General features: G+C 34.3%; 3 protein-coding genes, 2 long non-coding RNA genes and 2 pseudogenes across 5 annotated transcripts; 5 read left to right on the top strand and 2 right to left on the bottom strand.

The window, feature by feature from the left end:
• Positions 1 to 61,334: 61,334 nt before the first annotated feature.
• LOC114401803 lies at positions 61,335 to 63,546 on the bottom strand (annotated as a pseudogene).
• A 3,065-nt stretch (positions 63,547 to 66,611) lies between these two features.
• LOC114401802 (B3 domain-containing transcription factor LEC2-like) lies at positions 66,612 to 69,249 on the top strand. The gene is made up of 3 exons (XM_028364389.1): positions 66,612 to 67,085; positions 67,441 to 67,515; positions 68,872 to 69,249. The coding sequence occupies exons 1-3, from the start codon at positions 66,627 to 66,629 to the stop codon at positions 69,247 to 69,249; spliced, it is 912 nt and encodes a 303-aa protein (XP_028220190.1). The 5' UTR covers positions 66,612 to 66,626.
• A 4,393-nt stretch (positions 69,250 to 73,642) lies between these two features.
• Positions 73,643 to 91,832, bottom strand: LOC114401801 (annotated as a pseudogene).
• Positions 91,833 to 94,808: 2,976 nt separating this feature from the next.
• Positions 94,809 to 96,415, top strand: LOC114401800 (B3 domain-containing transcription factor LEC2-like). The gene is made up of 3 exons (XM_028364388.1): positions 94,809 to 95,355; positions 95,711 to 95,785; positions 96,311 to 96,415. Exons 1-3 carry the CDS (start codon positions 94,897 to 94,899, stop codon positions 96,413 to 96,415), a joined length of 639 nt encoding a protein of 212 aa, XP_028220189.1. The 5' UTR covers positions 94,809 to 94,896.
• A 228-nt stretch (positions 96,416 to 96,643) lies between these two features.
• Positions 96,644 to 97,557, top strand: LOC114402677. Its single transcript, XR_003664495.1, has 2 exons — positions 96,644 to 96,716; positions 96,985 to 97,557. It is a non-coding gene; the product is annotated as an uncharacterized LOC114402677 (long non-coding RNA).
• Positions 97,558 to 110,123: 12,566 nt separating this feature from the next.
• LOC114401799 lies at positions 110,124 to 111,153 on the top strand. The gene is made up of 2 exons (XM_028364387.1): positions 110,124 to 110,642; positions 110,998 to 111,153. Exons 1-2 carry the CDS (start codon positions 110,184 to 110,186, stop codon positions 111,151 to 111,153), a joined length of 615 nt encoding a protein of 204 aa, XP_028220188.1. The 5' UTR covers positions 110,124 to 110,183.
• A 779-nt stretch (positions 111,154 to 111,932) lies between these two features.
• Positions 111,933 to 112,979, top strand: LOC114402603. Its single transcript, XR_003664478.1, has 2 exons — positions 111,933 to 112,007; positions 112,435 to 112,979. It is a non-coding gene; the product is annotated as an uncharacterized LOC114402603 (long non-coding RNA).
• Positions 112,980 to 134,961: the final 21,982 nt, after the last annotated feature.

The following is a 134,961-nucleotide window of genomic DNA, read 5'->3' as shown; positions in this document are numbered from 1 at the left end:
CTAAGTCTGGATGTGTCATGCTGAGCAGTGAGGGAAATCTGGTGGGAGATGAGGTACCCCACATTCTTATCCATCATAATAATGCCATAGATGAGTTTGGCCCTATCAAGAGTGACATCAGAAGTATGGGAGGTAGGAATCAGGTTAGAGAAGGAAAGAACACTCCATGTCTGAGCTAGGGTGGTCATGTTCTTCCTCAAAGTCTTCAAGGGCTACCCATCAGCATTAAGCTCGAATCCCCTCCTTGGGATACAGAGCTTAGCAGCCAACTCCTGAGGATCAGGCCTCAGGAGTGCAAATCTAGAATAAGCACAGAGTGATTCCCCCTTTTCCATAATAACAGGGGTCTTCAAGAAAGTATTAAGTGTATCCTCATCAAATTTAATCAGATGACCTCTCACCCTCACCTGCTTAGATGATTTGTCCTCAGGGTCATATAGGTTGGCGTAGAATTCCTTCACAATGGCAACATCATTGTTGCTGTCCCCAAAGTCAGTTAACTCCTCGTCCCAATGGCGTCTTTCGAGTTCTTCCTTGAGCTCATCGAACTCTGTATAATAAACCACCACGTTCCTCTCAGGAAAAAGCTTCCTAGGCACAATAACATCAGTGTATCTTTCCTAAGCCTCTTGGGAAGTGAATCTTGATCTGTCGAATCTGGCTTGGGTAGGTGTAGATGGTGCCTTTCTTTTCTTAGAAGCCATCTGCAAAATGTAAGACAAAACACGCAAGATTAGCATAGGGTTATTCTCAAGAAAACAGAAAAATTAAACTGAAAATAGAGCCAGGCGCTTAGCGCAGCACGCTGATGCTTAGCGCACCTTATGAAATTAACACAAGCGCTAAGCGCAACAAGCTTGCGCTTAGCTCGAAGACACAGAAAACATTTTTTTTCTGCAGAATAGGCTTAGCGCATAGGCGCACTTAGCCTAAGTCTACAATTTTTAGAAATAGTGGAGGACTGGGGCTTAGCGCCGCATGTTGGCGCTTAGCTCAGCCTCAACAGAAAGACATTTAAGCTTAGCGCATAGGCGCGCTTAGCCTTATTACAAAGGTTAAAGAAATAGAACCTAATTGGCGCTTAGCGCAGTAAGCTGGGCTTAGCGCCTGAACTACACTGGGTATCTCAGTATACCATTGATGCTTAGCGCACAGGCGTGCTTAGTGTCTGCATCCTTTTGGTTCAACAACAAAGATGAACGTGCTTAGCGCGACATAGTCCACTTAGCGCAATCATCAGAAATCTGAAAAAAAATTTAACAGTTGCGATGAACAGGCTAAGCGCAGCAGGCACACTTAGCGCGTTCATCGCGAATCCCAGAAAGATACACAGGGGTTTTCACCGCTTTTTAACCACATTGCCCCTAATGGGCTTCTAAACTACCTAAATTCCTAAAATACCTAACCCTAAAACTAAGTAAACTAACCTAACAACAATGCTAACTAAGAAAACATAAATCCTCTATCCTAAGGTGTGAAGAATGAAATACAAAGTAAAAATGAAATCAAGAGACTTAATTGGATTGTGTAATGCAGAGTGTGAAGAAGCAAGGGATGCAGAGGGGCAGATAAGCACACAGCAAAAATAGAAATGCTCAGGGATGAGAGAGTGCAGAGGTTTGGGTGCCAAGGTAGCAACCTCAGTGCCTCTGCCTCTACTTTTTAAAAATTGAAATTCGTATGGTGCACTTTGCGTGCCAACCTGACCTTTGAGTTTAAAACACTAGCGCTTATCCTAGCCTCGCGCTAAGCCCAACTTGAAGTTGTAACTTCCAGTAAGCATTTGGGGCTTAGCACAGTAGTGGCGCTTAGCGCTTTCTGCAACACCAAAAATCTTTCTGCAACATGCGTTTAGCTTGAGATGTGAGGCTTAGCGTACATCAAGCTTCAACTTACAGTGAGTGATTTAGGCTTAGCGCCACTACCTGTGCTAAGTGCACTTCCAATGACTTCAAAATAGAATGATGTTGGCGCTTAGCACATCCTTCCCTGCTAAGCTCAGCTTGAAAGCTCAACTTACAGAATGAATCTGGGGCTTAGCGTAGGATGGCGCGCTTAGCATAGCTATAATAAATTTTCATAGAGAGGAAGTGGCGCTTAGCACATCATCCACGCTAAGCTCACTGCTTAAGGTGCAGCTTACAGTGAAGATGTTGGGCTTAGAGCAGCGATGTGCGCTTAGCTGAACCATTTAGCCAATCAATCAGGGGTCTTTGCGCTTAGCGCGAGCAAGCTCAGCTTAGCGTGTGAAGAGATGGCGCTTAGTGCAAGGTTTGCACTTAGCGGATAAGCAATTTGAAAATTTTCTTAAGTCATTTTCGGCTTATCTCTTCACACAAAATTTTAACAACCCTTTTTGTTCATTACTAAACAAGCTGAAATCAATCACAATCACAAGCAAGATGTCCTAACTACATGCATGAATTAAAAATAAAGATAGAGAAGGGAAAGAAAAGTTGGGTTGCCTCCCAGTAAGCGCTTCTTTAACATCATTAGTTTGACGCATCATCTTGTTATCCAGGATCCAATAATGTTCCTACTTCAAGGACCTTTTTCTCAGGTCTTCTTTCCTCCATCACATGAACTTTAAAACATAAATTCCGATCAGGTGGTTCTTTATCTTCATGAAATAGATCAAAGCTGATTTTGTGATCTTCTATGCCTATCTGCAACATCTTCTTTCCCATATCTACCATACAGCTTGCAGTAGACATGAATGGACGACCAAAAATAATAGGAATATCAGCATCCTCTTCTATGTCTATCACAAAAAAATCAGTTGGGAATATAAGGTGTTTCACCTTCACCAAAACATCTTCAATCACTCCATATGGTCTTGTGATGGAGCGATCAGCTAACTGGAGAGTCATGCGTGTAGGTATTATCTCTATCTCTCCAAGTCGTCGGCACATGGAGAGAAGCATTAAGTTGATACTAGCTCCCAAGTCTATGAGAGCTTTTCCTACAGCAACCTCACCAATGGAACACGGTATCGTGACAACTCCAGGATCTTTGTGCTTAGGTGGAAGATTGCGTTGAATCACAACACTACAATTGCCTTCCACCATAATTTTGTCACTGTGGATGTACCGATTCTTCTTTGTCAGCATATCTTTTAAAAATTTAGTATAGAGTGACATCTGTTGAAGTGTTTCTCCAAAAGGTAAAGTAATTTCCAGTTTCTTGAAGATATCAAGGAATCTGGTCAAATGTCTTTCTTTCTCTTTTCGGGAAGGTACCAAAGGATAAGGTACTTCCTTGCCTTCATTTGGAGTAGTATCCTTCTTCTTGTCAGTGTTTGCCTCACTCTTGCCTTTCCTCATCTCCTCATCAACAACTTTCTCTTTTTGTTTTTCATTTTTCAACTTTTTTTCCTTTTCTTTTTCTTCTTCTTTTATTCTTTCTTTTTCTTTCTCTTTTATTGGTGTCTCTTCTTCCTTGTCATCTTCAGTCTTCTCATTAATCTCTTCAAGTTCTATAAAATCAAAAATAGGTTCAAGTGCTGGCTTAGGTGCCAACTATTGTTTATGTTCCTCCATCTTCTTTCCAGCTTCACTATCATCTCCTTGGATTGTCATTCTACTTTTGGTCATCACAGCTTTACATTCCTCCTTGTGATTTTTCTCTGTATTAGCTGTAAAACTGCTTGATGATCTATCCGCCAATTACTTTGCAAGTTGTCCCACTTGGACCTTAAGATTCTTTATGGTGGACTCTGTGCTCTTCTGATTGGACATAGAAACCTGCATAAACTGAGCTAGAGTCTCTTTCAGCTTTGTTGTGTGATCATAGAGAGTAGGCCCTTGTTGTTGTGGCCTTGTGGATGGTCCACCTTGATCTCTATTGAATTGATTTCTAGGGTGGTTCCTCCATTGTCCCTGCAGTTGATTATATTGTTGACCATGTTGGAATCTAGAAAATCCTCCTACATTGAAATTGTTTCTGGGCTAATTTCCCATGTAATTGACTTCATGAGTGGGGTGCTCTTCAATAGGAATACAACATCCAGATTCATGAGCTCCCCCACAGATGGTACATCCTGCAACCTACAAAACAAAAACATGTGAAGTATGTGTAGAATGAATTTGAGTTGGCAACTTACTTAGTGTTTTAGTCAAGGTTTGCAGTTGCTTAGACAACAATTTGTTTTGTGCCAACAATGCATCTTGGGAGGTTAACTCCAATAAACTCTTTTTGGTAGGAATATGAGCTCTATCTCTCAAAATAGCAATGTCACTTGCAGCCATATTTTTAATGAGATCCATGGCTTCTTCAGGGGTCTTCAATTTGATTTTCCCACCTGCAGAAACGTCTAATAGTTGTTTGGACTGCGGTCTTAACCCATCTATAAAGATATTGAGCTGTATCGATTTTGAGAATCCATGAGTGAGAGTCTTTCTCGATAAACCACAAAATCTTTCCAAGGCCTCACTCAAAGATTCATCGGGAAATTGGTGAAAAGAAGAGATGGCAGCTTTGCCTTCTACAGTCTTAGACTCAGGGAAATATTTCTTCAGAAATTTCTCCACAACTTCATCCCATGTCTTAAGACTATTACCTTTGAATGAATGAAGCCACTTCTTGGCTTCTCCCAATAAAGAAAATGAAAACAAGCTTAGTTAAATTACATCTTCAAGCACTCCAACCAACCTAATAGTATTGCATATTTCTATGTAAGTGGCTAAGTGTGTTGTCGCAACCTACCCTTTTGCGGGCAAGCGAGGCGAGGCTCACGGGTGCGTCTTCCAAAGGAGGAAAATGCGCGGAGTTGCTACCAATGTTTATTTGTGGAAAACGTCGGAAAAACTGAAGGAAACCGGTCATGAAGAATATTCCAGATTCGGGAGTTGTATTTACGTTCGAGGAAGGTATTCACACCTCTCACGTTTGTTGCAAAGGACAACAGCCTTAGATTAGAATTGTGTGAAATTATGTATCTAAACTTTTATTTCTTTTTTATTTTTGAGGTCGACAAAAGCGGGGCTCTTGCTCCTACGTACCCTCCATCGAAGAGGAAATCAGACCTACGTAGTTCTTTCTAAAGGGGAAATCAAGCAATTCTTTTTACTTGGAAGGAGATCCTTTTAAGGCGTTGGACCTTAAAATGACCCATTTTTACTTGGTGAGAAAAACTGAGGTATCGAACCTTAAAATCCTTTCTAGTGGTTTTTTTGTGGATGAGCTTGACTTTGTGAGTTGATTTTAGCCTTAGTTTCACTTTAGTTATTAGTCAATTCAATTAAGAAAGAGAAATCCCAAAGAGAAACGTCCGATTGATTTTTTTGTTTTATTTTACTAAAAGATATTTTTTTATTATTATATTATTATTTTACCTCTTTTTGGTTTCCAACGTGGTTATGGCATGACCGAACGGTCGGATTTCATTTTAACAGAAATTAACGGATATTAGAAATCAAATGATCGGTGGAAATTTATTTTATTTTTAGATCAGGCGAGAAAATGACTTAAGTAAATGACTAAAGCACGTCAAAAGGGGGTACGGAAAGTAAATGAAACGAAAATAAAAGTACGCGAAACAAATGGGGACCACCAAGGGTACATAGAATGAATTAAAAAGTTCGATTTCGGGAACTTACCGGTTGAAGACCGAAGAACGACGAAGAACGATTGAAAATCTTCGCGAAATCACCCACGGAAACGTTACGGAAGTGCCTCGGCTTGGATTTTCTTCGCGGAAACAATTTTCCTCACTAATTTTATGTGATTATGAAGTACCAGAAGGGCTGAACCCCTTTCTCCTTCACTCCTTCCTCTATTTATAGGAAAATAGGGGAGGAGCTTGCCACCCAGCTTGCCCAGGCGAGCCAGGTTGCTTCCTCCAGAAGCAACTGCCTTCTGGAGGAAAATCCTGGAAGGCCCAAGTGAGCCTAGTTGCTATTTCCACCCCCTTTTTTACTAAATACACCCCCTTTCCTTTTTTGGTGATTCTTTTTCCGTAATGTTACGAAACTTTACGAATTTCGTAACGATACTTGTTTTCTTTCCATAAGGTTACGGGACCTTACGGGTCACGTAATTACTCCTTTTTTGGCTTTCAAAATATTATGGAACCTCACGGATTGCGTAACAATGCTTCCTTTTGATATCCGACATGTTACGGAAACTCACGGATTGTGTAACAATGCTTCATTTTGATCTCCGGCATGTCACGGAACTTCACATATTGTGCAACAAAGGGTGCCAAGTACCTCGAAGCGGTCAAACAAAGGTTGCATGCCATCAAACAATGGTCCCCGGACGAAATTAGGGTATGATAGTTGCCCCTCTTTACTTACCTTTTATCGGAGATAAGAGGAAAGCAAAGATAAAACACTGATTTCGTCCGTCTTCGCTCTCTCCGTGATTAGTCTATGACGATTCTCGTCTCTCTTTCTTCTTTCTCTGCACAACACAAAACAAACACAAACAAAAGACACCAATAACATAATATATACGTATACACATGTTTGGCGAAGGAACCGATCAGGAAAATAACAAAAAATCATATTTTCCAGTCATCGAAGGCTCCATGCTTGATAACGGAGGACGCATGAACAGCACTAGGCAATCAATTCATGGGGCTCCGAATAGGATGGTGGAGGATACACGAACAGCGCTAGGCAATCAATTCGTGGGGCTCCGAACTCGATGGTGGAGGATGCATGAATGACAAACAATTCATGGGGCTCCGGATAAGATTTGAAGGTGGAGGATAGATGAACAGCGCTAGGCAATCAATTCGTGGGGCTCCAGACTCGATGGTGGAGGATGCATGAATGACAAGCAATTCATGGGGCTCTGGATAAGATTTGAGGGTGGAGGATAGACAAACAGCGCTAGGCAATCAATTTGTGGGGCTCCAGACTCGATGGTGGAGGATGCATGAATGACAAGCAATTCATGGGGCTCCAGATAAGATTTGAGGGTGGAGGATAGACGAACAACGCTAGGCAATCAATTCGTGGGGCTCCAGACTCGATGGTGGAGGATGCATGAATGACAAGCAATTCATGGGGCTCCAGATAAGATTTGAGGGTGGAGGATAAACGAACAACGCTAGGCAATCAATTCGTGGGGCTCCAGACTCGATGGTGGAGGATGCATGAATGATAAGCAATTCATGGGGCTCCGGATAAGATTTGAGGGTGGAGGATAGACGAACAGTGCTAGGCAATCAATTCGTGGGGCTCCAGACTCAATGGTGGAGGATGCATGAATGACAAGCAATTCGTGGGGCTCCGGATAAGATTTGAGGGTGGAGGATAGACGAACAACGCTAGGCAATCAATTCGTAGGGCTCCAGACTCGATGGTGGAGGATGCATGAATGACAAGCAATTCATGGGGCTCCGGATAAGATTTGAGGGTGGAGGATAGACGAACAGCGCTAGGCAATCAATTCTTGGGGCTCCAGACTCGATGGTGGAGGATGCATGAACAGCGCTAGGCAATCAATTCATGGGACTCCGAATAAGATTTGAGGGTGGAGGATAGACGAACAGCGCTAGGCAATCAATCCGTGGGGCTCCAGACTCAATGGTGGAGGATGCATGAACAGCGCTAGGCAATCAATTCATGGGACTTCGAATAATATTTAAGAGTGGAGGATAGATGAACAGCGCTAGGCAATCAATTCCTGGGGCTCCGGACTCGATGGTGGAGGATGCATGAATGAAAATCAATTCATGGGGCTCCGGATAAGATTTGTTGGCAGGACCGAATGGTCCACCGGGTTTTTTCACCAAAAAAAAGCGAACATGCTTTAGCAAGGAAAAATAAATCATTCGCGAGAGCACCATATCTTAGAGAAACAATATATTCATGCCACAAGTAATTTTCCTTGTAACCGAAAATGAAGGGCAGGATGTCAACATTTAGCTTTTAAATGAACATTCAGGGGAAACGTCGGGTCAAACTGAAACTGGGAATAAAATCACTCATAGTGTATAAAAACTCACACAGGTAAGTGTTTTACCCTAATCCCAAACCATAGCTGCACCATGACTTTATTTTGCACATGATTTACTATCGAACCAAAAGATCACACGCACGATCACGAATCAATAGGATTTTCTCGAGGGTAGTGTTTTTGGAGAGGAAGCTGGGTGTTTCGGTCTTTTCCTCTTTGTTTATGTGGGGTGGGATATCGTCAGTCGAGAGCGACTTTGAATGGCAATCCCAAAGGAAGAACCACTTTAAAAATGGGCTTTCCCTTTGCTGGCGGTTTATTTACCTCGCCGAAAATTTATCTGGTCTGAAGATCTCCTGTTTTCTTTCTTGCTTCCCTTTATTGATCGGGAATTATTTTGTTTTCCTCCGATCTTTTCCCTTTTACTTTCTTCCAATCTTTGATCGTGAATCCTTCTTTTCCTTTTCTTTTCTTTCTTTTCATTTCTTTCTTTTCTTTCTTTTCATTTTTTTTTCGATCTTTGATTGGGAATTCAGATTTTAGCATTCGTTATTCGCTCTCCCTTGATGAGATCCTGCTGTCCTTTTTCTTCGGGGAAAGGATGAGGATTCTCTTCTCAGGCCAAGGTTCAAAGTAGCTTAAGGTTGTATCTCAACATGGTCTTTTTATCGTGCGAGCCCGATTTTGATATCTGGGGCAAAACAAATTTGTGTGTCAAGGTGTCGGTCTCGGGTTGAATTTCCATATTATTTCCACAAGGCACACGTAACAATGATGATTTGGAAATAACATGCAAAATTAGTCATGGCTAAGCTAGGTGGGTACTCAAGCATCCAGTTTTTGGCATTGTGATACTAAGGCTTGGGATTTACACAAGTAGACCCAATATTTCCAAATTATTTTCTTTCATCAGTTCAACGAATCCATCCATTCTCATCTCGGTTATTCTGGAAAATAAACTCTTAGCGTCAGCCTCTTGTTTCCAAAAGATATGTTTGCTCTCTACGAATGATTTATGCTTCCTATGACCATAACATGCCAACCTTCGAGGTCTTTCCTTCTTTTTCTTTTTGTTTCATTTTTTTATGTTTGCAAAAACTATACATCCATCGCCATCTACGAGAAAAGCTTTTCTTTGTACACCTACATTCCTATACACGACAAACTTTTTTCTGTATACACACGCATTAAAAACTCTTTCTCTTTATATCAACACGGTCTATATAAAAACTCTATTCCTGTTCAAAGATTTTTTTTTCATTTTTCAACATACACTCGTGGTTTATACAAAAATTTCTTTATATACACATTACTCACACACAAGAATTTATTTTCATACATTTTTTACATATAAAAAACTCTTTTCTTTTCTTTATATATAGACACGACATTTGTTCACAACACCTCTTTCTTTTTTCTATTCTTGGCGTTATCATGATTTTTGTTCGTTTTATTTTTAGGATGACGTTCCTAAAGAACAACTCTACAAGGTTCCGAAATTTCAACAAACATTATCGACAATAAAGTAAGCACTAACGCAACAGTCCAAACAAAATGTATGCACAAAACAAATGACAATCAAAACAACAAAAACAAACGTTAGTCCCTCAAGTCATAGAAACAAGATAACATACAAATGATAAATGATGGAACATACGAATTTGGGGATCCCACGGTCATGTGGCTCTGCATGCCACCAGACTCTTGGGTCACGATAACAAAAGGTGGGGTGGTCGACAAAAGCAGGGTTTGCTCCTACGTATCCTCAATTTGTGATGAGGAACTCAAACCTACATAGTTCTTGATGACTGTGAGACTAAAAAATAGTCTCGGTGTTTTCTTCACTAAAATGCGGACATGCTTTAGTAAAGAAACAAAACCTCCAACTGATCAGAGCAACATATAATGTTTTGATGAAAAACAACGTGTCTATTGGGGAAGGAGAGTATGCTGATGAAATTTTCTCATAACCATAAATGAGATTTTGGATGTTAGCATTTTGTTTCTAAATGACCATTTAGAGGAAACACTGGGTTCAACCAAAACAGAAGAAAATCACTCAAAGTGTATCAATCTCACACGGGTAAGTGCTTTATCCTAATTCCGAACCATAGATATGTCATGACTTGATTTTGCAAATCATTTCCTATCAAATCAAAGATTACATGCGTGATCATGAATCAATAGGACTTTTTTTTGGGAATGGTTTTTAGGTTGGGAATTTGGCTTTGAGTGTTTTTGCCTTTTCCTTTTCTGTTTTTGTTTAGTGCGGGGCGAGAAAGTCGCTAGCGCACAGGATTTTGGTTGGCAATCAAAGGGAGATGACCACTTTAGGTCGTGGTTTCCTTTTTTCTTGTTTACTTGGTGACAATTCTGTATTGTTCAGATAATGTCTGGTCCAAAGACCTTTCTGCATATTTCTTTTGTTTTCTTCCGATCTTTGATCGAGAACTTTCTTTCTTTTTTTGCTTTCTCCCACTCTTTGATTGGAATTTTCCTTTTCTTTTTTTTTTGTTTTCTTCCGAGGGCACGGATTGACATTCTCACCCTGGGTCAAGGTTTATGATAAGTTGGAATTTTGGCTTAAGGCTTGTAGAATGGCTGGTCATGATATATGTCAGGGTTTGGCCAGCGGTTCAGGGATAAAGGGGATGTCCTACATTATTTCCATGACACACATGCAACAATGATGATTAGGAAATTTTATGCAAAACTGGTCATGCATGCACCCATGTGGACACTCAAGCATCAAGTTTTTATGGTCATGTAACTCTAAGGCTCAGGATTCATTTTCCCTATTTAAGTCAACCCAGTGTTTACAAAATATGTTCTTTTATGCATTCATCCGAGTCCATTTTGGGCATTCGGGAAAATTTTCACAGCATTCACCCTTCAGGTGTATCACACACATTTTCTTTCAAAAATTGGTTATGATCAGTGAATTTTTCAAAGAAAAGCTGGAAGTTATGTTGGTTTTTTTCAGCTAGACAACTTATTTTTTTGTTTTCTGTTTTTTTTTCATGAGGTATTTTGCTGCCTAAACATATGTATTTTTTTGTGTGATATTTTTGCTATATAGATGCATATCCCAGGTATCTTGCTACCTAAACATACATATATATATTTTGTGAGGTATTTTTGCTATATACATGCATATCTAAGGTATCTTGCTACCTAAACATACATATATATTTTGTGAGGTATTTTTGCTATATACATGCATATCTAAGGTATCTTGCTACCTAAACATACACATATATATTTTGTGAGGTATGACTACCTTCCGAGCTTGTGCTTGTTTTATTTAAATTCCTAGGATCATGAGCAACTAGGTGTGTCCTACTATGACTGGAGAAACAAAGGTGATCAAATAACAAGAAGAGATTTAAAAGGTACTAGGTTGCCTCCTAGTAGCGCTTCTTTATCGTCTTGAGCTGGACGCCTTATGACTTGTCGATCACGGACCTAGTACTTTGCTTACCTTTGGCTTTGGACTTGGTCGCCTATTGGTCGGCCATGTGTTGTAAGCAACGCTCTAACCTTTTTGTGGATGAGTTGAGGTGAACTCTAGAGGTGGTGGCGGTGTGTCTGTTGCCCACTGCCGACCATCCCCAGGCTACTATGGTGTCTCGCCCTGCGCCTGCCTGGGGGCGCAGTACTTCTTGATGAAAGTTCGATTAGCAGGGGGCCTGATGACCTTCCTGTGGGCGACAAGCACTCCGTAGAACTGACAGAGGCCCGTAATTAGAGCTGCCAACTCCAAGACCCTGTTGGCCTTCTTCGGGTCCACTGGGTGTCTTGCGGGTACGATCCCTGCAAACAATAAATGACATCAGAAATCAGTTGGGGGAGGTGCATACTTACCTATGTCATGATGGCATGAACTTGCTGGGGGGACGGGCGCCCTGTAGGACTGACAGAGGCTCTTAACCAGAGTTGGAAACCCCAGGGCCCTGTTGGGCTCCTCCGGGTCCACTGGGTGTCTTGTGGGTGCGATTCCTACAAATAATAGATGACATCAGAAATCAGTTGAACCATATGCATACTTACCTATGTCGAGACGGCACAGACCAACTGATACTTCCGCAGGGGGAGATCGGCATTGTGGTCGCTGGGCAGAATGTTGCTAAGTAGCAACGTCATCTATATCTGTGTAAGAGTGGTCATGTTGGTGCGCATGATCCGTACTCGTCTCTTTGCAGTGGCACGGGTGAAATCTTGCCCTGGTATGCATAGTAGTTGCGTGATAGCCTCCCTTTCTGGTTGTGCTTGCACAGTTGGTCGCCCTTCAATATCAGGGGGTGGCCCAGGAACTAAATAAAAGGGAACAACTGGCCCCTTAACCGGGAGCGCAAGTCTCGGTTAAGCATTTAAGGGCAGAGGACCTTAAATTATCTTAAGGTGTGGATATGGAGCACACTGAAAATGAGGACGCGTAGCCTTCTAAAGTCAGTGGCGTGTCACCCTTTGAAGGTGAGGGCGTCCAGCCCACTAAAGGAGAGGGTGTGCAGCCCTCTGAAGGCGAGGACGTGTAGTCCTCTAAAGGTGAGGATGTGTAGCCCTCTGAAGGTGAGGGCGTGTAGTCCTCTGAAGGCGAGGGAGTGTAGTCCTCTGATGGCGAGGGCGTGTAGTCCTCTAAAGGTGAGGACGTGTAGTCCTCTGAATGTGAGGGCGTGTAGCCCTCTGAAGGTGAGGACGTGTAGTCCTCTGAAGGTGATGACGTGTAGTCCTTTGAAAGTGAGGGTACTAGTACCCAAGGGTCCACCCAAAAGATTGACTCATTGAGAGGGCCGGTCATTCCAAATTCAAAAGATTGGACATTAGACGTAGGAAATCTATGCAGTTAACATGAATTTTAGGGATGCAAATGCATGCAACCTTTGTCGTGAAATTTGGTAAATGCGGACTTCATATGAAACAATGCAATGCAATGGAAAGTTGTACAATGTTCATGACATTCTTTCCCTATTTTGTGATTTTGATTTTGATTTAAATTTTTCTGGAAAACACAGATTGACTGTCCTTTTGAAAGAGGTGATAATTCATGCAACCTTATCCTATCTTTTGAAAATCTCTCCGGGAACTCCCTCAGAGTGTATGTTCTGTTTGATTTAGTCACTTGACCATTTTGGAGTGACGACAATGGAGCTTTTTGATGTTTAATCAATCCATTGAAATGCCAGGGTTTGTCCCCCCCTCTTTTTTTGTTTAAAAACATCGACGGGTGAGAACTTTTGATTTGCCCCTAGGTTCGCTTGAGGCTCATGCACAATGCTCCTCATTGCCCCAGTGTAGGGTTTTGAGGTACCAATCGTTGTCTTTCATCATGAACTTGTAGCAGGGAACCTATTGGGTGAAAACTTCTAATCTGCCCCTAGGTTTGCTTGAGGTTCATGCACGGTGCCCCTCATTGCCCCAGTGTAAGGCTTTGAGGTACCAATCGTTGTCTTGTTTTCACAACCTCGTAGTGAGGAAGAATGAAAGAAGCAGGTTATACTTGCAAAAAGAATTTCCAAGGACGAGAAATAGTTGAAGGATTTTTTCAGTTGATGGATTAAGTCAAATGACTCCTATGTAGAAGCAAGATGTTTTGATGTTTTGATGATGCCAAAGGATCAAGTGCTTCTAAGTTTTATTCAAGACAAGAATCCAAGAAAATCAAGCAGTTTCCAAATTGAAAAAGCAAAAGGTTTGGCCAAAGAATTCTATCTAAATCATTTTAAGTTGAGATTTACTCTCTGGTAATCGATTACCAGCAGCTGGAAATGTTTATAACAGTCACTAGAAATTTGAATTCAAAATTTATAATGGGTAATTGATTACACATGGATGGTAATTGATTACCAGTAGTTTATTGAACGTTTTAATTCAAATTTTAAAGCCTGTAATCGTTTACACAAGTCTTGTAATCGATTACTAGAGGAGATTTTCAGAAAATAATTTCCAAGAGTCACATCTATTCAAATGGATTATGAATGGCCATCAAGGGTCTATTTATATGTGACTCGGAAACACGAATTTAAAGGGAGTTTTCATTGCCCAAAAAGTTTTATCCTCTCAGAAGATTAAGAGAGTTTTTCTGAACTGAAATGTCTTATCCTCTCAAAAAGATTCCTTGGTCAACCACTTGTATATTCAATAAGGAATTTTGATTGATCTTCATTTTACAATCTATCTCTTTTAAGAGAGATTTCTTCTTCTCTTCTTCTTATTTCTAAAAAGGGATTAAGAGACCGTGTGTCTCTTGTTGTAGAGGATTCTTGAACACAAGGGAAGGGTTGTCCCTGTGTGGTTCAGACTTTGTAGAGGGAGTTTTACAAAGAGAGTGGAAAATCTCAAGTGGGTTGCTTTGAGGACTGGACGTAGGCACGGGAAGTGGCCGAACCAATATAAATCAAGTTTGCATTCCTCTCTTCCCTTAAACTTCTTTTATTTATTGCTATTTATCTTTTGCTTTAAAGAAGTTTATTTTGAATTGTCTTTTGAGTAATTCATGTTAAGGGTGCATTGTTAATCCAAAAAGAGAGAGTGAAAGTTTAATTGGGGAATAGTCTTTGTATCTTAATTCAACCCCCCCTTCTTAAGATAACTGAGGCCATTTGTCCCACATCCTATTCCTGATGACTCACTTCTCTCTAAAATGACAAACTTTCCGGAATGATAAAATGAGGTCACATGAACATTTTGGAAACACAGTCAATCAAATTCTTTTTTTTTCTTTTTGAACCTTTTTTTTATTTATTTTATTTATTTTGAAACTTATTTGTTTTGAACTTTACTCGTTGTTTTACGGCACCCCCACCAACGTGCAAGACGAGTAATCTCTGATTGAACGGTCTTGGAAGTCAACACTCAGGAACGCAGGTCGTTTTGAGCAAACAAATCATTGGCTCGCACCCATATTCCAGTGGAAGCAGAGATGTAATTATGAGAGGATGAGGGACAAAGATGTCAAATTTATCCATTTATTTAGCGTTGTAGCTGTGGCATAAACTTGAAAATCCTGATGAGTCATTAGAGACATCTAACAACAGCTTTCAAAATTGCCCCATGTGTGGTGTCGCTTGTCAATGTTAGGATTTACACGCGATTCTCCTCAAATTTCAGCCAGCTTGCATCAATTGGACCTTACACCTTACGCTTTGAGGTCATACAGTGCTCAATGGAATGCCCCGGGGCTCCTCCATGATATGCACATGTTGTGTTCAAGTCGTATCCTCAGAAAAATGGAGGTTGATGAACCTTGACTGGGGTTATGGCTACCATTGAATTATCAAGTAGATATGGGAGCAAGTCAGCATAGGACCCCAGAATGGGGGTGAATTCTATAGGCTTTTTTGCTGCAAAACTCATTTCTTGGTTGGTGTTTTGGTTCGTGCTAAAGGTGGTGTTTAGCATTGGTTGGGTGGTAGGTGGATTTTGTGGTTGATTCAGGGATTGCCTTTGTGGATAACTGGGTGGTGGGTAAGGAGATGGGTTGTTATTGGCTGAGTAATGACATTGTTGGGTTGGTGGGAAACTTGGCCATATAGGAATGGCAGCCACAACATGGGTTTCTCCTTCATTCTCATCCTCTTCACTTTCCCCAGTTTTTTTCATGAAAGCATGATGATCAGATTTTCCCTTTTTTAGACCCACTTTGATCCTTTTACCGGTGAAGACCAAATCCGCAAAGCTTGAAGGTGTGCAACCTACCATTTTCCATAATAGAACACTAGTAATATGTCTACTATCATTGTTATTATTTCTTTCTTCGTCGTTAAGGGAAACACTTGGGCTGCCAGATCCCTCCACCTTTGGGCGTATTCTTTAAAAGATCCGTGCCCCCTTTTTGCACATGTTTTGTAGTTGCATCCTATCCGAAGCCATTATACTGACACTGCCTAACGAAGGCAACCATTAGGTCCTTCCAAGAATGGACTCGGGAAGGTTCCAAGCTAGTGTACCAGGTAACAGCTACCCCAGTAAGACTTTCTTGGAAGGAATGTATAAGCAATTTCTCATCTTTTGCGTATGCCCCCATCTTTCGACAATACGTCTTTAGATGGTTCTTGGGGCAAGTAGTCCCCTTGTACTTGTCAAAGTCCAACACCTTGAACTTGGGAGGGGTGATGATATTGGGCACTAGGAACAACTCTTCTAGGTTAGCAAAGGCATAATCTTCACCTACTTTAATGGCCTTGAGCCTTTCCTCTAGATGATCCAACTTTCCCATTTCCGCCATAGCATGAGGGTTTTTACTTGTTGTGGAATGCAAGAGGTGTAGTTGTGGGTGATACTGAGGGCCCTCCAAAGTGTTTTGTAGGGGTATACCACCAACTGCTTGCCCTTCAGTGGCATATCCGAGGAAAGGCTCGAAGTCGGCTAGATTGTGGTGGGGAATTTCATGTGTCTCCCCCACGGTTTAAGAGACATGTGCATGATAGTTCGGGGTTGTTGGCTCTCAATGGGTATAGGAGTGGAGTTATTGACATTCTCATTGGGAGTGTATGCCACATTGGGTGGTGTATAGTTGGGAGGCAAGCCATATGGTGGGAAGGCATGCTTGTTTTGAATTTGCGCATAATGGGGGCCGTCCGTACTTCCCAAATCTTTGCCTACCATATCTGAGGTTGGATGATTCATTTGGTTGATGCCGGATGGGGACGTCGGGTTCACCTTAGCAACAGCGCTGGTAGCGGCAACTGCAACCGCATTGGCTTCCATTATCTTCTTCGTGCTCATTATGGCCTCCATCATTGCGGCCATTTGCTCTTTCATGGCCTCCATGTCGGCCTCCATCTGCTCTTGCACTTCCTCTACTTCACCCATTACTCTAGCTCTGGCACAGGTTCGATAAGGGCGCCGTAAAGCGTGTTCTTTTCTTTTTTATAACAATGATTAAGTTCTTCTCTTTTTTTTTTCAAGGAAAGAATGCAATGAGCAATGCAACCAATGAACAACATGGATGTATGCGAATGATGCACGGTTGAAGTATTGCGAATTTTTACGCAGGATATGGGGTTGAATCAATTTAGATTTTCAACATGGTCCATGACATCTTCATCAAGGTGAAACTGGAAGTAACAGGGACATCGACAGTCCTAAATATGTTTGGCAGTAGACGAAGCAGCGATGTAACTCGATCCATCTTTTGCCCCAATTTTTGCAAGATGGTTACTTCCATATTTCAACTTGACTTGATGAACCTTTTCGTAAAAGCATGAGCTTGGTTCAACCCTATAATCCAAGGAATGGCAATTCTGATTGCCAATACTTCAACAACATTTCATAGGGATGAATGACTCGGGCATACTTTAAGCTATGCATGGAAAATGTAATTATGAAATTGAGATGCCCGAAGAAACATCATTTCCTAGTTAACCATGCATTAGGTACCATGTTCAATCATTTTGTTTTTAAGTGAAACGGGTTTATGATCCCAACATGGTTGGCTCATGGTACCGAATATATGCAACTAAGAATGCATCATGGACTTTCATGCTTCCCTTTTTGTTTTTGTTTTGTAGAGGAAAATGCAAGGATCATGCATGAGAGAACATGAAAACAAAAGGTATGCAGTTTGTAGAACAAAAAGTATGTTGAACGCATATGCATGATGATGCAATGACTCATGCAAAATGTGATGCTGGAATATGATAACGGACAAATGTAGGAACGATATGTTCATTATGATGCCATGAAGAGATGCTTATGCGATGCATGATATGAATGCCTTTACTGACAGAGGGCCCGAAAAATTATCTCTTCTTACTTGCGCATTTGGGGGTGCAGTGCCCCATGTGTGCAGTTTAAGAAGGTGATATGGATCTTCCGGCTTCCCATGACAAAAGACGAGACCAACATACAGCGCGTGCATGACGACATGACGTAGACGCGCAAAAGCATAATACAGGGATGCACATAGTACGACAATATCCACAAATAATTACAAGCAAAGGCGTACATGACATTTAGGACTACATGCATGGCAGTGTTTAAAATGGCACGCAGCGTGTTTGCCCCGTGCCCCTATTTGGGGACCTATAGGATAATATCTAGGGGTCTCTAATAACAACTCCCAATGATCCATATTTCACATGGCTGTTTTCTAGAGGTGTCATCACTCAAGATAATAATATTGCGGCAGTATGGAGTACCAGCGACAACACATTATAAAGAGAGAAAGCTCTAGACAAGGTTTCACTATTATCAAGAAAGTCAGAGACCTAGCATCACCATAGATTCTCCTCCACTCCTTAGATTTCCATGAACCCGGGTATAGGGCCCTTTTTTTATTTTTACTCAAACCCGTGGGTGCTTAGAATGCAGTGTAAAAATGTGGAAAAGACAACATCTATTATTTTTACACAGTTCAAGAAAAAACGCACACACAAAGTTTCATAATTCCACACTTTCCTAAAATAGGCCTAACTCACAAAACAGTCCCAAGTGGAATCGCCAACTGTTGCAACCTACCCTTTTGCGGGCGAGCGAGGCGAGGCTCACGGGTGCGTCTTCCAAAGGAGGAAAATGCACGGCGTCGCTACCAAAGTTTATTTGTGGAAAACGTCGGAAAAACCGAAGGAAACCGGTCATAAAGAATATTCTAGATTCGGGAGTTGTATTTACGTTCGAGGAAGGTATTAACACCTCTCACGTTTGTCGCAAAGGACAACAGCCTTAGATTAGAATTGTGTGAAATTATGTATCTAAACTTTTATTTTTGAGGTAGACAAAAGCGGGGCTCTTGCTCCTACGTACCCTCCATCGAAGAGAAAATCAGACCTACGTAGTTCTTTCTAAAGGGGAAATCAAGCGATTCTTTTTACTTGGAAGGAAGTCCTTTTAAGGCGTTGGACCTTAAAATGACCCATTTTTACTTAGTGAGAAAAACTGAGGTATTGAACCTTAAAATCTTTTTTAGTGGTTTTTTTGCGGGTTGATTTTAGCCTTAGTTTCACTTTAGTTATTAGTCAATTCAATTAAGAAAGAGAAATCCCAAAGAGAAACGTCCGATTGATTTTTTGGTTTATTTTACTAAAAGATATTTTTTGATTATTATATTATTATTTTACCTCTTTTTGGTTTCCAACGTGGTTACGACATGACCGAACGGTCGGATTTCATTTTAACAGAAATTAACGGATATTACAAATCAAATGATCGGTGGAAATTTATTTTATTTTTTGATTAGGCGAGAAAATGACTAAAGCACGTCAAAAGGGGGTACGGAAAGTAAATGAAACGAAAATAAAAGTACGCGAAACAAATGGGGACCACCAAGGGTACATAGAATGAATTAAAAAGTTTGATTTTGGGAACTTACTGGTTGAAGACTGAAGAACGACGAAGAACGAACGACGAACGACGAAGAATGGTTGAAACTCTTCGCGAAATCACCCACAGAAACGCTACGAAAACGTTACGGAAGCGCCTCAGCTTGGATTTTCTTCACGGAAACAATTTTTCTCACAAATTTTAAGTGATTACGAAGTACCAGAAGGGCTGAACCCCTTTCTCCTTCACTCCTCCCTCTATTTGTAGGAAAATAGGGGAGGAGCTTGCCACCCAGCTCGCCCAGGCGAGCCAGGTTGCTTCCTCCAGAAGCAACCGCCTTTTGGAGGAACATCCTGGAAGGCCCAAGTGGGCTTGGTTGCTATTTGCACCCCTTTTTTACTAAATACATCCCCCTTTTCTTTTTTGGTGATTCTTTTTCCGTAATATTATGAAACTTTACGAATTTCATAACGATACTTATTTTCTTTCCGTAAGGTTACGAGACCTTACGGGTCACGTAATTACTCCTTTTTTGGCTTTCGGAATGTTACGGAATCTCACAGATTGCGTAACAATGCTTCCTTTTGATTTTCGGCATGTTACGGAAACTCACGGATTGTGTAACAATGCTTCCTTTTGATCTCCGGCATGTCACGGAACTTCACGTATTGTGCAACAAAGGGTGCCAAGTACCTCGAAGCGGTCAAACAAAGGTTGCATACCATCAAACAATGGTCCCCAGACGAAATTAGGGTATGACATGTGCATATGGGTCTTCATTTGGTAATCCATGAAACAAATTATTTTGAATCAACTGAATCAATGATGGTGGATAAGTAATAGTTTGTGCTTGAACTTCTGCTTGTGCAATGCTGGTGAAAAATTGTGGCACATTAGAGCTTGAATAATCTTCTAGAGTAAATCTTCTTGGCTCTTTAGCCATGATGTAGTCTTCACTAGGATCTAAATGAGAATGTTCTGTAATAGGGAAACTAGAAGATACCTCAGAAGATTAAGGTTCTTCCTTTGGAATTGCTGCTGCCTCTAAGTCCTGCAAAAGTTTTCTAATTCTCTCTTGATTACGCCTTCTACAAGTGGTGTTAATCTCCAAATCAATGGGCATCAAATCACCTACAGAAGATCTTTTTTGCATACAAGAACAGTACAACAATTATCCAGTTCAAAAGAGCAATGAATGTACTAAACTACTATGTTAGTCAAAAGAATTAAAAAAAATTGAAAAAGTAAAATTAAAGCAATGCTGCAAATTGAACTAAACTCTACTAACAGTTTAGTTCCCCGGCAACGGCGCCATAAATACTTTGATTGCTCCCCATTGCAATTACTTTTTGTGCATTTATGTCTCAAGGAAATTTCAATGGGGTTTACCGAAAAGCTCACCGGATCGTCAAATATTTAAAATTAAAACGGATGAATCCAAGTATTGAACACAGGAAACTAATGTTAGCCTGAATTAAGTTCAGAGTCAAAGAATTGTTGAGAGAACATGTATAAGTGATAATTTCAAACAGGATTTAAACTAAATTTTTATGCTAAAAACTATAAAATGCAAGGTAAATAAAATGACAGCAGTAGGTAGGTATGTTGGGTCTTTCTAACAAACAAGCTGATCCATAGAAATATATTTCTCTAATCAATCATGCTCTTGTGTTCTATGTTGTAGCCTAAATTACTAAACCTTCAATCCCTCATCAGGATGAGTATCCAAGCCTCGTCCGCAAATCCCTCATGTAAGACTAGGCCCAATTTAGACAACCCTCTTAGGTTTAGACTAACTTAAACTGAGTTTCGTCCGTAGATCCCTCATGTAAGACTCTACTCAGCTCAACTAGCTTACGGAAGTTCAGCCTAATTTAGCCTAAGCTTCATCCGTAGATCCCTCATGTAAGACTAGGCCTAAACTAAACAACATTATTGTAACAGCATAATTAAAACCAAAACTTAACCCGCAAATCCCTCATGTAAGATTAAGTTTCGATCCTACTTTAATCAAGTTCTAAGGCAACAATACATTTCCCAATGCTAAAGTCACCTAACTGTGCACACAAGTGGGTGATCAGACCAAAAGCATACAAACATTAAGTATTGAATGAAGCATTGAATACAGAAAACATAATCAATTAGATATTAGGTACTTACATCAGCTGTTCATTAGAAATCCCCAACTAGGATGTTTAGCCATCCATTACAAAGAAACCCTAACAACAAATGAGATTAAAAGCAGAGAATGATAGTTCCTTATACAAGAAGGGGGATTCCTCGTCTTCTTCTCAGCATGTCACACTCACTCTCTACTCAATAATCTCTCTCAAATGAAAAAACCTAGGCTTCAATGCAAAAGTTGCTCCTCTTTTATGCTTCTAGGGCACTTTTCCCCAAATAGGCCTGTGGCTGCTCTGGAATTATGTCCTAAAAGGTGGCATAAAAGGTGTACCCTAATTTTGCACAAGACAGACTTTAAATAGACTCTGAAATCGCGACGCTACGCTTAGTGCCACCCTCACGCTTAGCGCGAGTAAGTGAAATTAGGCTTAGTGTCAGTCTCGAGCTTAGCCTAGCTGAAGGCACCTGCTACGCTTAGCGCACTGATCTCGCGCTTAGCGCGCAGCTTTGATGCTGATGCTCTGCCAGATTCTCTTTTGCGCTAAGCGCGCTGAAGCTGCGCTTAGCGGTGGATTTACGCTTAGCTCAACTGCTAAGCTTAGCCCAACTGCTACTTTTTGCAATTTAAAACTTAGCCTCTTTTTCACCTGAAAATGCATAGATTTCATCATTAAATCCAATGGAGATGTTCTAGAGGCAACGTTAACCATAAAACAAGATTTATTTACAAAATTTACTCCAAAATAACCATAAATTGGAGAACTATACAAGCTTTGGAAAATGATTTTTATACAAAAGTTAGTCGTATAAAGCGCCTAACATGAAGCAACAAAGCAAGGTTAAAAAATGGAAAAGAAAACCCTTGATCACAAATTTACAACGCAAGGTTCCTTTTGATTGGAAATGATGTCATATCACGAATATGCATTTGGACTACAATTAATTGGTCTAAATCTTCAAATATCTCTACGATTCTTGGGATCATGACAAGTGGCGACTGATAAACTTAATGTAATTTATAATAAACCCTTGGTCAAAATGCTGTTGGACAAATAAAACTAAATTAAACCAAAAGTTTGATACAGTTGGAGTTGATAGATAGATATAGTTAGCTTTCTATAGTATGTTAATTAAGGCTTATTATTTCATAACTATATGTGTGTGAAAATATTTTGTTGTGAATAGTTTTATAAATTTTTCTGTTATTTTCTTAAAGCATGGTGATATCCATAATCTACCTAAAAATGAAGTTAAAGTGGGAACAAGAGAAAGATAAAAAAGATAGAGATATATAGAAAATTATAGATGCAATAAGTAATATAATAATATCATAAAATGCATGTAAATTAACTACTGTAATATTATTTTAGATTAATTATAGATTTTGTGAGTTTAAGTTTTGTGTACACAAGGGCCATGTCCGTGTGTCGCGGGTCCCCATTCTTTATTTTAATTTTAATACTCATATTTACAATATTTAGGGAATAAATAAATAAAATGTATCCTTATTGAATAAGATTAAAAAAAAATGGTTTGGACAGTGAGATTATATATATACACTTGTGATTGTAATTGGGTGTATTTGTTGATGTGATATTACTTTGCAAGGGCTATGACATGAATGGGCAACTAACTGATAACACATGATTTTCTCCAATGATCTGGACCTACGAGATTTTTCTTGGGTTACCAATATATGGTCGAGTCAATGCAAGGTGATGATATAAAAGAGAGTAAATTTACAGGAAATTTTGGCACTCTTACATTAATACCCTTCACAAAACAGGTCTTACTATCAATTAATAATTTTTAACTTGATTTTCCTGTGCAACACACATGTGACATATTAACAATTTAAAAAAAAATCTTTAATTTATTCTTATAAAATAAAATAAAATATTTATTATTGATAATAAATATCAATTAGGTTCAAGCTTAAGCAAAAATGATGGTAATGATTTCAAGTAGAATCATTATACATGTTATAAATTTATTGGAGAAAGAAATGAATACAGATAGATGATGTACGATTAAGAGATAAGATAAACTGCCTTAATAAAGAGACAAAAGAGGTAAAAACAATCAAGCTCATCAATACAAGAGAGTTGTTTATGCTTAGCAGTATAGAAAGTATCACTAATTTTAGTATCAAGTTCTTTGAATTAGATTATACCCCACCAACTAACCTTTCTATTTAGGAGTCATGCTCTGTACTAACAACTATGGCATCACCAGCTACAATGTGAGATGGTACCTGTTTCATACAAAACTCATCTCTCAAATTTTGTTAACCTCATTGTAAAGGGACATCAAAATAAACCCATGTACAATAAGTAACATAAAAGAAATTCCCACAGAAATACAGGTTGACGTTTAGAAGAAAAAAATATAAATCCTATACTGTATCCCATTATGTGAAATTTAGGCCAATAGAAATAGTGTGAACTGAAAAGGTTTTCAAAAAGGCCATTAACTAAAGTTTAGGCCAGTGCCAATATATCCTACAACCCAAATTAGAGGTTAAAATCCCCAACTAATTTGGGGAAATCATTCAACTCCATTCTCATAGACATAATCTTTTCAAACTTAAGGATTGAAATCCTAACAAGTTTGTAAGTACATGCAGAGGTGACACTGAACAAGAAAGAGATTAGAAAGGGTGAACATCACAAAATCAACAGCACGATGATGGAAAACTGTATAACAGAACAAAGATTAAGTAATATTCCAATTGAAAGTTAAGGTTCCTGTCCCCCTTTTTCCCTCCTAATCTAGAGTAACAATAAAATTATGAAGGGAGATTAAGCAAACATACCAGGTGCGGCGTTCGGCGCAAAAATAAAAATAAAAACTACTGATCAACCAATTAAATAATTAAACTAAACCAAAACCATACCAACCCCATACAATTAATTAAAGACATGCACTACACGAAAAAAATAATAGTACTCCTACTATATTACTATCAGCTTCTAAACGATACTAAAAAATAAATAAATAAAATAGGCATGAGAGTCCAACTTACATTAACTTGGTCTAAGCCCATTCATTAGAAAAACCAGAGGCTTATTGCTTTCACCATTTACAAATGTTTCCTCTGAACCATACATATGAGGTTCACATGTTTCCATTTATATTTCTTATAAGACTCTTTTATGCACCTTATTCTCACTGTCCCACTTCCCCTGACCCCTCACTCTTCCATATTATAGTCCTCAGATTTTTAGTTTGCACCATTTTCTAGTGTGCTCGTGTGCCTACAAATTTTATTCACTTCCTCCCACTCAGGTCCTTTCTTTTCAAACATGAAATACAATACCAAAAACACCTAAAATATTGTATTTAGGTTTTATTCTTTTATGCAAAATTAAGCAAAAACCGAAACCTAAACACACAAGATGCAGCTACGAAGTAGATCCACATCAGCAAGAGCAAAGGAGGTCAAAAGAATTTTGATCTAGAAAACATACCAGAAGTTTACGGATCCAGTAACCAAAAACAGCATGTAAGCACAAAAGTTCATCCAAAATATAAGGTGAAACACACAAATCGCAGAATCGGTGATCGAAACACACCTTGCGCAAACGAAACCCTATTTGCAGGGGAAGTGGTTCGGTGGTGGAGCAAAGGCAAAAGCAGCAGCAACAACAGTTGCAAAGGGAAGTGATTCTAACAGAATGCCAGGGAAACCATTTTCTCTCTCCCAAACCTTGCTCCTTTACTTTCTTCTTTTTTCTTATCTTATTTTAACTTGTAAAATCTATTCTCTTGCATGGATAATAAGATTACGTTGAATAAAATATTTCAATTTTTTAAAAAAATTATTAACTAAAAAATTTGCTTAATTTTTTATAAGAAAAACTTTTTTTTTGTAATGAGTGTTTTAAAAATATTACTTGAAATAGTATTTTTTAAAATGTTAACTTATAACTTTTTATATATTTTTACTCTTAATATAATTACCTAATTTATTAGTTATTCTTATTTAATAAATTATGATTTTATAATTTAATAAATTAATTTTTTAATTTTTAATTAACTTTTAAGTTAATTTTATTCCACGTAACTTATGTTTAAAGTTCGAAATTTATAATTTTTATATTATTATAATTTATAAACTATCATTTGGGGTTATACCTACACCAACTAATGATAGGTTTAAAACTTTTTGAGGTTATACCTACACCAATCAATTATAGGCACAAGTTTTATGAAATTTTATCTACATCACGTAATTGTAGTATAAGTTTTTTAGAATTTTGCCTGCACTATTCTTTTATAGGTAGTAATCCTTGAGTTTTACCTACACTAATCAATCATAGGCATAAGTTTTTTGGAGTTTTACTTACATAATGTAGTTGTAGTTGTAGGTAGAAGTTTTTTTTTTAGTTTTAATGAATTTGCCTACACCAAATAATGGTTGGTAAAAGCGATTGAGTTTTATTAGTTATTCTTATTTAATAAATTATGATTTTATAATTTAATAAATTAATTTTTTAATTTTTAATTAACTTTTAAGTTAATTTTATTCCACGTAACTTATGTTTAAAGTTCGAAATGTATAATTTTTATATTATTATAATTTATAAACTATCATTTGGGGTTATACCTACACCAACTAATGATAGGTTTAAGACTTTTTGAGGTTATACCTACACCAATCAATTATAGGCACAAGTTTTATGAAATTTTATCTACATCATGTAATTGTAGGTATAAGTTTTTTAAAATTTTGCCTGCACTATTCTTTTATAGGTAGTAATCCTTGAGTTTTACCTACACTAATCAATCATAGGCATAAGTTTTTTGGAGTTTTACTTACATAATGTAGTTGTAGTTGTAGGTAGAAGTTTTTTTTAAGTTTTAATGAATTTGCCTACATTGAGTTTTACCTACATTAGTCAAGTGTAGGTAGAAATATTTTTAAAATTTACCTACACTAATTCTTGTGTGTGGGAAAAAGGCGTCCGTATGCATAGGTCATTTTTCTTATAGCGTAATTAGATTATTTGCACTTAAGTAAATTATTATCATTTATAATATGTTCTTTAAATGTATACCATTCTATTCTAAAATTACTATAACAACTGTAAAAAAATTACAAACTAAAATGGTATTTTTTTAAATTTTTAATATTGCGTTTCAGCGTCCTAGCTACTTTTTAAAGTTTATACTTTATTGTAACGTGTCTTATAATAGATGACATGTAATGCTGTAATATGTGATTCTTACGTAACTAAAGTCGTCGTCAGTAATAAGTGTGTAACTTGTTTGACCGTTATTAGAGCTTTAGAGGGGTTGCTACTTCTACTTGCCGCTATATATAAAAGATCAGAGTGTTCATCCAACTTACCATTGTTTTTGTGTTCTACTTTGTTCTATTCTTCAATTGAAATGGTATCTAAGGAGATTGTTACAGAGATTCTCGAGTGAGTTCGAGATATCAATTGAGAAACCCCGACCCTCAAATTGATCCTTGAATTTTAGTATATTAACTCTGGGACTGAAGTAATGGATATTCAATACCTAAGGACTAATTAGGGGAAAAAGTAATACTTAGAAGGATCAAAATCATGGTTTATTCAATGACTATATCTTTAATACTCTTGAGTCTGAGTTTTGAAAAGAAATTTGTAAGATTTCCATTATGCAGGTTACACAAAATATGTTATGATTCATAGTTATCAATACCAAACAGTAGTGGCACTATTGTGGTGTCCCATTTCGTGATACTAGTTGCTATCTCACACTGCATGAGAAAACCTAAAATGCACCTATTTGTTGACATTTGCCTCCTGTTATTTTTTAGTCATTTCGGTCTTCTTTGAGATCAGATAGAGTTTCAAGAACTGAGATCAGCCTCTCCCCCACATCCTTCTTGCTTCATTTGTTCATCCTGGTAACACCAATGAATTGGACTTTATGTCCAACGTGCTCAGTAGTACCAATTTATCTTGTCTAGCAATCTGGATAATCGTATAGATTCTTTTGGACTCTGAAAGTTATACCTCTTAAGAGTTAAGACAGGGGACCAATTTTGACTCTCAACTTAAATTAAAGTGCATAGTTAGTGACAAGGACTTCCCTCCTCCATTGATAGGATGATCCAGCAACCTTCAAGTAATAAAAGCAAGCATAAAATTTCAAGTGCCAATGGAATACCAATGAGAAACCACAGTTTATGGAATGATTGTTGTAAGATGATAATATTTGAAGATTGAGTGAATATTGCATTATTTGCATATTTTATGAAATATTTTAGCTTTTCTAATTTCTTTACTCCTTATATTTTTCATTGGCAACACTAATATATTATGCTTGAGTTTTATTAATATGTTTTCAATATTATGTAACCTGTATTTTTGTTCGTAACTATTGTGTTAACTCTTGAGTTAGCTTAAACAAATATTTATAGTTTCGGTCACTCTATGTACTTTCACCTAGGGCAGTAAAATACAAAATCTGGTTTAGTTTTCTAATTTCTTCACTCTATATATATATATTATTTGTTTGAACGTTGATGCATGTTAGTGGCAACCCAGATGCAATGATTTTGACTATTACAACTCAACTTTATTCATGCTGATTCTTTGTTTAAAATGTGACTATATGATCCTTTAACTGCTCCATTACAAGAAATGTCTTAACAATGTAATTTGTCTTTTCCAACCTGTTTAAGCATTTGTTGCTCTTGAACTACTATATTTTGTTTCATGTTGAATAGGTCTTCTTAACACACTAGAACTGAAAAATATACTTGATAAAACAGAAAATAGACTTGACACCTAGAAGGTCACATTCCTACACTGGGGAAGATACTATTTTTTTTTTTTTTGCCTTGTTTCTGTTCCTAATAGTTAAGTTGCCTTGTTTTGTTGATTTAAAATATCATTTTGTATAAGGCTGATTTTTAAATTGGTTTTGCTTATTTGTATATTCTGTTTTGGAAATTCAAGCCTTAACATTCTCAATTTTGAAGATTGATGTTCCTTGTTTCGTCTATCACGTGTTTGGGAATTGGGACCAGAATAATTTTTCAACTTCAAAGGCTATGATTAAAACAAAAACAAATTGGTTTGGGATCTCCAAATTTTATACCAATTGTAATGACTATATCGATATGTTCTCTTATATCTCACTACTTCTAAGTTCAAACAACACTTCTCATGTGTATTCCAATTGACTTTTTAAAGGTGATAGTGTTGAGCCTACACATACTTTTGTCACCAATTCTGAAATATGAAATTGTATCCCTGTTCAGTCCACTAGTACTTTTGCTTTCAAGTACTCACTTTTTCTTATAATTTAGTTTTAGCAATAAACATGCATATGGATTTTTGTAGACATGCATTTACCTTAGTTTCCTATTCAGAAATGACTTGTATATTATGTTTTTTATTTTTGAATTATCCACCATAGTGGATTGTCTGAGAATGAAAATTCATAATAAATACTTTATTATTCTATGCCTCATTTTTTATCTAAGAATGTCATTTGATAGTATTTCCAATTGTTCTCTGAGTACATACCTAACTTGGATGATAATATCAACGAAGTTAGGTTGTGTGCTTCAAGAACTTAAGGGAAGTACTGTCAAAATTTTGTTAGATCAATAAGAAACATACAATAATATGATGCGAATTTGACAATCTTGGATAGGATAGGACCCCAATTAATGCAATCCTCCCAAGGAGACCCATCACCAGAATCATAGCTAGGAGACTCTAGGAGATTGGGTCAGGGATGTAAGAGAAGGTCCTAGGATTCTCATGAGTTTTATGGTAGATTTTGGACCTATGAGCTAAGTATGAGTTCACTTATCTTTGTACATATTAGATTAGAGTTTCATTATTTTAGAGTCTTGTATTTAAGGCTTCATAGTATAGGGAGGGTACCCTATATGTTTAGGGTACCCTAGTAATGTAGGATTTGTTAGCTCTTGTATTTTAAGGCACCTAAACTAGTTTTTGTATTAGGGGTAATTTTATAATTTCACATGCATTAAGTGCATTATTTGATGTGTGTGTTGGGAAAGAAAGTTAATTGAATTGGGAGAAGCCCAATCCAATTAAATTTCGGACCATCTTAAGGGGGAGGTGATATTTGTTTGCTACACCCCATTGTCACGTCATATAGTCACACTTTGTGCATGTCCTTCATGCTTTACATGTCTCATAACACTTAAACATACTTAGTGGAGAATCTTGGATTAGTGGACTAAACCATAGCTGAAATTCACTAATCATAATTAGTGAAATTTTGGCTCCAATTTGGCTCACAAATTCAATTTCAAATTCAAGTGAACCCTCCAATTTTGTTTGACACTTAGATTATAAATAGAAGTCTTGTGTGTGCATTTTGCAAATTTGATCATTTGAGAAATTAGACTTAAAAGTTCAGATCTCATTCTCCCTATTCTTTCTCTCAAAATTTCGTTCCCCTCTCTCCCTCTCCCTCCACTCATTTTCTCCTACCTTCAAGCTCTTATCCATGATTTCCTATGATGGTGAGCTTGTTCTTAACTCATCTTCTCCTTGAAGTGACATCTCCAATCACCTTTCCTCCTTCTTCATTCTATTGTGATTGATCTTTAAGAAGTAAAGGACTCCATTGATGAAGAAGATCCAAGGCCTACAAGCTCTACATGGAGCTACATTACGAATCCTATATAGTATAAAGTGAGGTCAAGCATGTAGTTAGTGCATGTAGATACAAAAAAAAGTAACTATATATTAATATTTAGCAACCATGAGACCTGATCGGAGTTGGACTATACAAAAAAAGTTATTTTATATTAATATTCTACATTGACAACTAACACATATTATGGTACGTGATTCCTGTTATAGGTCATTCCATGTTATTAGTTAGTAAATTAGGATTTTTTTTATATTTGTTCTTGGGCTAATTGTTGGCACTACTAAATTCTTTTTTTATGATGCACATTCTAAGACGGTAATGTGAAACTATCTTAGAATGTCATGTGGTGACAATTTGTAAATATAAGATTGTTCAATGAAGACGGTTTTAGAAATACCGTCTTAGAAACTACCGTTCTACAACAGTTTCGCGAAAACCATCTTAGAAGTTAGTTTTTAATTTTTAACTCTCCCCTTCCTATCTCATTTCTCACTCTCCCTCTTACTCTCCAAAACTCTGGTTTTCACTTTCCCTCTCCCTTTCCTCTCTTTTTTCTCACTTTCCCTCTCCCTCTCCTCTCTCGTTTCTCGCTCTCCCTCTCACTCTTCGACTCTCTTCTTTGGTTCTCTCTTTCTATTCTCTTATAAACCCTAACATTTTTCGCTTCCTTTTTCTAGCCAACTCCGATCGTGAACAAAGAAGCCACCATCATCAATCGCTTCCTCTCCATGTCTGCAACAAAACCCCCCTAATTTTAGTCTCTGCTGCTGTAAAGCGATTTTCGACCACCATGCACCGTCGTCATCTGCCGTGGCAGGGGCCTTGTAGCATGTTGTTGGTGACGTCGAGGATCCAGAAGCCAGCAACAAAGATGGAGATGGCGCAGGGCAAGTTTTTGGCTAAGGAGTCGCCAAACATGTGGCCGAGGTCGGCGACGTAGCCAATAAGAAAGATGGTTATGGCGAGGGAGCCAGTGGCAATGAAGGGGCGGCGGCGGCCGAAGCCGGAGGTGCAGCGGGAGTTATGAATTAGGTGTAGGGAAGCCAACACTCTATATGCTGATATAGAGAACATTCATGGTCTATAATTATAAGCACCCTCAAATAGCAAGACGAAAAAAGCTTCCAAATCCTGTTGAGAAAGAGAAGGGTGTTAGTCTTTGGTCAATGATCAAGGACAATGTGGGAAAAGATCTAACAAGAGTTTGTCTCCCAGTATACTTTAATGAGCCGTATCATCCCTAAAAAAATGTTGTGAGGACTTGGAGTACTCTTATCTTCTAGATCAAGCTTATGGGTACGGAAAATCAGTAAGATATAAATGTTTATGCCTCTCACTAGTGTTCAAGTGCAATCAATACAAATTTAAAACTCGTATTGAAGTTGAATGGCCACATTTTCAAAAGCACTTCTTTAGCCCTAAATTTGTTATTGTATAGTGGAACATGATAATTTTATGACTTCTCTTTGCAACTCTACTTAGAATGTTTTAGGGTTTTTTCCATCTTTAATATACATAGAGATTTAGTAATCTTATGACACTCTTTTAACTTAGCTTTTATGTTTATAGTTTCACTCATTATTACCTCACACAGAGGAGAAGAGCAAGAGGGAAAAATCATGATTTGTTAGTATGAAACCAACCATACCTTATAATTTCTATAAATTTGTTCTGTCACAAATGAGTATTTTCTCAGTCGCCTCATAACCAAGTGGTGCATCTTCCCTTTATATTATGGATTTGTTTTTTCTAATCTCAAGAAATAAGTCAATTTGTGAGGAACTCAGTACTAAACTACTAATAATTTGGAAAGTGGCAACATTTAGTAAATTTTCATCTTTCCCGTAGAAGTGTGCTTGGTTGAGGTTGAAAAAAAGTGAGTAGTTGGATAATATGAAAATAAATTCACTTTATACTTGCATGTGCAACCAAAGCATAAGAAGGTAAAAAATAATATCTACTTCATTTTAATTGTTGGTTGAAATTTTGACATGTACTCTCTTTTCTAAGTTTTGACTTTCCATCTATTCAACCTCACACTTTACTTTACATATTTTTTATAGGAAAAATTGATGATAATATGATTCAAAGTTGAAATCATAAATTTGACAATGAAATAACCATGCCGTAATAAATTCTATGAATTTGTAAGCAACAAATAAGTAATTTGTGGTACAAAGGAATTCACTTCTTTTCTGAGAAGGATAGTTCCTTATGATTTAATGAAGCAGAAATACAAGATTGGAATCTAAAAAGGCTAAGAAGAGATATGGTCGAATTTTACTTTAGATATCTTTCGGGCTTAACAAATAGATAAAATTTCCTAAAATTAATTTACTTTCATTAGACTTTTATTATTTAAAAACCTAGAGAAGTATAATGTAAAGAAACTTATTTACTTTTAAGGTATATTACACTTCCACTGAACATTGATTGCTAAAATTACATAGTGCAGAATGTGACGGTAAAAGATGAGACTGAAATCTCAAATTCCATAATAGAGGTGTTCAACACTTAAATTCACCTCTTATAGATTTATTTACTTTAAAATAAACTAAATATAGCACATTTCTATCTCATAGGGGGAGGGAACTATAATATTACAAACTACAGGGCAAACAATTTCTTGATTGATTATACACTGATAAAGTAGCAGAAGTGTGAAGTCATTTCCAAATTTAGTAAGAGAACTATGGTTTGTGTTGAATTTGCTTGAGATTTTAAGTTTTTGGCATTAATTTAATTTTGTTAACTTAAGGTTTTGTGATTATATGTCTTTCAAAACCTTTTCATTTTGAATTTTATGGTTCTGGTGATTTGCTGTAAAAATTATTTTTTTAATGAACTTGTGTGATCTAAATTACTGTTCAGTGTTTCATTTTGTTAGCACAAAGTTCTGTTAAGTGTGTCCTAATTTGTTTCAATATTTTTTGTTTTGTACTTTACCTGTTTGTTGCTCAGGCTGTCATAATGGAAGAAAATAATGTTGGTTAATTTGAAAATCGAGATGATACTGGATAAATCTGAAGTCATGTATAACACTTTTAGATTGAATCAAATTTCGGGGTTCAACCAAAATTGTTCAATCGGATAAAATCAGAAGATTATAATTCAAGAGTTTTGTTTTGGTCTTGTATGTTTTTTTTCACCCGTTATGCTTTCTGAACCAGAATGATTATTTATGATCAAAGAACAGGTGGTTTTTGGCGGTTGATGGAAGTTTTTTCTTTTTAAAAACTGCCGTTGATGGAAGTTTTAGTAACTTCCATGTAACTTCCAAAATTTGCCTAAACCGAACATCTCGTTATTACATTAAAATAAGCGTGCACTCTTATTTTAACATAATAAAGAGATCAATTACACTAAAATGTCCAACAAATAATGCCACAAAAAATGTGGGTATGGAGTTATATCAAATTTCTTGTTTCTTACATTTCCTAATTCTAAAGTTTAGGTGCCTCTAAAATAAATGGCTTATGAACATATATGATGCATGTATATGTGACACCCTTTACCCTGACATACATATAAATAACAAAAATATATAAAAATGCAGAATTAACTAAAATGATTTTATTCAATTAACATAAAAGAGCTCATGTGAGTAAAATGGTCACATTTGCTTTAATATTACCAAATAAACTTATTAAAAACATATCCGGCTTAGAACAAGGTCGTCAAAGTTTACAAAAGAAATTTTGTTAAATCAGTGAGGTAAAATAAAATAAAATAACATCATGCAGTTAAAATAAAAAAACTCATCCCCAATGTCACATGCTATCAGAGCATTGTGTCCTAGTGTCCTCTAGTACGAGGTTTTTTAAAGTCATTCACCTAGTCATATGCTCCCACAAACACAGAGTTTGAAATCATCACAGGATCCAAACACAAATAGCACACAGGGAGTGAGTTATCACATTTCTAAAAAAAATACAAATAAACAAAGACATAATCAAAATAAATTATAGAAGTATTTATAACATAGCTCAACTTAATACTATCCATGTCACTTCACCACTTTATCATTTAAAATTTATTTTTCAATCACCAATCATATTACACATGAATCACACACTCGAGTCAAGACGTCATAACACTCATCAATTTCATAATAAAAAATTAGTAAGAGTTATGCAACAATTATACTAAGACTCAAGCCTATGTGCAATGTGGTAACACGTCAATGAAAAACCACACTAGGGCGCTTAGGAGTACATAACAAGACACATCACACAATTCACGCTCACTAATTAAAATTATAAGGTGACTAGTAAAAGTCACTTTGTTTTAGGAGAATGCTCCAATCATATGGGATCAACATAGGCTTAAAGGAACACTCAAATCAAGTGTCTTTACCCTCAAGGCCTAGACTCTGAAGAATCCCTTAGGGCCTCACCTTCCTTATTCAGGTTCAACCCCAAAAACAATTTTTGCACGCAAACATTGTTCATAAATTATACAATACCCACGACCTCACACTTATGTTTCAAACACGTTTAACACATTGCGCTACAATTTAACACTTTAGGTTCCTAACTAGGAATCCTATACTTTCCCTTTAACACTGGGCATAAATATTTTTCTCAAGGTAAACAGCAGTCGGGTTATTATATAATTCACAGCTCACAACACAAATATTGTCACATCAAGTGTTAACCATACACTTATTCACAACAAAATCTCATGTCCATAATTTAACATCTCATAATGTCACAATTCATAATCGCATGTTTACTTGTATCTCACAAATTAACACATGTTCAACTTTGCACTTATACTCAATCTCAATAACAATATTATGATCTCAACGCAACATGTTATCTTACAATTCATCACATATTTAATTTATCACTTACACACAATTTCATGATCCCAATTTAACAATCTCGCAATTATAATAATACATGAAAAATTACAATACAATAAAAATCCCTAAATTACAATTCACGAAACCATTCCAAACGCTCTGCTTTTCCATGGCTACCTCACCAAAAGAAACTTCAGCTCCTGGTTCACCCTCTGTACCATCATCTCCGCACCAGGAACAACCAGAATTCAACATCCAACCCATACAAATAATTCCTGGTCAAGCTTCTGTTCCTGAGAAACTGATTCCCAGAAGACAACAGGGAGTGAAGATTGCTGAAAACCCTAGCCCTGCAACAAGTCCTAGGGAAGTAGACACGGAGATGGACAAGAAAATCCGCAGTATTGTGAGTAGCATTCTGAAAGACGCCTCTGTTCCTGATGCTGGTGAAGATGTTCCAACATCTTCCACCCCGAATGTTTCTGTGCCTGATGTTGAGAAAGATGTTCCAACATCTTCCGGCCCAAATGCTGAAGTACTCCCTTCACCCAGTGAAGAGGAATCAACAGAAGAAGAAGATCAAGCCACAGAGAAGACCCCTGCACCAAGGGCACCAGAACCTGCTCCAGGTGATCTCATTGACCTTGAAGAGGTAGAATCTGATGAGGAACCCATTGCCAACAAGTTAGCACCTGGCATTGCAGAAAGACTTCAAAGCAGAAAGGGAAAAACCCCCCTTAAGAGGTCTGAACGAATCAAGATTATGGCCCAGAAGAAAAGCGCTCCAATCACTCCTACCACATCCAGAAGGAGCAAAGTTGCAATCCCTTCCAAGAAGAGGAAAGAAATTTCCTCATCTGATTCTGATGATGATGTCGAACTAGATGTCTCGACATCAAAGAGGGCCAAGACATCAGGGAAGAAGGTGCCTGGAAATGTCCCTGATGCACCATTGGACAACATCTCATTCCACTCCATTGGCAATGCTGAAAGGTGGAAATTCGTGTATCAACGTAGACTTGCCTTGGAAAGAGAACTGGGAAGAGATGCCTTGGATTGCAAGGAGATCATGGACCTCATTAAGGCTGCTGGACTAATGAAGACAGTCACCAAGTTGGGAGATTGCTATGAAAGCTTAGTCAGGGAATTCATTGTCAACATTCCCTCTGACATAACAAACAGAAAGAGTGATGAGTATCAAAAAGTATTTGTCAGAGGAAAGTGTGTTAGATTCTCCCCTGCCGTGATCAACAAATACCTGGGCAGACCAACAGATGGAGTGATGGATATTGCTGTCTCTGAGCATCAGATTGCCAAGGAAATCACTGCCAAACGAGTCCAGCATTGGCCAAAGAAAGGGAAGCTTTCAGCAGGGAAGCTAAGTGTGAAGTATGCAATTCTACACAGGATTGGTGCTGCAAACTGGGTACCCACCAACCATACTTCCACTGTTGCCACAGGTTTGGGTAAATTTCTGTATGCTGTTGGAACCAAGTCCAAATTTAATTTTGGAAACTATATTTTTGATCAAACTGTTAAGCATTCAGAATCTTTTGCTGTCAAATTACCCATTGCCTTCCCTACTGTATTGTGTGGCATTATGTTGAGTCAGCATCCCAATATGTTAAACTACACTGACTCTGTGATGAAAAGAGAATCTCCTCTTTCCCTGCATTACAAACTGTTTGAGGGGACACATGTCCCAGACATTGTCTCGACATCAGGGAAAGTTGCTGCTTCAGGTGCTGTGTCCAAGGATGCTTTGATTGCTGAACTCAAGGACACATGCAAGGTGCTGGAAGCGACCATCAAAGCCACCACAGAGAAGAAGATAGAGCTGGAACGGCTGATCAATAGGCTCTCAGAAAGTGGCATTGATGATGAAGAAGCAGCTGAGGAAGTAGAAGAAGAAGCTGAGGAAGAAGAAGAAGCAGCTGAGGAAGAAGAAGAAGCTGCTGAGGAAGAGGAAGATGCAGCAGAGGATACAGAATCAGATGATGATGATTCTGAAGCTACCCCATGATCATCAGACCTTTATGTTTTTATTTTTACTAGCTATAGGGGCATGTCCCTTTGAACAATTGATTATTATTGGTCTGAAATATTTGCACCTTAAGTTCATGCATTCTACTTTTGACAAATTCTGTCTAAAAAGGGGGAGTAATAGTATTATGCTTGCTATTATGCATGATTGATACGATGTATGGCAGTAGGAAACGATGTATGCATGATTCATGATTTTGAGGGGGAGTTGTATGAATATGATCTTGAGGGGGAGACTGCTGCTGCTGATGATGACTGATGTAAGCTACTAGTGGCTGATAGAAGATGCTGCAGTAAGAGCATGAAGACAGGGGGAGCAGAAAGCGGATGTCACATGAGATGTCTTGACATCCTGGAAAAGACTAGTAGCTGATAGAAGATGCTGCAGTAAGCATGAAGACAGGGGGAGCAGGAGCAGAAAGCTGATGTCACGTGAGATGTCTTGACATCCTGGAGAAGACTTGTAGATTTGCAACTTGAAGAATTTCCGCTGTGCTTGATTACTCTGATAATGAAAGTTGCTGATCCCACTTGCATAACTGCTCGTACCTGCTCAGGAAGTGTCTAAGTATGTTTTAGACAAAATTTGCCAAAGGGGGAGATTGTTAGTGCTTAGCTCTACTGAGTTTTAAAAGATTGGCTAAGATTTTGTTAAAACATAAGCACTTAGACAATGAAGGAAAGCTGGAGTTGCTGCACATGATGTCCAACGTTATGTCAAGGAATAAGATCGGGCTGCACAATGCACAAGGCAAGATAAAATGTCAAATGAAGAATTGAAGTTGCAGGATCCACGATGTCGGATACAATGTCCTGACATCCTGCCCGAGAATACTAGAGTTGCTGTACAATGCAAGATAAAAGTTAAGTAGTGAAGCTGCAGGATCCACGATGTCGGATACGATGTCCTGACATCCGGCCCGATAATACTGGACATATAATTCTGTTATATCTTTAACAGATTATTGTGCAGTTAGCAAGAGATAAGAAGATCTATCTTTAGGAACGAATTAAAAGATAATTAAAGTTCGAATTTCAAACTAGAAGAGTTCGTTCAGGGATTAAAGATTAAAGATTAAAGATTCAAACTAAAAGATCAAACGTTATCTTTTAGTTCTTTAACTGCAGATTTTCAGGAAGAATGATAGATCTCCTCCAGCACAAGCCGTTGCAGCCCAGAAACGCACATTGCTATATAACCATGGAGGCTGCACGAGTTTCGTACCAAGTCCGGGATTGAAGAGTTATTTTGTGAGTTTTGGGACTTGAGTGTTTTGTGAGCCACCTTGATGTTATCCTAACATCAAGTGTTGGACCTGTGTGTGTAGAGTTGATCTCTTGTGTGTAGAGTTGATCTCTTGTGTGTAGAGTTGATCTCTAGTGTGTAGGGTTGATCCCTTTTGTTCAGAGTTGATCTCTGGTGTGTCTTTGATTTGTTTGTAAACACGGGAGTGTGATTGAGAGGGAGTGAGCGGAGGTTCTCATATCTAAGAGTGGCTCTTAGGTAGAGATCGCACGGGTAGTGGTTAGGTGAGAAGGTTGTAAACAGGGGCTGTTAGACCTTGAACTAACACTATTTTAGTGGATTTCCTCCCTGGCTTGGTAGCCCCCAGATGTAGGTGAGGTTGCACCGAACTGGGTTAACAATTCTCTTGTGTTATCTACTTGTTTAAACTGTACACACTGTCAAATATAATCTGCATGTTCTGAAGCGTGATGTCGTGACATCCTGTACGACATCTGTCCCCAGTATCAGAATTTCAATTGGTATCAGAGCAGGCACTCGAAATCACTGAGTGAGATCTAGGGAGATAAATTCTGATGAACATGGAGAAAGAAGGAGGACCAGTGAACAGACCACCAATTCTTGATGGAACCAACTATGAATACTGGAAAGCAAGAATGGTGGCCTTCCTCAAATCACTGGATAGCAGAACCTGGAAAGCTGTCATCAAAGGCTGGGAACATCCCAAGATGCTGGACACAGAAGGAAAGCCCACTGATGAATTGAAGCCAGAAGAAGACTGGTCTAAAGAAGAAGACGAATTGGCACTTGGAAACTCCAAAGCTTTGAATGCTCTATTCAATGGAGTTGACAAGAACATCTTCAGACTGATCAACACCTGCACAGTGGCCAAAGATGCTTGGGAGATCCTGAAAACCACTCATGAAGGAATCTCCAAAGTGAAGATGTCCAGATTGCAACTATTGGCCACAAAATTCGAAAATCTGAAGATGAAGGAGGAAGAATGTATTCATGACTTCCACATGAACATTCTTGAAATTGCCAATGCTTGCACTGCCTTGGGAGAGAAGATGACAGATGAAAAGCTGGTGAGAAAGATCCTCAGATCCTTGCCTAAGAGATTTGACATGAAAGTCACTGCAATAGAGGAGGCCCAAGACATTTGCAACATGAGAGTAGATGAACTCATTGGTTCCCTTCAAACCTTTGAGCTAGGACTCTCGGATAGGGCTGAAAAGAAGAGCAAGAATCTGGCTTTCGTGTCCAATGATGAAGGAGAAGAAGATGAGTATGACCTGGATACTGATGAAGGTCTGACTAAGGCAGTTGTGCTCCTTGGAAAGCAGTTCAACAAAGTGCTGAACAGAATGGACAAGAGGCAGAAACCACATGTCCAGAACATCCCTTTCGACATCAGGAAAGGCAGTAAATACCAGAAAAGATCAGATGTAAAGCCCAGTCACAGCAAAGGAATTCAATGCCATGGGTGTGAAGGCTATGGACACATCATAGCTGAATGTCCCACTCATCTCAAGAAGCAGAGGAAAGGACTTTCTGTATGTCGATCTGATACAGAGAGTGAACAAGAAAGTGATTCTGACAGAGATGTGAATGCACTCACTGGGAGATTTGAAACTGCTGAAGATTCAAGTGATACAGACAGTGAAATCACTTTTGATGAGCTTGCTACATCCTATAGAGAACTATGCATCAGAAGTGAGAAGATTCTTCAGCAAGAAGCACAACTGAAGAAGGTCATTGCAAACCTGGAGGCTGAGAAGGAGGCACATGAAGAGGAAATCTCTGAACTTAAAAGAGAAATTGGCTTTCTGAATTCTAAACTGGAAAATATGACAAAGTCAATAAAGATGCTGAATAAAGGCTCAGATACGCTTGATGAGGTGCTGCAGCTTGGAAAGAATGTTGGAAATCAGAGAGGACTTGGATTTAATCCTAAGTCTGCCTGCAGAACAACCATGACAGAATTTGTTCCTGCCAAAAACAGCACTGGAGCCACGATGTCACAACATCAGTCTCGACATCATGGAACGCAGCAGAAAAGGAGCAAAAGAAAGAAGTGGAGGTGTCACTACTGTGGCAAGTATGGTCACATAAAGCCCTTTTGCTATCATCTACATGGCCGTCCACATCATGGAACTCAAAGTAGCAACAACAGAAAGAAGATGATGTGGGTTCCAAAACACAAGATTGTCAGTCTTGTTGTTCATACTTCACTTAGAGCATCAGCTAAGGAAGATTGGTACCTAGATAGCGGCTGTTCCAGACACATGACAGGAGTTAAAGAATTCCTGGTGAACATTGAGCCCTGCTCCACTAGCTATGTGACATTTGGAGATGGCTCTAAAGGAAAGATCATTGGAATGGGAAAGCTAGTTCATGATGGACTTCCTAGTCTGAACAAAGTACTGCTGGTGAAGGGACTAACTGCAAACTTGATCAGCATCAGTCAGCTGTGTGATGAAGGATTCAATGTAAACTTCACAAAGTCAGAATGCTTGGTGACAAATGAGAAGAGTGAAGTTCTAATGAAGGGCAGCAGATCCAAGGACAACTGCTACCTATGGACACCTCAAGAAACCAGTTACTCCTCCACATGTCTATCCTCCAAAGAAGATGAAGTCAGAATATGGCATCAAAGATTTGGACATCTGCACTTAAGAGGCATGAAGAAAATCATTGACAAAGGTGCTGTTAGAGGCATTCCCAATCTGAAAATAGAAGAAGGGAGAATCTGTGGTAAATGTCAGATTGGAAAGCAAGTCAAGATGTCCCACCAGAAGCTTCAACATCAGACCACTTCCAGGGTACTGGAACTACTTCACATGGACTTGATGGGGCCGATGCAAGTTGAAAGCCTTGGAGGAAAGAGGTATGCCTATGTTGTTGTGGATGATTTCTCCAGATTTACCTGGGTCAACTTTATCAGAGAAAAGTCAGATACCTTTGAAGTATTCAAGGAGTTGAGTCTAAGACTTCAAAGAGAAAAGGACTGTGTCATCAAGAGAATCAGGAGTGACCATGGCAGAGAGTTTGAAAACAGCAGGTTTACTGAATTCTGCACACCTGAAGGCATCACTCATGAGTTCTCTGCAGCCATTACACCACAACAGAATGGCATAGTTGAGAGGAAAAACAGGACTTTGCAAGAGGCTGCTAGGGTCATGCTCCATGCCAAAGAACTTCCCTATAATCTCTGGGCTGAAGCCATGAACACAGCATGCTACATCCACAACAGAGTCACACTTAGAAGAGGGACTCTAACCACACTGTATGAAATCTGGAAAGGGAGGAAGCCAACTGTCAAGCACTTCCACATCTTTGGAAGTCCATGTTATATTTTGGCAGATAGAGAGCAAAGGAGAAAGATGGATCCCAAGAGTGATGCAGGAATATTCCTGGGATACTCTACAAACAGCAGAGCATATAGAGTATTCAACTCCAGAACCAGAACTGTGATGGAATCCATCAATGTGGTTGTTGATGATCTAACTCCAGCAAGAAAGAAGGATGTCGAAAAAGATGTCAGAACATCGGGAGACAATGTAGCAGATGCAGCTAAAAGTGCAGAAAATGCAGAAAACTCTGATCCTGCTACAGATGAACCAGACATCAACCAACCTGACAAGAAACCCTCCATTAGAATCCAGAAGATGCACCCCAAGGAGCTGATTATAGGAGATCCCAACAGAGGGGTCACTACAAGATCAAGGGAGATTGAGATTGTCTCCAACTCATGTTTTGTCTCCAAAATTGAGCCCAAGAATGTGAAAGAGGCACTGACTGATGAGTTCTGGATCAATGCTATGCAAGAAGAATTGGAGCAATTCAAAAGGAATGAAGTCTGGGAGCTAGTTCCGAGACCCGAGGGAACTAATGTGATTGGCACCAAGTGGATCTTCAAGAACAAAACCAATGAAGAAGGTGTTATAACCAGGAACAAGGCCAGACTTGTTGCTCAAGGCTACACTCAGATTGAAGGTGTAGACTTTGATGAAACGTTCGCTCCTGTTGCTAGACTTGAATCCATCAGATTGTTACTTGGTGTAGCTTGCATCCTCAAATTCAAGCTGTACCAAATGGATGTGAAGAGCGCGTTTCTGAATGGATACCTGAATGAAGAAGCCTACGTGGAGCAGCCAAAGGGATTTGTAGATCCAACCCATCCAGATCATGTATACAGGCTCAAGAAGGCTCTCTATGGATTGAAGCAAGCTCCAAGAGCTTGGTATGAAAGGCTAACAGAGTTCCTTACTCAGCAAGGGTATAGGAAGGGAGGAATTGACAAGACTCTTTTTGTCAAACAAGATGCTGAAAACTTGATGATAGCACAGATATATGTTGATGACATTGTGTTTGGAGGGATGTCGAATGGGATGCTTCGACATTTTGTCCAACAGATGCAATCTGAATTTGAGATGAGTCTTGTTGGAGAGCTGACTTATTTTCTGGGACTTCAAGTGAAGCAGATGGAAGACTCCATATTCCTCTCACAAAGCAAGTATGCAAAGAACATTGTCAAGAAGTTTGGGATGGAGAATGCCAGCCATAAAAGAACACATGCACCTACTCACTTGAAGCTGTCAAAAGATGAAGCTGGCACCAGTGTTGATCAAAGTCTGTACAGAAGCATGATTGGGAGCTTACTATATTTAACAGCTAGCAGACCCGACATCACCTATGCAGTAGGTGTTTGTGCAAGATATCAAGCCAATCCTAAGATAAGTCACTTGACTCAAGTAAAGAGAATCCTGAAATATGTAAATGGCACCAGTGACTATGGGATTATGTACTGTCATTGTTCAGATTCAATGCTGGTTGGGTATTGTGATGCTGATTGGGCTGGAAGTGCAGATGACAGAAAAAGCACTTCTGGTGGATGCTTCTATCTGGGCAACAATCTTATTTCTTGGTTCAGCAAGAAGCAGAACTGTGTGTCCCTATCTACTGCAGAAGCAGAGTATATTGCAGCAGGAAGCAGCTGTTCACAACTAGTTTGGATGAAGCAGATGCTCAAGGAGTACAATGTCGAACAAGATGTCATGACATTATACTGTGACAACTTGAGTGCTATTAATATTTCTAAAAATCCTGTGCAACACAGCAGAACCAAGCACATTGACATTAGACATCACTATATCAGAGAGCTTGTTGATGATAAAGTGATCACACTGAAGCATGTTGACACTGAGGAGCAAATAGCAGATATTTTCACAAAGGCATTGGACGCAAAACAGTTTGAAAAACTGAGGGGCAAGCTGGGCATTTGTCTGCTAGAGGAATTATAGCAGCTACTGCAATCTGAACGTGCTCAAACGTATCACTTAACATTAATAGCACGTTCACTACAAAGCAAATTCGACCGTTGCTTCACACGTCCCTCTACATTCCGCATTCAAATTTATATTTTCGTGGCATTCGTGTTTTCATCAGCATTTCCCAATAGCTCTCAGAAATTCACGAAACCATTCCAAACGCTCTGCTTTTCCATGGCTACCTCACCAAAAGAAACTTCAGCTCCTGGTTCACCCTCTGTACCATCATCTCCGCACCAGGAACAACCAGAATTCAACATCCAACCCATACAAATAATTCCTGGTCAAGCTTCTGTTCCTGAGAAACTGATTCCCAGAAGACAACAGGGAGTGAAGATTGCTGAAAACCCTAGCCCTGCAACAAGTCCTAGGGAAGTAGACACGGAGATGGACAAGAAAATCCGCAGTATTGTGAGTAGCATTCTGAAAGACGCCTCTGTTCCTGATGCTGGTGAAGATGTTCCAACATCTTCCACCCCGAATGTTTCTGTGCCTGATGTTGAGAAAGATGTTCCAACATCTTCCGGCCCAAATGCTGAAGTACTCCCTTCACCCAGTGAAGAGGAATCAACAGAAGAAGAAGATCAAGCCACAGAGAAGACCCCTGCACCAAGGGCACCAGAACCTGCTCCAGGTGATCTCATTGACCTTGAAGAGGTAGAATCTGATGAGGAACCCATTGCCAACAAGTTAGCACCTGGCATTGCAGAAAGACTTCAAAGCAGAAAGGGAAAAACCCCCCTTAAGAGGTCTGAACGAATCAAGATTATGGCCCAGAAGAAAAGCGCTCCAATCACTCCTACCACATCCAGAAGGAGCAAAGTTGCAATCCCTTCCAAGAAGAGGAAAGAAATTTCCTCATCTGATTCTGATGATGATGTCGAACTAGATGTCTCGACATCAAAGAGGGCCAAGACATCAGGGAAGAAGGTGCCTGGAAATGTCCCTGATGCACCATTGGACAACATCTCATTCCACTCCATTGGCAATGCTGAAAGGTGGAAATTCGTGTATCAACGTAGACTTGCCTTGGAAAGAGAACTGGGAAGAGATGCCTTGGATTGCAAGGAGATCATGGACCTCATTAAGGCTGCTGGACTAATGAAGACAGTCACCAAGTTGGGAGATTGCTATGAAAGCTTAGTCAGGGAATTCATTGTCAACATTCCCTCTGACATAACAAACAGAAAGAGTGATGAGTATCAAAAAGTATTTGTCAGAGGAAAGTGTGTTAGATTCTCCCCTGCCGTGATCAACAAATACCTGGGCAGACCAACAGATGGAGTGATGGATATTGCTGTCTCTGAGCATCAGATTGCCAAGGAAATCACTGCCAAACGAGTCCAGCATTGGCCAAAGAAAGGGAAGCTTTCAGCAGGGAAGCTAAGTGTGAAGTATGCAATTCTACACAGGATTGGTGCTGCAAACTGGGTACCCACCAACCATACTTCCACTGTTGCCACAGGTTTGGGTAAATTTCTGTATGCTGTTGGAACCAAGTCCAAATTTAATTTTGGAAACTATATTTTTGATCAAACTGTTAAGCATTCAGAATCTTTTGCTGTCAAATTACCCATTGCCTTCCCTACTGTATTGTGTGGCATTATGTTGAGTCAGCATCCCAATATGTTAAACTACACTGACTCTGTGATGAAAAGAGAATCTCCTCTTTCCCTGCATTACAAACTGTTTGAGGGGACACATGTCCCAGACATTGTCTCGACATCAGGGAAAGCTGCTGCTTCAGGTGCTGTGTCCAAGGATGCTTTGATTGCTGAACTCAAGGACACATGCAAGGTGCTGGAAGCGACCATCAAAGCCACCACAGAGAAGAAGATGGAGCTGGAACGGCTGATCAATAGGCTCTCAGAAAGTGGCATTGATGATGAAGAAGCAGCTGAGGAAGTAGAAGAAGAAGCTGAGGAAGAAGAAGAAGCAGCTGAGGAAGAAGAAGAAGCTGCTGAGGAAGAGGAAGATGCAGCAGAGGATACAGAATCAGATGATGATGATTCTGAAGCTACCCCATGATCATCAGACCTTTATGTTTTTATTTTTACTAGCTATAGGGGCATGTCCCTTTGAACAATTGATTATTATTGGTCTGAAATATTTGCACCTTAAGTTCATGCATTCTACTTTTGACAAATTCTGTCTAAAAAGGGGGAGTAATAGTATTATGCTTGCTATTATGCATGATTGATACGATGTATGGCAGTAGGAAACGATGTATGCATGATTCATGATTTTGAGGGGGAGTTGTATGAATATGATCTTGAGGGGGAGACTGCTGCTGCTGATGATGACTGATGTAAGCTACTAGTGGCTGATAGAAGATGCTGCAGTAAGAGCATGAAGACAGGGGGAGCAGAAAGCGGATGTCACATGAGATGTCTTGACATCCTGGAAAAGACTAGTAGCTGATAGAAGATGCTGCAGTAAGCATGAAGACAGGGGGAGCAGGAGCAGAAAGCTGATGTCACGTGAGATGTCTTGACATCCTGGAGAAGACTTGTAGATTTGCAACTTGAAGAATTTCCGCTGTGCTTGATTACTCTGATAATGAAAGTTGCTGATCCCACTTGCATAACTGCTCGTACCTGCTCAGGAAGTGTCTAAGTATGTTTTAGACAAAATTTGCCAAAGGGGGAGATTGTTAGTGCTTAGCTCTACTGAGTTTTAAAAGATTGGCTAAGATTTTGTTAAAACATAAGCACTTAGACAATGAAGGAAAGCTGGAGTTGCTGCACATGATGTCCAACGTTATGTCAAGGAATAAGATCGGGCTGCACAATGCACAAGGCAAGATAAAATGTCAAATGAAGAATTGAAGTTGCAGGATCCACGATGTCGGATACAATGTCCTGACATCCTGCCCGAGAATACTAGAGTTGCTGTACAATGCAAGATAAAAGTTAAGTAGTGAAGCTGCAGGATCCACGATGTCGGATACGATGTCCTGACATCTGGCCCGATAATACTGGACATATAATTCTGTTATATCTTTAACAGATTATTGTGCAGTTAGCAAGAGATAAGAAGATCTATCTTTAGGAACGAATTAAAAGATAATTAAAGTTCGAATTTCAAACTAGAAGAGTTCGTTCAGGGATTAAAGATTAAAGATTCAAACTAAAAGATCAAACGTTATCTTTTAGTTCTTTAACTGCAGATTTTCAGGAAGAATGATAGATCTCCTCCAGCACAAGCCGTTGCAGCCCAGAAACGCACATTGCTATATAACCATGGAGGCTGCACGAGTTTCGTACCAAGTCCGGGATTGAAGAGTTATTTTGTGAGTTTTGGGACTTGAGTGTTTTGTGAGCCACCTTGATGTTATCCTAACATCAAGTGTTGGACCTGTGTGTGTAGAGTTGATCTCTTGTGTGTAGAGTTGATCTCTTGTGTGTAGAGTTGATCTCTAGTGTGTAGGGTTGATCCCTTTTGTTCAGAGTTGATCTCTGGTGTGTCTTTGATTTGTTTGTAAACACGGGAGTGTGATTGAGAGGGAGTGAGCGGAGGTTCTCATATCTAAGAGTGGCTCTTAGGTAGAGATCGCACGGGTAGTGGTTAGGTGAGAAGGTTGTAAACAGGGGCTGTTAGACCTTGAACTAACACTATTTTAGTGGATTTCCTCCCTGGCTTGGTAGCCCCCAGATGTAGGTGAGGTTGCACCGAACTGGGTTAACAATTCTCTTGTGTTATCTACTTGTTTAAACTGTACACACTGTCAAATATAATCTGCATGTTCTGAAGCGTGATGTCGTGACATCCTGTACGACATCTGTCCCCAGTATCAGAATTTCAGTCCTTTTATTTATTCTATTTTTCTTTACTTATTTATTTTATAAAAATGAACTCTATTTTATTTGTTGTCAAATGAATAAATAAAATATCCTCTTTATTTTCCTTCAAATCATTATTTTAATTAATTAAGTTATTTCTCCTTATTTATTTAATTATAAAAACCTCATCATTTTTCTAAAACTCTATTTTTTTAAATAAAAATAATTTTTAATTTATTTACGAAAAATGAGATGTTACAGTAGCCACCGATGCAAATATGAAAATATTCCCTTCCAACAATGGAAGAGACAGAGGATTGGGATGTTGGATCGAGTGACCTCGGAATAATTAAGAAGGGGGGGTTGAATTAATTATTCATAAACCTTTACCGATTAAAAATTACTCTTTTAAGGCTTTTACTAAATTGTTAAGAGAATGAGAAGTAGAAGAGAAACTTAATAGAAAGTAAAAGCGGAAATTAAATGCACAGCGGAAAGTAAAAGAGTAGGGAAGAAGGAAACAAACACACAAGAGTTTTCAAACTGGTTCAGCAACAACCCGTGCCTACATCTAGTCCCCAAGCGACCTGCGGTCCTTGAGATTTCTTTCAACCTTGTAAAAATCCTTTTACAAGCAAAGATCCACAAGGGATGTACCCTCCCTTGTTCTCTTTGAACCTAGTGGATGTACCCTCCACTAGAACTGATCCACAAGAGATGTACCCTCTCTTGTTCTTAGTCAAACCCAAGTAGATGTACCCTCTACTTGTACCACAAAAGATGTACCCTCCAATGTGTTGAGACAAAGATCTCAGGCTGTTAAACCTTTGATACTTTGTGAATGGGGATACAAAAGAATTCTCAGGCGGTTAGTCCTTTGAACACTTTTGTATTAGGGAAATGGAAGAATCAAAAGAATTCTCAAACTGTGTCGTTTTGAATTCTTTGACAAGGGAGAAGGGAGACACAAAAGAATTCAGGCGGTTAGTCCTTTGTTCTTTTGGAAAAGGGAGAAGAGAGACACAAAAAGAATTCAGGCGATTAGTCCTTGGCAAATTCTTTTTGGCAAAGGAAGAAGAGAATGAAAAGATGAATAGCACAAGTTTTCAAGGTTTGGAAAACCAGAAAACTTCAAAAAGCTTTTGGTACAAAGAAGAAGAAGAAGTTCAAAGAGATTCAAGGCTTGTAAAGGATTGATTGGAAAAGTAAAAGTATTGAATGAATTTAATTTGCAAAACAAAGCCTTGCTTTTATAGACTCTTCATGTCTGGTCAAGAAGACCATTTAGAAGAGTTATAACTTTTAGAAAAACTTAAAACCAATTTGAAAAAGTCAAAACCTTTTTGAAGAGTTACATCTTTTGATTTATTAGAAACAGTCACTGGTAATCGATTATGAAATTAATGTAATCGATTACACAAGGCTTTTAAGTGAAAGGATGTGACTCTTCACATTTGAATTTGAATTTCAACGTTCAAGGGCACTGGTAATCGATTACCAAAACATTGTAATCGATTACAGCTTTTGAAAATAATTGGAACGTTGTAAATTCAGTTTGAAAACTTTTTCAAACTCATTTTGCTACTGGTAATCGATTACAACAATATGGTAATCGATTACCAGAGAGTAAAAACTCTTTGGTAAAAGGTTTTGTCAAAAACTCATGTGCTATTCAAAGTTTTGAAAAACTTTTTATTACTTATCTTGATTGAGTCTTTTCTTTATTCTTGAGTCTTGAATCTTGATCTTGATTCTTGAGATCTTGAACCTTGAATCATGATTCTTGATTCTGGGCTTTCTTCTTGAGTCTTGAATTCTTCTTGATTCTTTTCTTAAACTCTTGACTTGTTCTTGATTCACTTGAGATGTTCTTTGATTCACTTGAGTTGTTCTTTGATCTTTGAGCTTTTTGTTCATCACCTTTGTCATCATCTTTTGTTGTTATCATTGTTATTATCAAAACACCTTTGAATCACATTCACCATGAAGCCTTGCTTCTACATGGGATATCATACTCTTGGTCGTCCCACAGTATATTATCCAATTTTTTTGACTTTGAGAATTGAGATAGTTGTTTCTTTTTCTAATTTTCTCTCTTTCTCTCTTTGAATGATTTAACAATATATTGGCTTTTTTCTAGTGACGTGAGTACATGACAATGAGACACTAATCAATATACTATATAGTGAATTCATGACTTGCTAGAGGAGATTTGTTTTTTTTCTTTTAGTTGTACTTATCTTAGAACTGACAAATTTAACTAGAGCTTTCAAGTAGTTTTTTTCTCCCTTTTTTTTCCTATTCTCGTGATATTGTCTACTAATTTATGTGTTATATCTTCTAAGTTCTAAATTAGTTGTTAATTACATCCATTCATAACTATTATGAAATTGTAGAATCAGAAAACACCAATTATAATACTAGACCTTTACTCAACTATGTTGGAGGAGAGTTAGTGTATTCTATGATTTCTTTAATGAGTTACTGTTGTAATTTTACTTATGCTTAAAGTTGTTTTCATACTCCCAAGTATGATTGCTGAAACTTTGTTCTTTTTTTTCCTTTGTTCTTTCTTGGCTTTGAAGCCAATTTTTATTGTGAATTTTTATGTTAAATTTATTGTGCCTGTGTTGTAGTGCCTTGAGGCTCTAAAGACTCATTTTGCTTACAATCGGAATAATATATAGTTTTCTATTTTAACTTATGCTAAAAACTAATTTTAGACATGTGGTTTATCTGTAGTTTAAACTTCATCTTTTTTCTTTTTTTCTAGGTAAGGAAAAATAGCTGCCTCTATGTTGTCCAAATATATCTAACATAGGAACAATTTGCTTTAACTAAAGATAGAGGTAGAGAGATCTAGTGATGACTCTCTTTAATGTGTCTCTAGAAGGTTATGTTGTTTGTGTGGAATTTGTTTGTCATTGCTCAAAGAAGCTTAACAAAGTATTTGGACACATTACATTGTTTGTTACATTGCCAATTTTCACTCCTTCAAGAGTCCACTTTTATTTCCTCTCTTACTAATCATAGTGAGACAACAGTTCAATTGTTCATTTACTGAAGTAAAATAACTGTGTATTCATTCTTAGGTTTTAGTTAAATGATGTAATTCGGGAAGGGGGTATTTCATTCAACAGGGTTGACAACATCATTCTTTTGAGTATCCAAGGTTGGACGCAAGGTTCAATCAAGTTTTTAGCACAACAATGATCAATCACACCACTATAGTGATGAAGAAGGTTCTAGAGTGCTACAAAGGTTTTAAGAACATAAAAAAGCTTGTGGATGTTGGTGGTGGTCTTGGGATCAACATCAACTTGATCACTTCCAAATACCCTCATATCCAGATATCAATTTTGACTTGCCTCATGTCTTAGAACATGCTTCTTCCTATCCTAGTATGATCTTTACACATTCTAATCCTGTAGTTGGGGAAAATTGGAAAAGAAATAAATGAGCAACAAAATTGAAAAGCAACATGTTTTTATTTCTTTTTCCTATAACCAAAGTTATTTGGTAAATTTATGAGTTTCATTTAAATAGTAACATAAATAATGCCAATTGCCTACTTTCTTTGTTAGTATTTGACATAAATAGTGCATGTCTACTTTCTTTGTTAATAATTAATACTCCATGCACTATTAGGTGAGTTGTGCATTAATATGTCTACTTTCTTTGTTGTTGAAGCTCATTTCCATAAATTAAAATCAATTTATAGTTAATTCTTAATTTTTTTTTTTGAAAAAAAGACATTCTAAGATGGTTCTTTAAAAAACCATCTTAGAATCCTCAATTTTTTTTTAAAAAAAAAATATTCTAAGACGGTTTTATGGAAATCTGTCTTAGAAAATTTACATTCTAAGACGGTTTTTGAAAAAAAAATGTCTTAGAATCTTTAATTTTTTATTTTTTAAAAAAGAAAGACATTCTAAGACAGTTCTTTTAAAAACCATCTTAGAAAGTCTATATTATAAAACGGTATTTGAGAAAACCATCTTAGAATCTTAAATTTTTCTTAATTTTTTTTAGAAAACCATCTCAAATTTTTCTTGATTTTTTTTTGTTAGAAAAATGGTATTTGCGCAAAACTATATCCACTTTCTAAGACAGTTTTTCCTAGAAAATGTCTTAGAAACTTCTATTTTTTAAAAAGAAAACAATTTCTAAGACAATTTTTTATGACCTTCTAAGATAATTAAAAACCATCACAAAAAGTCTCTCAAAATCATCATAAAAAATATTTTTCTTAGTAGTGTCGTGACTAACTATAGTGGTTTTTATGACAATAATTAACACGACCTGTGAACAGTATGCACTATCGTTTGTGTTGATTTGTGTGTTCTGTGAATAATATTCACTATCCTTTTGTGCTGATTTGTGTTCTATAAACAATATTCACTAAGGTAGATGCTATTTTCACATGGAACTATTTGTTTGGGCCTTTTGGTGAATTGTAGTTGTGTCTTGTGTCCTTCTACATTAGACCAATTTCTTATGATTATGCATAAAAGACATTGTCAGCACATTATTACATTGATGTTTAAATTTTGTAGAACAAATATGATAACATATACTAATTTATGATTTTTTATATATTATTTTAGGAGTCATATGACACCATAATATTGGAAAAGTATGGAAAAGACACTTCAAAGCATCCATTGGTTGATTCAACAGTGTGGGCAAATGTGTTAGGTTCGAAGAAGACACGAGGTTTTGGAACTATGACTACTTCATCTTCAAAGTTCATAAGTCCCTCCCACACTACAATTTCTACATAAGAAGATATTAAGGAAGTTGTAAATGTTGCCATGACTTCTTTTGTTCATAATCGTTTGATGCCTGAGTTGGAGTCCATTATATCTTTCTTTGGTGGCTCCAAAACTAGAGTAGCTGAGGAGGATCATCAGGACTCATAATGAATGTTGGTACTCTTTGACAATATAGTGTTAAGCCCAATTGGACCTTTAGGCACAAGATTGTTGATTTAGAGAAAGATTGTTTGGGATTACATTAACTTTACTTTATTTTGCAAAAAAATTGGACCTTTAGAATTTTATTCATTTGTTTTGTCGTTACTTTCTAATTTCCATATATTGCAAAAAAAATTGCTTTGCAAGATTAGGAATATGGTTATTCTTTATCCTCCATGTTTTGATATATATATATATATAATTGGTATGAATAAACTAGAAATTAACTAGAAACTAATTTTTAAATTATTATTATATATATATAGAATAATTTTAGCTACATATAGATTAACTACAAATTAACTAGAAAATAACTACAATTTTTAAAAATTAGCTGCAAATTAACTAGGATTATTTTTCTTAGTTAATTAACTATCTATCTCATACTACCAAAAATATTGTAGTAATTTTGTAGTTAATTTATAGTTAACTCTTTTTACTGGAGATTAACTACAAAATAACTATTAATTTTTTTTAGCTAATTTTTAAAATTCTTCTAGTGTAACCTTACGAAACTAACTCTAGAATATATTTATTTTATCTGTAACACCATATAATAAAATTTGTAACACTTACATACTTCTGCTTAACTAACAAAGCTAAACCCAATTGGTACTCTAGAATATATTTAACTACTCTATGATTATACATATTTTCATGATACTTAAATTAACTCTTTTAATTTTTCATTTGTTTTAATACAAATATTGAAAATATTAATTACAATTACATAACATATGTGAACTAGACAATCAATAACTGCTATTATATATAAAAATAAGAACACATGACTCATTTACTTTTGTTTTGTATAAAAATAAAAAAATTATTTGAAAAGAAACGTTCATTTCTCTTTTAATATAAAATTCTGATTTCCAAAAAATGCTTAAATTCTCCATTCATTTCTAACAAAATCAATTTATTCTCCTTTATAAAATTTATCATTTATGTTAGCATTTATTGGTATTTTTTGATAAACTTTTTCACAAGCATGTATAGGAAAAGAAAAAAAGAACAAAAATAAATAAATTACTCCAAAAGATCAACTTTGCTTATGCCTAAATTAAATAAGTTAATAGGAGAGAGCTTTTATAAATTTAATTAATTTATGTATATGCTAATTTTTTAATCAGTTACGTGTATGCTTTAGTTTACGAATAGGCTTAATCCATTTTTTTCTTATTCTTTTTAAGTATTTATGGAAAAATTTATCTAAACACTTATTTTTTCTTCAATCACATTCAAGTATATTATTTTATATTCTATAATATTTGTAATGATTCAATTCAATTATTTATTATTTTTTTATATTTATTAACATATATAAATGATAATTAAAAACATATTCAATTCAATAATAATATTATATATTATTATACACTAATTAATAAGTCACATTTATGTGTATATACCAATTGACTGTAATATTATCTTTTAGATATTAATAAGTCACACACACATGCATAAAAACGATTTTAATCAGTATATTATTATATACTAATTAATAAATACCTATGTGATATTTTCATTGATTGCTTATGAAACTCTCAACCCCACACATGAAGCCAAAACCATGGCCAAACCAAAACCCCAGTCATTTTCACACCTCTATCTTCCCATAGTCACTTCCTATATTATTATCCTCTCTTCGTAACTGCAATTCATGTTCCTCTAGGCATCTTACAAACACATGGGGCACACACCTTTCTTTGGCTTTATGCAACACATGAAGACAATGTCCATCTTGCATACCATTTATAAGTCTGCAAGTCTCAACTTTATGATACCATAACGCTCACTTTAACTGCAATGACATTTCATCTTCTCTTGTTTTTTCAGCTTCATCCATCTCAACACTCTCAATTTTTTTTTTATATTTTGAACTTGCAATTTATGTGTTTTTGTTCAGTGCATTTGATTACAACTTAGATGAGTATTCCAATGTCACAACGTTCCCTCCACTTGTTACCCACTTCAACATCTTCCTTCCTTTCTCTTTTTTCCTTTTCCTTCCTTTTCTTTATTCTCCTTCACAATCCTTGCATTTATTTTTGTCATACTTTTTTTATATTTTTGTTTGCTTAATTGGCACTACCACTGCACCTAAACAACTTCTTATAAGAGTCTCATACACACACACTCTCAATTCACTCAACACTCAAAACAAAAACCTAGAAGCCTGTTAATTTCTCACCAAAATGGAAAACTTTTTTGTGCCATTTTTAAAAAAAAAACCCCAACCCATCAATCACCACTACTGGTGGCGCTGGCTCATCTTCATCAAACCAAACAAGCCTTGTACAACCAAGCATATATTCTCAAAATTTCCCTTACAATACTAGTGAAAAACTTAACTTTCCAGAACAACCTTATTTCATTCCTTTGTATCCCTTTCCAACAGGACAAGTTAGCTTTTCTAATCAACCCTATGGAATGCCAAATTCGGAACTTCAAGGTTCGAGGGCATGCATGACCAAAGCTACAAGGTAGAGATGGAGACAACTAAGACAAAGGAGTAAAAATTCTACTCCTGTCGCTCCTAATTCAGTTCTAGAAGGGACAACAAGGGAACAATTTGTTCCTAATGGAGGGTCAAATGTGAGGATCACAGTCAAACAACACAATGCAACCAAGTTTTTTAACACCCCAAACGGGAAGGTGATTGGTTATCTTAAAATATGCTTTCCTTTCTGCATTAAGGCCTTGTATGTTCATTGATTTCAATGTTTTCTAAAATTTTCATTCACAGTTTGTCGCTTAAGGAATTAATAGTGTTTGAAGAAAATAAATGAAGAGGATGAAAAGATATCTTAATTGTTTTATTTTGGAAATAATTTTTTAAACTTGATCAATTTTGTGTGAAAAATAATTATTGAGTAAGGACTAATTATTTCATAAAACAGTTTTTAAAACAAAAATGTTAGAAGGGAATTAAACATGCCTATATGTAGGATTTTTTCTTTTGAGTCTTTTAATTATTATTTTTTTAACTATTCCCATTGTCTAATTGCAGAAGCTAGAAGAAATTTTGACAAAGAAGTTGAATAAGAGTGATGTTGGCGTCCTAGGCCGCATTGTGCTCCCAAAGGTAAGGTTTTCTTATTTTCTTCAATTACATGTTTGGTTTTCTTTCTCTTTATATACCTTCCAAGAAAAGATGAAACATTGAAGTAAAGATGCCCTATTAATGGCTCATCTTGATCAGTGAAACTTGATTTGTGATCCAGGCGGCCCAATAATTATTTTTTTCCTAACATATCGATTTTAGCACAAAAATAGAAGGAAAAGTAAAGCAACAATGGTTATCTTTTCAGTCATAAACATATTTGTGCCTATAATTTGTTGAAAGACAAACCATTGTTGAAATTGTATTTTTCAGTTTTCAACATGAATAATTTTAAATTCTTTCTATAACATCTTTTTATTAATTCTTTTACTATAATTATTAAATATTTTAAAAAAAATTTAAGATATTAAATATAATTATTCTTTGATTGTATGACAAATCAAAATCAGTTTTAATGTTCAATACCTTCAATTATTACCTTTTGCTTGTCAAAAAGTGATATATTTTGCCCATATCCAAGTTAATAATACATATATGTTAAATAGAGAGAGGCTGAGGATAGGCTTCCGACATTGTGGAAGAAGGAAGGAATCAATATTGTACTAAAGGATGTATATTCTGAGATTGAATGGAGCATCAAATACAAGTAAAGGAATTCTATGTAATTTATACATGTTTCTTTATTGGGTTTTTTTTTTCAAGATATAGTAAGTATAAGGTGTTATTGCACAGGTACTGGACTAATAACAAAAGCAAAATGTATATTCTTGATAATACAGGTAAAATTCAATTTCTTGTTTGTTGTCAACTATAGTACTACAATTGCAGTTTTTTGATTTTGGCATCATAAACAATTGTTTTTCGATACAATCTTACAGGGGATTTTGTTAACCATTATAAACTTCAAACATGAGATTTCATAACCCTTTACAAAGACAAGTTGAAAAATCTGGTTAGTTTTGCTTCCTTTATACATAATTTGATGAACATTTATTATTGACCAAATATTGGAGGGGTGGGGGAAGAAAGGTTACACAATGTGCTGATGAAATTTTCTACTAACACTGCATGTACTATCTTTTAAGGTATAATTAGAGAAAAATTGACTCACGGAGAATTTATATAGTTTGATCTTTATACTTTTCCTTATTTTGATGTTTTTGCACATCATTTCAACCCCTTTAGATTGCATGGTTCTTTGTTATTGGATATGACAAAGGAAATATGTGCCTATAGATTCTAACTTAGTGGATCTATGATGCTGTGTCTAATTCGATTTACTTCTATTTAATATATAAAAAGTAATTAATTTACACTATGATTTGTACAATGTTATGATATACTTGTCTGATGTGAACAATTTTATGTGAGGAACTAGTATGTGTCAGCTAGAAAGGATCAAGAAAATCTAGAAGAATCTAAGTCCTCGTCAAACATAGGAATGCCGCATGAAACAAATGCATATTTAGCTTACTTGACGAAGGAACTTGGCCATAAGGGGAAAGCAGAAGCTGCCAACAACCTTTTGAACAATGTTGAGGAAGAGGCACCAAATCAAGCAAATCAATTACATCAATTCATGTCGATGAACAATATTGTTGGGGAGGGGGCATCAAACCAAGCAATTCAAGAAGCCGCACCAGCAGCACCCGTCAATGTTGATCAAGAAAACAAAGTTGTTGACGACGACGATGATGTTATCTATGGTGGCCTTGACAATATTTTCGAAATTGGAAATACTTATCAAATTTGGTAGTCAGACTATATATGAAATGTTTAAGATTTATGTTGGATATGTTCTCTGGCATGTAAACTTGTACCCATGCATGTCTTGTCCTGCTTAATATTAATTATGTTCAATGGTCTTTAGGGATGGTGGAGAGAAAATGAGAGGGGAAACAAATATGACATTTGAATTGAAAGAAAAGTATTAAAAAATTTTAATTTTTCTTTTCAATAGTCCATTTTTTTTCTTTTTTTAAATTTTTTGAATTAAATAAAAGATAATATATTATTATGCATATTTTATGTTTATATATATGTAAAATGATAAAAATCTTCAACTAAAATTTATTTAATTTCATAAAAGTGATGTCAACTTTCACTATCATGAAGATTTTAGACTATTTAAAACTTTATGTAAATATATACTCATTCAACCATTAAATTATAATTTATTTATTATTTGTATTGCTTGTGCAAAATCTTGAAAAAATTAACTAAATAAAAAAAACACGATTAGATGTTTTTATTTTATATATTTAAAAAATTAAATGTATAAAATGTTATATCATATAGCGTTAAATGATTTGAAATTATTACAAAATTTTGTTGCTTCACCTGTAAATGTCACTCATTCTTTTAATATATAATTAATGTAAAATTTTTAAGATACAAAAATGTTCAACTAACTCTAGCTATTTGTTCAGTGGAGAAAGTTGAAAGGAACTAGTGCATGGATTAAAACATAAGCCTCACTTTTCTTTTGCTTTCATAATCTTTCAATCGTAGATATATATATTTGGGTTTTTATGAAGCACATGCATGATACATCTTTTTGTTGTTCCTTTGTTTATTATTCTTCCTTAAGATCTGCTTTAAAAGAGGGAATAAAAATAAGAAATAATTTTTATTTCAACTCCTTCGCATTGGAAGTCATAGGTTGAGGACCTTGGACCATTAATTTCCCTTCTGAAAGTGGGAGCTTCTTCAATTTTGGAGACTCTCAGTAACTAATTGTCATTGCCAAATGCCTAGAAAATGTCACCATGTTTTCATATTAGAAACATGCATGACATCCACGATAAAAGAAAAGACCAAATTAATTTAGTATGACTATTTTCTCACAATTTAAATATCTTTCTCATATACTGTGAATTTAAATTTAGTCTTATAAATTAAAATTAAAATTATATTTAAACTATTTTAAAAATTAATTATATTGTATTTTTTTTACAAGAAAGTATCTATAACCAATTTTTTGCTGGAAATAATTTGTCACTAATACTAGGGTCACTAAGATTTCAATAATGATTTATTAAAAAATATATTTAAATTGCTTTGTAACAATTGACATGTTATTTAATAATGATTGTGTTAGAATTTTCCAAAAATTACCTTATACCACACACATACACCAATTTATTTTTTTAGAAAGAATAGGTTAACAAGATATAATTATATTTTTCAAAAAATACACTCAAAGTATATCGTTGTTGGGATGCTAATATATAATGAAGTGTTAATTTATATATTAGTTGTTTAGTCTTGGAGTATCAACATTGTTGGGATGTTAGGATTTACCTTTGATGTTTATCTGCCATAGTCTTCATTAAAAAAAAATTCATTCTCTAAGCTTTTGATGGTGGTGATAATAATAATCAACTAAATATTTCCTTTTCTGATAAGTTGACAGGAAAACAAAATTCACTCCCTAAATGGGGAAAAAAGTGGATCTTACAAGGAGAAAGTTGTTCACGATTGAGTTGGAGCATGGAGATAGGTTGAAATAGAAATGTGACTTCGATGCAAGCAATTTGTAAGAATTACTTTGAAAGAATGTTGTAATTATTAAGCTTTTGGTGGGAAAATTAATTTGCTCATTATGAGATCGATTGAAGTCCATTTGGAAACACTTAGAAGGGGTGGGTGTTGTCGACATCACCATGGCTTTAAATGGTAAAGTTTGACTTTGCAAAGGATAAATAGATAATGGTTGGAAATGAACCATGAATAATCTTTGATTGTTACCATATAGTTCGACTTTTGGGTGTAGACTTTGTCCCCTATGATGTGATGATCAATAGCATGTTGGTGTGGATAAAATTACGTGTCTAGGGATAGAGTATACTATGATGGAAGTGGCCTCTAAGAGCTTGATTTTGTAGTAATTGGTAGGCACTTGTTAAAGTGGAATTCATAACCACGGTTGGGTCAAGAGGGAAGTTTGCTAATATATGTGAGGAGATCAACTTTTGTCAACTAATGGTGGGGTGAGTTTGGCTTCATGTAATCATTTGCTCGATGTAAAGTACGAAGGCCTCCATTTAACCTTTAAATGTTGCAGTCTCTATGGTCATATTACTAAGAATTCCCTAAGAAGAATAATGATCAAGTGGCATTGTCAAAGACCTCCAAATAGTAGCAGTGAGGGAGATTAAATATTAAAGATACATGACAACATGCAACTTTTAATTTGGTTCATGTTAGCCACGTCAATAAAGGCCATAATGGTCTCCATGGTGATTGGTTGATAGTAACTAAGGGCGAAAAAAGGCAAGTAAATCCAATATACGTAATTTTGGGGGCTATAAATCCAAGATGGATGTAGGGAAAAAATTATTAGACCAATACAAATATGTTCTAAGTGTTCAATAATGTAGATATGAGGAGAGATTTTGGTGGATAAAAGGAAATGTACGTGTTCATGCCTTTAATGATGATTGCACGAAGGATTATTGTATTTCAAGAAAATTGTGAGAAAAAAAAATTAAATCAGACGGGAACAAAAAGTGGCATTGCAACTTGCAATTCCAGTAACTAATTCACTGATCATTCAAGGTCACTACTACAAAATAAGCTTTTCTAAGACGGTCAAATATAGGATACAACGACGGTTTTGAACCGTCATGTCACGAAACTTAAAACTTTCAACTATAGATCCGAAAACACCATCTTTAAAAGTGAGCAACTTTCAAAGACGGTGTTAAGGTAAGCACCATCTTAGAAAGCTGATTTTTAAAGACGGCGCTGACGTAAGCACCGTCTTTGAAAGTTTGTCTTCTAAGATGGTGCTGACGTAAACACCGTCTTTGAAAGTAAGCATTGTAAGACGGTGCTGATGTAAACACAGTCCTTTAATTAAATATTATTTTTAATTATTGATATTTTTTATGCTTGATATCCTAACAGAAAAAATATAAATAATTAAAAATAATATATATTAGCATGATTGTAATTAATATTAATGGTAAAATTTATTTAATAAATAAATATTTAAATGATAGATTAAATAAAAATAAGAGGTTCATGTATTATTTATATTTAATCTATCATTCAAATATTAATTTTGAAAATAAATTTTAATATTAATTACAACAGATTAAGAAAATAAAAATTCCTAAAACAATTTCATACAAAATACAAGTTAGTATAATTTTTTATATAAAGTTATTATAATTCCTAAGACAAATTCCTAAAATACAAAATACAAGTACCTCATCTTTGATAGGATCAATGATATTATCTCTTGCATCATATAAAAAGAGAAGCTGAAAAACAAAGAAACACTACAAGAAAGAAATATTTGAAACTTTCACAAATTCGAATTTATACATTTTTACTGAAATTTAAAAAACAAAAAAAGACTACATGAAACTAACTAATGTAAGTCATGAAATATTTTTAACTTAGATACATACCATAAGTATTGTTGGTGTTGTTGTCCAATCAGATTTGGAGTTTCACCTTCATATTATGCAATGACATTTAATGAAGCCCATGTTCATATGCAATCACATCATCACCTGCAATAACAATTTAAGTATTGATCAAGAATAAAGTTAGGTCCATCCTGCATGATTGAAGATTTTATCATACAACTTTGAAGTCTTAACTACAACACAAGATGAAACCAACGAATATTTGGGCTACTAGTACAAACTAGAACATTTCTCAAAGAATGAACATTTGTCAAGAATGAACTATTTTATTTAGAAGTTCTGATAATTCACATTTGTCAAAAAGTTGAACCAAATGAATATCTTGACATGGTAAATAAAAGAATCAGTGAATTTCAGACTGGTAATTGCAACATGTGGTCAATCAGTGAATCAGGACAAACTCAAGCAAGGTGTTCACTTCCCAGACAATATTAAGTATAGGTCAAGAGTCTTGACCAATAACTCCTACAAGGAATTTCTTTGTTTTTTTCGTACCTGCGAGTTATTATTGACCAGGGCAGAACTATAGATTATTGACCACGGAAAGAATAAAACTACAATCTCCACTTTGATATACATGTATTAAGAAAGATGTTCAATTCTTAATTATTGTCTTATTCATTAGAAAAACAAAAGTTGTCTGCAGGCCACTAAGTGGAAACTCGAAAGGAAAATATTCCCAATATTAACAATTTAATGTATAGCTCTTTACATATTCACTATGACAATAGCACTTAAGTTGATAGGGTAAATGTTTCCATTACCATAGTGCCCCAAAACATGGCATGTAGCTGAGTATAACGTAGTTGCAGCAGCACCCATACTGAAGCCCCCGATACCAAGACTGTATAGTAAATAGTAGTATTTAAGTCAAATCACTAGCAACTTGAGTTTAGTTAAAAGTTAAAACATTCCCATAAATACAATATAAATTGACCACTTCTTTAATGCTAAATTGACCACTTTTTATTTTTCCAATGCATGCAGATTGCTTTTATAACTCATAGCACTCTACTTTTGAATCTACTAGGGGTTTGACATGATGCTTATCATAGACAAAATTGTATTTCCCAATTTGTGGTACATGACTATAACTAAATTCTTTTTGTTGAGTAGAACTAGCCGTAGTAACTACTAATATAACTGCAAAAGAAGGCATAGAACCACCCTAGCACAAAAGCATGTAACAAGTTTGGCATTTGTATCCATTAGCAAATAAAATAGACAAAATTGGAATTGGCATTCCTAAACCAACACATCTTCCTTGTTTGCTACACGTAATAAAATTTCACCTGCATATTTTCCTTGGTTTTTAACACAAAATTCAAGAGCATATATTAAGTTGACTTGGGATTGGCCCAATCCAGTGGAGATAATTGTAGTTTACCTAGTTCCAACTTTGAAAATATTGGGTTACTACTTACTAAGAACAGTTAACTTCACAAGCCACCATGATGAATCACCTCAAGGTAGTCATCATCATTCTTGGAAGAAGAAAGTTGTGTTATCAATAGGCCTTACAATAGCCACAACATGTAAGTTGCTAATTAAGGACTAGTGACTACTAATAACTATTTGCATATGGAATTTAAGATTTTTGGACACATTGATGCTATACGTAGCATGTGGTTTATTATTATCCTTAGTAAAACAAGAAGGACATTTATAAAGCAGACTATATTCAGTTAAGAAGGGATTTAAAATGAAACAACGATTCAATCAATGAACTATCTAAATTGTCAGGCAGAAAAGTTACGCAATTAATCATGAATCATATATGTCATGTGAAATCAATAAAACTATCTGATAGTTAGAGAGACTAATTGTAGGAAATGAAACATATATTCAAATAGTAAGCAATATGTTAATCAAAGTACTACTTTTCCTCAAAATGAATTTATTTTCCATTCTATTATGAACAATTTAATATCAAAAATCAAGCATATGAATGCAGCTAAGACAATAATCTGACAAATGCAAATTCTTGTGGTTTTCTTAACAAAAATGCTCTATCTATTTTTCCCAAAGTTTGAAACAAGTATGCATGTAATTAAAGAGTAATCACAGTATGAATACTTGCCAAAGGATAAACAATAGACTGAATTTTTGTACAGGACAACTATAATACCATATTGAATTTTTAAATGGAATCTACAAAACAAAAATAGTTTAGAACATACATGATTACTTCAATAATCTTCAAATAAAAAAAGGTTTCATGTCATGAGCTATCATGTCATGAGAGGATCCTTTCCTGTAGTTCATCATACCCTGAAGCAAAAAAAGTATGCCAGATCATATCAATGAGTTTCTCAAGTGATCATGGAAAACCTACTATTTGGAGGCTCTGTTGACAAAAGATTGGCAACGTGTGCTGTAGAAGCATCTAACCCCTCCAAATCACTAGAAGCTTCTTCTGAAATATCCCCAGCATCAAACCCTTGTAGACATGCCTCAATCAAACTAAACTGTTATTGAAAGTTAAAAACAAGTTGACATTATAGTCCTATACTGAATATACAGTAAGTTAGCAAAGAACACTACATATATCACTGTAGTGTAGCAGTAAATTTTGTAGTAAAAAAGAAAATAGTCAGAGAAAAATGGTATTTTCAAGTGAACACTGATGAATTTCAAGCATTGAATCTTACAAGCAGTGCAAGAAATACACCAAATAAAGCTACAGGTCGTGTAGGAGCAGTTGGGCAAATCCATTTAATCTGCAACATAAATTTCAAGAAAATAAATAGCAATTGATTATCAAGTACATGTGCTTTCCAAATATTGCATATTAGCATGTGGTGAAACATTAGTTGTGCAGTAGCTACGGAAAAAAATGACAAAGCATGCTTATTCTTACATTTGGAAGAGGAAGGGTTTCCAAGAGCTGGGACCAGTTGCAAAACAAAATAAAATCCATTTTATTAACCATAGGCTAATCTGGAACTTGTGAACTAGCTATACAAACAAGTTAAAGTAAAAAAACAAGTTTCACTTTGGAATGATGCCATTCATACTTGGTGGTATGAACTTGCTGGTATATTTCTCTTTTCGTATAATATATATACCAGAATCTTACATAAAAATAAAATTGAAAGTAAAAAGAAGATTGAAAGGTTAAAAGGAAATGGAAAAGTGACCAAAGTTTTGTTCTTTGCACAAACCTAAACAACTCAAGCTGGTGAGAAACAAACCTTGATTTGTCTTTGTTGGCTTCTTTGTTCCCACGACTTTCCCTCCACTCTTTTTGTTTTGTTACTTCACTCTTCACTCTTGACTCTTCACACTTAAACAACACAAAGCCCTAGCCATACAACTGCTTGTTTTCTTCCAAGCTTTTGTTGACCATAATGCCCCTAATTCGGTACTCATCATCACATTCACACTCTAAAAGCAATATCAATACTAACTTAAAAGGTATAAATATTCAAATTCACCATATTCTCCACCACTAAGCAAATATGTGAAACTTTGAGAATACTGGCTAAAATAAAAAATGAAACAAAAGTGGAGGCAAAAGGTAAGATTCACTAGTTTGAAATGATTTATCAGTTGATTGCCAAATATTAATCATTAGAGCAGCAAAAGTGTATATAAAACTTAAAACAAATACATGAAAAACACAAAGTGGATGTCCGCATCTCATCTAATTACTGCTTTGTACATTGGGAGTGTCTAAGTTTAAAAAAATATTTTGCCCATTTTTTATGTAATGTTGTCATCGTCTTTGTCTCTAGTGGCGTGGCATCATCGAACCACTACACATTGTGACAAACAAACACTTTATCATTTCCAGTTAAAAAGAAATAAAATATGAGCATTTGCTATCAATGTTATGGGAATAGAAAATTTACCAAACTCCAATCAGTCTTCAACTCCGCGCCGATTATGTTCCACATCCAATGCATCACATAATATCCACACTCATAGCCTCCTCTTTGAACGTGACTCTACATGATATGGAAAAAATAATTGAATGTTTGTATTAACAGGTTTAATAACATTTTCATTTGAAAACATGGTATCAACTGGGACTAACCTTAGCTTCAATCTACTCATAGTTGCAAATTAACTAAGATTACTAGACATTTTCATTCCTATGTGGTTAAACATGGTATCAACTAGGACTAACCTTAACATTTTCATTAGCTGCAAATTAACTAGGATTATTTTTCTTAGTTAATTAACTATCTATCTCATGCTACCAAAAATATTGTAGCAATTTTGTAGTTAATTTATAGTTAACTCTTTTTATTGGAGATCAACTACAAAATAACTACTAATTTTTTTTAGCTAATTTTTAAAATTCTTGTAGTGTAACCTTACGAAACTAACTCTAGAATATATTTATTTTATCTGTAACACGATATAATAAAATTTGTAACACTTACACACTTCTGCTTAACTAACTAAGCTAAACCCAATTGGTACACTAGAATATATTTAACTACTCTATGATTATACATATTTTCATGATACTGAAATTAACTCTTTTAATTTTCCATTTGTTTTAATACAAATATTGAAAATATTAATTACAATTAAAAAACATATGTGAACAAGACAATCAATAACTTCTATTATATATAAAAATAAGAACGCATGACTCATTTACTTTTGTTTTGTATAAAAATAAAAGAAACGTTGATGTCTCTTTTAATATAAAATTCTGATTTCCAAAAAATGTTTAAATTCTCCATTCATTTCTAACAAAATCAATTTATTCTCCTTTATAAAATTTATCATTTATGTTACATTTATTGGTATTTTTTGATAAACTTTTTCATAAGCATGTATAGGAAAAGAAAAAAAGAACAAAAATAAATAAATTTGTCCAAAAGATCAACTTTGCTTATGCATAAATTAAATAAGTTAATAGGAGAAAGCTTTTATAAATTTAATTAATTTATGTATAAGCTAATTTTTTAATCAGTTATGTGTATGCTTTAGTTTATGAATAGGCTTAATCCATTTTTTTCTTATTTTTTTAAGTATTTATGGAAAAATTTATCTAAACACTTATTTTTTCTTCAATCACATTCACGTATATTATTATATATTCTATAATATTTGTATTGATTCAATTCAATTATATTTTTTTATATTTATTAACATATATAAATGATAATTAAAAACATATTCAATTCAATAATAATATTATATATTATTATACACTAATTAATAAGTCACATTTATGTGTATATACTAACTGATTGTAATATTATCTTTTAGATTTTAATAAGTCACACACACATGCATAAAAACGTCATATTCATGTATATTATTGTATACTAATTAATAAATACCAATGTGAAATTTTCATTGATTGCTTATGAAACTCTCAACCCCACACATGAAGCCAAAACCATGGCCAAACCAAAACCCCAACCATTTTCACACCTCTATCTTCCCATAGTCACTTCCTATATTATTATCCTCTCTTCGTAACTACAATTCATGTTCCTCTAGGCATCTTACAAACACATGGGGCACACACCTTTCTTTGGCTTATGCAACACATGAAGACAATGTCCATCTTGCATACCATTTATAAGTCTGCAAGTCTCAACTTTATGATACCATAACGCTTACTTTAACTGCAATGATATTTCATCTTCTCTTGTTTTTTCTGCTTCATCCATCTCAACACTCTCAATTTTTTTTATATTTTGAACTTGCAATTTATGTGTTTTAGTTCACTACATTTGATTACAACTCAGATGAGTATTCCAATGTCACAACGTTGCCTCTAGTTGTTACGCACTTCAACATCTTCCTTCATCTCTCTTGTTTCCTTTTCCTTCCTTTTCTTTATTCTCCTTCACAATCCTTGCATTTATTTTTGTCATACTTTTTTTTATATTTTTGTTTCCTTAATTGGCACTACCACTGCACCTAAACAACTTCTTATAAGAGCCTCATACACACACACACACACACACTCTCAATTCACTCAACACTCAAAACAAAAACCTTGAAGCCTGTTAATTTATTACCAAAATGGAAAACTTTTTAGTGCCATTTTTTAAAAAAAACCCCAACCCATTAATCACCACTACTGGTGGCACTGGCTCATCTTCATCAAACCAAACAAGCCTTGTACAACCAAGCATATATCCTCAAAATTTCCCTTACAATACTAGTGAAAAACTTAACTTTCCAGAACAACCTTATTTCATTCCTTTGTATCCCTTTCCAACAGGACAAGTTAGCTTTTCTAATCAACCCTATGGAATGCCAAATTCGGAACTTCAAGGTTCGAGGGCATGCATGACCAAAGCTACAAGGGAGAGATGGAGACAAGTAAGACAAAGGAGTAAAAATTCTACTCCTGTCGCTTCTAATTCAGTTCAAGAAGGGACAACAAGGGAACAATTTGTTCCTAATGGAGGGTCAAATGTGAGGATCACAGTCAAACAACACAATGCAACCAAGTTTTTTAACACCCCAAACGGGAAGGTGATTGGTTCTCTTAAAATATGCTTTCATTTCTCCATTAAGGCCTTGTATGTTCATTGATTTCAATGTTTTCTAAAATTTTCATTCACAGTTTGTCGCTTAAGGAATTAATAGTGTTTGAAGAAAATAAATGAAGAGGATGAAAAGATATCTTAATTGTTTTATTTTGGAAATAATTTTTTAAACTTGATCAATTTTGTGTGAAAAATAATTATTGAGTAAGGACTAATTATTTCAGAAAACAGTTTTTAAAACAAAAATGTTAGAAGGGAATTAAACATGCCTATATGTAGAATTTTTTCTTTTGAGTCATTTAATTATTATTTTTTTAACTATTCTCATTGTCTAATTGCAGAAGCTAGAAGAAATTTTGACAAAGAAGTTGAATAAGAGTGATGTTGGCGTCCTAGGCCGCATTGTGCTCCCAAAGGTAAGGTTTTCTTATTTTCTTCAATTACATGTTTGGTTTTCTTTCTCTTTATATACCTTCCAAGAAAAGATGAAACATTGAAGTAAAGATGCCCTATTAATGGCTCATCTTGATAAGTGAAACTTGATTTGTGATCCAGGCGGCCCAATAATTATTTTTTTCCTAACATATCGATTTTAGAACAAAAATAGAAGGAAAGTAAAGCAACAATGGTTATCTTTTCAGTCATAAACATATTTGTGCCTATAATTTGCTGAAAGACAAACCATTGTTGAAATTGTATTTTTCAGTTTTCAACATGAATAATTTTAAATTCTTTCTATAACATCTTTTTATTAATTCTTTTACTATAATTATTAAATATTTTTAAAAAAAATTTAAGATATTAAATATAATTATTCTTTGATTGTATGACAAATCGAAATCAGTTTTAATGTTCAATACCTTCAATTATTACCTTTTGCTTGTCAAAAAGTGATATATTTTGCCCATATCCAAGTTAATAATACATATATGTTAAATAGAGAGAGGCTCAGGATAAGCTTCCGACACTGTGGAAGCAGGAAGGAATCAATATTGTACTAAAGGATGTATATTCTGAGATTGAATGGAGCATCAAATACAAGTAAAGGAATTCTATGTAATTTATACATGTTTCTTTATTGGGTTTTTTTTCAAGATATAGTAAGTATAAGGTGTTATTGCACAGGTACTGGACTAATAACAAAAGCAGAATGTATATTCTTGATAATATAGGTAAAATTCAATTTCTTGTGTGTTGTCAACTATAGTACTACAATTGCAGTTTTTTGATTTTGGCATCATAAACAATTGTTTTTCGATCCAATCTTACAAGGGATTTTGTTAACCATTATAAACTTCAAACAGGAGATTTCATAACCCTTTACAAGGACGAGTTGAAAAATCTGGTTAGTTTTGCTTCCTTTATACATAATTTGGTGAACATTTATTATTAACCAAATATTGGAGGGGTGGGGGAAGAAAGGTTACACAATGTGCTCATGAAATTTTCTACTAACACTGCATGTACTATCTTTTAAGGTATAATTAGAGAAAAATCGACTCATGGAGCATTTATATAGGTTGATCTTTATGCTTTTCCTTATTTTGATGTTTTTGCACATCATTTCAACCCCTTTAGATTGCATGGTTCTTTTTTATTGGATATGACAAAGGAAATATGTGCCTACAGATTCTAACTTAAGTGGATCTATGATGCTGTGTCTAATTCTATTTACTTCTATTTAATATATAAAAAGTAATTAATTTACACTATGATTTGTACAATGTTATGATATACTTGTCTGATGTGAACAATTTTATGTGAGGAACTAGTATGTGTCGGCTAGAAAGGATCAAGAAAATCTAGAAGAATCTAAGTCCTCGTCAAACACAGGAATGCCACATGAACCAGATGCATATTTAGCTTACTTGACGAAGGAACTTGGCCATAAGGGGAAAGCAGAAGCTGCCAACAACCTTTTGAACAATGTTGAGGAAGAGGCACCAAATCAAGCAAATCAATTACATCAATTCATGCCGATGAACAATATTGTTGGGGAGGGGGCATCAAACCAAGCAATTGAAGAAGCCGCACCAGCAGCACCCATCAATGTTGATCAAGAAAACAAAGTTGTTGACAACGACGATGATGTTATCTATGGTGGCCTTGACAATATTTTTGAAATTGGAAATACTTATCAAATTTGGTAGTCAGACTATATATGAAATGTTTAAGATTTATGTTGGATATGTTCTCTGGCATGTAAACTTGTACCCGTGCATGTCTTGTCCTGCTTAATTATGTTCAATGGTCTTTTGGGATGGTGGAGAGAAAATGAGAGGGGAAACAAATATGACATTTGAATTGAAAGAAAAGTATTAAAAAAATTCAATTTTTCTTTTCAATAGTCAAATTGTTTTTATTTTTTCTAATTTTTTTAATTAAATAAAAGAAAATATATTATTATGCATATTTTATGTTTATATATATGTAAAATGATAAAAAATCTTCAACTAAAATTTATTTAATTTCATAAAAGTTATTTCAACTTTCACTGTCATGAAGATTTTAGACTATTTAAAACTTTATGTAAATATATACTCATTCAACCATTAAATTATAATTTACTTATTATTTGTATTGCTTGTGAAAAATCTTGAAAAAATTAACTAAATAAAAAAACACGATTAGATGTTTTTATTTTATATATTTAAAAAATTAAATGTATAAAATGTTATATCATATAGCATTAAATGATTTGAAATTATTACAAAATTTTGTTGCTTCACGTGTAAATGTCACTCATTCATTTAATATATAATTAATGTAAAATTTCTAAGATACAAAAATGTTCAACTAACTCTAGCTATTTCTTCAATGGAGAAAGTTGAAAGGAACTAGTGCATGGATTAAAACATAAGCCTCACTTTTATTTTGCTTTCATCATCTTTCAATCGCAAATATATATATTTGGGTTTTTATGAAGCACATGCATGATACATCTTTTTGTTGTTCCTTTGTTTATTATTCTTCCTTAAGATTTGCTTTAAAGGAGGGAATAAAAATAAGAAATAGTTTTTATTTCAACTCCATCGCATTGGAAGTCATAGGTTGAGGACCTTGGACCATTAATTTCCCTTCTCAAAGTGGGAGCTTCTTCAATTTTGGAGACTCTCAGTAACTAGTCGTCATTGCCGAATGCCTAGAAAACGTCACCACGTTTTCGTCTCAGAAACATGCATAACATACACGATAAAAGAAAAGACCAAATTAATTTAGTATGACTATTTTCTCACAATTTAAATATCTTCTCATATACTGTGAATTTAAATTTAGTCTTCTAAATTAAAATTAAAATTATATTTAAACTATTTTAAAAAAAAATTATATTGTATTTTTTTTTTACAGGAAAGTATGTGTAACCAATTTTTTGCTGGAAATAATTTGTCACTAATACTGGGGTCATTAAGATTTCAATAATGATTTATTAAAAAATATATTTAAATTGCTTTGTGACAATTAACATGTTATTTAACAATAATTGTGTTAGAATTTTGCAAAAATTACCTTATACCACACACACATACACCAATTTATTTTTTTTAGAAAGAATAGGTTAACAAGTTATAATTATATTTTTTAAAAAATACACTCAAAGTATATCGTTGTTGGGATGCTAATATATAATGAAGTGTTAATTTATATATTACTTGTTTAGTCTTGGAGTATCAACATTGTTGGGATGTTAGGATTTACCTTTGATGTTTATTTGCCATAGTCTTCATTAAAAAAAATTCATTCTCTAAGCTTTTGACGGTGGTGATAATAATAATCAACTAAATATTTCCTTTTGTGATAAGTTGACACGAAAACAAAATTCACTCCCTAGATGGGGAAAAAACTGGATCTTACAGGGAGAAAGTTGTTCACGATTGAGTTGGAGCATGGAGATAGGTTGAAACAGAAATGTGACTTCGATGCAAGCAATTTGTAAGAATTACTTTGAAAGAATGTTGTAATTATTAAGCTTTTGGTGGGAAAATTAATTTGCTCATTATGAGATCGATTGAAGTCCATTTGGAAACATTTAGAAGGGGTGGGTGTTGTCGACATGACCATGGCCTTATATGGTAAAGTTTGACTTTGCAAAGCATAAATAGATAATGGTTGGAAATGAACCATGAATAATCTTTGATTGTTACCATATAGTTCGACTTTTGGGTGTAGACTTTGTCCCCTATGATGTGATGATCAATAGCATGTTGGTGTGGATAAAATTACGTGTCTAGGGATAGAGTATACTATGATGGAAGTGGCCTCTAAGAGCTTGATTTTGTAGTAATTGGTAGGCACTTGTTAAAGTGGAATTCATAACCATGGTTGGGTCAAGAGGGAAGTTTGCTAATATATGTGAGGAGATCAACTTTAGTCAACTAATGGTGGGGTGAGTTTGGCTTCATGTAATCATTTGCTCGATGTAAAGTACGAAGGCCTCCATTTAACCTATAAATGTTGCAGTCTCTATGGTCATATTACTAAGAATTCCCTAAGAAGAATAATGATCAAGTGGCATTGTCAAAGACCTCCAAATAGTAGCAGTGAGGGAGATTAAATATGAAAGATACATGACAACATGCAACTTTTAATTTGGTTCATGTTAGCCACGTCAATAAAGGCCATAATGGTCTCTATGGTGATTGGTTGATAGTAACTAAGGGCGAAAAATGGCAAGTAAATCCAATATATGTAATTTTGGGGGCTATAAATCCAAGATGGATGTAGGGAAAAAAATATTAGACCAATACAAATATGTTCTAAGTGTTCAATAATGTAGATATGAGGAGAGATTTTGGTGGATAAAAGGAAATGTATGTGTTCATGCCTTTAATGATGATTGCACGAAGGATTATTGTATTTCAAGAAAATTGTGTAAAAGAAAAAAATTAAATCATACGGGAACAAAAAGTGGCATTGCAACTTGCAATTCCAGTAACTAATTCACTGATCATTCAAGGTCACTACTACAAAAAAAACTTTTCTAAGACGGTCAAATATAGGATACAACGACGGTTTTGAACCGTCATGTCGTCGAAACTTAAAACTTTCAACTACAGATTCGAAAACACCATCTTTAAAAGTGAGCAACTTTCAAAGACGGTGTTGAGGTAAGCACCATCTTAGAAAGCTGATTTTTAAAGACGGTGTTGACGTAAGCACCGTCTTTGAAAGTTTGTCTTCTAAGACGGTGTTGACGTAAACACCGTCTTTGAAAGTAAGCATTCTAAGACGGTACTGATGTAAACACAGTCCTTTAATTAAATATTATTTTTAATTATTGATATTTTTCTACTTGATATCCTAACAGAAAAATATAAATAATTAAAAATAATATATATTAGCATGATTGTAATTAATATTAATGGTAAAATTTATTTAATAAATAAATATTTAAATGATAGATTAAATAAAAATAAGAGGTTCATGTATTATTTATATTTAATCTATCATTTAAATATTAATTTTTAAAACAAATTTTAATATTAATTACAACAGATTAAGAAAATAAAAATTCCTAAGACAATTTCATACAAAATACAAGTTAGTATAATTTTTTATATAAAGTTATTATAATTCCTAAGACACATTCCTAAAATACAAAATACAAGTACCTCATCTTTGATAGGAACAATGATATTATCTCTTGCATCATACAAAACGAGAAGCTGAAAAAAAAAAAAGAAACACTACAAGAAAGAAATATTTGAAACTTTCACAAATTCGAATTTATACATTTTTACTGAAATTTAAAAAACAAAAAAAGACTACATGAAACTAACTAATGTAAGTCATGAAATATTTTTAACTTAGATACATACCATAAGTATTGTTGGTGTTGTTGTCCAATCAGATTTGGAGTTTCACCTTCATATTATGCGATGACATTTAATGAAGTCCATGTTCATATGCAACCACATCATCACCTGCAATAACAATTTAAGTATTGATCAAGAATAAAGTCAGGTCCATCCTGCATGATTGAAGATTTTATCATACAACTTTGAAGTCTTAACTACAACATAAGATGAAACCAACGAATATTTTGGCTACTAGTACAAACTAGAACATTTCTCAAAGAATGAACATTTGTCAAGAATGAACTATTTTTTTTAGAAGTTCTGATAATTCACATTTGTCAAAAAGTTGAACCAAATGAATATCTTGACATGGTAAATAAAAGAATCAGTGAATTTCAGACTGGTAATTGCAACATGTGGTCAATCAGTGAATCAGGACAAACTCAAGCAAGGTGTTCACTTCGCAGACAATATTAAGTATAGGTCAAGAGTCTTGACCAATAACTCCTACAAGGAATTTCTTTGTTTTTTGTGCTTGCGAGTTATTATTGACCAGGGCAGAACTATAGATTATTGACCACAGAAATAATAAAACTACAATCTCCACTTTGATATACATGCATTAAGAAAGATGTTCAATTCTTAATTATTGTCTTATTCATTAGAAAAACAAAAGTTGTCTGCAGGCCACTAAGTGGAAACTCGAAAGGAAAATATTCCCAATAATAACAATTTAATGTATAGCTCTTTACATATTCACTATGACAATAGCACTTAAGTTGATAGGGTAAATGTTTCCATTACCATAGTGCCCCAAAACATGGCATGTAGTTGAGTATAACGTAGTTGCAGCAACACCCATATTGAAGCCCCCGATACCAAGTTTGACTGTACAGTAAATAGTACTATTTAAGTCAAAACACTAGCAACTTGAGTTTAGTTAAAAGTTAAAACATTCCCATGAATACAATATAAATTGACCACTTCTTTAATGCTAAATTGACCACTTTTTTATTTTTCCAATGCATGCAGATTTCTTTTATAACTCATAGCACTCTACTTTTGAATCTACTAGGGGTTTGACATGATGCTTATCATAGACAAAATTGTATTTCCCAATTTGTGGTACATGACTATAACTAAACTCTTTTTGTTGAGTAGAACTAGCCGTAGTAACTACTAATATAACTGCAAAAGAAGGCATAGAACCACCCTAGCACAAAAACATGTATCAAGTTTGGCATTTGTATCCATTAGCAAATAAAATAGACAAAATTGGAATTGGCATTCCTAAACCAACACATCTTCCTTGTTTGCTACACGTAATAAAATTTCACCTGCATATTTTCCTTGGTTTTTAACACAAAATTCAAGAGCATATATTAAGTTGACTTGGGATTGGCCCAATCCAGTGGAGATAATTGTAGTTTACCTAGTTCCAACTTTGAAAATATTGGGTTACTACTTACTAAGAACAGTTAACTTCAAAGCCACCATGATGAATCACCTCAAGGTAGTCATCATCATTCTTGGATGAAGAAAGTTGTGTTATCAATAGGCCTTACAATAGCCACAACATGTAAGTTGCTAATTAAGGACTAGTGACTACTAATAACTATTTGCATATGGAATTTAAGATTAGTGGACACATTGATGCTATACGTAGCGTGTGGTTTATTATTATCCTTAGTAAAACAAGAAGGACATTTATAAAGCAGACTATATTCAGTTAAGAAGGGATTTAAAATGAAACAACGATTCAATCAATGAACTATCTAAATTGTCAGGCAGAGAAGTTATGCAATCAATCACGAATCATATATCTCATGTGAAATCAATAAAACTATCTGATAGTTAGAGAGACTAATTGTAGGAAATGAAACATATATTCAAATAGTAAGCAATATGTTAATCAAAGTACTACTTTTCCTCAAAATGAATTTATTTTCCATTCTATTATGAACAATTTAATATAAAAAATCAAGCATATGAATGCAGCGGAGACAATAATCTGACAAATGCAAATTCTTGTGGTTTTCTTAACAAAAATGCTCTATCTATTTTACCCAAAGTCTGAATCAAGTATGCATGTAATTAGACAGTACTCACAGTATGAATACTTGCCAAAGGATAATCAATAGACTGAATTTTTGTACAGGACAATTATAATACCATATTGAATTTTTAAATGGAATCTACAAAACAAAAATAGTTTAGAACATACATGATTACTTCAATAATCTTCAAATAAAAAAAGGTTTCATGTCATTGTAAAAATATTCATATACTGATCTAAACATGCAAATCAATTTAAATGACATATTTAGATCAAACAACGGAAATTAAATTTATTACGAGCGTACCTCCAGCCATTGCAAATTGAACGGGAAGCGACGCACATACGAACCTGAGAAATAGTTTTGTTCTTCCAGACCCTTGCTCACTCTGAATAGATGGTGTATTTTTTCTGAATAGAGAAGTGGGTTTGGTGATACAAAACTGAGAGCACCCCATCCTATTTATAGAGTCTGTCCATCACAGAGCTCTCAACTTGTTATCAGAATTTGAGATAGGAAGTTATCAATACGTGAGATAAGAAGTTATCAGTACATGAGATAAATGATGGGTACGTGATTTGTTACTGAAGGTGGTTGCAAATATATTTGCAAAGATATGGTTTAAATGTGGATGGAAAATGAACCAAATTCAAAATAACTAAATGTTCCAAAATAATAAAATAAAATATAACAAAAGATTTGGAACGTGAACGTGGGCGCTTCCAACATTCTCCCACTTGGTCCATTTAACTCAACATCAACCGTAACAAGAAACATAATATATAAGTCATGGCGATAGGTCCTCTGATGATGAGTAGTATCTTCCATGTGCCACAATATATCAAGTCTCTCAACCCTAGCTCTCAACTTAATGAATAAACCATATGTTTATTCTATATCTAAATCGAATGATTTTTCTCGAAATAAATAAATATGTGCACAAAACCATATGAGAAAATATCTATCTGAATAAGAGTTTCATTGAAAATAACAAATGTACGTACAATGAAATTACATCATGGAACCAAGTCCCATTCGTACTACATGATCCTTAAAATTCTTTGGTGGCATACCTTTAGTTAAAGGATCAGCAATCATCAACTCAGTGTTGACGTGTTCAATGACCACTTTCTTTTCTTTAACACGTTCTCTTATGGCTAAGTACTTAATGTCGATGTGCTTACTTCGACTTCCACTTTTGTTATTTTTAGTCATAAACACCGCAGCAAAGTTGTCACAATACAACTTTAATGGCCTAGAAATAGAGTCCACAACTCTAAGGCCAGATATGAAACTCTTCAACCATACACCATGCGAGGTAGCCTCAAAACAAGAAACGAACTCAGCCTCCATAGTGGAAGTAGCAGTCAAGGTTTGTTTGGCACTTCTCCAAGATACAGCTCCACTGGCTAACATAAAAATATAACTAGATGTTGATCTTCGTGAATCAACGCAACCAGCAAAGTCTAAGTCGGAGTAGCCAATCACTTCCAGACAATCAGTTTGTCTGTACATGAGCATGTAATCTTTTGTTCCTTGAAGATATCTCATCACTTTCTTTGCAGCTTTCCACAGTGGTCAATACCTAGATTACTTTGATATCTTCCCAAGACTCCAACAGCGAATGCAATATCAGGTCTAGTGCAAACCTGAGCATACATAAGGCTTCCAACTGCTGAAGCATATGGAATATTTTTCATGTTTTCCCGCTCAAAATCATTTTTGGGGCATTGACTCAAAGCAAGTTTGTCACCCTTCACAATGGGAGCTACACTTGGTAAACAATCTTTCATATTAAATCTCTCTAAAACTTTGTTGATATAGGTTTCTTGAGACAAGCCTAAAATGCCTCGAGATCTTTCTCTATGGATCTTTATGCCTATGACATAAGATGCCTCTCCCATATCCTTCATATCAAAGTTCTTTGAGAGAAATTGTTTCACCTCATATAGTATACTCTTATCATTAGTCGCAAGCAGAATATCATCTACGTATAATACAAGGAAACAAATCTTACTCCCACTGACCTTCTGGTATATACAGTGATCCATGACATTCTCTTCAAAACTGAATGAAGAAATAACCTCATGAAATTTTAAATACCATTGGCGGGAAGCTTGTTTCAATCCATAGATGGACTTATTAAGCTTGCAGACTAAGTGCCAACACTAGATAAGAATCCCTCAGGTTGTTTCATGTAAACCTCTTCTTCTAGATCACCATTCAGGAACGCCGTTTTCATATCCATTTGATGCAACTCAAGATCAAAATGAACTACTAATGCCAAAATTACTCGAAGAGAGTCTTTCTTAGATATAGGGGAAAAGGTCTCTCTATAATCGATTCCTTCTCTTTGAGTGAATCCTTTAGCAACAAGTCTTGCCTTATGTCTCTCAATGTTGCCTTCTGAGTCTTTCTTTGTTTTGAAGACCCATCTACATCCGATGGCTTTTACACCAACAGGCAACTCAACGAGATCCCAAACTTGGTTAGATGCCATAGAATCCATCTCATCCCTCATAGCATTATACCACAAATTTGATTCCTTAGAACTCATGGCTTGTGAAAACGTCTCAGGATCATTTTCGGCTCCAATGTTGTAGTCTGATTCTTGTAGGTACACTACATAATCACTAGGAATTGCTGTCTTTTTTACTCTAGTAGATCTTCTTAATGTTGTTTGGTCATCTTGCTGAGGAACTTGTTCAATTGGTTCTTCACCAGTTTGTTCAATATCATCATGTTGTTCCTCACAAACAACTTGATCTACATGATCACTTTCAACAACTTGTGGAACTTCAATCGCTGGTTGTCTAACACCCATTTTAACTTGAGGGGTGGGAATGACTACCAACCTATTACTTGTCCCAGAAGGTTCAGCTTCATAGTGATCCCTTTCAAAAGAAATGTTCTGAAATTGATCACTCCCACTGATCAAGTCATTTTCAAGAAACTTTGCATTCCTTGATTCCACAATCCTAGTGTTGTGGGATGGACAATAGAACCTATACCCTTTTGAACTTTCAGCATATCCAATGAAATACCCAGTAATAGTCTTAGGATCTAGTTTCTTCTCTTTTGGATTATAAATTCTTACTTCAGACGGGCATCCCCAAACGCGTATATGTCGCAAACTTGGTTTCCAACCCTTGAATAACTCAAAAGGTGTCTTTGAGACAGCCTTGGTTGGAACTCGGTTTAACATATACGCAGCTGTCTTAAGAGCATCAATTCACAAAAATTGAGGAAGCTTTACATTACTCCTCATGCTTCTCACCATGTCTAATAAGGTTTGATTTCTTCGTTCTGCCACACCATTCTGATCCGGAGAACCAGGCATAGTGTATTGGGCAACAATCCCATGTTCTTGAAGAAATTTCGCAAATGAACCTGGTGCTTGTCCATCCTCTGTGTATCTACCATAGTACTCCCCACCTCTATCTGATCTCACGATCTTAATTTGTTTTCCACATTGTTTCTCAACTTCAGCCTTAAAAACTTTAAAGGCATCTAAAGCTTCATTCTTAGAATGAAGTAAGTAGAGATACATATACCGTGAATAATCATCTATAAAGGTTATGAAGTATTTTGGACTATTTGCATCCATGTCTGGACAACATATGTCTGTATGTATGATTTCTAATAAATTATAACTCCTCTTTGCACCCTTTTTAGACTTGTTGATGCAAGCTCCATTGGAGCTTGTAGGCCTAGGATCTTCTTCATCAATGGATTCCTTTGCTCCTTGGAAGATGAATGGCAGCGGAATGGAGAAGAAAGAGAGAGAGGAGACGCCACTTCAAGGAGAAGATGAGTCTAGAAGAAGCTCACCACCATAGGAGGCCATGGATAAGAGCTTGGAGGAAGAAGGAGGTGAATGAAGGGAGAGGGAGAGAAGAGCACGAAATTTTGTGCTCTAAAAGAGCTCTGAAATCTGAAGTTAATATTCAAATGATCAAAGTTCCAAAAAAATGCACACACATGACCTCTATTTATAGCCTAAGTGTCACACAAAATTGGAGGGAAATTCAAATTTCACTTGAATTTGAAATTGAATTTGTGGAGCCAAACTTTGGAGCCAAAATTTCACTAATTATGATTAGTGAATTTTAGTTATGGTTCAGCCCACTAATCCAAGATCAATTCCAAGATTCTCCACTAAGTGTGCTTAGGTGTCATGAGGCATGAAAAGCATGAAGGACATGCACAAAGTATAACTATATGATGTGGCAATGAGGTGTAGTAAGCAAATGCTCACCTCCCCCTCTAAAATTTAATTGGATTGGGCTTCTACCAATTCAATTAAATTTATTTCCAACCACACACATCAAATATCCACTTAGTGCATGTGAAATTACAAAACTACCCCTAATACAGAAACTAGTCTAGGTGCCCTAAAATACAAGGGCTGCAAAATCCTATATTTCTAGGGTACCCTACCTACATTATGGAGCCCTAAATACAAGGCCCAAAATTAATGAAACCTTAATCTGATATGTACCAAGATAAGTGGGCTCATACTTAGCCCATGGGCCCGAAATCTACCCTAAGGCTCATGAGAACCCTAGGGCCTTCTCTTGCATTTTTGGCTCAATCTTCTTGGAGTCTTCTATCCAATGCCCTTGGGGGGTAGGATTGCATCATTTGTTAGTTTGCTTACCCTTAATGCAATCTACACAAGTCTCAAAATCAGCGAAATCCAAAGTACTAAGTACTCCTTCATTTACTAATCGCTTGATTCTCTCAATAGAGATATGTCCTAATCTCCGGTGCCACAACATAGAGGATTCTTCATTCACAATACATCATTTTAACCCAACAGAAACGTGCATAGAAGTAGCGGCATTTTTCAATTCAATCGAATAAAGACCATCAACCAATTGACCACAGCCAATAATTTCATATTTATTTAGTAAATTAAAACCAAAGTCTGTAAAATTAAAATAAAATCCCAAAGGTGCAAGTTTAGAAACAGAAATTAAGTTTTTACAGAAACTAGGAACATAAAAAACTTTCTCCAAATGTAATTTAAAGCCACTACTTAAAACTAAGACGCACGTTCCAATGGCCTCTACATGCGAGCTCATCCTACTCCCTGAGTAGATGCACTGCTCACTTCCCACTGGCTTCCTTAGGCTTTCCATATCCTGCAAGGTATTAGAAACATGGATTGTGTGACACCCTCTACCCCTCACATATATATATTAATAAAGGAATAAAAATTCAAATATTAATTAAAAGTATTTTTAAAACATTTTTAAATAAAAGCTTTTCAAATGGGTAAAAGGCTTACATTCACTTTCTTCTACATCATATTCAAACTTGTCCAAATAAATAATAAAGTCATCTCGACTCAAAGAAGGTCATCTAAGTCTCATACAATTAATATATAACCTATATCCTAATGTCACATCCTATCAGAGCGTGGTGTTCCCGTGTTCTCTAGCATGAGGTTCTTCATAGTCATCCACCTATTCATCTGCTCCCCCGAACACAAAGTTCAAGATTATCACAGGATTCAAACACAAACAACAAACCGGGAGTGAGTTATCACATTTCTAACTACTAGAGAGAAACAACACAACATATAGTAACCAAATACAATTTACTTAGCATATCTCACATTATTTCATCACTATGTCATTCATCAATCACACTTTTCATCCATCAATCACACCTTTCAATCATCAATCACTATACACAGGAATCACACACTCCGATCAAGACATAATAACACATCAATTTCATAATAAACAATTAGCAAGCGTATGCCACAGTTATGCTAAGACTCAAGCCTATATGCAATGTGGTACTATGTAAGTGAAAAACCTCATCGGGTGCCAAGGAGTACATGACAAGACAAACCACATAATAATAAGTCAAGTCACTCTCACTAGGTAATATCATAGGGAGACCAGTCAGGGTCACAGTGTTTTGCGAGAATGCTCCAACCATATGGGATCAACATAGGCTTAAAGGAGCACTCAAACCGTGTGACCCCCAAGGCCTACACTCCGAAAAGTCTGTCAGGGCCTCTCCCTCCTGATTTAGGTCCAACCCAGAAAACATTTTAGCACACAGACTCTATCTATGAACTGTACAAAACACACAACTCCTCAATTGTTCTCAAAATAATTTTAACTCATCGCCTTTTAAGGGTCTTATCAATAACTCGTCGCCCTTAAAGGGACTTAACATCAACTCGTCGCCCTAAAAGGGACTTAGCATCAACTCGTCGCCCTAAAAGGGACTTAGCATTAACTCATTGCTCTTGAAGGGACTTATGATCGTGTGATTGTACAATTCATAGTTCACAACTCAATGCACACAACACTTCAATGTACATATATTTCTCAATCATATACATACTCAATTTATCACATACACTTAATCCCAATCACAATGGTATAATCTCAATTTAACATGTTATCACACCTCATGAATCATATACACTTTATCTATGAACTATGCAATACACACATTTACTCAATTGTTTTCAAAATCATTTTAACTCGTCGGGTTCCCACAGTGGATCCCATCACAATACTCGTCGCCCTTAAAGGGTCTTACAATTGTGTGATTGCATAGTTTATAGTTCACAACTCAATACACACATCTCATCTCAATACACATGTATTTCATCATCTGTCACATGTTCAATTTATCACATACTCATAGTTTGAATCATCATTTCATAACCTCAACATAACAATTTATACAAAAGATTTTATCACAACATGGGATGTAAAGCCTCTAAAATAGTTTCTCACAGTTGTATCAAAATCAATTAATCAAAATCATGGGTTAAACACAAAGACATCAAGAGCACTCAAGTTTATCAATCAATTCTCATCAGGACATCAATTGGCACATAGAACACAATAATATGGCATTCATAATCATAAAGAAAAATTATAATTCAATAAACATCCTAAAATAAACCCAAATTTAGTTCTCTAAGGATCCCTACACATGTTCTCACTAACCCCCAATTGTGAATAACTCATCCCTTACCTCTGAGCGGACTCACGTGTCTTCAACCAGCGATAGTCACATCTCTAGTGGTTCCCTGAGATTCCTTCAGTTATTCCTCCGACTGCTCCGATAGAATTTCCAAACGTCAGAGAGACGGAGAAGAGATTGAAACTTCCACTTGTACTGTCTTCATGCGATTCCTTTTTCTCCCTCCACGAATATTATCTCTAAAATCCCAACGGTGGAAGTGTGCGCAATTGAATAACATATCCAAATTTCTTGAAAATCCAACGGTTAACGAAACTGAGATCGTAGTTTTACCGAGACAGTTTTGGGTTTCTGCGAAAAATTAAAATGCTACAATGCGAAGGGTTTTGCTCTAATCTCAGATATTATTTTGAAATTCCCAAAGGTGAAAATGTTCGGAATTGGGTTGAGAATGTGGTACTCAAATTTCACGACGATCCAACGGTGAACGAGTCCAAGATCTTCATTTTTCTGAGACAGGTTTGGTGGTCTACGGGAAAAAGAAAGGGTTTTGAGAGGAGAAGGGGAAAAACGAAAATGAGGCCCAAAAAGAGGCACCTGACTTAACATAACTATTTATACCTAGGGTATTCAACCTATTATTTGCTCTATATTTATTTATTTATTTATTTTATAAAAACAAACTCTATTTTATTTTCTATCAAACAAATAAATGAAATACTCTTTTTATTTTCTCTCAAATCATTATTTTAATTAATAATTATATCTCCTTATTTATTTATTTATAAAATCTCATCATTTTTCTAAAACTCTATTTATTTATAAATAACAATCCTTTTTAATCTAGATTATAAAAATTGGGATGTTACAATTCCACCCCTCTTAAAAGAAGTTTCGTCCCCGAAACTTTGCCGAAAGATCGAGAAAAAGATATTACACATATAGTTTTCAATATCAAGTTGTGTGCTCTGTTGAAACACTTATCTGTGACTTCGATCATAAGAGTTTTCTACACTTGACGATAAATCTGGTGATCCTCGTTCCCTCAATGATAGTTTTTCATGAGTTAAGTTGTATCGCAAGAGTAGCATCTCAACGATAATAGAGTGTGAATGACATACTATTTGGAGTATAATAATATCATAGGAGATGCTAATGACAATTTGAAATGAAAAAACAAACACAAGAAGACACGACTGATCACATGGTCGACTTTTTTTCGAACATCGGATGTTTCAAAAAAATAATGAGTTTCGACTCTTTTAACTACCCTCAAATCTATCGCTCTTCCCTGAGCACGATCTTCCTTACTTAGGTATACTTGACTCATAACTCTCACTTAGGTCCAAGAATTGTAACGATTCAACTCTAAGGTTGCCTACCTGATACTAACTGGGTGCTAATTAGATAAGCAATACAGATTACTCCCTACTTCTGTAAGTTTGTTCACCTTAAGGTAATCTTCACACATATATACTCATGTCACCCTATAACTTTGCACTTGAACTTGAGGTTTCGATTGGTGTTTACAATATCTAACTCTATAACTAGGACACTAGTCATATCATCGGTTTCCTATTCAAGCTCTAACTACTAAGCTAGTTCTAACGTTTAAAACTAAACTCACAACAAGATTCTTGAGAATTTTACCCATCTCTTTTATCTCGGATTCAACTCCAAAGATCCTCACAATGTATCAAACTAACGGTAATGTCTCCCAAAATATTATGGTGAACCCCATGGTTACCTATTCTAACTCACATATAGGATAAATCTTTTCATAAGTCTTAAGTTGTCAAGAAACATTGATCACTATTTGTCCTCCTACAAGCACTCCTCTAAACTTAAAAATTATTTCAAATATTTTACTACTCCAATAAGGACCTACGCGGCTAAGATAGCACTCAACAGTTTACAGTGGTCGACTTCTCTATGAACTTATGGCTTACTCCTTACAAGGATCTCACTCAAAAACTTAAACTTACTTGAGTCATCTCCAACAAGCATTAAGGTTAATCCAATGAGTCCTAAAATAACCTTTTGGTTCGACTACTAGTTAAGAGCATTTCATCTTAATCTTAGGTTTCCTCTCATCTCAAAACAACTTCTGCCCAAGAAGGATTTGTAGTTATCTTTCACCTAGACATAGCATACTCTAAGGGTCATCTTCATCTAACTAAAATGCATAGCAAAACTCTTAGCTCGGAACATGATGCCCAAGGGTCTATAACAACCTTATAATGCACATCATAATTCAACTTAACTGGAAACATACTAAACACTAATCATCAAAACCACAACAAGAGCTAACTCAGGGTGAGAGATCCTGTCACGCATTCCACGAACACACGTGGACATCAATCATATTATGACATGACCAGGTACACATAGAGGTCACAATAGGTACTAAGGTATTTCTTAAAGCATCCAGAAACTTTTTCCATATTAAGGTAAAAAGAACTAATATTTATCTTGCTAATCATACAACTATCATCAATAATCTTTTAGGTCGCCTACCTTACGCAAGAACACTCACTCTTGAATCCTTCTATGCTTAACAATTAATGTCTTACTAACTACCTTACTCTCTTCTTAAGGTTCCACATTAAACCTCTTAACTATACTTCATAACTTTTCCAACTACACTATGTTCACTAAATATTTCCCACGAACTACAGTTACAAGTTTCTATGGATACTACACTTATAAGATTCTCAATCTTGCACTTAGGTGGTATCTAAGCATATCCTCAAGGAACACAGGTACACGTCTTACTAAGTTTGACTTTCGTCTATAGGTAACAATGATCATGTCTACTCAAGTATTTCCTCTCAAAACATCTTAACGTGATTGTCAAAGGCGAAGTCTCTCTTTATTCGAATTAGAAGTAACAACAAGAAATATTATCAAGCAGTTTAACTAGACATGATTGGAAGATGAACAACCAATAATAAGATGAACACTCAATTGATTAGGAGGCAATAATTTTAAATCAAGAAGGATCACTCATCTAGAATCAACAGTAGATACTCTAAATGAATTCTAGAAACGAAAACATAATCACAGTGTACGCACATATGGAGACATCAACTATCACTTGATTGTGACAGAAACATCAATAATCCAATTGTTTGATGTAGGCTTATAACACAAACATTGAATTATACTCAAGCTTGCAAGTGAAATCGAATTACTTGACTTAAGTACGCAACACAAAGAATAGTTTACACTAGAATCAGAAGGTATGGTCAAAAGAGTATTCTATATGAAATATATCTCAATACGAGTTCTCGAACTATAGAGTATCAACATTGCTAAGAACAAAAAATCACGAACAACCATACTATCTATGCAATTAAGACAAAACACCATACTACTAACATACCCAGAATTATAAGGTTCTTATAATAAGTGTACAACGTACATATAAGAAGTAAGAATTTAATAGTTAATAAGGATGTATTAAAGAATCACAAACTTCAACTACTACATTCACGACTACACACAAAATAAAGTGAGTTAAGTAGTCATGCATTTACACATCAAGAAAGACATACTCATCCAAGACATATATATGGTTCAAAAGGTTTTCACAACACTAATCCACACATCAAGATAGAAATAAGTTTATTAACAACATAAACGCAAGAAGATAAGGGCTCATTAAAGCACTATCCATCAGTATCAAGGTTTCTTGCATCACCTAACGGCTTGCCATAATGTCGAACCGCACTTCACAAATTATAGAGATGGCCAGTCTCATAACTCATGACTCAACAGTGGATTTATGGTATAGCAAACATTAAGGATGCAAGGCACATACAACTATTTTTTTTAAGTCTCATTCGATCATGCAAAGGAAAATAAATTAATAATTCAAGCATGTTCATCAAAACTAGTCATAAGTAACCATACAGAGTGCACACCAGAATATGGTAAGCACATAACACACTGGCCGAAAGGTTCGACCTGCTCTGATACCACTAAATGTGACACCCTCTACCCCTCACATATATATTAATAAAGGAATAAAAATTCAAATATTAATTAAAATTATTTTTAAAACATTTTTAAATACAAGCTTTTCAAATGGGTAAAAGGCTCACATTCACTTTCTTCTACATCATATTCAAACTTGTCCAAATAAATAATAAAGTCATCTCGACTCAAAGAAGGTCATCTAAGTCTCATACAATTAATATATAACCTATATCCTAATGTCACATCCTATCAGAGCGTGGTGTTCCCGTGTTCTCTAGCATGAGGTTCTTCATAGTCATCCACCTATTCATCTGCTCCCCCGAACACAAAGTTCAAGATCATCACAGGATTCAAACACAAACAACAAACCGGGAGTGAGTTATCACATTTCTAACTACTAGAGAGAAACAACACAACATATAGTAACCAAATACAATTTACTTAGCATATCTCACATTATTTCATCACTATGTCATTCATCAATCACACTTTTCATCCATCAATCACACCTTTCAATCATCAATCACTATACACAGGAATCACACACTCCGATCAAGACATAATAACACATCAATTTCATAATAAACAATAGGCAAGCGTATGCGACAGTTATGCTAAGACTCAAGCCTATATGCAATGTGGTACCATGTCAGTGAAAAACCTCGTCGGGCGCCTAGGAGTACATGACAAGACAAACCACATAATAATAAGTCAAGTCACTCTCACTAGGTAATATCATAGGGAGACCAGTCAGGGTCACAGTGTTTTGCGAGAATGCTCCAACCATATGGGATCAAAATAGGCTTAAAGGAGCACTCTAACCGTGTGACCCCCAAGGCCTACACTCCAAAGAGTCCGTTAGGGCCTCTCCCTCTTGATTCAGGTCCAACCCAGAAAACATTTTAGCACACAGACTCTATCTATGAACTGTACAAAACACACAACTCCTCAATTGTTCTCAAAATAATTTTAACTTGTCACCCTTTAAGGGTCTTATCATTAACTCGTCGCCCTTAAAGGGACTTAACATCAACTCGTCGCCCTAAAAGGGACTTAGCATCAACTCGTCACCCTAAAAGGGACTTAGCATTAACTCGTCGCCCTTGAAGGGACTTATGATCGTTCGATTGTACAATTCATAGTTCACAACTCAATGCACACAACACTTCAATGTACATATATATCTCAATCATATACATACTCAATTTATCACATACACTTAATCTCAATCACAATGGTATAATCACAATTTAACATGTTATCACACCTCATGAATCATATACACTTTATCTATGAACTATGAAATACACACATTGACTCAATTGTTTTCAAAATCATTTTAACTCGTCGGGTTCCCACAGTGGATCCCATCACAATACTCGTCGCCCTTAAAGGGTCTTACAATTGTGTGATTGCATAGTTTATAGTTCACAACTCAATACACACATCTCATCTCAATACACATGTATTTCATCATCCGTCACATGTTCAATTTATCACATACTCACAGTTTGAATCATCATTTCATAACCTCAACATAACAATTTATATAAAAGATTTTATCACAACATGGGATGTAAAGCCTCTAAAATAGTTTCTCACAGTTGTATCAAAATCAATTAATCAAAATCATGGGTTAAACACAAAGACATCGAGAGCACTCAAGTTTATCAATCAATTCTCATCAAGACATCAATTGGTACATAGAACACAATAATATGGCATTCATAATCATAAAGAAAAATTATAATTCAATAAACATCCTAAAATAAATCCAAATTTAGTTCTCTAAGGATCCCTACACATGTTCTCACTAACCCCCAATTGTGAATAACTCATCCCTTACCTCTGAGCGGACTCACGTGTCTTCAGTCAGTGATAGTAACATCTCTAGCGGTTCCTTGATATTCTTTCAGTTATTCCTCCGACTGCTCCAATAGAATTTCCAAACGTTAGAGAGACAGAGAAGAGATTGAAACATCCACTTGTACTATCTTCATGCGATTCCTTTTTCTCCCTCCACGAATATTATCTCTAAAATCCCAACGGTGAAAGTGTGTGAAATTACATTTCGAACAACATATCCAAATTGCATGAAAATCCAACGGTTAACATAACCGAGATTGTAGTTTTACCGAGACAGTTTTGGGTTTCTGCGGGAAATTAAAATGCTACAATGCAAAGGGTTTTTCTCTAATCTCAGATATTATTTTGAAATTCCCGACGGTGAGAATGTTCGAAATTGGGTTGCGAACGTGGTACTCAAATTTCACAATGATCCAACGGTGAACAAGTCCGAGATCTTCATTTTTCTGAGACAGGTTTGGTGGTCTACGGGAAAAAGAAAGGGTTTTGAGAGGAGAAGGGGAAAAACGAAAATGAGGCCCAAAAAGGGGCACCTGACTTAACATAACTATTTATACCTAGGGTATTCAGCCTATTATTTGCTCTATATTTATTTATTTATTTATTTTATAAAAACAAACTCTATTTTATTTTCTATCAAACAAATAAATGAAATACCCTTTTTATTTTCTCTCAAATCATTATTTTAATTAATAATTATATCTCCTTATTTATTTATTTATAAAATCTCATCATTTTTATAAAACTCTATTTATTTATAAATAACAATCATTTTTAATATAGATTACAAAAATTAGGATGTTACAGATTGTAGAACCATAGTCAATCCACCATGTATTATGATTCACATTAATCATATTAGATTCATAACAAACGAAGGTAAATGGTGTACCTTTCTTCTCAAACCAACTTTTAAATTTGAGGCAGTCCTTCTTCATGTGTCCTTTCTTTTTACAGAAGAAACACTTTGACTCCTTTTTAATTGTTGGTTGAGTCGGAATCCTTCCTTTATTGGTGCCTACAGACTTCTTCCTATCCTTTCCAGAAGTAAAAGTAGTCAAATTTACCTTCTCACCCTCTTCCATTATCAATCTCTCCTCTTCTTGAACACACATGGTCATCAATTCTTTAATAGACCATTTATCCTTATGTGTGTTGTAGGAGATTTTGAAGGGTGTATACTGTTGAGGTAGGGTGCACAAAATGAAATGTACCAGGAAGGATTCAGACATGGTAACTTCCAGGGTTTTCAACTGAGCCACTATGTCCCTTAAGCGCATGATATGTTCACACACACCTCTCGTTCCAGTAAGCTTAATGGAAGAGAATTTCATAATGAGTGTGCTAGCAAGCGACTTCTCAGAGGTCGTAAACTGTTCATCAATGGCTTTCAACAGATCTCTGACCTTATCATGCTGGTCAACTGAACCCCGGATACTAGCTGATATGTTGGTTTTTATGAACATAACGGAGAGACGATTAGATCTCTCCCATTTTTCATATAGATCAACAGCATCAGGTTCGCTAGTTTCAGTAATAGCCGGTGGCTCATCCTTCCTTATAGCATAATCAATATCCATCCAGCCCAAATGAAGAACTCTTTCCTTCAAAACCTTATAATTATCACCTTTCAAAATGGGAAGTTCACAAGAAATATTCATAGATTGTGAAACTGCAAACAAACACACATGCTCATTAAAAAAAAAATTTGAGAATAAACAAATGCCATGTGTTTGCCAATGCAAATCATGTCTCAATATATGAATCTAGTGACACAAAACTTGCCTGTGGGCTAAAGTCCTACTCAATTAGATTCATCATGCAACTTTATGATAAAACTATTAAATCATGTTCTTTTCCTTAATTCCCGTGGGTAAATTAAGAAATATAATTTAATATTTTATCCTAATTAATCATACAAATATAACAAAATTCCTGTGGGTAGATTTCATCACATTACATATGATTAATCACAATTAATATTTCTAATGTGATTATAAATTTAGCATATAATTTTACTCAATTAAAGATGCTGTGGCTATTCTCTAATTTAATAAAATTATATTAATCACTTAACATTCAAAAATAATATTTGCATAAACATACTTAATAATGCAAATGTGCTCAATATTGAATCATAGAAATTACATGTATACCAATTCAAAATAACATTGTACGTATATCCATTCAACATGTAATAAACTTTAAAGGATCAAATCCAATGCATACCAATATTTAACATAATATTGCATGTTCAGCATAACTTAGAGACACACAATTTTAAACCGTTTGTGTATAAATGATTTATCCTTCAAAAGTTATAAATACACATGAACTGCAACTAATAAATAATTAAATTGCAGTAGCTTAGCGGCAAAGGGAGTCCTTTCATGCTTGTAGGGTGAGGGTTCAAAACTAGCCCAAAATGTTTTCGCGTTCCTTTTAATTAATTAAAAATGAAAACAAGGAAGAAAAACCTTCCACTGAGACCAACTCATGCTTTGTTTAATATTGTTAATTTAAAATGTACATTAACAATTCCAAGACAGTAAACAAAACACGCAAAACTTCATCTTCAACCTCCAGTGGGTAAAAAAAATAATAATAATAAAAAATTATTACCTCAATTTCGAAAAACCCACATCATTATATGCATTTTAGACACCCAAAAATACGTTTTAAATCATAAAAAAATTAGAAAACTCATATCATTCCTAATTTTGATGTTATTTTGAATTAAGGAGGCTTAAAATATAACCTCATATACTCAGAAAATAAACTCCGCATAATAGGAATGACCCAATAAGCAAAACAGAGGTACAAATAGGCTTTGATACCAAATGTAAAAATATACATATACTGATCTAAACATGCAAATCAATTTAAATGACATATTTAGATCAAATAGAGGAAATTAAATTTATTACGAGCGTACCTCCAGCCATTGCAAATTGAACGGGAAGCGACGCACACACGAACCTGAAAAATAGTTTTGTTCTTCCAGACCCTTACTCACTCTGAATAGATGGTGTATTTTTTCTGAATAGAGAAGTGGGTTTGGGGATACAAAACTGAGAGCACCCCATCCTATTTATAGAGTCTGTCCATCACAGAGCTCTCGACTTGTTATCAGAACATGAGATAGGAAGTTATCAGTACGTGAGATAAGAAATTATCAGTACGTGAGATAAATGATGGGTACGTGATTTGTTACTGAAGGTGGTTGCAAATATATTTGCAAAGATATGGTTTGAATGTGGATGGAAAATGGACCAGATTCAAAATAACTAAATGTTCCAAAATAATAAAATAAAATATAACAAAAGATTTGGAACGTGAACGTGGGCGCTTCCAATAGTCATGACCTATCATGTCATGAGAGGATCCTTTCCTGTAGTTAATCATACCCTGAAGCAAAAAAAGTATGCCAGATTATATCAATGAGTTTCTCAAGTGATCATGGAAAACCTACTATTTGGAGGCTCTATTGACAAAAGATTGGCAACGTGTGTTGCAGAAGCATCTAACCCCTCCAAATCACTAGGAGCTTCTTCTGAAATATCCCCAGCATCAAACCCTTGTAGACATGCCTCAATCAAACTAAATTGTTATTGACAGTTAAAAACAAGTTGACATTATAGTCCTATATTGAATATACAGTATGTTAGCAAAGAACACTACATATATCACTGTAGTGTAGCAGCAAATTTTGTATAGTAAAAAAGAAAATAGTCAGAGAAAAATGGTGTTTTCAAGTGAACATTGATGAATTTCAAGCATTGAATCTTACAAGCAGTGCAAGAAATACACCAAATAAGGCTACAGGCCGTGTAGGAGCAGTTGGGCAAATTAATTTAATCTGCAACATAAATTTCAAGAAAATAAATGGCAATTGATTATCAAGTACATGTGCTTTCCAAATATTGCATACTAGCATGTGGTGAAACATCAGCTGTGCAGTAGCTACTGAAAAAAATGACAAAGTATGCTTATTCTTACATTTGGAAGATGAAGAGTTTTCAAGAGTTGGGACCAGTTGCAAAACAAAATAAAATCCAATTTATTAACCATAGGCTAATCTGGAACTTGTGAACTAGCTATACAAACAAGTTAAAGTAAAAAAACAAGTAAAAATAAAAATCCATTTTAATTTGGAATGATGTCATTCATACTTGGTGGTATGAACTTGCTGGTATATTTCTCTTTTCGTATAATATATATACCAGAATCTTACATAAAAATAAAATTGAAAGTAAAAAGAAGATTGAAAGGTTAAAAGGAAATGGAAAAGTGACCAAAGTTTTGTTCTTTGCACAAACCTAAACAACTCAAGCTGGTGAGAAACAAACCTTGATTCCCACGACTCTCCCTCCACTCTTTTTGCTTTGTTACTTCACTCTTCACTCTTGACTCTTCACACTTAAACAACACAAAGTCCTAACCATACAGCTGCTTGTTTTCTTCCAAGCTTTTGTTGACCATAATGCCCCTAATTCGGTACTCATCATCACATTCACACTCTAAAAACAATATCAATACTAACTTAAAAGGTATAAATATTCAAATTCACCATATTCTCCACCACTAAGCAAATATGTGAAACTTTGAGAATACTGGCTAAAATAAAAAATGAAACAGAAGTGGAGGCAAAAGGTAAGATTCACTAGTTTGAAATGATTTATCAGTTAATTGCCAAATATTAATCATTAGAGCAGCAAAAGTGTATATAAAACTTAAAACAAATACATGAACAACACAAAGTGGATGTCCGCATCTCATCTAATTACTACTTTGTACATTGGGAGTTTCTAAGTTTAAAAAAATATTTTGCCCATTTTTTACGTAATGTTGTCATCGTCTTTGTCTCTAGTGGTGTGGCATCATCGAACCACTACACATTGTGACAAACAAACAATTTATCATTTCCAGTTAAAAAGAAATAAAATATGAGCATTTGCTATCAATGTTATGGGAATAGAAAATTTACCAAACTCCAATCAGTCTTCAACTCCGCGCCGATTATGTTCCACATCCAATGCATCACATAATATCCACACTCATAGCCTCCTCTTTGAACATGACTCTACATGATACGGAAAAAATAATTGAATGTTTGTATTAACAGGTTTAATAACATTTTCATTTGCATACATGGTATCAACTGGGACTAACCTTAACTTCAATCCACTCATAGTTGCAAATTAACTAGGATTACTCGACATTTTCATTCCTATGTGGTTAAACATGGTATCAACTAGAACTAACCTTAACATTTTCATTAGCTGCAAATTAACTAGGATTATTTTTCTTAGTTAATTAACTATCTATCTCATGCTACCAAAAATATTGTAGCAATTTTGTAGTTAATTTATAGTTAACTCTTTTTATTGGAGATTAACTACAAAATAACTACTAATTTTTTTTAGCTAATTTTTAAAATTCTTGTAGTGTAACCTTACGAAACTAACTCTAGAATATATTTATTTTATCTGTAACACGATATAATAAAATTTGTAACACTTACACACTTCTGCTCAACTAACTAAGCTAAACCCAATTGGTACTCTACAATATATTTAACTACTCTATGATTATACATATTTTCATGATACTTAAATTAACTCTTTTAATTTTCCATTTGTTTTAATACAAATATTGAAAATATTATTTACAATTTAATAACATATGTGAACAAGACAATCAATAAATGCTATTATATATAAAAATAAGAACGCATGACTCATTTACTTTTGTTTTGTATAAAAATAAAAGAAACGTTGATTTCTCTTTTAATATAAAATTCTGATTTCCAAAAATGTTTAAATTCTCCATTCATTTCTAACAAAATCAATTTATTCTCCTTTATAAAATTTATCATTTATGTTACATTTATTGGTATTTTTTGATAAACTTTTTCATAAGCATGTATAGGAAAAGAAAAAAAGAACAAAAATAAATAAATTTCTCCAAAAGATCAACTTTGCTTATGCATAAATTAAATAAGTTAATAGGAGAGAGCTTTTATAAATTTAATTAATTTATGTATATGCTAATTTTTTAATCAGTTATGTGTATGCTTTAGTTTATGAATAGGCGTAATCAATTTTTTTCTTATTTTTTTTTAAGTATTTATGGAAAAATTTATCTAAACACTTATTTTTTTCTTCAATCACATTCACGTATATTATTATATATTCTATAATATTTGTATTTATTCAATTATTTATTATTTTTTATATTTATTAACATATATAAATGATAATTAAAAACATATTCAATTCAATAATAATATTATATATTATTATACACTAATTAATAAGTCACATTTATGTGTATATACCAATTGACTATCTTTTAGATTTTAATAAGTCACACACACATGCATAAAGACGATTTTAATCAGACATATTCATGTATATTATCATATACTAATTAATAAATACCTATGTGATATTTTCATTGATTGCTTATGAAACTCTCAACCCCACACATGAAGCCAAAACCATGGCCAAACCAAAACCCCAGCCATTTTCACACCTCTATCTTCCCATAGTCACTTCCTATATAATTATCCTCTCTTCGTAACTGCAATTCATGTTCCTCTAGGCATCTTACAAACACGTGGGGCACACACCTTTCTTTGGCTTTATGCAACACATGAAGACAATGTCCATCTTGCATACCATTTATAAGTCAGCTAGTCTCAACTTTATGATACCATAACGCTCACTTTCACTGCAATGACATTTCATCTTCTCCTCTTTTTTCTGCTTCATCCATCTCAACACTCTCAATTTTTTTTTATATTTTGAACTTGCAATTTATGTGTTTTTGTTCAGTGCATTTGATTACAACTCAGATGAGTATTCCAATGTTACAACGTTCCCTCCACTTGTTACCCACTTCAACATCTTCCTTCCTCTCTCTTGTTTCCTTTTCCTTCCTTTTCTTTATTCTCGTTCACAATCCTTGCATTTATTTTTGTCATACTTTTTTTTTTATATTTTTGTTTGCTTAATTGGCACTACCACTGCACCTAAACAACTTCTTATAAGAGCCTCATACACACACACACTCTCTCAATTCACTCAACACTCAAAACAAAAACCTTGAAGCCTGTTAATTTCTCACGAAAATGGAAAACTTTTTTGTGCCATTTTTAAAAAAAAACCCCAACCCATCAATCACCACTACTGGTGGCAGTGGCTCATCTTCATCAAACCAAACAAGCCTTGTACAACCAAGCACATATCCTCAAAATTTCCCTTACAATACTAGTGAAAAACTTAACTTTCCAGAACAACCTTATTTCATTCCTTTGTATCCCTTTCCAACAGGACAAGTTAGCTTTTCTAATCAACCCTATGGAATGCCAAATTCGGAACTTCAAGGTTCGAGGGCATGCATGACCAAAGCTACAAGGGAGAGATGGAGACAAGTAAGACAAAGGAGTAAAAATTCTACTCCTGTCGCTCCTAATTCAGTTCTAGAAAGGACAACAAGGGAACAATTTGTTCCTAATGGAGGGTCAAATGTGAGGATCACAGTCAAACAACACAATGCAACCAAGTTTTTTAACACCCCAAACGGGAAGGTGATTGGTTCTCTTAAAATATGCTTTCCTTTCTGCATTAAGGCCTTGTATGTTCATTGATTTCAATGTTTTCTAAAATTTTCATTCACAGTTTGTCGCTTAAGAAATTAATAATGTTTGAAGAAAATAAATGAAGAGGATGAAAAGATATCTTAATTGTTTTATTTTGGAAATAATTTTTTAAACTTGATCAATTTTGTGTGAAAAATAATTATTGAGTAAGGACTAATTATTTCAGAAAAAAAATTTTAGAACAAAAATGTTTGAAGGGAATTAAACATGCCTATATGTAGGATTTTTTCTTTTGAGTCTTTTAATGATTATTTTTTTAACTATTCCCATTGTCTAATTGCAGAAGCTAGAAGAAATTTTGACAAAGAAGTTGAATAATAGTGATGTTGGCGTCCTAGGCCGCATTGTGCTCCCAAAGGTAAGGTTTTCTTATTTTCTTCAATTACATGTTTGGTTATCTTTCTCTTTATATACCTTCCAAGAAAAGATGAAACATTGAAGTAAAGATGCCCTATTAATGGCTCATCTTGATCAGTGAAACTTGATTTGTGATCCAGGCGGCCCAATAATTATTTTTTTTCCTAACATATCTATTTTAGCACAAAAATAGAAGGAAAAGTAAAGCAACAATGGTTATCTTTTCAGTCATAAACATATTTGTGCCTATAATTTGCAGAAAGACAAACCATTGTTGAAATTGTATTTTTCAGTTTTCAACATGAATAATTTTGAATTCTTTCTATAACATCTTTTTATTAATTCTTTTACTATAATTATTAAATATTTTTTAAAAAATTTAAGATATTAAATATAATTATTCTTTGATTGTATGACAAATCGAAATCAGTTTTAATGTTCAATACCTTCAATTATTACCTTTTGCTTGTCAAAAAGTGATATATTTTGCCCATATCCAAGTTAATAATACATATATGTTAAATAGAGAGAGGCTGAGGATAAGCTTCCGACACTGTGGAAGAAGGAAGGAATCAATATTGTACTAAAGGATGTATATTCTGAGATTGAATGGAGCATCAAATACAAGTAAAGGAATTCTATGTAATTTATACATGTTTCTTTATTGGGTTTTTTTTTCAAGATATAGTAAGTATAAGGTGTTATTGCACAGGTACTGGACTAATAACAAAAGCAGAATGTATATTCTTGATAATACAGGTAAAATTCAATTTCTTGTGTGTTGTCAACTGTAGTACTACAATTGCAGTTTTTTGATTTTGGCATCATAAACAATTGTTTTTCGATCCAATCTTACAGGGGATTTTGTTAACCATTATAAACTTCAAACAGGAGATTTCATAACCCTTTACAAGGACGAGTTGAAAAATCTGGTTAGTTTTGCTTCCTTTATACATAATTTGGTGAACATTTATTATTAACCAAATATTGGAGGGGTGGGGGAAGAAAGGTTACACAATGTGCTCATGAAATTTTCTACTAACACTGCATGTACTATCTTTTAAGGTATAATTAGAGAAAAATCGACTCACAGAGAATTTATATAGTTTGATCTTTATACTTTTCCTTATTTTGATGTTTTTGATCTTTATACTTTTCTTTATACTTGTCTGATGTGAACAATTTTATGTGAGGAACTAGTATGTGTCGGCTCGAAAGGATCAAGAAAATCTAGAAGAATCTAAGTCCTCGTCAAACACAGGAATGTCACATGAACCAGATGCATATTTAGCTTACTTGACGAAGGAACTTAGCCATAAGGGTAAAGCAGAAGCTGCCAACAACCTTTTGAACAATGTTGAGGAAGAGGCACCAAATCAAGCAAATCAATTACATCAATTCATGCCGATGAACAATATTGTTGGGGAGGGGGCATCAAACCAAGCAATTCAAGAAGCCGCACCAGCCGCACCCGTCAATGTTGATCAAGAAAACAAAGTTGTTGACGATGATGATGATGATATCTATGGTGGCCTTGACAATATTTTCGAAATTGGAAATACTTATCAAATTTGGTAGTCAGACTAAATATGAAATGTTTAAGATTTATGTTGGATATGTTCTCTGGCATGTAAACTTGTACCCATGCATGTCTTGTCCTGCTTAATTATGTTCAATGGTCTTTTGGGATGGTGGAGAGAAAATGAGAGGGGAAACAAATATGACATTTGAATTGAAAGAAAAGTATTAAAAAATTTCAATTTTTCTTTTCAATAGTCATTTTTTTTTCTTTTTTCTAATTTTTTTAATTAAATAAAAGAAAATATATTATTATGCATATTTTATGTTTATATATATGTAAAATGATAAAAATCTTCAACTAAAATTTATTTAATTTCATAAAAGTTATTTCAACTTTCACTGTCATGAAGATTTTAGACTATTTAAAACTTTATGTAAATATATACTCATTCAACAATTAAATTATAATTTACTTATTATTTGTATTGCTTGTGCAAAATCTTGAAAAAATTAACTAAATAAAAAACCCCGATTAGATGTTTTTATTTTATATATTTAAAAAATTAAATGTATAAAATGTTATATCATATAGCATTAAATGATTTCAAATTATTACAAAATTTTGTTGCTTCACGTGTAACTGTCACTCATTCATTTAATATATAATTAATGTAAAATTTCTAAGATACAAAAATGTTCAACTAACTCTAGCTATTTCTTCAATGGAGAAAGTTGAAAGGAACTAGTGCATGGATTAAAACATAAGCCTCACTTTTCTTTTGCTTTCATCATCTTTCAATCGCAGATATATATATTTGGGTTTTTATGAAGCACATGCATGATACATCTTTTTGTTGTTCCTTTGTTTATTATTCTTCCTTAAGATATGCTTTAAAGGAGGGAATAAAAATAAGAAATAGTTTTTATTTCAACTCCATCGCATTGAAAGTCATAGGTTGAGGACCTTGGGCCATTAATTTCCCTTCTCAAAGTGGGAGCTTCTTCAATTTTGGAGACTCTCAGTAACTAGGTTTCATTGCCAAATGCCTATAATTCGTCACCATGTTTTCATCTTAGAAACATGCATGACATCCACGATAAAAGAAAAGACCAAATTAATTTAGTATGACTATTTTCTCACAATTTAAATATCTTCTCATATACTGTGAATTTAAATTTAGTCTTATAAATTAAAATTAAAATTATATTTAAACTATTTTAAAAATTATTTATATTGTATTTTTTTTACAGGAAAGTATGTGTAACCAAATTTTTGTTGGAAATAATTTGTCACTAATACTGGGGTCATTAAGATTTCAATAATGATTTATTAAAAAATATATTTAAATTGCTTTGTGACAATTAACATGTTATTTAACAATGATTGTGTTAGAATTTTGCAAAAATTACCTTATACCACACACACATACACCAATTTATTTTTTTAGAAAGAATAGGTTAACAAGTTATAATTATATTTTTTAAAAAATACACTCAAAGTATATCATTGTTGGGATGCTAATATATAATGAAGTGTTAATTTATATATTAGTTGTTTAGTCTTGGAGTATCAACATTGTTGGGATGTTAGGATTTACCTTTGATGTTTATCTGCCATAGTCTTCATTAAAAAAAATTCATTCTCTAAGCTTTTGATGGTGGTGATAATAATAATCAACTAAATATTTCCTTTTGTGATAAGTTGACAGGAAAACAAAATTCACTCCTTAAATGGGGAAACAAGTGGATCTTACAGGGAGAAAGTTGTTCAATATTGAGTTGGAGCATGGAGATAGGTTGAAACAGAAATGTGACTTCGATGGAAGCAATTTGTAAGAATTATTTTGAAAGAATGTTGTAATTATTAAGCTTTTGGTGGGAAAATTAATTTGCTCATTATGAGATCGATTGAAGTCCATTTGGAAACACTTTGAAGGGGTGGGTGTTGTCGACATCACCATGGCTTTATATGGTAAAGTTTGACTTTGCAAAGGATAAATAGATAATGGTTGGAAATGAACCATGAATAATCTTTGATTGTTACCATATAGTTTGACTTTTGGGTGTAGACTTTGTCCCCTATGATGTGATGATCAATAGCATGTTGGTGTGGATAAAATTACGTGTCTAGGGATAGAGTATACTATGATGGAAGTGGCCTCTAAGAGCCTGATTTTGTAGTAATTGGTAGGCACTTGTTAAAGTGGAATTCATAACCATGGTTGGGTCAAGAGTATACTATGTGAGGAGGTCAACTTCAGTCAACTAATGGTGGGGTGAGTTTGGCTTCATGTAATCATTTGCTCGATGTAAAGTACGAAGGTCTCCATTTAACCTATAAATGTTGCAGTCTCTATGGTCATATTACTAAGAATTCCCTAAGAAGAAGAATGATTAAGTGGCATTGTCAAAGACCTCCAAATAGTAGCAGTGAGGGAGATTAAATATGAAAGATACATGACAACATGCAACTTTTAATTTGGTTCATGTTAGCCACGTCAATAAAGGCCATAATGGTCTCTATGGTGATTGGTTGATAGTAACTAAGGGCGAAAAAAGGCAAGTAAATCCAATATACGTAATTTTGGGGGCTATAAATCCAAGATGGATGTAGGGAAAAAAATATTAGACCAATACAAATATGTTCTAATTGTTCAATAATGTAGATATTGTTGATTAATTTGAAAATCGAGATAATACTGGATAAATCTGAAGTCGTGTATAACACTTTCAGATTGAATCAAATTTCGGGGTTCAACCAAAATTGTTCAATCGGATAAAATCAGAAGATTATAATTCAAGAGTTTTGTTTTGGTCTTGTATGTTTTGTTACCCATTTTTCTTTCTGAACCAGAATGATTATTTATGATCAAAGAACAGGTGGTTTTTGTCAGTTGATGGAAGTTTTTTTCCTTTTAAAAACTGTCGTTGATGGAAGTTTTAGTAACTTCCATGTAACTTCCAAAATTTTGCCTAAACCGAACATATCGTTATTACATTAAAACAAGTGTGCACTCTTATTTTAACATAATAAAGAGATCAATTACACTAAAATGTCCAACAAACCTCCCCCATTTTAGTGTAATTACCGATCAAATCACCAAAGTCATAACATACAACAAACTACTGCATAGATGAAATATCGTGACGATTGAATTTCATCTTAGCAAATTACACGTTTCAAATATTCGAATATCAGGGTGTCACTAAGGATTGAATCCTTTCTATTCATAATGAATATATGAAGATAATCTGCACAATAGTTTATAACATTACTCTTGCTCGACACTAGTTTACTAGCCTGTGTCCCTATCCTTCATAAGCATATCAAAGCCAAGTCACAGCTTCTTGAAGCGGCTAAACTTCATGCTTATATAGGTAGTCCTTTTCTTTCTTGCACCTGCAAATGCAATTTTTTAAAAGAACCATTGAGAAGTTACACTTCAACCTCCTTAACTTACAGAACCGAACACATTCCTTTTGGGATACTTTCGATGATGTGTTCCAATCTCTACATGTTAAGCTTTCCACATTGAATTCAGCACCTAATGTCATATTAGATGGGAATTGGGTATCTTAACATAAGAGATTTCAGATGGACTTTAATCCTAATCCCACAGCCGACCTTTTCACGAGATCTCTACTTAACCCTTTGGTTAAATGATTGGCTAAATTATGCTGAGTTCTCACAAACTCCACTGATATCACACCATGCATGATTAACTCCCGAACCATGTTGTGTCTAACACCCAAGTGTCTAGACTTCCCATTATACACTTGACTATATGCCTTAGCCAAAGTTCATATGGGGTAACCTTATTCCTTTTGTTAGGAATTCGGTTCAACAAGTAACAGGCTGTCAACATAGCCTCACCCCAAAATCCTTCACTTAAACCCGAATAGGATAACATGGAATTCACCATTTCTTTCAAGGTTTTATTCTTCCTTTCGGCTAAACCATTCTATTGTGGTGTATAGGGAGTTGTAGTTTGATGTATTATTCCAGTAGATTGAAAATAAACCGGATCATAATACTCACCTCCCCTATCCGTACGAAGCGTTTTGATTAGCCCATTTTGATGAAGTTCTACCTCTTTCTTATAAATTTTAAATTTATCAAGAACTTCATCTTTTGTATTTAATAAATATACATAACAATACCTTGATGCATCATCAATAAAAGTAACAAGGTATTTTTTATGACCTAATGATGGAGTAGCATGCAAATCACACAAATCACTATGAATAAGGTCTAAGACTTTAGTCTCACTTTTAACATCCTTAAAAGGTTTCCTAGTGATCTTGGTCAACATGCAAGTTTTGCATTTTTCAATGTTCATATCAAAAGGAGGAATCATACTTGTTTTTGACATATCTTTTAATCTTTTGTAATGAACATGTCCTAATCTAGCATGCCAAATTTCTGATTTTGTCATATTAGTTATAGAACTACACGAGGCCATACAAACAGATTCATGAACAAAAGGAACATCAATGTTTAATTTAAACATTCCATTACAACGATAACCAAATCCAACAAACGAACCATGTCTTGACAAGATGTACTTGTCACTTTCAAGTACTTGCTTGAAACCACAATTATTTAAAACCATACCAGACAATAAGTTCTTACGAATACCAGGTACAAATAAGACATTATCCAAATACAAACTTTTTCCGAAAGTAAAAACTAAATTCACACAACCTAATCCTAGGATTGGTTCAGTTGCAACATTGCCCATCTTCACAATAGTGCCATCATCGATTGGTCTAAATTTCTTGAACCAACGACGATCTTTGCACACATGGCTTGTTGCTCCCGAATCAAACCACCAAGCAACGTCATCATCTTGCACATACTATGCATCAGATATTAGTGATACATAATTTGAATTCATATTCGAATTAAAATTATTCACTACAATCTGACCTTGTTGCTTTTCAGGATCATTAGACCCACTTGGACCAGCCTTGTTCTTTCCTTTGAACACCCGACAATCCCTCTTTAAATGACCAGGTTTCCCACACTTCCAACATGACAATTTTGTCTGTTTGTTTGGACCTTTGATCTTATTTCCTTGAAATTTTCGTTTGTTACCTTTAGCATTGTAATTTTGCTTAACTGTTCCACTTTCCTCTACCATATTAACGAAAGAGGAACCTGCTACGTTTTTATCATTGACTTTGTCAATTTCTTGAGCCCTCAGCGACTCTCAATAATGAAATGACTACCGAGTTGAACCAGAGTCAACTCTTCCTTCTTATGTTTCAAGGTATGCTTGAAGTCTTTCCAAGAAGAAGGCAGATTATCAATTATAGATGAAACTGCAATGGATTCATCCATTTTCAAATCATGTTGAGTAAACTGACCCAAAATCCGTAGCAGTTCATTATATTGTTCCATAACAGGCCTCGAATCAATCATTTTGTAATTAAAGAAATTACTAACTAAGAATTTGTTACTTGAGGCATCTTCTGCCATATACTTGGATTCAAGAGAGTCCCATAATTCCTTAGCAGACTCAACATTTTGATAAATATCAAAGAGAGAGTCAGATATACCATTCAGAATGTGTCCACGACAAATGTAATCGTCGTTCTCCCATTTCGAACGCTTCCTTGTTTGATCCAGAGTTTCGTCTTCCATATACACCGACATCGGTGTACTCAGCACATACACCACATTCAATGTTGTCAAGAGAAAGTGCATCTTCTTCTGCCATCTTCTGAAATCCGGCCCTTCAAACTTGTCCAACTTTGCAAACTTGCTTGTCATCTTCGAACTATCGTTCGTCATCTCGAAAAATTTGATTCAATCTTTTGTTGGCTAATTTGATAATCGAGATAATACTGGATAAATCTGAAGTCGTGTATAACACTTTCAGATTGAATCAAATTTCGGGGTTCAACCAAAATTGTTCAATCGGATAAAATCATAAGATTATAATTCAAGAGTTTTGTTTTGGTCTTGTATGCTTTGTCACCCGTTATGCTTTCTGAACCAGAATGATTATTTATGATCAAAGAACAGGTGGTTTTTGGCGGTTGATGGAAGTTTTTTTCTTTTTAAAAACTGCCATTGATGGAAGTTTTAGTAACTTCCAACCGTTGATGGAAGTTTTAGTAATTTTCATGTAACTTCCAAAATTTACCTAAACCGAACATCTCGTTATTACATTAAAACAAGCGTGCACTCTTATTTTAACATAATAAAGAGATCAATTACACTAAAATGTCCAACTTTTGGTGGATAAAAGGAAATGTACATTTTCATGCCTTTAATGATGATTGTACGAAGAATTATTGTGTTTCAAGAAAATTGTGAAAAAGAAAAAAATTAAATCAGACGGGAACAAAAAGTGGCATTGCAACTTGCAATTCCAATAACTAATTCACTGATCATTCAAGGTCACTACTACAAAAAAAGCTTTCCTAAGACGGTCAAATATAGGATACAACGACGGTTTTGGACCGTCATGTCTTCGAAACATAAAACTTTCAACTACAGATCCGAAAACACCATCTTTAAAAGTGAGCAACTTTCAAAGACGGTGTTGAGGTAAGCACCATCTTAGAAAGCTGATTTTTAAAGACGGTGCTGACGTAAGCACTGTCTTTGAAAGTTTGTCTTCTAAGACGGTCCTGACGTAAACACCGTCTTTAAAAGTTAGCATTCTAAGACGGTGCTGATGTAAGCACAGTCCTTTAATTAAATATTATTTTTAATTATTGATATTTTTTCTGCTTGATATCCTAACAGAAAAAATATAAATAATTAAAAATAATATATATTAGCATGATTGTAATTAATATTAATGGTAAAATTTATTTAATAAATAAATATTTAAATGATAGATTAAATAAAAATAAGAGGTTCATGTATTATTTATATTTAATCTATCATTTAAATATTAATTTTTAAAATAAATTTTAATATTAATTACAACAGATTAAGAAAATAAAAATTCCTAAAACAATTTCATACAAAATACAAGTTAGTATAATTTTTTATATAAAGCTATTATAATTCCTAAGACAAATTCCTAAAATACAAAATACAAGTACCTCATCTTTGATAGGATCAATGATATTATCTCTTGCATCATACAAAAAGAGAAGCTGAAAAACAAAGAAACACTACAAGAAAGAAATATTTGAAACTTTCACAAATTCGAATTTATACATTTTTACTGAAATTTAAAAACCAAAAAAAGACTACATGAAACTAACTAATGTAAGTCATGAAATATTTTTAACTTAGATACATACCATAAGTATTGTTGGTGTTGTTGTCCAATCAGATTTGGAGTTTCACCTTTATATTATGCGATGACATTTAATGAAGTCCATGTTCATATGCAACCACATCATCACCTGCAATAACAATTTAAGTATTGATCAAGAATAAAGTCAGGTCCATCCTGCATGATTGAAGATTTTATCATACAACTTTGAAGTCTTAACTACAACACAAGATGAAACCAATGAATATTTTGGCTACTAGTACAAACTAGAACATTTCTCAAAGAATGAACATTTGTCAAGAATGAACTATTTTTTTTAGAAGTTCTGATAATTCACATTTGTCAAAAAGTTGAACCAAATGAATATCTTGACATGGTAAATAAAAGAATCAGTGAATTTCAGACTGGTAATTGCAACATGTGGTCAATCAGTGAATCAGGACAAACTCAAGCAAGGTGTTCACTTCCCAGACAATATAAAGTATAGGTCAAGAGTCTTGACCAATAACTCCTACAAGGAATTTCTTTGTTTTTTGTGCTTGCGAGTTATTATTGACCAGGGCACAACTATAGATTATTGACCACAGAAAGAATAAAACTACAATCTCCACTTTGATATACATGTATTAAGAAAGATGTTCAATTCTTAATTATTGTCTTATTCATTAGAAAAACAAAAGTTGTCTATAGGCCACTAAGTGGAAACTCGAAAGGAAAACATTCCCAATAATAACAATTTAATGTATAGCTATTCACATATTCACTATGACAATAGCACTTAAGTTGATAGGGTAAATGTTTCCATTACCATAGTGCATGCCCCAAAACATGGCATGTAGCTGAGTATAACGTAGTTGCAGCAGCACCCATACTGAAGTCCCCGATACCAAGTTTGACTGTACAGTAAATAGTAGTATTTAAGTCAAAACACTAGCAACTTGAGTTTAGTTAAAAGTTAAAACATTCCCATGAATACAATATATATTGACCACTTCTTTAATGCTAAATTTACCACTTTTTTATTTTTCCAATGCATGCAGATTTCTTTTATAACTCATAGCACTCTACTTTTGAATCTACTAGGGGTTTGACATGATGCTTATCATAGACAAAATTGTATTTCCCAATTTGTGGTACATGACTATAACTAAACTCTTTTTGTTGAGTAGAACTAGCTGTAGTAACTACTAATATAACTGCAAAAGAAGGCATAGAACCACCCTAGCACAAAAACATGTAACAAGTTTGGCATTTGTATCCATTAGCAAATAAAATAGACAAAATTGGAATTGGCATTCCTAAACCAACACATCTTCCTTGTTTGCTACACGTAATAAAATTTCACCTGCATATTTTCCTTGGTTTTTAACACAAAATTCAAGAGCATATATTAAGTTGACTTGGGATTGGCCCAATCCAGTGGAGATAATTGTAGTTTACCTAGTTCCAACTTTGAAAATATTGGGTTACTACTTACTAAGAACAGTTAACTTCACAAGCCACCATGATGAATCACCTCAAGGTAGTCATCATCATTCTTGGAAGAAGAAAGTTGTGTTATCAATAGGCCTTACAATAGCCACAACATGTAAGTTGCTAATTAAGGACTAGTGACTACTAATAACTATTTGCATATGGAATTTAAGATTAGTGGACACATTGATGCTATACGTAGCATGTGGTTTATTATTATCCTTAGTAAAACAAGAAGGACATTTATAAAGCAGACTATATTCAGTTAAGAAGGGATTTAAAATGAAAAAACGATTCAATCAATGAACTATCTAAATTGTCAGGCAGAGAAGTTATGCAATCAATCACGAATCATATATCTCATGTGAAATCAATAAAACTATCTGATAGTTAGAGAGACTAATTGTAGGAAATGAAACATATATTCAAATAGTAAGCAATATGTTAATCAAAGTACTACTTTTCCTCAAGATGAATTTATTTTCCATTCTATTATGAACAATTTAATATCAAAAATCAAGCATATGAATGCAGCGGAGACAATAATCTGACAAATGCAAATTCTTGTGGTTTTCTTAACAAGTTCTTGTGGTTTTCTTAACAAAAATGCTCTATCTATTTTACCCAAAGTCTGAAACAAGTATGCATGTAATTAGACGGTACTCACAGTATGAATACTTGCCAAAGGATAATCAATAGACTGAATTTTTGTACAGGACAACTATAATACCATATTGAATTTTTAAATGGAATCTACAAAACAAAAATAGTTTAGAACATACATGATTACTTCAATAATCTTCAAATAAAAAAAGGTTTCATGTCATGAGAGGATCCTTTCCTGTAGTTAATCATACCCTGAAGCAAAAAAAAGTATGCCAGATTATATCAATGAGTTTCTCAAGTGATCATGGAAAGCCTACTATTTGGAGGCTCTATTGACAAAAGATTGGCAACGTGTGCTGCAGAAGCATCTAACCCCTCCAAATCACTAGGAGCTTCTTCTGAAATATCCCCAGCATCAAACCCTTGTAGACATGCCTCAATCAAACTAAATTGTTATTGACAGTTAAAAACAAGTTGACATTATAGTCCTATATTGAATATACAGTAAGTTAGCAAAGAACACTACATATATCACTGTAGTGTAGCAGCAAATTTTGTATAGTAAAAAAGAAAATAGTCAGAGAAAAATGGTGTTTTCAAGTGAACATTGATGAATTTCAAGAATTGAATCTTACAAGCAGTGCAAGAAATACACCAAATAAGGCTACAGGCCGTGTAGGAGCAGTTGGGCAAATCAATTTAACCTGCAACATAAATTTCAAGAAAATAAATGGCAACTGATTATCAAGTACACGTGCTTTCCAAATATTGCATACTAGCATGTGGTGAAACATCAGCTGGTGAGAAACAAACCTTGATTTGTCTTTTTTGGCTTCTTTGTTCCCACGACTTTCCCTCCACTCTTTTTGCTTTGTTACTTCACTCTTCACTCTTGACTCTTCACACTTAAACAACACAAAGCCCTAACCATACAGCTGCTTGTTTTCTTCCAAGCTTTTGTTGACCATAATGCCCCTAATTCGGTACTCATCATCACATTCACACTCTAAAAACAATATCAATACTAACTTAAAAGGTATAAATATTCAAATTCACCATATTCTCCACCACTAAGCAAATATGTGAAACTTTGAGAATACTGGCTAAAATAAAAAATGAAACAGAAGTGGAGGCAAAAGGTAAGCTTCACTAGTTTGAAATGATTTATCAGTTGATTGCCAAATATTAATCATTAGAGCAGCAAAAGTGTATATAAAACTTAAAACAAATACATGAACAACACAAAGTGGATGTCCGCATCTCATCTAATTACTGCTTTGTACATTTGGAGTTTCTAAGTTTAAAAAAATATTTTGCCCATTTTTTACGTAATGTTGTCATCGTCTTTGTCTCTAGTGGTGTGGCATCATCGAACCACTACACATTGTGACAAACAAACAATTTATCATTTCCAGTTAAAAAGAAATAAAATATGAGCATTTGCTATCAATGTTATGGGAATAGAAAATTTACCAAACTCCAATCAGTCTTCAACTCCGCGTCGATTATGTTCCACATACAGGTTTAATAACATTTTCATTTGCATGACTCTACATGATACGGAAAAAATAATTGAATGTTTGTATTAACAGGTTTAATAACATTTTCATTTGCATACATGATATCAACTGGGACTAACCTTAACTTCAATCCACTCATAGTTGCAAATTAACTAGGATTACTCGACATTTTCATTCCTATGTGGTTAAACATGGTATCAACTAGAACTAACCTTAACATTTTCATTAGCTGCAAATTAACTAGGATTATTTTTCTTAGTTAATTAACTATCTATCTCATGCTACCAAAAATATTGTAGCAATTTTGTAGTTAATTTATAGTTAACTCTTTTTATTGGAGATTAACTACAAAATAACTACTAATTTTTTTTAGCTAATTTTTAAAATTATTGTAGTGTAACCTTACGAAACTAACTCTAGAATATATTTATTTTATCTGTAACACGATATAATAAAATTTGTAACACTTACACACTTCTGCTCAACTAACTAAGCTAAACCCAATTGGTACTCTACAATATATTTAACTACTCTATGATTATACATATTTTCATGATACTTAAATTAACTCTTTTAATTTTCCATTTGTTTTAATACAAATATTGAAAATATTAATTACAATTTAATAACATATGTGAACAAGACAATCAATAAATGCTATTATATATAAAAATAAGAACGCATGACTCATTTACTTTTGTTTTGTATAAAAATAAAAGAAACGTTGATTTCTCTTTTAATATAAAATTCTGATTTCCAAAAAATGTTTAAATTCTCCATTCATTTCTAACAAAATCAATTTATTCTCCTTTATAAAATTTATCATTTATGTTACATTTATTGGTATTTTTTTATAAACTTTTTCATAAGCATGTATAGGAAAAGAAAAAAAGAACAAAAATAAATAAATTTCTCCAAAAGATCAACTTTGCTTATGCATAAATTAAATAAGTTAATAGGAGAGAGCTTTTATAAATTTAATTAATTTATGTATATGCTAATTTTTTAAGTATTTATGGAAAAATTTATCTAAACACTTATTTTTTTCTTCAATCACATTCATGTATATTATTATATATTCTATAATATTTGTATTTATTCAATTCAATTATTTATTATTTTTTATATTTATTAACATATATAAATGATAATTAAAAGCATATTCAATTCAATAATAATATTATATATTATTATAAACTAATTAATAAGTCACATTTATGTGTATATACCAATTGACTGTAATATTATCTTTTAGATTTTAATAAGTCACACACACATGCATAAAGACGATTTTAATCAGACATATTCATGTATATTATCATATACTAATTAATAAATACCTATGTGATATTTTCATTGATTGCTTATGAAACTCTCAACCCCACACATGAAGCCAAAACCATGGCCAAACCAAAACCCCAGCCATTTTCACACCTCTATCTTCCCATAGTCACTTCCTATATTATTATCCTCTCTTCGTAACTGCAATTCATGTTCCTCTAGGCATCTTACAAACACATGGGGCACACACCTTTCTTTGGCTTTATGCAACACATGAAGACAATGTCCATCTTGCATACCATTTATAAGTCTGCAAGTCTCAACTTTATGATACCATAACGCTCACTTTAACTGCAATGACATTTCATCTTCTCTTGTTTTTTCTGCTTCATCCATCTCAACACTCTCAATTTTTTTTATATTTTGAACTTGCAATTTATGTGTTTTTGTTCAGTGCATTTGATTACAACTCAGATGAGTATTCCAATGTCACAACGTTCCCTCCACTTGTTACCCACTTCAACATCTTCCTTCCTCTCTCTTGTTTCCTTTTCCTTCCTTTTCTTTATTCTCCTTCACAATCCTTGTATTTATCTTTGTCATACTTTTTTTTATATTTTTGTTTGCTTAATTGGCACTACCACTGCACCTAAACAACTTCTTATAAGAGCCTCATACACACACACACACACACACTCTCAATTCACTCAACACTCAAAACAAAAACCTTGAAGCCTGTTAATTTCTTACCAAAATGGAAAACTTTTTTGTGCCATTTTTTAAAAAAACCCCCAACCCATCAATCACCACTACTGGTGGCAGTGGCTCATCTTCATCAAACCAAACAAGCCTTGTACAACCAAGCACATATCCTCAAAATTTCCCTTACAATACTAGTGAAAAACTTAACTTTCCAGAACAACCTTATTTCATTCCTTTGTATCCCTTTCCAATAGGACAAGTTAGCTTTTCTAATCAACCCTATGGAATGCCAAATTCGGAACTTCAAGGTTCGAGGGCATGCATGACCAAAGCTACAAGGGAGAGATGTAGACAAGTAAGACAAAGGAGTAAAAATTCTACTCCTGTCGCTCCTAATTCAATTCTAGAAGGGACAACAAGGGAACAATTTGTTCCTAATGGAGGGTCAAATGTGAGGATCACAGTCAAACAACACAATGCAACCAAGTTTTTTAACACCCCAAACGGGAAGGTGATTGGTTCTCTTAAAATATGCTTTCCTTTCTTCATTAAGGCCTTGTATGTTCATTGATTTCAATGTTTTCTAAAATTTTCATTCATAGTTTGTCGCTTAAGAAATTAATAGTGTTTGAAGAAAATAAATGAAGAGGATGAAAAGATATCTTAATTGTTTTATTTTGGAAATAATTTTTTAAACTTGATCAATTTTGTGTGAAAAAGAATTATTGAGTAAGGACGAATTATTTCAGAAAACAATTTTTAGAACAAAAATGTTAGAAGGGAATTAAACATGCCTATATGTAGGATTTTTTCTTTTGAGTCTTTTAATTATTATTTTTTTAACTATTCCCATTGTCTAATTGCAGAAGCTAGAAGAAATTTTGACAAAGAAGTTGAATAAGAGTGATGTTGGCGTCCTAGGCCGCATTGTGCTCCCAAAGGTAAGGTTTTCTTATTTTCTTCAATTACATGTTTGGTTATCTTTCTCTTTATATACCTTCCAAGAAAAGATGAAACATTGAAGTAAAGATGCCCTATTAATGGCTCATCTTGATCAGTGAAACTTGATTTGTGATCCAGGCGGCCCAATAATTATTTTTTTCCTAACATATCTATTTTAGCACAAAAATAGAAGGAAAAGTAAAGCAACAATGGTTATCTTTTCAGTCATAAACATATTTGTGCCTATAATTTGTAGAAAGACAAACCATTGTTGAAATTGTATTTTTCAGTTTTCAAAATGAATAATTTTAAATTCTTTCTATAACATCTTTTTATTAATTCTTTTACTATAATTATTAAATATTTTTAAAAGAAATTTAAGATATTAAATATAATTATTCTTTGATTGTATGACAAATCGAAATCAGTTTTAATGTTCAATACCTTCAATTATTACCTTTTTCTTGTCAAAAAGTGATATATTTTGCCCATATCCAAGTTAATAATACATATATGTTAAATAGAGAGAGGCTGAGGATAAGCTTCCGACACTGTGGAAGAAGGAAGGAATCAATATTGTACTAAAGGATGTATATTCTGAGATTGAATGGAGCATCAAATACAAGTAAAGGAATTCTATGTAATTTATACATGTTTCTTTATTGGGTTTTTTTTTTTTTCAAGATATAGTAAGTATAAGGTGTTATTGCACAGGTACTGGACTAATAACAAAAGCAGAATGTATATTCTTGATAATATAGGTAAAATTCAATTTCTTGTGTGTTGTCAACTATAGTACTACAATTGCAGTTTTTTGATTTTGGCATCATAAACAATTGTTTTTCGATCCAATCTTACAGGGGATTTTGTTAACCATTATAAACTTCAAGCAGGAGATTTCATAACCCTTTACAAGGACGAGTTGAAAAATCTGGTTAGTTTTGCTTCCTTTATACATAATTTGGTGAACATTTATTATTAACCAAATATTGGAGGGGTGGGGGAAGAAAGGTTACACAATGTGCTCATGAAATTTTCTACTAACACTGCATGTACTATCTTTTAAGGTATAATTAGAGAAAAATCGACTCACGGAGATTTTATATAGTTTGACCTTTATACTTTTCCTTATTTTGATATTTTTGCACATCATTTCAACCCCTTTAGATTGCATGGTTCTTTGTTATTGGATATGACAAAGGAAATATGTGCCTACAGATTCTAACATAAGTGGATCTATGATGCTGTGTCTAATTCTATTTACTTCTATTTAATATATAAAAAGTAATTAATTTACACTATGATTTGTACAATGTTATGATATACTTGTCTGATGTGAACAATTTTATGTGAGGAACTAGTATGTGTCGGCTAGAAAGGATCACGAAAATCTAGAAGAATCTAAGTCCTCGTCAAACACAGGAATGTCACATGAACCAGATGCATATTTAGCTTACTTGACGAAGGAACTTGGCCATAAGGGGAAAGCAGAAGCTGCCAACAACCTTTTGAACAATGTTGAGGAAGAGGCACCATATCAAGCAAATCAATTACATCAATTCATGCCGATGAAAAATATTGTGGGGGAGGGGGCATCAAACCAAGCACTTCAAGAAGCCGCACCAGCAGCACCCGTCAATGTTGATCAAGAAAACAAAGTTGTTGACGATGATGATGATGATATCTATGGTGGCCTTGACAATATTTTCGAAATTGGAAATACTTATCAAATTTGGTAGTCAGACTATATATGAAATGTTTAAGATTTATGTTGGATATGTTCTCTGGCATGTAAACTTGTACCCATGCATGTCTTGTCCTGCTTAATTATGTTCAATGGTCTTTTGGGATGGTGGAGAGAAAATGAGAGGGGAAACAAATATGACATTTAAATTGAAAGAAAAGTATTAAAAAATTTCAATTTTTCTTTTCAATAGTCAATTTTTTTTTCTTTTTTCTAATTTTTTTAATTAGATAAAAGAAAATATATTATTATGCATATTTTATGTTTATATATATGTAAAAAGATAAAAATGTTCAACTAAAATGTTTCAACTTTCACTGTCATGAAGATTTTAGACTATTTAAAACTATATGTAAATATATACTCATTCAACCATTAAATTATAATTTACTTATTATTTGTATTGCTTGTGCAAAATCTTGTAAAAATTAACTAAAGAAAAAAACATGATTAGATGTTTTTATTTTATATATTTAAAAAATTAAATGTATAAAATGTTATATCATATAGCATTAAATGATTTGAAATTATTACAAAATTTTGTTGCTTCACTATTCATTTAATATATAATTAATGTAAAATTCCTAAGATACAAAAGTGTTCACTAACTCTAGGTATTTGTTCAATGGAGAAAGTTGAAAGGAACTAGTGCATGGATTAAAACTTAAGCCTCACTTTTCTTTTGCTTTCATCATCTTTCAATCGCACATATATATATATTTGGGTTTTTATGAAGCACATGCATGATGCATCTTTTTGTTGTTCCTTTGTTTATTATTCTTCCTTAAGAGCTGCTTTAAAAGAGGGAATAAAAACAAGAAATAGTTTTTATTTCAAATCCTTCGCATTGGAAGTCATAGGTTGAGGGCCTTGTACCATGAATTTCGAGTCTCAAAGTGGGAGCTTCTTCAATTTTGGAGACTCTTAGTAACTAGTTGTCATTGTCAAATGCCTAGAAAATGTCACCACGTTTTCATGTTAGTAACATGCATGACATCCATGATAAAAGAAAAGACCAAATTAATTTAGTATAACTATTTTCTCACAATTTAAATATCTTCTCATATACTGTGAATTTAAATTTAGTCTTATAAATTAAAATTAAAATTATATTTAAACTATTTTAATAATCATTTATATTGTATTTTTTTTACATGAAAGTATCTGTAACCAATTTTTTGCTGGAAATAATTTGTCACTAATACTGGGGTCACTAAGATTTCAATAATTATTTATTAAAAAATATATTTAAATTGCTTTGTGACAATTGACATGTTATTTAATAATGATTTTGTTAGAATTTTGCTAAAATTACCTTATACCACACACATACACATACACTAACTTACACCAATTTATTTTTTATAGAAAGAATAGGTTAACAAGTTATAATTATATTTTTTAAAAATACACTCAAAGTATATCGTGGTTGGGATGCTAATATATAATGAAGTGTTAATTTATATATTAGTTGTTTAGTCTTGGAGTATCAACATTGTTGGTATGTTAGGATTTACCTTTGATGTTTATCTGCCATAGTCTTCATTAAAAAGAAAATTTCATTCTCTAAGCTTTTGATGGTGGTGATGATAATAATAATCAACTAAATATATTTTTTTCGAGATAAGTTCACAGGCAAACAAAATTCACTCCCTAAATGGGGAAAAAGTGGATCTTACAGGGAGAAAGTTGTTCAAGATTGAGTTGGAGCATGGAGATAGGTTGAAACAGAAATGTGACTTTGATGCAAGCAATTTGTAAGAATTATGAATACTTTAAAAGAATGTTGTAATTATTAAGCTTTTGGGGGGAAAATTAATTTGCTCATTATGAGATCGATTGAAGTCCATTTGGAAACACTTAGAAGGGGTGGGTGTTGTCTACATCTCCATGGCTTTATATGGTAAAGTTTGAATTTGCAAAGGATAAAGAGATAATGGTTGGAAATGAACCATGAATAATCTTTGATTGTTACCTCATAGTTCGACTTTTGTGTGTGGACTTTGTCCCCTATGATGTGATGATCAATAACATGTTGGTGTGGATAAAATTATGTGTCTAGGGATAGAGTATAATATGATGGAAGTGGCCTCTTAGAGCTTGATTTTGTAGTAATTGATAGGCACTTGTTAAAGTGGGATTCATAACCATGGTTGGGTCAAGAGGGAAGTTTGCTAATATATGTGAGGAGATCAACTTGAGTCAACTAATGGTGGGGTGAGTTTGGCTTCATGTAATCATTACACTACTAAAAAAAAAAAGGCCTTCTACATTGGTTCTAATGGTCATTTTACATCGGTTATGATGCGTGGTGGTAGACCCCTATCGTTGAATAACAACATGGGTTGAAGAACCGTCTTTGAAGGGCATTGGTACGAAGACGGGCATGGTACCAAACCCGTCTTAGAATTGTGGACATTCTACATCGGTTCTAAAGGTACAAACGATGTAGAAAATGGATATTCTACATCGGTTCTACAGGTATAAACGATGTAGAATGTGGACATTCTACATCGTTTGTACCTTTAGAACCGATGTAGAATGTCCATATTCTACATCGTTCATTCCTTCAGAACTGACGTAGAATATCCACATTCTACATCATTTATACCTCCAAAACCGATGTAAAATGTTGTTTATTTATTTATTATTTTTGCAAAATTTTTGTAGGGTTCTACCTAGGTAATGTCTCATATGAGACTTAATTTATAAAATCATGTCAAATTTTAGCTAGCAAAATAGTTAATTTATAAACTCATGTCAAATTTCAACTATCATAGTAAACCAAAATCATAGAAGCATATTATCAACCACACAAGGAATCAATTGGTATGCCATTTTTTAAATGTTTTTATCATATCACTAAAAAACTGCAAGTATAATGACTTTTATGAAGCAGTAGAATGCTAGATTGCAAGTTATTATAAAAAACAAAAAATATATCTATGTTAAGCTAAATTGTAATTAACGGTTAGATTTGCAGCCACTAAATTTGCATGTTATTATAAGAGTCCTTAAGGTGTAAAATTAATTTGAGCAGAGATGGAATTACACACATACCTTATTTTCAAGTTCAATATTGCCATCTTGATGAGAGTATTCCATAATCATACATATCAACAGATCAGTGGGTGTACACACCTTTAAATTTCCTACACATTGGTCAATCAGGCAGGGAAAGAAGCCATGACAAACAAGTCAGCCATTTGCCTTTAAGAAGAGAAGGGACTGGGGATGGAGATCAGATAAATATTTCTAGTTAACACATTTAAAGAAAAATTACCTGGTAAGGAAGATACTTCATTGACTCAACCATTTTGGTTGCTAGTGAAAGAGTTGAAGCTCTCTCTTCCTATTTTCAACAAAGAAAGCTTGTAAGGAATGTAGGCTAACACATTTATTCAACACTTTCTGGTCCCAAAAGAGTTACCAATGTCGTGTACAGTGTAATGAAATGTATTAGCTAAGGTTCACTAATAAAGTTTTCAGCACCAGGTGAATATTTTTTAGTCAGATTTTTAGCTTTCTTTTTTTTTTTTGCCTGAAAGAAATCATTATAAACACACATGTGGAAAAAGAAGTGGAACAAAGTTGTACAGATATTTTCACCTCAACACTATTTTTGTTTTTATCCTAATATTTATCACCCCTTACTTTTTATAATTATCAGGCACCCCTCTTACTTTAATTGTAACATCATTTTCACTGTTTATTTTAATATTTTAATATTTTAATATAACATTTGATCGTTAAAAAAAATTATAAGAATTATAATTAATTTAAAAATTAAAACAATTACTAATTTATTTTACTAAATATTTTTACTTCAATAAATTAAATTAATAACTTTCATTTTTAATTGTTAACTTTAATTTTTTATTTTTTAAACTTCCAACTACATTTTAAAATTTCAATCAAATTAATTATTAAATACTACTCCCTTTATTTTTTATTTATTTAAAATATATTGCCTCTATTAATTTATCTATCATTTGAAAAATTCAATATCATATTTATTATTTTACATATGTATTTATTATGAAGTGAAACGGAAAATAAGTAAAATAGAACTCCATAAAATTTTTAAAAGGCAACTAAAAAGATAGAGAGAAGAATATTATGAAACAAGTCATTTATGATAATAGCTAAAATTGGCAATGGCCTCAATTTATGATCTAGGAAGTATCGCGCTGCCTATTCTACATTAAATACCTTTAGGCTTCCCTAATTCTACATTAAATACCTTCAGGCCAACCCACAATCTAGAATATAACATTTGTTTGTGTCCACTACATTTTAGTACAAGCACAAGCATTCCTCCTAGCAAGGAGTTTCCTTCTTCAAAACACCAATAACAATACACCAAGACCTAATTTCCTCCTTCAGATCTATCAAACTATGCATATAACACTGTAGCTAACAAACCATATATATATATATATAGAGAGAGAGAGAGAGAGAGAGAGAGAGAGAAACTTCCTAAAACAACTTAGCCCATCAAAGGCTAACAAAAAAATGAAATCAGTTAAAGTAGTTTGGCATACCTCCACTTTGTCCTCACTAGACGCATGGCTAATTGGAAGTGTGCAAAATTCCTCTGTCAAACGAAAGCACTCCCCAACATTTTCCGGAGAGACAAAATCCAATGCAACCTTAATACATGACTGCAAAAGGAAGACATTCATAATATGTGAGCTAAAAAAAGCAGGCAGCAAGCATAAGCCTCATATCTATAGAGTGGTTGCTCGTTTATCTTCTAGTAATTAATTTACACTTTGGGTATGCTACCAAACTGTTATATGAAAAATCTGCAACTTTTACTAAACAAACCTCCTCATTGGCAAACTAGTGAATAAAAGAACATAATTACAGAGTGAATAAAACAAACCTCCTCATCAGTTTTGATTTCACAAAATAATTGGGCAAACTGTTACCTTCAAGTTGGAATAACTAAATATAAATTCATCAGCAAACTAGTAAAAGACTAAAAGTTAAATTGTATAAAGCTCTGAATCAATGTGACTAATAACTTTAGTTAGCCCTTTGATGTTATAATCGTTCATTAAACTACAATCAAATCAAGCAAGTTAAAATCAAGCAAGCCTTGTAAGAAAAATCCAAATGAATTTGACTCATTCAACTTAACCAAAGTGTACTAAATTACCGCAAGTATGGCATCATCATCATCGTCAATATCTACAGCCATGTAGTTGGAAGACTTGATGATTTGGCCTGTGTAATTAGTATGATTGTTCACCAAACCATCCAAACCCCGAGAACTATGATTGTTAACAATTGAAGTTACAGTGACATCAGGACATATACGGTGGTCATTCTCATAGCGTCCATGGAAGGAAGTTGTTCTCCTATCTTCATGAAGCTGAGGAGTAACCTGTGTTTTTCCTGGTTGGACATAGACCTACTAGAATTTTGTAGACTTGAATGAGCATTCAAAGCCTGTTGGGAATTGTTTCAACAGAAGTCATTGCAAAATTATAGAAGTATCAAGTAAGAACATTTACATTGATTCAAGTGATTCAGAACCAAGACATAGGAAAATAAATGCCAAGTTCAGGTTTATCTATATGATTATAAGAAAAACCATGACACAGAGAATGCAAGTTAGACTTAATCCAGCATATAGATGATCAGAGAAAATATATTGGTTTCAAATGAATTATTATAAATCTTTTAATATGATTTGAGTTCAGTTTATAAACATAAAAAATAAAAACCAATAACCTTTGAAGTCTTATTATAGTGAATATCCATTAAAATTAATCATGGTTCTGTGGAAAAAGTGATGAATAATAAAAGAAAAAGATCATTATATTTTATTTTCTTTTGTGTACAAAAATTCTGATTGGGATTAGAACATATAACCTCATCATTCATCATTTGATAAAATAAAGTAAAATGGCTAATAGTTAAGTTTAAAAACTAAAATAGTTTTTTCATAATTTCAAAAAATTAAATTAATTAGTAATATTTATAATTTCAAGTACTATAATTCCTTTTCTCTCTAGCATAAAGAGCGGGGTGGTAGGGGCAACCATGGTTTTGGTGCTAGATAAATAATCCATGTTTTCATAAGAAAAATAAAATAAAATTATCCTCTTGTTTATTAGCTTTGATTTGTTCAATTATGCTTTTTAACGAAAGCTAACATAACAGCAACTTCCATTGCAAACAACTAAATAAATAAAAACTAAACCAATGAACTCATAACATATGGTAGCTAGCTAGGTGGGAACTCAGAAGAGAAACATGTATCATAATACCAGAACATCAATGCAATCTTAATTTTAGTGGCGGAAATGTAGTGACACAATGTAAACAAAGAAAGAGAATTTATTTATTGCAGCCTGAGAAATTTGTATAGTGGTCACAAGATCCTTTCCATCTTGCTGGTGGAGGACCAAACCCATCATCCTTGAAGCTTTTAGACTCAGCCGTGAACCCTGCCTCACCAATATTGACAGACAGTTTTTACAATTAAATTAAGAAGTACCATTCATATAATATCTGACATTAAGTACAATAATGCACAAAGAAGAAATTGAAAATGGGAACAAAGTCAAGATGAACCAAAAGAGCAACAATTATGTCAATCTCTGATTTCAATCTTCTCTTAGCAGTCGTAGGTAACCCAATGAAGTTCCATGATCTTGTTGTGTGCAGTTGGCGATACTGGTTTTGAAACAATTATGTCACTCTCTGATTTCAGCTAGTATGAAGTTTGAAGCAGCTGACCCTGACACTAAAGGCATTAAATTGAAATTTAATATGTTTTGGACAGGTACCAGTTGCACAAAGTTTACATGCTCCTAGTGCCTGAGTATCAATTCCAGCCATCCCAGCTGAATTTAGTTTTAACTTCAGATTCAGCCACCTTATTGGTTGTCCATCCAAGCGCAGTGAAACTATTTTTTCTCTAATTATTGTCAAATTCTACTCACCTTCTCTACCTACCTATTCTCTATTTGGTAATTCCAAATTTACAACACACTGAGTAGAACATGTTTCAATATTCAAGAGAGTTACAGACTGGACAACACATCAATCTGAAGCTCTATACATTGTTGAGATGTACATTAACAACGAACTATAAAAAAGGGAAACTTTTAAAAGAGGAAGAAGCATAGAGAAAAATCATTAAGTTAATAGCCTTCCAGTTAGGGGAACAAATTGTTACACCATCGTGGATGGAGACTCGATTTTAGATCATTTTAACAAAACATTAGTCTCACATAAAAGAAAAAATTTTACCTTGGGACTTATCCGCAATGAATTGATAGATGTTTCTATTAACCATTTTTCAGCCTCATTTCAGCATATCAAAACCTGTAACAACAATTGCAAACGTTTTTCCATAAAGCATGGATGCAAAAGGTAATATATCACTTAGGAAGGTAGAGTAAAAGAAGAAATTATTAAGACACAGCTACCACCTACAAAAGTGTGCTTGATCCTAATGAAGTACACATCATTTAGAAAGGTAAACTAAAAGAAGACATTAATGCATAACAACACTTGAAATGTTTGAGCATGAAAATATGCACACAAAAAGGATCCTCAGCCTTAATTTGCTGAGAGATGTTTGTGTGTGTGTGTGTGTGTGTGTATATATATAAATATATATATATATATATATATATATATATATATATATATATGAGAATTGACAGATAGTACAAAAAATAGTTCATGATGAAGGCTACAAGATCTTCTAATTTGTCAAACTTTATTTGCAACAAGTAACAACTTGATTGTGTAGCACTTTGCAAAAGCTTTGAGCCATGGCCCTAACAAGGACCTTATACTTCCAAGAAAAACATCTGAAGAAATGAACAAAGTCAATAAACAATATGAGTGCAAACAAGGCTATCAAGCAAAAGCTTGGTAGTGAAGTATCCCAAATTTCGCAAAAGCTAGACCCCAAAATCCTAAATATTGGTTAGTTGGAACACTAAAGAAGGAAGGGGTTTGAAGAAACATAAATAGAACACCAATCTCATTCTTAAAATAAAACACCCAACAATAAATCATCATTTGCCTTATCTACTTTCTTTGGCCCAAGGACAAATCTGCTATCAACTAGTTGCAACACAGAATACCTTTGAACCCTAATCTCTCTTTTCATCAGGCTTAATAACTACCAAGGAAAAAGAAAACCATAGATCATCTAGTTCTTTGGCAATTCAACAACCTAATACACAATCTTAAATCACACACCAATTAGCACTAGTAAAGCAAGTATGAAAGAAAAAAAATCCAAGCAGAAATCACTACATAGTAGTATGAAACGAGATGGATCTTACGGGATTGAGCAAGAGCTCGGGGCTGGTCCTGCACATAAACCAACAAAATTCACAAACTCGATCACTTTGATTTTTTAATAAGAATCGTCATATTAAAAATGGAAAATGTGGAATTGAAATGGGTAATTTATTTTAATCTTTGGTTTTCCATTATCAATTAGATTTAGATAAAAAAATATAGAAAGGAAACAATAAAATGGAGCAAATGTGCAATGAAGTAGAGAGAGACAGATTGAGAGCATACTTGAGTTCAACCTCGGGCTTTTTATGCCTTGGGTAATTTATTTCATTGTTATGCTTTTAAGAGAAAAAGTCCCTACACTGAAACTTCAACATCAGCACGACAAATAGACTAGCTCATAAAATGGTATTGTAGAAAAGATTGTAAGAGAGAAAATGAAAAGAAATACTCTAGTAATTTTCAGCCACTTCATACCACCTTAGGCCCATCCTTTCTTAATCGAAAAGCCTCAAAGAACAAAGATTTACCTCTTCAGAGGTTTCAGTGCTGACTGCTGGAGGAAGCTTTAGCCGTGGCTAGGCAAGAACTGCACTCACTCACTCTCGATTCAAATTGCTCAATGAAACGAAAGACGGAGAACACAATGCCCTACCTGTCCAAAATGCCTCCTCTTCCATCAAAATCCTTCTTCCTTCCATTTCCAAAATGCCCTACCTGTCCTCTGTGAACCGCGCACTCTCACATCACCAACGCCACAAACTCGATTGCGCAACTTGTTAACTCGTTCACCTCTCACTCCACCGAGTTGACTCGCTCCGTGATACAAAAATCGTCGCTCCTGTGCTCGACGACCCTATCCTTAACCGACGACCAAAAGAGAAAATGTTCGATTCGGCATTTGACGTCTCTGTCTCTTGCGGAGGAAGCACAACAGAAGGCTCGGCAGAACGAGGAGAGAGTTCTGATAAGCAAAGTTCTGGTTTGGAATTGGAGAGGAAGGACCTCAAGGCGGAAGCGACGCAAGCTCTCAAGGCTTGTCAGAGAGATACTGGCAAGAGGATGTGCATGGCCTTGGGTTCGAGAGATTTTGGCAAGTTGGGTATGTAAACTCTAGAGGAGAGGAAGGCACGATATCAATGTGAAGATGAACGGCCACATAAATGAAAAAGTGAAAAGACCAACGACGGTTCACATATAAGACCGACTTTAACAAATTGCGATTATTTACAAAAATACCATGCATTTTTTAAGACAGCGATTTTTCTAGGACCGTCCTTGATCCACTGTCATAGTAAAGTTGTTTTGTAGTAGTGTTAGCTCGATGTAAAGTACAAAGGCCTCCATTTAAACTATAAATGTTGCAGTCTCTATGGTCATATTACTAAGAATTCCCTAAGAAGAAGAATGGTCAAGTGGCATTGTCAAAGATCTCCAAATGTAGCAGTGAGGGAGATTAAATAAAGATACAGGCCAACATGCAACTTTTAATTTGGTTCTTGTTAGCCACGTCAATAAAGGCCATAATGGTCTCTATGGTGATTGGTTGATAGTAACTAAGGGTGAAAAAAAGGCAAGTAAATCCAATATACATAATTTTGGGGGCAATAAATCCAAGATGGATGTAGGGAAAAAAATATTAGACCAATACAAATATGTTCTAAGTGTTCAATAATGTAGACATGAGGAGAGATTTTGGTGGATAAAAGGAAATGTACGAGTTCATGCCTTTAATGATGATTGTACAGAGGATTATTGTAATTCAAGAAAATTGTGAAAAAGAAAAAAATTAAATCAGACAGGAACAAAAAGTGGCATTGCAACTTGCAATTCCAGTAAGTAATTCACTGATCATTCAAGGTCCACTACTATAAAAAAAAAGCTTTTCTATGATGGTCAAATATAGGATACAACAACGGTTTTGGACCGCCATAGAATCTCACATCGTCGAAACTTAAAACTTTCAACGACAAGTCCGAAAACACCGTTTTTGAAAGTGAGCAACTTTCAAAGACGGTGCTGAAGTAAACACCATCTTAGAAAGCTGGCTTTCAAAGACGGTGCTTACCTCAGCACTGTCTTAGAAAGCTGACTTTCAAAGACGGTGTTGACATAAACACCGTCTTTAAAAGTTTGTCTTCTAAGATGGTGCCTACGGAAGCACCGTCATTGAATTAAATATTATTTTTAATTATTGATATTTTTTCTGCTTGATATCCCATCAGAAAAAATATATATAACTAAAAATAATATATATTAGCATGATTGTAATTAATATTAATGGTAAAATTTATTTAATAAAAATATTTAAACGATAGATTAAGTAAAAATAAGAGGTTCATGTATTATTTATATTTAATCTATCATTTAAATATTAATTTTTAAAATAAATTTTAATATTAATTACAACAGATTAAGAAAATAAAAATTCCTAAGACAATTTCATACAAAATACAAGTTATTATAAAATTTTATATAAAGTTATTATAATTCCTAAGAAAAATTCCTAAAATACAAAATACAAGTACCTCGTCTTTGACAGGATCGATGATATTATCTCTTGCATCATACAAAAAGAGAAGCTAAAAAAACAAAGAAACACTACAAGAAAGAAATATTTGAAACTTCCACAAATTTGAATTTATACATTTTTAACTAAAATTTAAAAAAAAAACAAAAAAAAGACTACATGAAACTAACTAATGTAAGTCATGAAATATTTTTAACTTAGATACACACCATAAGTATTGTTGGTGTTATTGTCCAATCATATTTGGAGTTTCACCTTCATAATATGCGATGACATTTAATGAAGTCCATCTTCATATGCAACCACATCATCACCTGCAATAACAATTTAAGTATTGATCAGGAATAAAATCAGGTCCATCCTGCATGATTGAAGATTTTATCATACAACTTTGAAGTCTTAACTACAACACAAGATGAAACCAACGAATATTTTGGCTACTAGTACAAACTAGAACATTTGTCAAGAATGAACTAATTTTTTTTAGAAATTCTGATAATTCAAATTTGTCAAAAAGTTGAACCAAATGAATATCTTGACATGGTAAACAAAAGAATCAGTGAATTTCAGACTGGTAATTGCAACATGTGGTCAATCAGTGAATCAGGACAAACTCAAGCAAGGTGTTCACTTCCCAAACAGTATTAAGTATAGGTCAAGAGTCTGGACCAATAATTCCTACAAGGAATTTCTTTATTTTTTTGTGCCTGCGAGTTATTATTGACCAGAGAAGAACTACAAATTATTGACCACAGAAAGAATAAAACTACAATCTCAACTTTGATATACATTGTTGGATCAAGTGACCTCGGAATAATTAAGAAGGGGGGGGTTGAATTAATTATTAATTTGCCTTGACTAATTAAAAAACTTATCCTTCTTAATGTTATTGGATTTAATTAGGCTTTTACTACTAAGTTGAGAAAGAAAGAAACAGAAATAGAAACTTAACCATAAGTAAAATCGATAATTAAAAGTACACAGCGGAAATTAAAGAGTGTAGGGAAGAAGAAGACAAACACAAGATATATACTGGTTCGGCCACAAATCGTGCCTACATCCAGTCCCCAAGCAACCTGCGATTCTTAAGATTTCTTTCAACCTTGTAAACTCCTTTACAAGCAAAAGATCCACAAGGGATGTACCCTCCCTTGTTCTCTTTGAAAAACCAAATGGATGTACCCTTCACTTGAACTGATCCACAAGAGATGTACCCTCTCTTGTTCTCAGTATAACAATCCCCAAGTAGATGTACCCTCTACTTATACCACAAAGGATATATCCTCCAATGTGTTGGGACAAAAAATTCTCAGGCGGTTAGTCCTTTGAATCTTTGTAAGGGAAAACAAAAGATATCTTAGGCGGTTAGTCCTTTGAAATCTTTTCCTTATGGGTAAGGGAAGAATCAAAAGAATTTTCAGGCGGTTAGTCCTTTGAATCTTTTGTAAGGGAGAAGAGAGACACAAAAGAATTCAGACGGTTAGTCCTTTTGTTCTTTTGGCAAAGGGAGAAGAGAATGAAAAAGATGAATAGCACAAGTTTTTGAACAAAAAACTTTTCTTTGAAGAGAAAGTGTTGAACAAAAACTTTTAGAAAGATGAAGAGAAATGAATCAGAAAATTCTGTAGAAAGAGTTGAAAGATATTGAATGATGTTGAGAGAAGATTGAAAGATAGATTCCTATTTTAAATTTATGCCATGGTCACATATTTATAATCTCTTGATGACTCAAGTCAAAGCTTGTGACTCTTGGCAATTTTTTTAAAACTAGTCACTTAAAAAGTTGTGACTTTTGAAAAAATCTTCAGAAACAAGTCACTTGAAGAATTGTGACTTTTGAAAATTTATTTTTCGAAATCAGTCACTAGTAATCGATTACCATTAAGGTATAATCGATTACACATCAACAGATGTGACTCTTCATTTTAAATTTTGAAAATTAAAACATTTAGAAGCTCTGGTAATCGATTACAAGTATTGTGTAATCGATTACACAAGTTGAAAATGTTTAAACACAAGTTTTAACGCTTGAAATTTGAAATCTTAACGTTTTAAAATACTGGTAATCGATTACTACCTTCTGGTAATCGATTACCAGAAAGTAAAACTCTTTGGTAATGATTTTGTGAAAACTTCTTGTGCTACTCAATGTTTTGAAAAAAAAATTTCGTACTTATCTTGATTGAGTCTTCTCTTGATTCTTGAATCTTGATCTTGATTATTCTTGAATCTTAAATCTTGAAACTTGAAACTTGATTCTTGAATCTTTGCTTTAAACTTTGCTTAATTCTTGATTCTTTGGCATCATCAAAATAACCTTGGAAGACATTGCTTCCACATACATGTATTAAGAAAGATGTTCAATTCTTAATTATTGTCTTATTCATTAGAAAAACAAAAGTTGTTTGCATGCCACTAAGTGGAAACTAGAAAGGAAAACATTCCCAATAATAACAATTTAATGTATAGCTCTTTACATATTCACTATGACAATAACACTTAAGTTGATAGGGTAAATGTTTCCATTACCATAGTGCCCTAAAACATGGCATGTAGCTAAGTATAGCGCAGTTGCAGCAACCATACAGAAGCCCTGGATACCAAGTTTGACTGTACATTAAACAATAGTATTTAAGTCAAATCACTAGCAACTTGAGTATAGTTAAAAGTTAAAACATTCCCATGAATACAATATAAATTGACCACTTCTTTAATGCTAAATTGACCACTTTTTTTATTTTTCCAATGCATGCAAATTGCTTTTATAACTCATAGCACTCTACTTTTGAATCTACTAGGGGTTTGACATGATGCTTATCATAGACAAAATTGCATTTCCCAATTTGTGGTACATGACTATAACTAAACTCTTTTTGTTGAGTAGAACTAGCCATAGTAACTACTAATATAACAGCAAAAGAAGGCCTAGAACCACCCTAGCACAAAAACATGTAACAAGTTTGGCATTTGTATCCATTAGCAAATAAAATAGACAGAGTTGCAATTGGCATTCCTAAACCAACACATCTTCCTTGTTTGATACATGTAATAAAGTTTCACCTGCATATTTTCCTTGGTTTTTAACACATAAAATTCAAGAGCCTATATTAAGTTGACTCGGGATTGGCCCAATCCAGTGGAGATAATTGTAGTTTACCTAGTTCCAACTTTGAAAATATTGGGTTACTACTTACTAGGAACTTGTGAATGGTTAACTTCACAAGCCACCATGATGAGTAACCTCAAGGTAGTCATTATTGGAAGAAGAAAGTTGTGTTGTCAATAGGCCTTACAATAGCCACAACATGTAAGTTACTAATTAAGGACTAGTGACTACTAATAACTATTTGCATATGGAATTTAAGATTAGTGGACACATTGATGCTATATGTAGCATGTGGTTTATTATTATCCTTAGTAAAACAAGAAGGACATTTATAAAGCAGACTATATTCAGCCAATAAGGGATTTAAAAAGAAACCACGATTCAATCAATGAACTATCTAAATTGTTAGGCAGAGAAGTTATGCAATCAATCACGAATCATATATCTCATATGCAATCAATAAAACTATATGATAGTTAGAGAGACTAATTGTAGGAAATGAAACATATATTCAAATATTAAGCAATATGATAATCAAATTAGTTTTCCTCAAAAAGAATTTATTTTCAATTCTATCATGAACAGTTTAATATCAGAAATCAAGCATATGAATGCAGCAGAGACAATAATCTAACAAATGCAAGTTCTTGTGGTTTTCTTAACAAAAATGCTCTATCTATTTTTCCCAAAGTCTCAAACAAGTATGAATGTAATTAGACAATACTCACAGTATGAATACTTGCCAAAGGATAATCAATAGACTAAATTTCTATACGGGACAACTATAATACCATATTGAATATTTAAATGGAATCTACAAAACAAAAATAGTTTAGAACATACATGATTACTTCAATAATCTTCAAATCAAAAAAGGTGTCATGTCATGACCTATCATGTCATGAGTGTGGAAGCAAAGCTTTCCAAGTTTATTTTGATGATGCCAAAGACTCAAGTCAAGAATCAATAGTCAAACAAGTTTTAAGAATCAAAGAGTCGTTGAATCAAGAATCAAGATTCAAGAGAAGACTCAAGATATGCAAGAACTTCAATAAAAGCATCAAGATAAGTATAAAAATATTTTTTCAAAAGAAAAGATTGAATAGCATAATTTGTCCAAAAGAATTTTTCAAAGAAAAATCTTTTACCAGAGTTTTTACTCTCTGGTAATCGATTACCAGAAGGCAGTAAACGATTACCAGAAGCCCAAACAGTTTTATAACTGTTTTACAAAGTAGTATTTGATTACCATGGGCATGTAATCAATTACCAATGTTTTTAAACGTTGGATTTCAAATTTCAAGAGTCACAACTTGTGATAAAACATTTTTAAACTTGTGTAATTGATTACACAACATTTGTAATCGATTATCAGTGTTTCTAAATGTTTTAATTTTTAAATTTAAACATGAAGAGTCACATCTGTTGATATGAAATTGATTACATTATGATGGTAATCGATTACCAGTGATTTATTTTGAAAAATAAATTAACAAAAGTCACAATTCTTAAAGTGACTTGTTTTCAAAAAGAGTCACAACTTTTAAAGTGACTAGTTTTCAAAAGAGTCACAACTTTTAAAGTGACTAGTTTTAAAGAAATTGTCAAGAGTCACAAACTTTAACTTGAGTCATCAAATGACTATAAATATGTGACCATGGCACGAATTTCAAAAATAGATTCCTTTCATTCTAAAAGAGAGAACTTTCTAATTCATTTCTCAACATCTTTCTAAGAATTATTTTCAATACTTTCTTTGTTAAGAAAAGTTCATTGGTAAAAAAACTTGTGTTATTCTTTTGATTCATTCCTTCTCCCTCCTGCCAAAAGAATTCAAAGAACTAACCATCTGAGAATTCTTTTGATTCTTTCCTTCTCCCTCTTGCCAAAAGAATTCAAAGAACTAACTGTTTGAGAATTCTTTGCCCAAACACTGAATTCAAAGAACTAACCGTTTGAGAATTCTGTGTAAGAAGCAAGTAGCTTCTTGGTTGTAATAGTGAACACAAGGGAGGGTACATCCTTTGTGGTTTGCTATAAGTAGAGGGTACATCTACTTGGTTGTTCAAAGAGAACAAGGGAGGGTACATCAAGTAGATGGTACATCCTTTGTGGCTCTTTGCTTGTAAAAGATTTTACAAGGTTATTGGAAATCTCAAGAACCGTGGGTTGCTTGGGAACTGGACGTAGGCACGGGTTGTGACCGAACCAGTATAAATCTTGTGTTTGCTTTCTTCTTCCCTACACTCTTTACTTTTCCGTTGTGAACTTTTTATTTTCGCTTTACGTTTGTCTAAGTTATTGTTTCTGTTCTTTACTTTCTCATAACTTAGTAGTAAAGCCTAATTGAATCTACTAATATTAGGAAGGATAAATTTTAATTAGTCAAGACACATTAATAATTAATTCAACCCCCATTCTTAATTATTCTGAGGCCACTTGATCCAACAAGTGGTATCAGAGCAGGTTTCTTGAGAAAAGTTTCACAACTTCAAGATAAATGGCCTCTTTAAATTCTCTATTTTCTGAAAGTAATTTCAGGTATAGATCAAATCTGAAATCATTTCAAGATCATGATGAAGACCAAGCCAACTTATGTCTCATGACAAAATCTCATGAGAACAATGAGGAAGAATCTGTAAGGAAGAAGTGGTACATCGACAATGGATGTTCCAAGCATATGACGGGAGATGTATCCAAATTTACAACCATTTCCCCCAAGAAAAGTGGACATGTTACATACGGTGACAACAACAAAGGCAAAATCATTTTTGTCGACAAAATAGGTACAAGTTCCTCTTCTCCCATTGAAAATGTGTTACTTGTAGAAGATTTAAAGCATAGCCTATTAAGTGTTAGTCAATTATGTGAAAGAGGATATAAAGTATCTTTTGATTCTGAAAAATGTGTTATTAAGCATGACCATGACAAAGATATTGAGCATATAGGTTTCAGAGAAAATAATGTTTACATGATTGATTTGAAACAAAAGATTCAAGAGAACAAGGGAGGGTACATCAAGTAGAGGGTACATCCTTTGTGGCTCTTTGCTTGTAAAGGATTTTACAAGGTTATTGGAAATCTCAAGAACCATGGGTTGCTTGGGGATTGGACGTAGGCACGGGTTGTGGCTGAATCAGTATAAATCTTGTGTTTGCTTTCTTCTTCCCTACACTCTTTACTTTTCCATTGTGCACTTTTTATTTCCGCTTTACGTTTGTCTAAGTTATTGTTTTTGTTCTTTACTTTCTCATAACTTAGTAGTAAAGCCTAATTTAATCTAGTAATATTAAGAAGGATAAATTTTAATTAGTCAAGGCACATTAATAATTAATTCAACCCCCCCTTCTTAATTATTCCGAGGCCACTTGATCCAACAATGAGAGGATCCTTTCCTGTAGTAAATCATACCCTGAAGCAAAAAAAGTATGGTAGATCATATCAATGATTTTCTCAAGTGATCATGGAAAACCTACTATTTGAAGGCTCTGTTGACAAAAGATTGGCAACGTGTGCTACAGAAGCATCTAACCCCTCCAAATCACTAGGAGCTTCTTCTAAAATCTCCCCAGCATCAAACCCTTATAGACGTGCCTCAATCAAACTAGACTGTTATTGACAGTTAAAAACAAGTTGACATTATAGTCCTACACTGAATATACAGTAAGTTAGCAAAGAACACTACATATATCACTGCAATGTAGCAACAAATTTTGTAGTAAAAAAAACATACTCAGAGAACAATGGTGTTTTCAAGTGAACACTGATGAATTTCAAGCATTGAATCTTACAAGCAGTGCAAGGAAATACACCAAATAAGGCTACAGGCCGTGTAGGAGCAGTTGGGGCAAATCCATTTAATCTGCAACATAAATTTCAAGAAAATAAATGGCAATTGATTATCAAGTACACGTGCTTTCCAAATATTGCATACTAGTATGTAGTGAAACATCAGCTGTGTAGTAGCTACTAAAAAAATGACAACGTATGCTTATTCTTACATTCGGAAGAGGAAGAGTTTCCAAGAGTTGGGACCAGCTGCAAAACAAAATAAAATCCATTTTATTAACCATAGGCTAATCTGGAACTTGTGAACTAGCTATACAAACAAGTTAAAGTAAAAAAACAAGTTTCACTTTCGAAGGATGTCATTCATACTTGGTGGTATGAACTTGCTGGTATATTTCTCTTTTCGTATAATATATATACCAGAATCTTACATAAAAATAAAATTGAGAGTAAAAAGAAGATTGGAAGGTTAAAAGGAAATGGAAAAGTGACCAAAGTTTTGTTCTTTGCACAAACCTAAACAACTCAAGCTGGTGAGAAACAAACCTTGATTTGTCTTTGTTGGCTTCTTCGTTCCCACGACTTTCCCTCCACTCTTTTTGTTTTGTTACTTCACTCTTCACTCTTCACACTTAAACAACACAAAGCTCCAACCATATAGCTGCTTGTTTTCTTCCAAGCTTTTGTTGACCATAATGCCCCTAATTCAGTACTCATCATCACATTCACACTCTAAAAGCAATATCAATACTAACTTAAAAGGTATAAATATTCAAATTCACCATATTCTCCACCACTATGAAAATATGTGAAACTTTGAGAATACTGGCTAAAATAAAAAATGAAACCAGAAGTGGAGGCAGAAGGTAAGATTCACTAGTTTGAAATGATTTATCAGTTGATTGCCAAATATCAATCATTAGAGCAGCAAAAGTGTATATAAAACTTAAAACAAATACATGAAAAACACAAAGTGGATGTCCTCATCTCATCTAATTACTGCTTTGTACATTGGGAGTTTCTAAGTTTAAAAAAATATTCTGCCCATTTTTGACGTAATGTTGTCATCATCTTCGTCTCTAGTGGTGTGGCATCACCGAACCACTACACATTGTGACAAACAAATAATTTATCATTTCCAGTTAAAAAGAAATATAATATGAGCATTTGCTGTCAATGAATTTACCAGACTCCAATCAGTCTTCAACTCTGCGCCGATTATGTTCCACATCCAATGCATCACATAATACCCACACTCATAGCCTCCTCTTTCAACGTGACTCTACATGAAATGAGAAAAATAATTGAATGTTTGTATTAACTGGTTTAATAACATTTTCAATTGCAAACATGGTATCAACTGGGACTAACCTTAACTTCAATCCACTGGGGTGTACTTTGAGGAAGCTTGCAGTCATCAGCTGTCTTTAATGCCTTAAATGCACCGCATTGCAAGATTAATATCATTTACATATATATAAGGTGACAATGTATGTTTCCATCTAAAAAAAATGTTGAACGACTTCAAATATATTACTTAACTTGTTAATTGCAGTTTTGATATGAACATCAGGCCTTTTACGCATCGAACAAAACCAAACCACCAGATTGTTTGTAGGACATAAAACAATCAGTTGCCAATGGGCCCTACAATTGACACAATAGATATAGTTAATGAACACAAAATTCGTTGCATGAGAGCCTATATATATTTTACTTATTGATTCAGATAAGCTCCTAAGTACACTTGTCTTTGGAATTCCTTAAGCCATTTTCCAATATATTCTTCACATTGGCCATGTCGGTCCTTTGCATTGTGTATTGATTGAGGCTCAAGGAATCCATATAGCGATCCATGACCCAAGCTATTACTCCACTCATCCATATACCTAATTTGCAGATTTGGTCAAATAACTCAACATCAGGTATATGGTAAAGCAATATGGATTTAATAGTTACAAATGAATTTTACTTACATGGTCCATAACTGAAGTATGACTATGTTCAGCCATTTGTCCACTGTTGTTATTTCGTTGACATCAACATATGTTAAAAACAAGGTTGACTCTACATTTGGAATCCCAAATTTACTACCATCCCACACAAACTGAATAGGGTTGTCATAAATGTTAACCAGGCACTTAATCAACTCACGCAAGGGGTCATGCACAACAACATCTTTGACCCCGTCAACAGCTTCAGCAACATCTTTGACCCCATCACTCTACATTTGTAAATCATAAGCAAAACAGGCCATGAACAGTGATTCGTGCTTAAATTACCAAATGGATTCATTCCATCTAAAGCAACAACAACCCTGATATTTCTTGGCTCATTCCCAAAATTAGGATACAAACGATCAAATTCTTTCCATTGGGGACTATCAGCTGGATGTTAGAGCAATCCATCATTTTTTCTGCCTTCTACATGCCACCTCAAGTGTTTTACATAATCTCAATTAGCAAACAAACGCTTAAACCTTGGTATTATTGGAAGATACCAACAGACCTTTGCTAGCCGACTGTTGTTTGAGGTTGCATCATGACTAAATTCATCATTGTTGGCCTTGTAGCGTGATAGACCACAAGTAGAGCAATTGTGCATTTCAGCAAAATCATTTCTATACAAAATGCAATCATTTGGACAAGCATGGATTTTCTGGTACTCCATTCCCACTGGACTTAAGATCTTCTTAGCCTCATATTGACTCATTGGCAATGTGTTATCTTTAGGAAGTAGTTTTCTCAATAGAAGAAGCAATTCAATGAAGCTTTTGTCACTCCACCCAAATCGTGCCTTCAAGTTCACCAAAGCTAATACTGCTGAAAACCTTGTGAAACCTGTGCACCCAGGATACAAAGGCATCTTCAAATCATTTTCTATTTTTTCATACAAAGGGGCATGTGCTTGTTGAAATCCGTCTTGCCCCAGATCGTGAATCATTTCTTCTATACGGTTTTCCATATCTACATCCACAGACTTAGTGTGAGCAACTGATGGTGACTTCTCTGGCAATTCCCCATGCCATATCCATTTAGTGTAAGTTGGAATGATCTTGTGACATATAAGATGTGATCTTATCTCACTTATTGGCTGGTGTCTCCCATTCGCACATTTCACACAAGGACAAAAATATTTACCCCGCAAAGATGATACATTGAGTTCAATAAATTGGAGGAATTGTTCAACTTCATTCTCATACTCGTCACTGATGCATGATGCTTGCATCCAACTTCGATCCATGATTTCCCTTTGTTGTAATACTAGTACTTTATCAACATATGTAACATGCATGTAAACCTCACTTTTTTCATTAAAGGTGTGGCCCTATCCCATTCAAGAAGACTTGTTTTTATACTAGACTGAATAATACATGTTAATTGTATTTTCTAAATTTGTTGAAATTTTGGCAGCATTTTGCCTATGTCTCCAAGTACACAACATGAAAGCGGTGATGTCACTTCATCCACCACATTCAACTATGCACTCGGAGAACAAAGTGAAATGAAGTATACCGAAATTTTAACAAATTTTAAAAAACAGAAGTAACATACACATATTAATCTAGTATAAAAAATGAGTCTTCTCAAACTGTCCAAACGGACAATTCAAGATTCCATACTGTAACATCCCAATTTTTGTAATCTAGATTAAAAAAGATTGTTATTTATAAATAAACAGAGTTTTAGAAAAATGATGAGATTTTATAAATAAATAAATAAGGAGATATAATTATTAATTAAAATAATGATTTGAGAGAAAATAAAAAGGGTATTTCATTTATTTGTTTGATAGAAAATAAAATAAAGTTTGTTTTTATAAAATAAATAAATAAATAAATATAGAGCAAATAATAGGCTGAATACCCTAGGTATAAATAGTTATATTAAGTCAGGTGCCTCTTTTTAGCCTCATTTTCGTTTTTCCTCTTCTTCTCTCAAAACCCTTTCTTTTTCCCACAGCCCACCAAACTTGTCTCAGAAAAATGACGATCTCGGACTCATTCACCGTTAGATCGTCGTGAAATTTGTGTACCACGTTCACAACCCAATTTCGAACATTCTCACCGTTGGGAATTATAAAATCATATCTGAGCTTAGAGGAAAACCCTTCGCATTGTAGCATTTTAATTTCCCGCAGAAACCCAAAACTGTCTCGGTAAAACTATGATCTTTGTTTCGTTAACCGTTGGATGTTCATGAAATTTGGATATGTTGTTCGAAACTCAATTGCGCACAATTCCACCGTTGGGATTTTTGTGATAATATTTGTGGAGGGAGAAAAAGAAATCGCAGAAGATAGTACAAGTGGAGGTTTCAATCTCTTCTCCGTCTCTCTGACGTTTGGGAATTCTATAGGAGCAGTTGGAGGAATAACTGAAGGAATCTCAGGGAACCGCTAGAGATGTTACTATCGCTGGTTGAGGACATGTGAGTCCG

This window comes from Glycine soja, chromosome 20, assembly GCF_004193775.1.
Source record: "Glycine soja cultivar W05 chromosome 20, ASM419377v2, whole genome shotgun sequence".
Classification (NCBI taxonomy): domain Eukaryota; kingdom Viridiplantae; phylum Streptophyta; class Magnoliopsida; order Fabales; family Fabaceae; genus Glycine; species Glycine soja.
The sequence above is the reverse complement of the archived record's forward strand: the minus strand, read 5'-3'. Positions and strand labels throughout refer to the sequence as shown.

Excerpts from the sequence above, each read along its gene's own strand:
- LOC114401802 (XM_028364389.1), top strand. The coding sequence starts at position 66,627 with ATGGAAAACTTTTTAGTGCCATTTTTTAAAAAAAACCCCAACCCATTA. Across the intron at positions 67,086-67,440 it reads TTAACACCCCAAACGGGAAG|AAGCTAGAAGAAATTTTGAC; the intron begins GTGATTGGTTCT and ends GTCTAATTGCAG. Across the intron at positions 67,516-68,871 it reads GCCGCATTGTGCTCCCAAAG|TATGTGTCGGCTAGAAAGGA; the intron begins GTAAGGTTTTCT and ends GTGAGGAACTAG.
- LOC114401799 (XM_028364387.1), top strand. The coding sequence starts at position 110,184 with ATGGAAAACTTTTTTGTGCCATTTTTTAAAAAAACCCCCAACCCATCA. Across the intron at positions 110,643-110,997 it reads TTAACACCCCAAACGGGAAG|AAGCTAGAAGAAATTTTGAC; the intron begins GTGATTGGTTCT and ends GTCTAATTGCAG.
- LOC114401800 (XM_028364388.1), top strand. The coding sequence starts at position 94,897 with ATGGAAAACTTTTTTGTGCCATTTTTAAAAAAAAACCCCAACCCATCA. Across the intron at positions 95,356-95,710 it reads TTAACACCCCAAACGGGAAG|AAGCTAGAAGAAATTTTGAC; the intron begins GTGATTGGTTCT and ends GTCTAATTGCAG. Across the intron at positions 95,786-96,310 it reads GCCGCATTGTGCTCCCAAAG|AGAGAGGCTGAGGATAAGCT; the intron begins GTAAGGTTTTCT and ends TATGTTAAATAG.